This window comes from Equus quagga, chromosome 16, assembly GCF_021613505.1.
Source record: "Equus quagga isolate Etosha38 chromosome 16, UCLA_HA_Equagga_1.0, whole genome shotgun sequence".
In the NCBI taxonomy this organism is placed as follows: Eukaryota; Metazoa; Chordata; class Mammalia; order Perissodactyla; family Equidae; genus Equus; species Equus quagga.
Window position 1 is genome coordinate 50,499,928 of NC_060282.1, and position 144,179 is coordinate 50,644,106.

The following is a 144,179-nucleotide window of genomic DNA, read 5'->3' on the forward strand; positions in this document are numbered from 1 at the left end:
AGTGCACCCAGGATTTTTACTTTCTTCTTCATGTAGGGTAAAAAGGAATTTACTTCTGTAGATTCTAAGGAATTTGGTAGGGGAGAGCTATATTTGGTAGGGATAAACTATTTGATGGGGATAAATTCTATTATAAATGTTCTTCATTCTAATTGAAAATCTTAGATACAGACAAAATTGAGAGTTTCTCAAATTGTAGTCTTAAATCATGTTAACTCAGAATCAACCAGAATGCCTTCAGCAATGGATTTGATTAAGGGCACCCCTAAGCTGCCACAAAAGAATCTCACTGGTGGGGGCAGAGGAGGCTGCATTTTAACCACAGTTTCAGATATTGTAGAACCTTCAGAATACCAAAGCCCTTGTGCAGGTTTTTATCAGAGCTGAACCTACCTGAAAAACTGGCTCTGATAAGTCCTCATGATTCCAGAGTTGATTTTCAGGGGAAAGAGCTGTAAATTCCATTAAAATCTTCCAAGTCGATAATGCTCTTTTCCTATTTGCTTCATTAATTCTGTCTGCGTTCTCATCATTCCTCACCAACTTTATGTGAATCCTGTTATTTTTACCCTTTTCTTGCCATCCCTTTGTCAAAACTGCTGCAGTCTAGTTACTCTTTCCAGAGTCTAGACTTCCCTTAATTTCTCCTACTCACGTCATGTGTAGGGTCAATGACACATTCCTTCAAGTCCTTGTTAGACAAGACCATTTAATTTGATAAATTTATTTCTCCCATGGAGTGAATGAAACTAAATGACATTTTCCATAGGTACTATTAGTCTGGGGACTCTGGGAACCATGCCTGGAGCATCAGTCTGGTAGTCATAGTGCTGGTGTGTTACATGGCTCTGTGATCATCAACAGTTTAGCTCAAGTGCCTTCTATATGCTGGACATAACACATGTGCTAGGTTATAAGAAGGAGAATAGCATAGTTATTTTAAAGGAACTTCATTCTAGTGAATAAAACAGTAATGGGAGAATTCACAGTACACCTAAGGAAGCATTGTAATGTAAAGAACACAAGGGGTGTCATATAAGAGACCAAGCTCCATCACTTTCTTGTTGTGTCACATTTAGCAAGATATGGAATCTCTATAGACTCAGTAATGGGGATAGTAAATCCCTGTGATGAAGGTAATAACACCCTCTTGAGGCTACTGTACAGATCATTGAAAGAATGATGCCACTAAGTGTTATAATAGAAATTTGTACAAAATGCTTGAGGTTTCAGGGGTTAAAATACCCAATTATGTCTTGAGATGTATTGGGAAAAGGCCCAGAACAGGCTTTACCAAGGCAGCTGGTCCAGAGTCCAATACTGCCATAGGAAGTCTTGTGAATGGTCGAGTAGTATAGGACAGAAGCTATTGTTATCAAATTCTAGGAAGCCACAGAAACTAAAACAAGGCAGATTATTAAACAAACCCATGAAAGCTGCAGGTACACTCTGGCACTGATGGATCTCCTCTAAGGAGGTCTGCAACTTGGTCAATGTCTTAAATATATATTGAATTAAATTCTATGGAACTGGATTTCATTAAGTGGAATAGAATACCTCTACCTTGATCGGACATGTGAGAAGTGTTTTGTTTTGTTTGGGTTTTTATCTGTTCGGGACTATTTACTGTCTGTGTTTTCAGGAAGATCTGTGGTGCCAGAGCATATATATAATTCAGAAACAGTGTCCGTGTCACCCATGTTCCCATCAGGCAAAATGCAAAATACATGGTTCCTGGCAAACTGAAGGGAAGTGTATGTGTGTGTGGGATGTGAATCTTGATCACTGTGGTCATTCACACACAGTATACACCTTGGTGAGGAGCAAAAGAAGCAGATCTAGGATTTCCAGGTGAAAGGAATATTTGCAATTGTCCTCATGGGAGCTGAGTAGGTAATCAAGAGATCAGTGGTAAAAAAGAAAAAGAGATTTCAATTAGTTAATGTTTTCTGCAAATATCTGGTAGGAAAAGCATCTTAACACCAGTGCAAGAATTCTAGCCGTTGATGGAAGATAAAAATTGTTAAAAGTAGGGCAGTAAAGTGAAAGTCTTTTTTAGGCTTGGGACAGATTGTACTTGTACTCAGGAAGGAGCTTGTGGAGAGTGATAAATTGAAGATATGAGAGGGGAACAATGAATCTTATGAGTGACAGTGGTCATATTAATAATTAAAATTGGAGTAAGCCTGCATTCCATTATTTAATAATTTCTCTAGGACTATGATACAGTTAGGTGATCTGAGTTTAGGGAGACTCACCTGTGGATTAGAATAGGTAAGGAGAGGAGCAGAAACATGTTTTTATATCCTCATCAAGAGTGGCAGATTTATAAACTTAAAAAAAGTCAAGTAGCACTCAAGATGGCACTATTTTGTTGATGATAGCTCCCCAAGTAAAGTAGAACTCTTTAGGTCACCAGTGCAGTTCAGAAGGCAAAGATTAAAGTCCATTTTGTGTTTGTTACAAAAAACTTATTCATGTATGCAAATGTGGGTTTTAGAAAATTTGATTTTACCCGTGGAATTTTAACAGGTTCCCAGAGATTTCCTAGGTATTTGACCATAAAACTTACCTGGCAGCCTCCTACCTTGTCCTTTTCAGCATTTCCCCGGTCTTTCTTTAAAGGCTCCTGCTGCCTCAGAGAAGGAAAAATGCAGTTTCACTAGTGTCCAGTATATTCAGTAAGTCAATCTTTCCTAAACTAAAAGAATGAATGGCAATAATAAGAGCATTAGGGGCCAGCACCATCACCTGGTGGTTAAGTTCCGCATGCTCTGCTTTGGCAGCCCGAGTTTGGTTCTTGGATGTGGACCTACATTGCTTGTCGATGGCCATGCTGTGGCAATGACCCACATACAAAAGAGAGGAAGATTGGCAAAGATGTTAGCTCAGGGTGAAGCTTCCTCAGCAGAAGAAAAAAGAAAGAAAAGAAAAAAGAGCAGTAAAATACTTTTAATCAGAAATTTCCATAAAACCCAAATAATCATCGAGGTGGACAGCAGACTTCACCTTAAATGTCTAAGCCTGCTCCTTTGTGACCATCGGTACCAGCCGTAATTGGCTCCACAGGCTTTCAGGCTCTGGGTCTCAGCTCAACTAGGACATCTCTGAGTTATATTAAGCCATCGGCATGTATTTATGTGGATGGTAAGGAAATGCACTTCAGTTCTAAACTTGGTTCTGTTAAGACATGTCTTTTGTCAGTCTGGATATAGTTTACACAGTGGTAAGAAGGAGAATATTCTCATTTTTTACCCCATATGTTCTCCATATGTGATACCTGGACGAGCTTCATCAGCATCACCCAGGAACTTGCTAGAAACTCAAATCTGGGCTCCACTTTAGAGCTACTGAATCAGAAACTCTGACAGTATAGTCCAGCAATCTGTCTTTTAATGGACTCTCCGGGTAATTTTGTTGCATGATAAAGTTCGAGAACTACAGTTCTAGGCAAATAGAGTCCAGATCTACGAAAAGGAATGAGTGTATAATAAAGCAAGATATCATTAGATACTTCAGGAAACTTGCAAAAGCTTGTATACTAGATTCCTTTTAGGAAAGCTTACTTTTAAACACGTGAGAATAACTCACTTCCTTTTAGTCATGTTGCGTTACCTTCCACAATACAGAAGCCAGTACAATATTGTTACTTTAGTAATACCAGTTGTCATTACTGAAATGTAAACTTTTACGCATTAATTCTTGGTAATATTTCTTTCTAACAACTGCTGTGGAAGATACAGAAAAATGACAAATGACATGCTTTTGATGAACGTTTTTAAATATAAAAATACATTCAATCTGGGGCTTCTCTGGCACAAAGTATAACACTATTTCACATTTTAAAAGGACATATTAATAAATTTCAGTCATCTATAATAGGCGGCTTTATCATTGATCCTAATCCTAATTTATCCAAAATTTTATTTACTAAGTATTTTTTTCTCTACTAACTTTACCATGCATCAGCAGTGTCTGTCAAACTATTAATTAGCTTAGAGTGATAAATTTGTTCTTCCAAAAATTATTGGAAGGTGAGAGGTCTAGTGCTATGGGATGATGTGATATCCACAGGGTAAGAAATGTGTTTTCTTTTTATAATGATACTCAGAGACATATAATAAATCAAAGAGAAGAGCTATTAAGTGAGAACATTTAAGGGAAGTAGGTGGGAAAAGAAACAGCTGTGGTAAGTCCTGCAAGTCAAAAAAAACAATGCTGGTATTTTTTAAGCCTTTAAACGTCAATTCAAGGTTTCAGATATTGAGGAAAATCCTATATTTTTTAAAAACTTTCACCTTTTGAAGAAATGTGTGGAAATCTCAGCATGCCAAAGACGTTAGAACGACTCTAAAACTATTCTTTCACTTTGCTATTGCTTTAGGAACTAGCTTTCTAATTGATACATTGGGATTTTTTCTCTCATTGTTTCATGTTGATATAAACAGTGTATCCCACCGGCCACAGGTGAAGCAAATAACTCTATGTCTCACCTTGATAAAATGCTAGACTACTGGTTACATAAATGAGCTTGCATCCAGCCAGCAATCATCCCCAGAGCTCTGTATTTAGGTCTCTGGCCCAGATTTTGTCAACCTTTTAGGCTGTTGTATATTTAGAGTAGAATACAAATGAGTTTCAGAGGAAAATTATCTAAAATTGTTCTCTACTGCAAAAAAGTTCAAATGTTTATTTATAAGGATTTTCTGTGATCACTTGTATGCTATGTTTGATCAACATGCATTCTGTTTCTGATATAATATAAAAGTGGTATTATATTGTTACCAAGTCCAGTTTTTAAATTATTTTTCAGTCTAGGTATATCTTGCCAATAATGATTTTGTTGTCTTTGTAGGACTTACAAAAAGTCTTTGGGCATGTGCAGAGGATAATGGTTTTATATTTGCTTTAGGCCTCTTGTTCTGGAAAATCTTCCCTATCTGAATTCTACATTGTCTTGGACTACTTGATACGTATATGTATGTGGATAATAACCTAATGGATTTTTCCTGCACTGATTGTAATACACTTGTCTGGCCAGTTACTTAATCTGGTTAAAGGGAGTTGATTAATGAGATAAAGGTTGAAGCGTCAACTCCCTCTTGACCAATTACCTTCATGAGGAGGAGAACCCAGTGCCCACACTCTTGTGCCGGAAACTACCACATCACAAATGCAAAATGTGGCACATAGTGAAATTTATGAACTTAAGGACAGTTCAACAGGAACACAAAACCACAAATGGAAAAATAGCCCAAATTAAGAAAGCTCAATCAGGAAGTGATTTGTGTCTTCATTCAAAAATTACATTTATGAACTTATGTAAATCTATATATGCATTAACTAGAAAACTATCTTGCCCCCATTGAAAGGAATAAATTCTGCATGAAACATCACAAAGAGAAGGGTTTATAGATTTTTGAATTTATAGATTTTGCATTGTTAAAACCTATATATATTTTTTTGCCATTGAGAAATATGTGTTTGGAGTGTCAACGGTAGAAGAATATTAAAGTAAGTAAGTATGGATCAGGGCTAAATAAACAAGCACTGACTTTATTTGTTTGACAAGCCTTTTTCATTTGCCTCCAGTCTCCATCTCCACTGTTGAAGACCCCACTGTTACTCATCTACAGCATTTATTTCCTCCTAACTGGTCACCTGCTGCTAACTCTCTCCCTTTTGAGTACATCCTATACACCACTCAGAGACTGATCTTTCTATAAATTATTGGTAATCATATAATTTCTGTGTTTAAACAAGTAAAAATGGGAATAAAAGAAGGTACTTTGATGGTGGAAGGGAAAAAATAGGTCATTTTTATAGCAAACTGTAGCTTTGTCTCTCAGGGCTGCATGCTCTCTAGACCTCTCTTTGTACCCAAGGTTTTGTTGTCATCTTTCTCTACCCATGGCTTCATGATTGTCTCTTCGGTTGGCAACCAGGTATTGGCACCAGTCCTATTCAGAGACATTATTTGCTGTTTGGGTGTTCATCTGTATTGGGTTGAGTGGTGTCCCCCCAAAATCCCTGTCTACCCAGAACCTCAGAATGTGACCTTATTTGGAAATAGATTCTTTGCAGATATAATTAGTTAATATGAGGGCCAACAGGTCATGTGAAGACAAAGACACACATAAAGGGAAAAAGGCTATGTGACAACAGAGGCAGATATTGAAGTGATGCAGCTGCAAGCCTGGAAAAGGTAAGAAGGATTCTTCCCCAGCAGAGCCCTGCCATCATCTTGATTTCAGACTTTTATCCTCCATAACTGTGAGAGGGTAACTTTCTGCATTTTAAGCCACCTAGTTTATAAGATTTTGCTGCAGTAGGCCAAGAAAGCTAATATACCATCCAACAAAATTCATTTCATATAGCAGCTGCTCAGATTGTAGAATTACATTGATTTTTGTCCCAATACTGTACTCTTTCAATTCATCCTCTGTCTTAATTGATTAATCATTTTTTATGCTTTTTATTTTGGAATAGATATAAACTAACAGAAAGTTGCAAAGATAGTACACAGACATCCAGTTCACCCTCACTCAGCTTTCTCTAATGGTTATATCTTCACATAATTAGGGGAAAATATTGGAAGTAAGAAATTGACATTGGTATATTGTGTGTATATAGTTCTATGTTATCACGTGTGTACATTCCTATAACCACTACTGCAAGCAATTGAGATACAAAACTATTCCCTTGCTACCAAGATTATATATATATATATATATATATCATGTCACATCCACCCTGTAACCCCTAGGAAACCAGCCTGTTCTCTATCTGTATAATTTTGTCATTTCAAGAATATTAATCATACCATAATGTGACCTTATAGGTTGGTTTTCTACATTCAGCGTAATGACCTTGAGATCCATCAAAGTTGTTCTATGTATGAATAGTGAGTTCCTTTTTAAGGTTGAGTAAGATTCTGTGGTACCAGTTTGTTTAACCATTTGGTTTTTGAGAGGCATTGTGTTTCCAGTTTTGGGCTGTTACAAATAAAGCTATTATGAACAATTGTGTACACATATTTGTGTGGACATACATTTCACTTCCTTGGGATAAATGCCCAGGTGTGCAATTGCTGGGTCATATGGTAGTTGCATGTTTATTTATTATTTTTAAGAAACTGATACTTTCCAGGTTGACTACCATTTAAATTTCTTATCAGCAAATGTTGGAGAGATTCAGTTTCTCCAAGTCCTTGCCAGATTTGATATTTCTATTATTTTTTAAAATTTTAACTATTCTAATAAATGTGTCATGATATCTCATTATGGTCTTAATTTGCATTTCCCTAATGGCTAGAGATGTTGAACATCTTTCATGTGCTTATTTTTCCATCTGCATATTCTCTTCGGTAAAATGCCTGTTCATGTCATTTGCCCAATTTCTAATTGGATTGTTTGTTTTTTTAAAGTTGAGTTTTGAGAAATCTTTGCATGTTGTAGATAGAAGTGTTTTGTCAGATATATGATTTGCAAATATTTTCTTTATGCCTATAGTTTGTATTTTCATCCTTTTAACAAGATCTTTTGCAGAAGAAAACAAAAAATTTTGATGAGGTCTAATTTATCAATTAGTTTTCTTTATGTTTGTGCTTTTGGTTTCATGTCTTAAGACATCTTTACCTAGCCCTATGTCCCAACAATTTCCTATGTTTTATTCTAAAAATTTATAGTTGTAAATTTTACATTTTAATCTATAATTCATTTCAAGTTATTTTTTTGTATCTGGTGTGAGATTTAGAGGTCCATATTTTGCCTATGAATGTCCAATTGCTCCAGCAGTGTTTATTAAATAAACTATACTTTTTCCATTGTATTGCTTTTGCTGTTTTGTCAGATGTCAATACTTGTATTGGTCTGTTTCTATATTCTCCATTTTGCTCCATTGATCTGTATTTCACTCCCTCCATCAAGACCACGGAGTCTTGATTAGTAGACAATAATTCATGAACTTGGGTAGAGTGTTCTTCTCATTTTCTTCTTTTTTAAAATTGTTTTAACTATTTTTGTTTCCTTGTCTTTCCATGTACATTTTAGAATAATTTTATTTATGTTTTCTAAAAAGGTGGTAGGATCTTGGCAAGAGCTGTGTTAAACCTGTGTATAAATTAGAGAACTGACATCTTTACTATGTTGAATCTTCCAATCCAGGGACATTGAATTTATTTATTTAAATCTTTATTTTTTTCAGTAGTCTTTTGTAATTTCAGCATATAGTTCCTGTACAAAAGTTTTTAGATTTACATATAAATATTTTTTTAGAGACTGTAAATAGTATTGTATCTTAAGTTTCTGTTTCCATGTGTTCATCACTAAAATATATTAACACAATTTATTTTTGTATGGTAAGCTTGTATTCTGTGACCTTGCTGAACTCACTCAACAATTTTAGGCCTTTTTCATTACATTGCTTAGAATTTTCTACATAGACCATTATGTAGGAATACAGACCATTTTATATCCAATTTTCAGATCTGTATGCTTTTTATTTCCATTGCTTGCTTTATTGGTAGAATTTCCAGTGATATCTTGAATTGTAGTGAGAGTAGATTTCCTTGTATTGAGCCCAATCTTAAGGGGAAAACAGTATTTTACCATACTAACTCTAATTTTTTTTCCAGTATCTTTTATCAATTTGAGAAAGTTATCCCTCTATTTTTAGTTTACTGAGAGTTTTTATTATGAATAGATATTGAATTTTGATAAGTACTTTTTTTTCATTAATTGATGTGATCATTTGATTGATTTTTCTTCTTTAGCTTGTGAAAGGGTGGAGTGTATGGATTGATTTTCAAATGCTGAACCAGCTTTGCATCCTAGAATGAACCACCCTTGGTCATGGTGTGTAATTCTTTTTATATATTGCTAAATCCTGTTCACTATTTTATTAAGAATTTTTGCCTCTATATTCATGGATGATATTGGTGTGCAGTTTGCGTTTTCTTTGTCTGCTTTGGTGGGAGAATAATACTGGCTTCATAGAATGAGATGGGAAGTACTGCCTTCTCTATTTTCTGAAAGAGAATGTGGAGAATTTATGTTAATCTACTTGGAAAATTTGGTTAGAAATTATCATGAAACCATTGAACTTTCAGATTTCTTTTTTGGATGTTTTAATCATAAATTTAATTTCCTTAGTAGTTACAGTATTATTGAAATTATCTATTTCATCTTCATTGAATTTTGTTCATATACTTTTCCAGGAATTTTCCCATTTTGTCTAGTTTGTCAAATTTATGTGTGTAGAGTTGTTCATGCTAATCCTGTTTTATCCTTTTGACATCTACAGTGTCTGTAATGATGTACTTTGCTTCACTCCTGTTGTAACTTGTATCTTATTTTGCGTTTTTTTTGTCAGCCGTCCTAGAGATGTGCTAAGTTTATTAATTTTTTCCAAAATAACCAATTTTCATCTCATTGATTTTCTGTTTTCAATTTCATTGTGTTATGCTCTTTATTATTTATTTCTTTTTGTTTACTTGGGCTTATTTCACCGTTCTTTTTCTAATTGCTTAAGATGGGAACTTGGATAATTGATTTGAGACTTTTGATTTTTTCTAATGTAAACATTTAGTGATATAAATGCAAACATTTATAAGTAGAATGTTATAGTATTTATAGTATATATTATACTATATATAATATATAGTATATATTATATATAGTATAATAGTATATAGTATATATACTAATGTTTATAGCTATAATGTTAGTTATAAATGCAAACATTTGGCTATACATTTCCATCTCAGCACTTCATTAGTTCTGCCTCGCAACTTTTTTTATTTTCAGTTTTATTCAGTTTGACTTATAAATTATTTAGATATATATGTTTAGTTCCGAAGTGTTGGAGATTTTCCTGTTATCTTTCTGTTGTCAATTTATACTCTGATTCTATTCTGTTCAGGAACATACTCTACATGATTTTAATTCTTTTGAATTTTTGTAATTTTTTTAAAAGTCCAAAATGTAGTTAATATCTTAAATGTTCCACAGGTACTTAAAAAAATGTTGGGTAGAATGTTCTATATATATTGATTAGATGCTTTTGTTTGATGGTGTTGATGAGTCCTTCTTTTGCCTTTTGCCCTATTAATTGGTGAAGAGGTGTGTTGTAGTCTCCAAATATAATTTTGGAAATGCCAGTTCTATTAGTTTTGGATTCACATATTTTACAGCTCTGTTAGTTTTTATATACACACTTAGGATTGCTATATCTACTCAAATATTTTATCATTATTTAATGTCCCTCGTTTTGGCACTTGTTCTGAAGTCTGCTTTATCTGATATTAACACAGCCACTCTTGCTTTTTCAAATTAATGTTTGTATGATATATCTTGTTTCATTTTTTACCTATATGTATTGTTATAGTTGAACTGAGTTTATTAAAGTCAGCATATAGTTGGGCAACTTTATTATTATTTTTAATCCACACTGCCAATCTTTCTCTTCTAATTAGTGTGTTTAGTAGTTTATATTAAATGTATCTATTGATATTTTGAAGTTTAAGTCTGCCATTTAACTTTAGCTTTCTCTTTGTTGGCCTGTTTTTTCATTTTCCTGTTGACTTTTTTCTACCTTCCTTTTGAGGTCTATTTTTGTTTATCTATAGTGTTTTTTCTTTTCCTTCTTCTTCTCCCCAAAGCCCCCCAGTATGCAGCTGTATATTCTGGTTGTAGGTCTTTGTGGCTCTGCCGTGTGGGACGCTGCCTCATCAGGGATTGGTGAGGGGTGCTAGGTCAGTGCCCAGGGTCCAAACCAGCAAAACCTTTGGCCAGCGAAGCGAAACTCCAAACTTAACCACTCGGCCATGGAGTTTTGAGTATATCATTTTGCTTAGCTTTTTCAGTGATTGCGCTAGGAATTACTACACACACATTCATACATACACATACAAATGTACTTAAGTATACATATATATACATCTATGTGCACACAAATGAATTCACATATACACATACATACATCTTATCACAGTCTACTGGTATTGCTATTTTACCAGTTCACACAAAGTTTAGAAACTTTATTTCACTTTATATCTCTTTACAATCCCCCGTTTATAATACAATTGCCTTAATTATTCATTTTACATATATAGAGAACCACATTACAGTGTTATTATTTCAACCCTCAAACTTTATTTAGAAACTGGAGAAGAAAAGTGGATTTTATTTATCCATAATTTTACTCTATCCATATTCTCCTTTCCTTCCTCATTAGCCCTTCTCTTTCTTCTTCATGTTCTTTCTGTTTTGAAAATGTCCTATAGCTATTGTGTTAAGAGTTGGTTGTTATGGTCTGAATATTTGTGTTCCCACAAAATTCATATGTTGAAATCCTAGCACCAATGTGATGGTATTAGGAGGGAGCATCTTTGGGAAATAAGTCATGAGGGTGGAGCCCTAATGGATGAGATTAATGCTCTTATAAAAGAGATCCACAGAGCTCCCTAGTCCTTTTTCCCCTGTGAGGCTATGACAAGAAATCCGCAGCTCAGAAGAGGGCTTTCACCTGACCACACCGGCACTCTGATCTAGAAATTCCAGCTTCCAGAACTGTGACAAATAAATGTTTATTGTTTATTAGCCACTAAGTCTTTAGTATTTTGTTATAGCCACTCCAAAGAACTAAGATAGTAGGTCTGCTGGTGACAAATTCTCCTAGTTTCCTTTATCCTAAAATGTCTTGGTTTTGTCTTCATTCCTAAAGGATATTTTCATTGGATATGAAATTCTAGATTGACAGTCCTTTGCTTTCAGCACCTGAAATATGCTGTACCACTTCTTTCTGACCTCGGTAGATTCTGATGAGAAATGTACTGTCAGTTGATTTGTTTTCCCTGTAAGTAACGCATGGTTTTGCTGCTGCATTCAAGGCTTTTTCTTCATCTGTAGTCTTTTGAAATTTGAGTATGATATATCTTGGTGTTGTTTCTTTTTGTTTATCCTCTTTGGGGTTTACTCAGCCTCTTGAATGGGCTGGTTTGTGTTTTCTTTCCAAATTTTCAACCACTATTTCTTCTTCTTTTTTACTCTCTCTCTTACTGACTGTTTTTAATTGATGTCATAATAGTTTATAACATCGTGAAATTTTAATTGTACATTATTGTTTGTCAGTCACCATATGTATGCACCCTTTTATTCCTTATGCCCACCCCCACACCTCCTTCCCTTCTATTCCCCTCTAGTAATCACTAACCTGTTCTCTTTGTCCATGTATTTGTTTATCTTCCACATATGAGTGAAGTCATGCAGTGTTTGTCTTTTCTGTCTGGCTTATTTCACTTAACATAATACCCTCGAGTTCCATCCATGTTGTTGCAAATGGGACAATTTTGTCTTTTTTATGGCTGAGTAGTATTCCATTGTGTGTGTGTGTGTGTGTGTGTGTGTGTGTGTGTGTAACATCTTCTTTGTCTGTTCATCAATCGATGGGCACTCGGGTTTCTTCCATGTCTTGGCTATTGTGAATAATGCTGCAATGAACATAGGGGTGCATAAGTCTCTTTGAATTGTTGCTTTCAAGTTCTTGGGATAAATACCCAGTAGTGGAATAGCTGGATCATGTGGTATTTTGATTTTTAATTTTTTGAGAAATCTCCATACTGTTTTCCATAGGGGATGCACCGGCTTGCATTCCTACTAGCAGTGTATGAGGGTTCTCCTTTCTCCACATGCTCTCCAACATTTACTGTTTTTTCTCTTGCTAATTATAGCCATTGTAACAGGTATAAGGTGATGTCTCATTGTAGTTTGATTTGCATTTCCCTGATGATTAGCGATGTTGAACATCTTCTCATGTGCCTATTGACCATCTGTATATCTTCTTTGGAAAAATGTCTATTCATATCCTCTGCCCAATTTTTTTTTTATTTTTGAGGAAGATTAGCCCTGAGCTGACATCTGCTGCCAATCCCCCTCTTTTTGCTGAGGAAGATTGGCCCTGAGATAACATCCATGCACATCTTCCTCTACTTTGTACGTGGGACGCCTGCCACAGCACGGCTTACCAAGCAGTGTGTAGGTCTGCACTCGGGATCTGAACCAGTGAACCCTGGGCCACTGAAGTGGAACGTGCAAACTTAACCACTGGGCCACTGGGCCAGCCCCTCCTCTGCCCATTTTTTTATCACATTGTTTGTTTTTTTCTTGTTGAGTTGTATCAGTTCTTTATATATTTTTGATATTAACCCCTTGTCAGATAGATGATTTGCAAATATTTTCTCACAGCTGTTGGGTTGCCTTTTTTTTTGTTCATAGTTTCCTTTGCCTTGCAGAAGATCTTTAGTCTGACGAAGTCCCATTCATTTATTTTTTCTTTTGTTTCCCTTGCCTGAGTAGATAATGGTATTTGAGAAGATCCTTCTAGGACCAAGGTCAAAGAGTGTAGTGCCTATATTTTCTTCTAGAGGTTTTATGCTTTCACATCTTGCCTTCAAGTCTTTAATCCATTTTGAGTTAACTTTCGCGTATGGTGAAAGATAATGATCTACCTTCATTCTTTTGCATGTCAGCTACTATTTCTTTGCATACTTTTTTAGTCCCACCCATTTTGCTCTGCTTTGGCAAACACTCTGATTACAAGAGTGTTATATCTTTTGTTATAGTCTTACAGGTCCCTGAGACTCCATTTATTTTTCTGTTTTTTCAGTCTATTTTCTCTCTGTTCAGGTAGGGCAATTTCTATTGCTTTATCTAAAAGTTCACTGATTCTTTCTTCTGTATTCTTCATTCTGTTATTGAAGTCATCTATTAATATTTTTATTTTATTCTTTGTATTCTTTAGTTTTAAAATTTCCATTTGTTGATTCTTCATATCTTTTATTGCTTTCCTTAGACTATCTGTTTCTTTGCTGGAACTTTCTAATTTTTTTCTCATTTATTTCAAGTATGTTCATAATTGTTTGTTGCAACATTTTTAATAATGGCTGCTTTAAGATTCTTCAGATAATTCTAATATCTGTGTCATTTTGGGTTTGGAATATGTTTGTTGTCTTTCCTCTTCAGTTGGAGATCTTCTAGGATTTTTATTCATGTGATTTTCATATGAAATATTGATATTTTGAGTATTATATTATAAGACTCTGGGTCTTGTTTAAATCTTATGCTTTGGTGGGCCTCCTCTGACAGTGCTCTGAGTGAAGGAGGGTACTATCTTGTTACTGCCAGGTAAGGGTGCAAGAACAGGTTCTTTGCTCTGTTGATGCCTGGGTGGAGAGAATCTTCTTGTTAATACTGCGTGGATGTGGAAATGCAGTTTCTCACAAATGCCTCATCCCTGGTCCTTACATGGCCTCCTTTGACACCATAGAAAGGGGGCCTTCTTTGTGCTGAGTGATGGTAAAAGCCCTAAACCTCCACTAGACCTTTGCTGTCACAACCCCAGTGTGGAGAGAGAGAGATCTCTCATTACTGCCAGTGGGATGGAAGTTAAGGATCCCCATGTGGTCTTCACTGCTTCCACCCGTGGGGAATAAAGTGCAGGAGCCTCACTCCTACTTCTCTGACACCATTCTGGTGGGGGTGTGAAGTGCCTCACTACAGCCTGGAAAGAGTGGGGATCTAGGCCCCCGCTCAGCTTTTGCTGGCATAAGTGAGAATGGGGCCAGTTTTTTTTCTTCCTCTGGTATCTGGCTGAAGTACAGCTGGAATGGTCTATGAGTTTTCAGTCTTTCTAAGCTATTCCTTTTGTGGTCTTTTGGTTAGAGAGAGCAAGTTTTTCTTGGAACTTATTTTGTCTATACCTTTAGGCATTTCCAGGTGACTGACTTCTCCAATACCAGTATTGTAGTCAGTCTCAGGTCCCTAAAAGGTCTACCTTCTTCTTTCCAACTTACAGTGTCTTCTTATGTTTGTTTTTTATGTAATGTCTAGAGTTTTTTGTTGTACTTTGCATCAGAATGGGGAAGAGTACATCTACTCAATTTTCTAGGAAGCAGACATCAAAATTTGATTAATCTTTTAATATGGCATTTTTAATGTTGCTCATCTGCTAGAAATCCCGGGTACCAAGGGCAGGTTAAAGAATATAATCAAAATTTATTTGCCTGGTATTAAGGTCACTAGTAATCTGGTTCTCTCTTAAGTAATGATATTTCAGAACTGTCCATTCCTCTTTAGATAATTGCTCAAAACAAACATTTTACTGGACCTCAGTTTGCTCTTTCATTTACTTAAGCCGTGGGTTTGTTTTAGACAACAAAATAAGATGTTGCAAATGAAACTTCTCTGAAAACTATCTTGCATAGTGCTAGATAAAAGTAATTTATTTCTTTAGTAATCATAGTTGATATATATCCAATATCCCTCATATTATTTGGGATATAGAAGGTGCTCTATAATCTCTTGAATTGATTTGTTAAAAGTCATAGATAGGAAAGGGTGAGAAGTAAGAAGGGAAATGAACTTTCAACAACCTCTCTTTTGATTGTGGTAAAAGATGTAATTAGTTGCATTCTTTGGTGGTGGAAGTCATAGCTCAATGAAGAAGAGAGTGACGAGGAAACTTCTTTTAACTGCTAAAATAGTCAGCCTAAAAATCTGGAACAATTGGGCACAGGTTTCCCTAAGGTTCTGGACTTTGGGAGAAATTAGAGTGTCTCTCCTTCTCAATCCAAATAAATGCTGCAATTGGACCATCAAACTTGTTGCCAGAATGCAGGCAAGTGGGGTAGTAAAAATCACACTGTTCATTTCATTAGAAGAAATCAGAAACAATATGATGTGGATGAAACTTTCCTAGACTTGCTATGTAGTCTATTAGAAAATAAACAAGATTGTCCAAGATCCTAGAAGGGCTGTTTCGTTGTTTAAGAGGTTTAAGTACAAGGCTAATGCTAGCGTTTTTAAAGCAAAGGGAGTTCTTTTGTTTGAAATTGCTATAGCAGTAAGAGGATTGATGACTCAGTGGGATGAGGTAGGGGCATCTCAACTTTCAACTTTCACTTGGTGTGAGCCTCTGCCCACAGCCTGGGATGTTATGATGTCCTGGATAATCTAGTGCTTTAGAAATTATTATAATTTTCTGAAAGCAATATTTGTAAATCTTACTGAGAATTCCCTTGAGGGAGTCTGGTTGACTCCTCTAAGGAGTGCTGGACTTCTGAAATGTTACCTCTTGGAAATACAGCTTCTTTCAGAGAGTTGGTGTTATTTGTTAAATAAATGAGCCAAATTGGCCCTGCTCCATCCTCCCACTAAGCCAGGGAACAATTTTCCACTAACATTTCCCACCTCTGTGGCCTCTCTTTATTCTTTTTCTCAAACTTCTCATGTCTTCTCTTCTCTGAGATGAAGTTACTTAACCTCTTCACTTTCCTGGTCTGTAAACAATCTTTTCCTATTTTCAAGATATATAGCTTTGGACCCATATAGTCATTTTTTCCCTGAGTCCAGTTTTTTTAGAGATGGCACATGAATAAAAATGTGAAACTTAGAAAGATACAAGTCAAATATTTTGGGAGTTGTCAAAATTCCCCTGTTCTTAGTATAAAAATGAGTACTGTATCTCCAGAAAAAGTCCTGGTATGTCCTCTTTTGTTTAGGTCAATTCAATTTTAAGGGTCATTTGTCAGTTTGGATTTCAAAATTCAGGCAAAGGAAATCACTTTTGGCCTCTGCCCAGTATCACAGGACTTCTCAGATAACAGTCCAACATAGATGTCTCAACAGGCTCCAAACAAGCCCATTTAAGGCACAGTGAGATAAAAGAGGGCATCTGTAGCTAGACTAGAAAGTGCTAAACTGACAGCAAGGAGAGCCAGATGGAGTTCCTTTGAAAAAGATCTGGGTTAATCGTTAGGACAGATGTCCAAGCATGGTCTGCACCTGCCATAATCAAACTAAAGGAAAAGTTGGTAAAGGCTGGTTTAGGGCTTATATCAGTGCTCTAGAGAGAAAAAGCCAGGGAGAAGAAAGGTCATAAAGAATCAACATTGCAAAATTAAGAAAATTTGGTCTCTTTGTGCCTAGCTTTCTCCTCACAACAAATCCACTCAGGATGGTATAAGATGATTGAGGGTGGTGTACAATGTGTAGTGATATGAGCAAAAATTAATTAGACTTGTTACAAATGAATGTGCAATAATATGAATTAAATTGTCATATTTTATAGATGTGCTTTCACATACATAATCTCTCCTGAACACTTAAAAATAGCTGCAAGGTATATAAACGCTATTGTATTGCTGGGAAAAATAAAATTTTGATATCACTATGCAGCTTTTGCACAATCTTTTCTGTTCTTTTCATGTGCTATGCCCAGTGTCACTCTCAACTTTAGGCACATTTTCTTTCCCCTGCCTGAAAAATCTCTTTCCCACTCTGATTCTCATTGGGTTCATGCTTACTCATTCATTAAGCTTCATCCTAGATTTAATTTTCCGCAGGATAAGTTATTCTCAGAATGCTTCCCCTTATCATCACACTTATACTCCATCAATATGGCCTGTTTCCTTGCCCATCTCCTCACTAGACTAGGAATTCCCTTTGGTTAAGGAGAATACTTTAATTATTAAGGCATCCCAGACCCTAGAACTGTGCCTAGTCCACCATAGGTAGATGATCATACTTGTGGAATGAATGGATAACATAGTTGATTATTTATTATGAGTATTTAAAATTCTAAAAGCCAAACTCCTTTTCTTCAACCATAGCAAGCATTCTCTGCAAGTTTAGAAGAACTTGGTTTTATTTCCTGAGATGTATTATATCATCTTTTATTTTGCCCTAAATTGTGTTCTAACAATAGGTATTATTCGCTAACTGGCAGACTCGTCTGGGACTAAGTGCTTAGGAAATCTACAAGAAGTTAAGTAAGAATAAAAACATTAAGATTTTGTAACCTGCAATCTTGAGAAGTGAATACCTATGTAAATTTCATTATAAACGTTTATCTGTTCCCCAGATACTTATAGCTTCTTCACTTAACAGTAGGTATGTAACTGTTTCATAACTCTCTAGCTTTTCAGTATTAGGTGTTCCTGATTCCTTTTCTAATTAAGTTCATGTGACAACTGGGTTGCATACCCAGCACTTTTATTTTCTAAGTTTTGGAAATCACCAGCATGTGTATATTTCCACATTTTAATTAGATAGTTTGGTTAAACTACAGATAATTTTAAAGTTATTATTTTAACAAAGGGTATTTCTAAGGTTTTTGACCAGTCCTTGTCAAACTTTATTTCACCTGAATCATCCTGGGATTTTGTTAAATGTTGATTCAGATTCAGTAGGGCTGGGGTGAAGCCTGAGATTCACCATTTTTAACCAGCTCTCTGTGATGATCTGTGTGCCAGCTTGTGGACCTCAAAATAGGAGTTCTCATTTGTTTCATTCAAGCTTCATAACGCTCAAAATGGAATTAGAAGTAAGTTTGGTAATAAAAATACAATAGATGAATAGTTAGAATGTCAATGCTTCATATTGTTTCTGTTAATGTGAATTAAATTTATTCTATTTCTCCTAATACCCATTGTGTATTTTAAAAGAGCCCATGTAGCATGAATTTTAAAGCCAGATCAAGGGTCTGGATCACCCCTTTAGTAGTTGGTTGTCCTTGGGAAAAGTCGTTAATTATCTTATGAAGTTAATAACACTGGGCTACGTACTAAACTTAAGATCCCTTCTCTGGGAGTTCTTTTGAAGAAAATGGGTAAATTCACATTAAATAGCAATAAGCATGGAAAATAGTCATAATAATAATAATCTCTCTGTAGAAACTGATGAAAGCATTATCAAATTTTCATGTTGAAAGGGATTTTAGAGGTGTCTAACTCAAACCTTCATCTGACATTTGAATCACTTCTGATATGACATCTATCCTCACCTGAGAGGCTGAGAACCCATTGCACCTGTGCTTCATTTAATCACTGAAATGCCTGCATTGGGGTTTCACTCTGCTTTCTTGGATTTTCGCCCTCTGGGCCTCATTCTTTCCTGTAGATTCATACAGAAAAGGCCTCATGATTTTTCCATGAGCTGGTCCTTCAGTGTTTGACAGTTATTGCTAACTTGCCCCCTTTCTTTCACCTTTCAGATTGAAAACACAGACTCTTCAATCTAGACCCTCCTTTCCACCTTGACCCCTTTTGCTTATCTATAGTTTCTACATAGCTCTTCAAATTGATCATCCAGAGGTGACCTCCATGTTTGTGGGCTAGACTAACCCCAGGTAGGTATTCTGGACTGGGTTCTTCCAAGTCTCCTGTTCTGATTACTGTGGTTCTCTTTGTGCAACCACAAATCACAACACTGTGGCCATCTCACAGTGTGGGCACAGTGAGAATTACAGCTGACTATATCCCACATTCTCCTGTGTGCAACTGTGTTACTCCTCTCTCCCATCCTCCTGGGTATTAGGTGTCTGGTAGACCCAATACCATTATCCTGGTTAAATGCATTCTTGTTATGTTGGCATCATGCCAATTCACATGGATTTGGATAATTTCTCTGAGAATGAATTTGCTTTTTCTTCACTTTTGTGTCAATGGCCAAAAATATATATCTCAGCCTGACATCCAAGTCCTCATCGAAGTCAGAAATAAAGATCCTAAAGAGAGACTTCTAAAGAAACTTAATGACCAATGATACTCAAGGAATGTACTTAAATTAATTTTTTATAAAGTTGTGATTAATCAAAGAAAGAGTTACCGTAAAGGATTATATTTATAGCTACTTTTTCTGGACTGGTATTTTATTGTTACCAGGAAGATGAAGTATTGATTCATATTTATTTAATAGGAAATGATCTCATTTATGGGTTAACCAGTCTCTGTTGATTTTCCTCATTTCCATCTTGCTTCTTGATTCTTGATTATTTTTCTAATTTTTTTTTTTGCCAAGTTGGTGAAGAAAACTAAATTTAAGACTGTCTGATCAGTAAATTTTGTTAAACATCTGGAAGGAGACAGAATGAAGTAACTGAACATTAATTCTAGTTAATTTTTGTGATTGTCTATATATTGCAGTATTTTCTTTCCTTCTATTTTCCCTCTTAACAATTGGCTGTAGTGATAAAGAAAAAAAATATTGGCTTGAATGTGGCAACTTTATGAGTGTAGCCTATAATTTTTATATAATCTTCTGCTCAAATTTCTGACACCATGGATGGTAGTTTTGTTTCTTACGAGCTGAGACTCAATTGAAAACTGCTCCTAAATGGCAAGACTTCCTTGCCAAGAAAACCCAAAAGTAAGAAGATGAATGGGGAGGGTAAAATCCAAAGTGAGTTTAAGTACAACCCAGGGGAAAGTGGCTGCCATATGTGAGTGGGCTTCACCCACAGGTGATGAAGATAGTGTTAATCACTCATTTGACACCCTGTAATGACAGAAAACGACACCCCCAGACTCTGTGGACACTCTGCTTAGCCAAGAGTGTCTTTCTGTAGATTCAGGTTTTGTTACTCTAGTGTTTGTCACCTGCCTGACAAATAGGCTGACCATGACCCTTCAGGCGGCATACACACTCTTCAGCTGTGATGCAGCATGCGCCAGTGGGACCTGAGGAGGCGATGTGCTTTCAAGAGGCATCCCATTGCTTCTTGTGAGACAAGACACCATGAAGTTTAGTAAAAAGGGAGTGCCATTTTCTTAGAATGGCCACAACAGTTCCCTGCTTTTATCCAATTATCCGCTTGGGTCTGATTATTGTGTCTGATAAATAACTCTTGCAATAAAAATTCAGTTTAACTACCAGGTCATTTCCTTATCTAAAATGGCTGTTAGTACAGGAGAAACCCTTTAATTGTGGGTTATATTCTTATCTCTTTTATCCAGATCTAATCTGAATGAGCATATTATCATTCCTTTCATCTTTCCTCATACATTTCTTTAATTATTTACTTTTTTTGTCTATTGAATATATTCCCTATTATCCATATAAACACTTGTTATTGGATTCCATTGAGTGCTTTAATAAATGTAAATTTTCTAGTTTCTGTGTTTTTGTTTTATGTCAGATTGGTCATATTCATTTCTTATCTTTCCTGGTCATATGGGTGGCATAAACTTAAATCCTAGACCCATAAGTCATGATTCAAAAGACACCAAACTTGACTTTTGTTAACTGAAAGATAAGTGGTGCAGGTGGGGTGGCTTTTGCCCATGGCAACCTTCAAGGCAGAGATATCTCCATGGCTGTGGACCAAGCCACAGTGCCTGGGAGGGCTGGATGTCTGTGTGTACCCAAGGAAGACATCTCTGGGGCAGCGCCCACTGACTCTTGGAATTCACACTGAGTTTTGGAAATAAGTACTAAGATGAGTAATTTTGAGTTAAGGACTTGTGTAGACTATAAAACAGAGAAGCAAAACGACAAGCTAACAGGGGGAGATATGCTTACCACAGCTCTGGACATTCACCAAAAATCCACTTGTGCTCCTTACAGGGTTGGTGGCTACGAACACCCATGCCTCAACCTCACTTGAGACTGACAGTAGACCCACTTTTCAGTTCAGGTAGAAATAGACTAGGTCTTTTGCATCAAACATTAAACCCATCACATTTAACTCCACGTCTCTGGTTTTGTTAGAATTGCATCTGTCAAATATTATTAAAAATAAGTGGGACACGTATCTTTTTTGGTATGAAATATTATAGCATTTTTTCCCATCGTGTTTTTGGACATCCATTGTCTTACTTATTACACAATTATGATTGGTATACTTTAATTACATTATAGATCTTAATTTCTTAGTGGTCACTTGGAAGGCTTTTAACTTATAAAATTTGAAATTTATCAAAGAAGAAGGACTTGTGATTAAGCTAATCCAGGAATTATTAAGTAGTTATAAGGAAGCAATCAGGCAAATTCAGATTGTGAGATATTCTACAGAACAAGCAATGTTATTTCTTTTTCTTTTCTTTTCTTTTCTTTCTTTCTTTCTTTTTTTGTGCTGAGGAAGATTTGCCCTGAGCTAACATCTGCTGCCAGTCTTATCTCTTTTTTTGTATGTGAGCTGCCACCACAGCATGGCCACTGATAAACGAGTGGTGTAGGTCCTTGCTGGGGAACTGAACCTGGGCAGCTGAAGCGGAGCACATGGAATTGAACCACTAGGCCACCAGGGCTGCCCCACAATGCTATAAAATGCTAATAAATGGCATGGGAAAAAAGAGAAGGAAATAGTTACAGATAAAAGAGATTTAAGAGACAAAGCAAATAAATGCAACATGAGGACCTTGTTTAGACCTCATTTAAACAAAACAATGATAAAAAAATCTATGAGAGAGCCGGCATGGTGACAAAGTGGTTAAGTGCACACATTCTGCTTTGGTGGCCTGGGGTTTGCCAGTTTGGATCCTGGGTGGGGACATGGCACTGTTTGGCAAGCCATGCTGTGGTAGGCGTCTCACATATAAAATAGAGGAAGATGGGCACGGATGTTAGCTCAGGGCCAGTCTGCTTCAGTGAAAAAATGAGGAGGTTTGGCAGCAGATGTTAGCTCAGGGCTAATCTTCCTCAAAAGAAAAATTATGAGACTTTTAGGGAAAATTTCAAAATGAATTGGGCAGTAGATGGTATTAAGCAGTTGTTGCTAATTTTATTAGATGTTTTCATGGCATTTTTGTTGTTTAAAATGTCCTTATATCTTAGACATGCAGAAAGGCATATTGACAGTTGGAATAAAGTGGTATCACAGAATTGCTTTAAAGTTCAGCAAAAAATAAAGGGGAAAATGATAAAACAAGAAGCCAAATGTTGATGGCTGTTGGAAGTGGGTGGTGAGTTCAGGAAGGGTTATTACACCATTCTTTTATTGTTTTATTTTATTTATTTATTTATTTATTATTCATTTTTTAAATTTTTTTCAGGAGGATTAGCCCTGAGCTAACATCTGCTGCCAATCCTCCTCTTTTTGCAAGGAAGACTGGCCCTGAGCTAACATCCATGCCCATCTTCCTCTACTCTATATGTGGGATGCCTGCCACAGCACGGCTTGCCAAGCGGTGCCATGCCCCCGCCTCCCTCCCCGGGATCTGAACTGGTGCACTGTGGGCTGCCAAAGCAGAAGGAGCACAGTTAACCATGGCACCACTGGGCCAGCCCCTACACCATTCCAATTTTATATGTTTTTGAAAATTTTCATAATAAAACAAATATACTAAATTAACAAAAAGAATATTACTAAAGTCTTTAAACATTTTGTATTGTAAGATTTATATTAAGTTGTGACCTTCAAAACTCAAGTTTTCTGGTGAAGGTAATTAAATCAGCAAGTCACAGAGAAGCTGGTGAGATAAGAGACAGGAATGAGAACTGTATTCAATGTAAAATGTAGGCGTTCATTTGGGATTAAAAGGGATTGAGCTCAGTAGAAGCTTTAATGTCAAGATGTATTTTTTCCCTTTTAAATCATCATTACTGTTGCATTTTAAAACATTTATACTTCTTTTATAATTTATACCTTCTTGTATTCAGGCCTCCGGGAAGTGATGAAGGGGTAGTGGAGCCGTATTTGTCTTCCACTTGAAGAGCAACAGCTTCCCCTTTTGATTTATGCTTGTCTCTGTGGGTTTGCTTCCTGGATCTTGTACTTGACAATGTTTCTTATCTCGACTATGTGAGATGATTTTTCTTCCTAATAAGTTTGGGCAAGTACAAAGTAAAATTATCAGTCACCATTCTTTCCTGCAGGAGGGGCTTTGCTCCTAACAGAAGTGCCTGTCACCTTCATAGCTCACCTGGTCCTGACTTATCTATATCACACTTTTGAATATCCCTACCCTGTCTCATCGTACTTCACACTTTTGAATATTTCTACCTTGTCTTGTATTTTCAATCTTTTATTTTCTTCTAGTTTTTTTTGTTATTAGCATTTATACATGAGGTAATTTCTCTAATCTTCGATTTTCTTTCTCTTCAATATGTAACAATTAAATATAATTTTAATTTAATGTAATTTAATATAACTCTCTCTGGGATCTGTTTCCATCTCGCCACTCCCAGGGTGACTTCTCTAGCCACCCCATCTTCCCCAGTGATCTTTCCCCTGGGTGACTACTAACATGTCAAAAATCTTACTCCTTCCAGACTGTTCCTCACATGGCATAGTGAAAGAACTTTCAAAAATAAACTACGACCATAATTCTATGGACTTAAAAACCTTCACTGGTATCTATTCTTCATTTGGTAAAGTTCAAATGCCCATATATGGTGTTATGGGATGAATTGTGTTCCCTCAAAATTCATATGTTCAAGTCCTAACTCCTAGTACCTCAGATGTGATCTTATAGGGTCTTTCTAGAGGTTATTAAGTTAAAAAGAGGTCATTAGGATGAGACCTAATCCAATATGACTAGTGTCTTTATAAGAGGAATTAGAATGCAGAGAGACACCATACACGTGCATGTACAGAGAGACAACAGTGTGAAGACACAAGAAAAAGATGGCCATCTGCTTTCTTGAGAGAAACCAACCTTGTCAATGGCTTGATCTTGGACTTCTAGCTTCCAGAACTGTGAGAAAAAATTTCTGTTGTTTAAGTCAACCAGTCTGTGGTCCTTTGTTATGGCAGCCCTAGAAAACCAATATAGATGGTTTTTCATGTTTTGACCATTATCTTTTCAGCTTCTTCTCTTCCTACCATCTTACCTGCTATGCTCTAATTTCAATTCTGACAGTATTTTAAAGCTGTCATGTTCTTCTTAGGCTCTGCACCTCTGCACATGCCCTTCTCTTTTTTATTGAGGTAACGTTGGTATATAACATTATAAAAATTTCATCTGTAGGTCATTATATTTTGACCTCTGTATAAACTACATTTTGTTCGCCATCAAAAGTCTAGTTTCCATTCATCACTGTACAAATGTCCCCCTTTACCCTCTTATCCTCTCCCCACCTCCCTTGCACTCTGATAACCACCAATCTATTCTCTGTATCTAGGTGTGTGTTATTTTTTTTATCTTCCACATATGAGTGAAATCATATAGTATTTCCCCATTTGACATATTTTGCTTAGAACAATACCCTTAACGCCCATCTATGTTGTTGCAAAAGGCAAGATTTCATCTTTTTTATGGCTGAGTAGTACTCTATTGAGTATATATGCCACATCTTTATCCATTCATCTGTTGATGGGCACTTAGGTTGTTTCCAGTTCTTGGTTACTGTAAATAATAAATAAGTGGGACTACATCAAACTAAAAAGCTTCTGCACAGCAAAGGAAACCATCACCAAAATGAAAAAACAATCTTCTGATTGGGAGAAGATATTTGCAAATTATATATCTGATAAGGATATATATCCAAAATATATAAAGAACTCATACAACTCAACAACAGAAAAACAAACAACCCTGTTAAAAAATAGCAGATGATCTGAACAGACATTTTTCCAAAGAATATATACAGATGATCAGCAGGCACATGAAAAGATGTTCAACATCACTAATTCTTAGAGAAATGCAAATCAAAACCACAATGAGTCATTACCTAACATGCCCTTCTAAATCACTCTTCTCCCCATCGTCACTTTGTTTATCCTTCAGGCCTTTGTGTAAGTCACACTTCCTTAGGAAAGTTGTCCTCATTTCTGATAAATTTAGATCTTTCTGATGTTTATTACTACAACATGCTAAATGCCCTCTATCACAATGTCAATCATACATTTTTGTCTGATTAGTTATTGTATATTTTCATTGGGCTAGATTGAAAGCTCAATGATATTAGTTGCTAGCTATTTTAGGATTGGAGAACTAGGATTAATGTTGGATGCCTATATGTAAGAGATCTATATTTACCAAAATTACAAGAGTCTATTTGAAGCTTTGTTGGGAAAAAAAATCCCATAACTTATTAAATAGATGTATTTATTTTTTAAGAAAGCAATACAAATTCTAAAACTTGGTAACTGTTCTTATCTGAAAGAGACCCTTTACAGAGTCATTTCTCAGCTACTTGTGTTAAAATATAATTTCCCTGATATGTGACATTTCATCCCTTAACTGAAGACTCATATAATTTCAAATAATAACTGGGTTTTACAGGATAAAAAATCATACTAAATCTTCATTGCTTTATGGAACTGATAACAATAATTTAATTTCTTAGTCATTTTTGTGGAGGTCATGCTTTATATTCTAAAAGAGCTGAAGATATGAATATAGTGGGATAAAGAAATTGGGGAAGTGCATTACTGCTGCTATGTGTCTGTTTTCACTTCATTTCCCAATTACAACAATTTATGGATAAACTAAAACAAAAGCCTTATAGAAATGAAATTATGATAGTTAACATGTGTTTATTTTGAAAATTCACCCAATGAGTACTATTAATAATTTCTGCATTTTAAACTTAGTAGTCTTTTTTATTGTGATAAAATTTAAGGCTGAATAGCCGCTGTGCAGCCCTAATATGATATAGGGTTTTATCGTCTCTATCTTTAGGGTTGCTATGATTTTTACTCTTAATTAGTACTGGAGCAATTAAGAGTTTGAACTAAATATTTTTAAAGTTAAGTAATAATTTCATTTTCAGATATTATATTACCTTTGAAAATAAACAATTTTTGAAATTCAGATGTTCATGTAAAGTTTTCATTTTAATTGTTACATTGATAATTTTCTATTCAAATACCACCACACTGTAGTCTTTGGCTTGTGACCACATGTGTATAAGTCATTGATTCATGAAGGAATAACTCGCTTTTCATTTTAACAAATATTTTAATTTTTAAAAATCATTATACTCTGAAGATTTGTGGCTCTATGTTCATTCATTATCCGCTCTTTCTTCTCTTCCCTTCTATTATTTTCCCTCTTCCTACTCTAAAAAAATAAAGATAGCACACTTTTTCAAATGTTAACATGCAAAAGAACCATTTAGTGAGAGCTTGTTAAAAATATAAAGTTTGCATTGTTAGCCAAGATTCTATATGAGCAAGTCTGGAGTGAAGCCAGGAATCTGAATTTTTATGAGCACAAAGAATGATCTTAATAGATAGTGCTCACTAAGAGAGATTCCAAAAGTTTCTGAATTTATTTCTTATGTAGCAGGAAGTTAAATTAGAATTTTTGACTAAAGCACAAATGTATAACATATATGGCCTAGCAACATGGCCAAGATAAAAATTTTAAGAAGAAATAACTGAAAATTTTTCCTGGGACCTTACTCACATTGAGCTTGTAAAAGCATATCTGATTAATAAAATCATTTGTGAATGGGATGCCTTTGGACAGAGTTGGTGGAGTGAACTGTAAGTTCCTTTATCCTCAGGCTGGTGCGAATGGTCTCAACAGAACCACTCCTAGAGCTGAGTATGTCTCTCAGCAATTTCAGGGTCATAGTGGACAGGTGTTTGACTCATGCCCAGACAACCCAAAAGATGAGACATTGGATGTTTCCCGCTTCAATGGCAGAGTTAATAATGCCTCGGGAGCAAATTGTACTCCCAGTTTGTCAGGGAGTGCTTCTTGTAGACCAGTAAGACTACAAGGGGAGACACACATGCACACACACCAGAAACAGCCAGAGTTGAAGGGGCAAGCTGACATCCTGAGGAAAATCATTACACATCATGATGGGTCAGGGAGATGTTCTCCGTGAGGACCTTTGAAGAACCACCAGAAAATTAATAAGCTTTAAACGTCTCCCAAGTCTAGAGAAAGACAAATCATCTGATCATAACAGCAGTCACATCTGCCTGCACACTGCTACCCCCATAGACCACTGAAAATATTTTTAACAGTCACATTTTGCCACCCTGGGCAGGCTAAAGAAGAGGAGAAGGACCATATCTCCCTCTGTTCCTCCAGAGGGCATCTCACAGAAGGTCCAATTAAGGGAAAAAAGATATGTTTGAATCAAGTTCATTGCTTTGAATATAACATGTAGTCAGATATATTTAATCACTAAGTTAAGAATGTGTTTCTAAGTTAAAGTGAACACAGAATTTTTTCTTTTTTGAGGAAGATTAGCCCTGAGCTAACTGCTGCCAATCCTCCTCTTTCTGCTAAGGAAGACTGGCCCTGAGCCAACATCCGTGCCCATCTTCCTCTACTTTATATGTGGGACGCCTACCACAGCATGGCGTGCCAAGCGGTGCCATGTCTGCACCCGGGATCCGAACTGGCGAACCCCGAGCCTCCGAAGTGGAACGTGTGCACTTAACCGCTGTGCCACTTGGCCAGCCCCTGAACACAGAATTTTTAACCAAGAATTATCAGGTAGGTCATAGACTTGCCAATATTTTCATCCAGGAACAAGGGAAGAATATCCTCAAATACATTTTAGAGGGAATCATGAGTGCTGTTTGTTAGATATGTTAGTTAAAAATTCTAAGTGTCTTTTAAATTATTCCCTGTTTACCAAAATTCAACTTGGTTTGAAACAGGAAAAAAAAATAGAATTATATTCAATTATAACATTAATGTCCTCTAATGCTGGAATAAGCTCAAAAGCAGGCTTTAGTTTGACAAGTCTCTATTGGGCATATGAATGTCCCCATTGCTTTGAACAGTCCACATCCTGTCATCACTCAGAAGTTCTGATTCAGAGAAGCTATGGCATGCAGCCAGGAACTTGTGCTTCTTAACAGCTCTGCAAATTAAACCAAATGCACTGTAGTCGAGAACCATAGGTTTATAGAAAGGTCTAGGGTGCTGCCTTGGGATTTTTTCTTGCTTCCTCTGTGCAAACTATATCTATAAACTGATGTATGCAATTTTTTTAAGTGAATAACAAATTGCTTCATCCAATTAGCCATTGAAAACTTTTGTTTATGGGTAAGGTAAGAAAAAGTTACTCATTCTTCAAAAACTTCTAGATATAAGAACTTAAGAGCCGATTATGTGGTTACAAAGGATTTCCCAATTGTTCAGTGAATTAAATAAGATATGTACAAAGCGCTTAAAATAGCATCTAAAATATGGGAAACATGTCGGTTTATGTAGAAATATGATATATAGAAAGATAGAGATAGAGAGACAGACTGTGGGAGCAAGTCTACATATTATAACGATCAAATTAGGTAAATACCTCACAAGATGATTGGCATACAGTAGGATAAATATTGGGTAATTTTCAAACTTTTAAAGTCCCCTCAGGCGCCAATCCTAGCGGTATGTGATTCTGTTAGGATAGCAGAGATGCAGAGAGACAGTGTACATAGTTGAAAGAGCCCCTAGGCAGTCAGGATATCTAGGCTCTGATTCTAGTTCTGCTCTAAACAATTGGCAGGACTTTAGACAGATGACCAAAGCCCTAAAAACTTCCTCTTGTGTGAAGAAAAGTTCAACTTGATCAGACGTTAGCAAACTTTTCTGTAAAGCACCAGTGAGTAAAGAATTTAGGCTTTAAGGGCCTGTATGGTATCTGTTGTGACTACTCAGCTCTGCCATGTTAGCAAGGAAGCAGTCACAGACAATACATAAACAAATGAGCCTCTGCCTGTGATTTAAGAAAACTGTGTTTATGGACACTGAAGTTTTATGTAATTTTCACTTTTGACAAAATGTTAATCTTTTTTTGACTTTTTACAATCTTTAAAATGTAAAAATCTCTTTTAGCTCAGAGATTATACAAAAGAGGCGACAGACTGGATTTGGTGCCGAGGCCAGAGTTTTCTGACCCGTGAATTAGAGTATTTCCAAGAGCCATTATACTCTTAAGTTCTTGATTCTGTTATTTTGACTGCTGTCCCTCTTTGATCTGTTTTCTCATTCTTCTACCCACATCCTTATTTCTGCCTCTCCATTTGGTATTCTTTCTGAAAATTACCTTATAGCTTCAGGCTCATAATTTTTGAAGGGCAATCACAATTCTTTCTCTGATGTTTAACTTCTCGTCACTCATCAATGGTAAGTTAATTCACTTCCTTTCTAAATACTTTTCCGAAATCTATAATCATAGCCAACTTCATTCTAAAGTGATTATAAACATTCCAAGACTTGGGCCAAGAGTAATCATTCATTAAACTGAATTCAATTAAATAACCCTAAAAAAACCAATCTTGTCCCCATATAGGCATCAAAGATAATCTGAATATTTCCTTGGGATGTGTATATCCTTATTTGTTTACACAAAAAATGATATTTCACTACCACAAATGCTGGTTGTTCAAGTTTTGCACCTCAGATTTCCCTATGTGTCTAATTACTTTGATTCGTTATAGTTTATCCTGCTGCTTCTTTTACCTCGTGGGAGTTGCTGCTTCTTCACAGTCAAATTGTTAGCTTTTTATAACAATTTTTAGGATTATAATTCCATATTAATTTTGTTCTAGCTAGAATTTACTGTTGCTCTCAAAATTTAAAGTGTCATTTATATTATGTGGATAAATGACTTTCTTCAAATCTCCTAAATGCCAGGTGCTTTACCCACATTCTAGTTTTTAGCAATATTAGATTTTGCTAGAATGTATGATAAAAGGCTAAAAGAAACATAATTTTGAGTTTAGCATAGAACTTTGAATATCATTTATCTATATGCAGAACCACTTTAAAATTATGAGTTTTTTACAGTGTTAAATTAAAAATTGGCTTTATGTACATCGTGAGAGATAAAAGTTAGATCCTAGGAAAGCTTCAAAATTAAGACATGTTCGGTAATCACAAAATTCTATTTTGGTCACATGACCAGAATAGTTAAGGTATGTTTCTTGTGGCAAGTTGAGGGGAGAAATAATTGCCATTTTAGGAAATCTTCTAGTGCAAAGATTTTAACTTAATAACTGTCATTTCTTTAATGCATCTTAATAGGCTAAACCTAAAATTTCCTCCCACTTTCCTCCCTCAAAGAAATAGTGACATCGAAGCTTATGTAGTGTTTGCCACACTTGTCTGTCATATGACCTTAAGGAGTATATTTTGAAATAAACGTTCTCCGGGTCTTGAGGATTCTAGAGGAAGATTGGCCAAAGAATCTGCATTTTCACAGGTGGATGAGATGATTTTCTTTATTAAATTAGGCAAGTCTGATAACCCTGGTTTAGTATTTATGAGTTAAGGATCAGAATCTTAGTTTTTTGCTATAAAATTGGCTAATAATGCCCATTTCAAAATATTGATTAAAAGGTTACATGAGAGAGCATATGCAATGGATTTATTTCAGAGACAAGCAAACAGAAAACAATAAATGGTGCTAATAATTATAATAAAATCGAAATAAATTTGCTTTAACATTGGCATTCATAGGTAAGGACATTACGGGTATATTATTTTATTTATCAGATAGAATAATTTCCCCTAAACAACCATCTAAGATGCTCAAGGCAAATTTTTTAACTTTCCTGTACTTTAGTTTTATCCTACTCAAAACCGAGGGGTTAAAATAGATCCAAAAGTATTTGGATTGGGGCAAATTTGAAGTCTAGACATTGATTAAACTGAAACAAACAACAAAAAAAAGTGAAATGCCCAGGATTCAGAGTTAAACAGTTGCTCACATGAAATGAGAACTCTTACTTCCCATTTTTCAGTTATCTGCTACCGGCCATGCAAAGAATTGCAGAAAATGGGAGCAACCCGCGATGCTTGCGTGCTGCCTTGCCTGCACTTGCTTTACTGTGTCTCACTTCTAAACGTGCTCATTTATTTTAGTATATCCTATTTGTTTCTTTTCTTCTTTTAAAATAGTCATTACATGTAATTTTTAGACTTTTAAGTTTAGCCTGTTTCTTTTTCAGCACTATATTTATCATAAAGTACAAAGAGCGTTGACTCAAGTAAAAAAAGCAAAGATTAAATAAAAATGATGAAACTCTATTTTTTTTGGTTAATTCATTAGTACTATTTTTGTAGCATTTGGCTAAGATTCTTCAACACTAATTATATAAACACTAGCAATATAATAAACCTGTGTGGATTTTTTGTATGTTTGACCTTGATATTTTATTTCTGACTTAAAATTAGTTTAGCGTGTTACAAGTGATGAGAATTGTCAACTAAGTTTTTCTCTAATAGCACTGGTTTACATTTCTATTTAATTATTCTTTGCATTGTAGTTGTTTCGTGTCTAATTCTCAGTTTGTCATTTAAGATTCTTTTTTTTTTAAAGATTTTATTTTTTTCCTTTTTCTCCCCAAAGCCCCCCGGTACATAGTTGTATATTCTTCGTTGTGGGTCCTTCTAGTTGTGGCATGTGGGATGCTGCTTCAGCGTGGTTTGATGAGCAGTGCCATGTCCGCACCCAGGATTCGAACCAACGAAACACTGGGCTGCCTGCAGCGGAGCGCAAGAACTTAACCACTTGGCCACGGGGCCAGCCCTTGTCATTTAAGCTTCTTAAAGGCAAAAACTGTCATGAGTCAACATTGTATTAATACTTGTTAAATGAATGAATGCATGCATGTTTCTGCTGAATATCTGTGTGTGTGTGTGATGTGTGTGTGTAGATTTCTTTTGTGTTTGTAATGTTTTATCTTTCGTTGGCTTCTGCTACACTGATTGGAATTAGCATTATTTACAATGTGCCTCATTGCCTCTATTAGAAAATACAGTTGTCTTGAGGAGTGTGAAAAGGGTTTTCTGATTTATCTTCTTATCCCCTAAGTTTTCCCAAGTCTCAAGAATTCCTATTCTTGTGGTTTTTTTAAACGTGAACTTGCTATGTCATTGTAAATTTGAAGATACAGGAAACTATAATTTGTTCTTCAGAAGTTGCTTCAGGGATGAGAAGTATTTTACAAAGAGTAATCAATGTTCAGTAACCATTTATTGAATATCTATTCATTTCTTTTACTGTATGTTTTGCAATGAAAATTCAAAGATAAGGTAAGTCCCTATTCTCAAGGAGTTTATAGTTTAGAGGAAGAAAATAACCTACACAGAGACATAAGCAACACAAAATGTTTCAGGCCTTACAAAAGAAGTATTTATATTAACACAGTGCGGCACAGGAGATGGAGTGATCAGTTTTATCTGTGCGTTTCACAAAGTTTTCTCAGATGAGGTGCCACAGTTCCTAGTAAATTTGCATATGATTAATCTGGACAAGTAGTTAAATTATATATATATATAGAGAGAGAGAGAGAGAAATATATATATGTAAAGAATATATAAATATACATACAGAAAATATATGTGTTGTAAAATATAAATATATAAAATATTATTTGATGTATAGTATATTATATATTATAACTTATAAGATATATTATAATATATATTTCTATAAATGTATCAATAGAATATGTATAGAAAATGAATGCCAAAGAATAAAATATACATGTAAAAGCACTTCTATAATGGAAAGTATGGACCTTTGCAAAATCCATTCTCTCATAAAAGGAAGGAAAACAGGGAAGCACTGGCAAAATTGTCAAAATAAACTTTTTCAGAAGTCTGGAAATTAATCAGCAGCTTACAACAATTCCAAGAACATTTATTCATGAAAAATGTCTGAATCTCAGCAAGAGCAGTGAACTTTTTGGCATGCTAATTTACCCTATTTTAATCTCCTATCCCACCTTCCACACTAGCCTTAAAAACCAGCAGCATCACAACCATAGTAGATGTGAAAATTAGCAGCATAGCTACCACTGAAGGGAGGACAACAGATTCCTAAAAAAGCCCCATCTACAGAAAATTGTCACTATTTGATTTGTTTGATAGTTCCCTAGAAAAGCCCTTTTCACACGACCTAGTTTTACTTGACCTGACTCAAAACTTGCACACTGGGAACGCCCTGTCCCTAGGGTGTTTGTTGAAAGTAATCAGTGACAGTTGTTTAACATTACAAGTGCCTATGCCAGCAATACCTGTTGGACAAACAAGAGGCTGGTCAAAAAGCTAAAAATGAAGATCTGGGAAATAAGATGTCCATACAGGACATTGAAAAACTCCAGTATATTCCTGGGGGTCTAGAATAGTATGGGAGTCAGCAAGACTGTGTGTATATCTAAGAAAGACCTGAGGAAAGCCTAGTCTGTCATCTCTGGCTGACTGTGAGGCTCTGTACAAGCAGAAAGTGAAGGCTATGCTAGAGTTTTAAACTGCTGTAGGATTGGAAGCATACCAAAACATTTATACACACACACACACACACACAATGAGCAGAGACTTCAGTGGTCACACACAACAAAGAATACAGATATTACATAATTAGTTCAGAAAAGTCTCCAAACAGAGAAATAATAACATAGTAACAACAACAAACAGAAATAACAAACCCTGAAGTGATGCAGGGGTTAATTTATAGAGTTGCAACATTATAATTATTTAAAATGTTTGATTTTCACCAAAAATTATGAGACATAAAAGAAACAGGAAAGTATGCCCAAGATACAAGAAGCAAATCAGTCGAAAGAAACCATTCCTGAGGGAGCCAAGATATTAGAGTTATTGAATGAAGCATTTAAATTAGCAACTACAAATAAATTTTAAAAATTAATGAATGTTATATGGACAAAGAGAACTGATCGGTGGTTACCAGGGAAAAGGGGGGTTGGGGGGAGGGCACTAGGGGTGAAGTGGTGTACCTACAACATGACTAATAATGATGTATAACTGTAATTTCACAAGGTTGTTAACTATCATAATCTTAATAAAAAAATTAAAAAAATTAATGAATGTTATATCCTTAATTTTTTTAAACAAATCAAATTTTTTAAACAAGTCAAAATATGAGAATGATGCCTCACCAATAAAAAATATCAAAAAAAGAGATGTAAATTACTTTTTAAAGATGAAAAGTAGAATAACAAATAAAAAATTTACTAACAAGACTCAAGGAAAGAAAGAATCACAGTTAATTTAAAAGTGAATTAATTGAGACTACCCAATCTGAGGAACAGTTAAGTAAAAAGAATGAACAAAAATGAACAAAGCTGACTTTTGATTTATGTTTCAGCAAGTAAGAAGCCTAGATGTCAGTATTTTCATTCTTACAAAAAGAAAACAAATTTGAGTAAATTAGAAATCAACAACTATTAGATCCATCAGAGAATTGAGATCACACAGCAAAATGTTGCCCCCAAATTTGGAGAGACAGACAGACAGATACAGAGAATCACAGCTTAGCACAGCAGAAGCCCAGGAGCAGAAACTTGTGTTAGAACCAGTACCAGTGTAGGAAAACTTCAACTGTAGTTGATGAATTACTAGAGTATCAGTGCGGACAGTTTTAAGAGTTAAAGACTCCAGAGGGGGCCAGTTTAGCAGCAGCCTCAATACATTTGTTAGTTTTACGTTGAGGATCCCTACCAGATGAGAGAAAAATCTATTCATGCTTCTAGCAGAGGAAGAGAAAAGTAACCCTCTTGAAATAAACCCAGAAAATTTTGTTCTTAGCAAGGCTTGCCTTCAAGGGAAACTATTTTACCAAGGTCTAACAGCCTGGCGTTTTACCAGAGACTAACTCACTTGAGGCAAGGGAAATTTCCAACGCCAGTCTCCTTTAGCCTTCCTTTTCTATCAAAGGTGGGGAAAATAAAACTGAGAAGCACTTGTGCAGGTCACAGCTCAGGGGCACAGGCTCACTAAAAGACTGAGACCTAATCATAGGACTACAGGACACTTCTAGCCCCACACCTCACCACCACACAAGTAGGACTTCTGCATAATCACAGGAACGCAACTGAAAGAACTGCACATCTCAGATCTCATTTTTAAGAAATAATATCTAGGGAAATCCACAGACCATAAGGGAGACAAAAACAAGAACCCCACAAGAAATTAAGCCCTTGGCACTAAAAGCTCTAACAAATAGTCAGCACAGCTTACCTACTAACCAGATATACATAAAATCTCACACTAAAGGCCAATTTACCTCTGTTAGTTTAACCTGGCTTTCAACAAAAAATTGAAAGGTATACTACAAGACGAAAAACAAAGTTTGATGAGACAGGGAAAGCTTTGGAACCAGACTCAGATATAGCAGAGATATTGGAATTATCAGACCAGGAATTTAAAGCAACTGTGAATAATATGCCAAAGGCTCTAAGGGAAAAGGTGAATAATATACAGAACAGATTGGTTATATAAGCAAAGAGATGAAAATTCCAAGAAAGAATCAAAGAGAATTTCTATAAATGAAAAACATCATAGCAGAAATGAAGAATGCTCATCAGTGTACTGGATACAGCAAGCACACAACCAGTGTGCATGATGAAATGTCAATAGAAACTTCCAGAGCTGAAACACAAGAAAAAATAAGGAAAAAGACAGAATAGAATATCCTAGAACTGTGGAACAATTACAAAATGCTTAGCATACATATTAATGGAATATCAGAAGTAGAAGAAAGAGATTAAGGAACAGAAGAAATATTTGAGGTAATAATGATCGATAATTTTCCCAAATTAAAGATAGACATTCAGCTATGGATCCAGGAAGATCAGAGAACACCAAGTAGGATAAGTATCAATGAATCTACATCTACACATATCATATTCCAGCTGCAGAAAATCAAAGATGAAGAAAATCTTGAAAGAAACTGGTTGGGTGATGGGAGGGAGGTGAAACATCTTACCTATAGGGGAACAAGTATAAGAATTACATTGGACCTCTCTTCAGAACCCATGTAAGCAAGAAAAGAGTAGAGTAAAATATTTAAATTGTTCAAAGAAAAAAAATAAAACCAACCTGGAATTCTGTATCTAATGAGATTACCCTTCGAAAGTAAAGGAGAAATAAGACTTTCTCAGGCAAACAAAAGTTGAGGGAATTTGTTGCCAGTAGAATTGTCTTTCAAGAAATGTTAAAATAAGTTCTTCATAAAAAAGGAAAATTATATAGATCAGAATCTCAGATCCAAATAAAGAAAATGAGAGTGGTAGAGAAAGACTAAATGAGGTTAAAATAAGATCTTTTATTTTTCTTATCCTTAATTGATCTAACTGATAATAGTTTGTTGAAAATATTAATAGAAACAATATATTCAGTGATTATAGCTAATGAATAGCAGAAATGAATGACAAGATTATAAGAGACATGAGAAAGGAATTGAAAATATTCTTTTATAAAGTAGTTGTACTGTCCGTGAAATGGTATAGTGATATTTGAAAGATGACTTGGATAAATTGTAAAGGCATAATTGCAAAATCAAGGGCAACCATTAAAACAATTTTTAAAAAGAGAATAATTGATATGCAAAGAGGGAATAAAAAAGGAAATCACATAAAATGATCAATTAAAACCAGAGAAGGCAGAAAAGAGTGGGAAAAAAAGAACAAGGGCAAAAATAAGAAGGTAATAATATGAACAATAACTAATATGTTATATATTAAGCCAAGTATATCAATAATCACTTTAAATGTCAATATTCTAAGTCTATCAATTAAAAGACAGACATTATCAGGGTGGATAAAGAAACAAGATCCAACTATACACTGTCTAGGAGAAATCCAATTTAAATATAAAGACACAGATAGATTACTCATAAAAGGATGAATAAACATATACCATGCTAATACTAGTTGAAGTTGAAATAGCTATATTAACTTCAGACAAAGCAGATTTCAGGTCAAGGAAAATTATCAGTAATAAAGCAGGGCACCATGGACATTAACAGGATAATAAAGGAAGATTATGAATGACTCTATGTCCAACAAATTTGATAACCTAAATGAAATGAACAAATTCCACGAAGGGCACAATATACCAAAATTCACACAAGGAGAAATAAGCCATCTGAATAAGCTTTACAAATATATATATATATATTCCATTTATATATGGAATTGAATCAGTAAAGAATAACCTTTCAAAAAGAAAGCATTGGACCAGATGTATCTAGTTGTAAATTCTTGCAAACATTTAAGGAAGAGATTGAAGTATAAATCAATACTTCCCACAAAGAAAAGCCCAGACCCAAATACCTAATTGGTAAAATCAACCAACCATTATAGAATAAATAATACTAATCCTTCAGAAAATATTCAAAAATAAAAGAGGAGGAAGCATAACAGCTTATTCTATGAGGCCAGTATTACCTTCCTATAAAAACCAAGCAAATATATCACATGAAAAGAAAACTATAGGCTAATATCTCTTATGAATATAGGTACACAGCCCTAAACACAAAACAAGGAAAGAGAATCCAACAGCTTATACACTATGGCCAAATGATATTTATCTCATTATGGTAAACTTGTTTTAACACCTGAAAATACATTAATTTAATTCACCGTATCAATAGAATAAAGAAAAAAAAGCACAGGATCATCTTAATATATGGAGAAAATGCATTTGGTACAATCCGACACCTTTTTATATTAAAAATATGCAACAAACTAGGAATAGATGAGAAATTCCTCAACTGATAAAAGGAGTCTATGAACAATGTCTAATGTCATACTTATTGGTGAAAGATTAAATACTTTCACCTGACTGCCAGAACAAAACAAGGATATATGTTTCTGTCACTCACACTCAGCACTATATTGGAAGTTCTAGGCATGGCAATAAGTTAAGAAAGAGAAATAACACACATCTATTTTGGAAAGAAAAAAGTAAGACTATATTACTAGAGGATATTGTCTTGTATATGTAAAATTCTGTTATATAAACACACCTAAAAAACTATTTGAATCAATAAGCATCTTCAGCAAGGCAAAGCAGGATTTAAGATCAATGTTTAAATATAAATTGTATTTCTGTACACCAGCAATATACAATCAAGAAATAAAATTGAGAACAGTTTCATAACAGAATAAAAGCAAAAGAGAATAAAATGTATACAAACAAATTTAACACAAGAAATGCAAAATTTGTATATCAGTTTCCTAAGGCTGTCAAATCAAAATAACACAAACTAGGTGGGTTGAAATAACCAAAGTTTACTGTCTCACTGTCTGGAGGCTAGAAGTCAAATAAAAGTAGCAACAGAAGCATGAACCCTCTGAAACCTGTAGGCAAATCCTTTCTTTCCTCTCCCTAGCTTCTACTTGTTTGCCAGCAATCTTTGGCATTCCTCGGCTTGTAGCTACATAATTCCCAACCCTGCCTTCATTGTTACCTGGCATTTTTCAGGTGCCTCTGTCTTCACATGGTCATCATCTTAAAAATACCAATCATATTAGATTAAGGGCTCATTCCACTACAGTATGACTTTATCTTAACAGCTTACATCTGCAATTACACTATTTCTAAATAAGGTCACATTCTGAGGTAGTAGGGGTTAGGACTTCAATTTTTGGGGAGAGGCAGAGACATAATTCCACCTGTAATTTGTATTCTGAAACTACAAAATATTGTTCAACAAAATTAAAGGAGATGTAAGTAAAAGGAAAAAGTGTATCATGTTAACAGATTTTAAGGCTTAATATTGTTAAGATAGCTATACTTCTCAAATTGATCTAAAGAATCAATGCAATCCATATCAGAATTTCAGCTGTCTTTTCTTATTTACAGAAATTGACAAGCATATCCTGAAATTCATATGGAATGCAAGAATCTAGAATAGCTGATACAATTCTGAAACAGTAGTACAAAGTTGGAGAATTCATACTTCCTAATTTCAAAACTCACTAAAAAGCTACAGTAATCAAGATTGTGTGGTACTAACATAGAGACAGACAGATCAATGGAGTAGAATTGAGATAAACTCTTACCTTTAAATTCAAGCGATTTTCATCAACACTGCCAAGACAATTCAATAAGCAAGTAATGGTGCTGGGACAACTGGATATCCATGTGTGAAAGATTTAATTTGGCTCCCTACATTATGCCATATAAAATATAACTAAAAATTGGTTATAGACCTAAATGCAAAGGCTAAATTATGAAACTCTTAAAAGAAAACATAAGAATATTTATGCCCTTTGTTTAGGCAATGGTTTCTTAGCTATGACACCAAAATCATAAGCAATACATTTAAAAATATGTAAATTGGATTCCATTAAAATTTAAAACAAGAACGTTTTTTACTTCAGTGGACATTATGAAGAAAGTTAAAAAAAGACCTATAAAATTAGAGAAAATATTTGCCAACTGTATTTCTGATAATTCTGATCCAGAATATATAAAGGACTCTTTCAATTCAACAACAAAAAGAGAATACAAATTTTAAAATGAAAAGAATTGAATGGACATTTCTCCAAAGAATATATACAAATGGCCAATAAGCACATGAAAATACGCTTACAATCATTAATTACTATTGAAATGCAAATCAAAACCACATTGAAATATCACTTAATATTCACTAGGATGGCTACAGTCAAAAAACAGACAACAACAAATGCCTACATGTAGAGAAATTAGAACACTCCTACATTGCTGATGGGCGTGTGAAACGGTGAGGCCACTTTGAAAAACCTTTTGGCAGTTCCTCTGATTGTTTAACCTACAGTTCCCATGTGACCCAGCAATTCCACTGTTATGTATATACCAAGATAACATTTCCTCACAACTAATTTTGCTGAAAGATTCGTAGTATTATGCATAGTAGTCACAAAGTAGAAACAATCCAAATATCCATTTACTGATGAACAAACAAAATGTGGTACATCCATACAATGGAAAATTCTTTGTCAATAAAAAATAATGAATTACTGATACATGTTACAACATGGATAAACTTCGGAAACACTGAGCTAAATGAAAGAAACCAATCACAGAAGACCATGTATTGTATGATTTCACATTTATAAAATGTCCAAAATAGGTAAACCCATAGAAACATAAAGTAGATTAGTGGTTTCCAGGGACAAGGGGCAGGGGTGAATGAAGAGTGGCTGCTAACAGGTGCAGGTTTCTTTTTCTCTGATTAAAATGTTCCAAATTTAGAGAGTAGTGATAGCTTCACAACACCAGTAATACACTAAAAATCACTGAAATAAACACTTCAAAATGGTGAATTATATCTCAATAAAGCTCATATATACTATACATGTTTATATACATATATAAACAAATGTGTACTTATATGTTTGTAACAAATGTTTATATTTGAATATAAAGCATGTATTTTTTAATTCAAATATATATATGTAAACATATAGAAATACTCCAAGAAAGTTGGCTCTAAGCCTCCAAGAGTTCTAAATTGGTATAACATGAACTGGTTCAATGACTCCTTTGTTATCTCTTGCAATTAATTCTACTCATCTCTTTATCTACAACAACACATATACACATACTGTGAACTGATGATGACTATCTGCTTTTTTTTTAAAGATTTTATTTTTCTCCCCAAAGCCTCCCAGTACATAGTTGTGTATTTTTAGTTGTGGGTCTTTCCAGTTGTGGCATGTGGAACGCCACCTCAGCATGGCCTGACGAGTGGTGCCATGTCTGCGCCCAGGATCGGAACCGGTGAAACCCTGGGCTGCCAAAGCGAAGCTTGCAAACTTAACCACTCGGCCATGGGACCGGCCCCTGATGTTGACTATCTTGACATTCTAAATCTGTATTACCTTTTTCAAGCAATCTTCTTTTTTTAGGAAGATTAGCCCTGAACTAACATAGCTGCTAATCCTCTTTTTTGCTTAGGAAGATTGGCCCTGAGCTAACCTCTGTGCCTATCTTCCTCTTTTTCATATGTGGGATGCCTGCCACAGCATGGCTTGACAAGCAGTGCCTAGGTCCATGCCTGGGATCCGAATCAGTTAACCCCGGGCTGCTGAAGTGAAGTGCGTGAACTTAACTGCTATGCCACCGGGCTGGCCCCTCACGCAGTCATTTAAATACCAAAACTCTTGAGCTCCCACTGGGGTAAAAATAAGAGATTTCAGGAGTTCTCGTCACTACTGGGATCTTGTATCACATCTCTTAAGCATTCCAGGAAAGTTTAAAGGTCATATATCTGCCTTTAAGAAATGACATCTTAATTCTTGCTTTGATCCTCTTACTTTACTATAATATTGACAATACAGAGGACCAACTTATTATCACCCTTATGTGGAGATTCCCAAATTTGCCTTTTCTACTTTGGCTTCTCTCCTGAGTTAAAGATACGTACTTAATAGACTCCACCTGGAGATGATAGGACTCATCTCTTCTCTTTCAAATGTAGTTCTTTCCAGGTAGCTCCCTTCTCAGTGAATGATGCCATAACTTATCCAATTGTTCAAACCAGAAACCTCGACATCATTTGTGAAAGCTCTTCTCACCTACATTCTACATCTAATCAATCACCAAGTTCTGTGCACTTTGCCTTGTAAAGAGATTTTGTATTCCTCAAATTTTCTTCTGTCCCTAACATCCTTGCCCAAACCACCGTCTTGTCATATCTAGATTACTGAACAAACTCTTAAGCTGCTTCCAGCTTTGTTCTCCTAAAATCATTTTTCATCCTCTTCCCAGAATGTTAATTCTCATCAGAGCATTGCTCATTATCTTCCATTTTTCAGGGTAATGTCCAAATTTCTTAACATGGTTCTTGAATAACCTTCCTCTTGCCCATCTTTCCAGCCTCAGTTCTGATTTCTTTCACGCCTATGACTGAACCACACTGACTTTTCTTAATTCTTCAAATGGGCTGCAATCCTTCAGTCATTCCAAACTTGCCTGTAATTCAGACTCACTCTCTTTCCCACATTAATGTCAACTGCTTCCATGGCCCCAACTAGCTAATATCTACTGAATAGTCAGGAATCGACAGACCTCCTACTGCTTCTAGGAATCTTTCCCTGATCTCCCCCAACTTAGTGCAGTGTCCTTGCTATAAAACCCCCTTAGTACTTTCTTATAATTATGTGTTCAATTTTCTCTATCTCCTATACAGTGTTGTATCTGAGAGAGCAGGAATGACTCCTATTTTATTATAATTTTCTTTGAAAAAAATCTTATGCTTAATACATATTTTTGAATGAATGAACGCATAAATACTATCTGAAAGGAATTTTCCAGGCTTTCAGTAAACTTTGAAAAACATGTTAACACTCTTGTTTCTGTGCTCCTTCCTGTTTTACAGTGAAGAAGCTCATGTCAGGAGGCTCCACAGGGCTGGAGAGTGTGGAGGGAGGAAAACAGATGGTTTTTCCGGTGTAGGCAATTTTATTAACATCTCTGAATCTCACTTTCCTCATCTGTAAAAGGCATGATAATACCTCAGAAGACTGTTTGAGGATGAAAAGAAATGCTGTGTATAAAGCATGTCAATTTAGTAGACAGTTATTCTCTTTCTCATCTTTTCTCAAAATACCTCTCTCTTCCCATCCATCTTGAGAAAAGGTATCGCTGAGACTTATCATTACTCATAATTCATCCTTTGTTCTCTCACATAAGAAAAGAAGTCATTTGCACTATTTCTAAGCAAGAGTTGGAGAGATAAGCACATTAAAGTATTTTGTAACTTTTTAAAAATTATTTTTCTTTTCTGTAGATTTGAAAGTCCCTGTTTTCTTTAAAAATATATGTTTTAAATAAAATACCATCTTTTTCTTGAAAGCATCAGATGGTGAACTGAACAGACCTCTTTTTTCTTTCCTTTCTGTTTTCAGGGGCTTGGAAGCAGTTCCAAATGGAGGGAAAAATGAATCATTGCCTTCCTGTATGTGCATTTTGGATTGTCAAACTGTGTTTAATAATAGCCTTATATTGTTTGTCTTTGCAGCAGATGAAGCGTGGATTTCTATCAGCCTCGTAATCTCTTTTGTTGTCTGTCACTCCTGCTTTAATCTGAAGATTCTCTATCCTTAGGCTTCAATAGGGCTTAGTTGGAAAAAGATTGTGAAAGACCACGTGTCCTACTAGGCTATACATATATGATGTTGAGCTCAACCATTTAGGACAAAGCTGAGTGGGCAGGGATTTTGGACCTAGGATGAGTCTTAGATCATTTTGTCGAGAAGTGAAGAGCCAGCACCTTACTTGAAGCTACATCAGCTTCCTCCTCCTATCACTGTGGAAATATGCCTCTAATTTTTTTTTTTTTCAAATATCCAGGCCAGCCATATGACAAGGTGAAAAAAAAAACTATAGAGAATAGTGAAGTTAGGAGTTGGGAATCATCTTTCAAAATATATAGCCTAGTGGTGAAGTTTGCTGGCCCTAGAGCCTTACTGTGTGGGTCAAATCTGTTTGGAGACCATATAAGGCAGGACTTTTAACCTCTCTGCAAGCAGTCACATAGTTGGTCAAATAGAGATGACAATAATGGTGTTTTTTTCCTAGGTTGTTGTACCATTTACTGTAGGTAAAGTCCTTTAGACACTGTGTGGCGCAAGATTACAATCAATGTGAGCTATTATTATCAAGGTTCACCTCCCAGCAGTGTCATGTAAGACAAATGAGTGAATGGGCCCATGGAAACAATGAAGGATTACCAAAACAGTAGTCCACTGGACTATGTGTGTTAGGATCAAGGAGGATGGACCTGTTTTATTTCAAAATAAACAAGCAAGCAGGGGCTGGCCCCGTGGCCGAGTGGTTAAGTTTGCGCGCTCCGCTGCAGGCGGTCCAGTGTTTCGTTGATTCGAATCCTGGGCGCGGACATGGCACTGCTCATCAAACCACGCTGAGGCAGCGTCCCACATGCCACAACTAGAAGGACCCACAACAAAGAATATACAACTATGTACCGGGGGGCTTTGGGGAGAAAAAGGAAAAAAATAAAATCTTTATAAAAAATAAACAAGCAAGCAAACAAGTCCTCACTGAGCCTCTAGGCTCAGGTTCACAGAGAGTGGCCATGTCAGATACACTGTTTTCAGGTTTAATCCAATTATTATAATTTGTTATATCTAACATAAGTATACTGTCACAAGAGATAAGATAGAACGTTACGTTTCATTCTGCATTTCTGTAGTGATTCAGCAGAACATAACTTAGAGGAGATATTTAGAACTGTGAATGTTGTTCAGAAATTGATCACTTGGATAGTTTTCCCTTTCTTCTTCCCTCCCTCCCACCTGCCTGCCAGCCTTCCTTCCTTCCCGTTTTCCTTCTTTTAAGGAGGAAGGAATTGTTTGCCTATAATGTGGTGTTCTCCTCGCCGGGGTTAGGTTATTTTGTCACATGCATTCATCTCTTGTCATATTGGTCAGAGGACTATGCTGAGTAGAAACGTTAACTGTCAAAAATAAGTTCAGCTCTGGGCAGGCCCGGTGGTGTAGCAGTTAAGTTCACTGGCTCTGCTTCAGTGGCCTGGGGTTACCTAGTTTGGATCTTGGGTGTGGACATATGTATTGCTTATCAAGCCATGCCGTGGCGGGCATCCTACATATAAAGTAGAGGAAGATGGGCATGGATGTTAGCTCAGGGGCAATCTTCCTCAGCAAAAAGAGAAGGATTGGCAGTGGATGTTAGCTCAGAGCTAATCTTCCTCAAAAAAAAAAGTTCAGCTCATAGACGGAAGCCGAAATGCACGACAATAAAATGGGCTAAGGTGATGATATCTTGTTGGGACATGTGGCTTGGCTGAGCCTGTACATTTTTTTTTCTCTTTTGAAGCCTTAGTTCTTTCTCTTCTTTTTTTAATCTTCTAACTTCATATGAAATTCCACAGTGCAGCAGAAAGTGCTCTAAATTAGTCTCTCTAAAATTAGAGAGAACTAAGGTCAAATGCAAGGTCTGGTATGTCTTTGGGCAGATTATACAACCTCTCCAAGCATCAGTGTCAGCATTTGTACAATGGAGATAATGTCTCATGATAAGGATTGCTTTAAGGATTAAATACATAAGGTGGATGCTAATGTCCGCAGCACCATTTACATAGGATAAACTGTCAACAGGGACTTTGTTCTCCTTTGTCTTTACACTGGGAGGACTTGTGAGCCGAGGCTGTGCCTACTCTGTTTTTGTTGCTCATCAGCACTTGGCTATGTCACTTTCATGGAGTGGAAGTTACAGGAATGTCATGTCTCAGGACGGTGGTTCCTATTTCAGGATCCCAGGACCCATGATTACTTTAACTCAGGGAATAATGCACAAAAACTTCTGACTGAAGATATATCTTTCAGATAGTGATAACAGTCTTTTTTTGCTTTATAACTTATTGACTGTGACTTGCATGTAATTTGATAAGGCATTTTCACATATTGGAAAATACGATTCATATACAAACTCTCTGTGGTCTGTAGTAAGTCAAAACTTAATATAAATTTGTATGGCTGAAAAATCTAAATCTCTGCCTTGGATTCCTAGAACTAGAAGAGAAATTTGAGATTTTTTTATACTGTATTTTAAAATTTGCAAACCATAAACTGTGGACGCTGAGGGGCTGAGGAGTTACAAGGGAAATAGGACCCATACAGGTTACAAACAAGGTCTGTAGAATAGATGAATAATATTTTCATAATAATAAACTATACTTTTTCTAGTGGGTGTAGATATTCATGTAATTAATGAAAGCAGAAACACACAGAAGAGATTTTTTTAGTGTGAAAATCTCCATCAGTGTTTTGTAAATACGGTAATAACGATAGCTGTGGGTGGAGTGATCTGTAAAATGTTTTGCTGTGTAAAATAATTACTAATTATCAAATATCCTGGAAACCATACATCTGATCTAAATCTTTCTTTTTCTTGTAAGGAAATTTAAGTTTAAAATGATAAAGTAAATTTTTTGAGGTGGCACAGCTAAATAAGTAGTAGGCCAGAGTCGACAAACATCTGGCTTCACACAAAGTCCAGTGTCCTTTCTACAACTAACACTAATTTTTTAATTAAACTTTTTATTTTGAGATAATTGTAGATTAACATACAGTTGTAAGAAATATTATGAATGATCCTGTGTACCCTTTACCCAGTTTCCCCCAGTGGAAACATTTCAAGTTACAGTATAACCAGGAAATTGACATTGATACAATCAACAGATCTTTTTTAGAAATGTGCAGTATTGCTTATATTCACGTGCGTGTGTGTCTATCCTTAGTGATATACAGTTTTATCACGGGTGTAGGTTCTCATGTATATAACATGAGTCCAGATACAGACCAGTTTCATCACTGCAAAGATCCTTGCTGTTGTGCTTTTATAACCATCTCCCCGCCCCCACTCCCTCTCGTGTGCCCTCCCTATAGTCCTGGCAAGCAGTAAATTGTTCTCCATTTCCATGACTTTGTTATTTCAAGAATGTCATACAAATGGAATCATATAGTTTGCAGCCTTTTAGAATTGGCTTTTTTCATTCAGTATCATTCCCTTGAGATTCATCCAAGATGTTACATGTATCAATTGTTTCTTTCTTTCAATTTCTGAGTAGTATTCTGTGGTATGGAGTTACTATAGTTTGTTTAACCACTCCTCCATTGGAAGACATTTGGGTTGTTTCTAGTTTTTGGCTTTTATCAATAAAACTGCTATGAGCATGCATCTTTTTTTGTATGAATATAAGTTTTCATTTCACTAGGATAAATTTCGAGATGGCAATTGCTGGATTGTATGGAAGTTGCATGTTTATTTTAGTTCAGCTTAATTTTAGTTTTAATAGCTTTATTGAGATATAATTCACATACTATATAATTCACCCATTTGAAGCATACAATTCTATGGCTTTTAGTATATTCACAGAATTGTGCATTCTTCAATACATTCAAATTTAGAACATCTTCATTACACCAAAAAGAAACACTGCACCCCCCAACCATCACCCTCCAATACGTGCAATTCCTCCAGCATTAGGTAACCTCTAATCTATTTTCTGTTCTCTGTGATATGCCTAGTCTGGATATTTCGTATAAATCAATTACAAATTCTGTGGTCAATTGTGATTTGGTTTTTTCACTTAGCATACTGTTTTCCAGGTTCATCCATTTTGGAGCACGTATTAGATTTTTAAAATTGCTGAATAACATTCCAGTGTGTGGATATACATTTTATTTATACATTTATCAGTTGATGAACATTGGGATTGTTTGCATTTTTTGACTTTTATGGATAACTTTGCTATATGAACAATTGTGTACAAGTTTTTGTGTGAGTATATGTTTTCATTTATCTTGGATATATACCTAGGAGTGGGAATTGCGTCTATGTTTAACCATTTGAGGAACTGCCAGACTTTTCCAAAGCAATTGCACCATTTTACATTCTCACCAGCAGTGCGTGCGGGCTCCAATTTCTCCACTTCCTCATCAACGCTTGTTATTTTCTTTCTTGTTGATTATTGTCATTCTAGTGAGTGTGAAGTGGTACCTCATTGTGGTTTGGCTTTGCATGTCCCTGATGGTTAATGATACTGGGCATATTTTCATGTGCTTATTTGCCATTCGTATACATTCTTTGGAGACATATCTATTCAGATCATTTGCCCATTTTAAAAAGTTAGGTCATTTGTCTATTATTGAGTAGTACTTGTTCTTTATGTATTGTAGATACAAGTACCTTATCAGAAATATGATCTGCAAAATTTTTCTCTCATTCTGTGGATTATATTTTCACTTTCTCGGTAGTGTCCTTTAAAGTGAAAAAGTTTTTACTTTTTGATTTTGTCTTCTGTTGCTTGTGCTTTCTGTGTCACATCTAAGAAACCATTGCTTTATCCAAAGTCACAAGATTGACACCTATATTTTCATCTAGGAGTTTCATGCTTTTAGCTCTTACATTTAAGTATTTGATCCAATTTAAGTTAAATTTTTTAGATGGTATTGGTAAGGGTCTTTCTTTTCTTTTTCTTTTTTTTTTTCTTCCTTATGCAGAGGTTTGCACTTAGAACTTTCAGTATGGTGCTGAGTAAAAGTGGTGAGAAGAGCCATCCTTGCCCTTTCTTCATATTAGGGGGAAGGCATTAGGTCTTTGACCATTATGTATATTGTTAGCTGCAAGTTTTTGTAAATGATCTTTCTCTACTTGAAGTATTCCCCCTCTGGCTCTAGATTGCTGGGAGTTTCTCCCTCTCACTCTGTAAATGTGTGTTGAGATTTGTCAAATGCTTTTTTTATGTGAATTGATATGTTCATATAATTTGCTTTTTTATCCTGTTGATATGGTGTATTGCACTGATTGAATTTTGCATGTTGAATTAATTATTCATGCCTGGAATAAATCCCACTTAATCACAGTGTATAATTCTTTTCATATATTGTTGGAATCGATTGGCTAATATTTGGTCAACGCCTTCTGTATGTAAATTCAAGAGGAATATTTGCAAATAGGTTTTATCTTTGTTCAGTCTTTGTCTGGTTTTGCTATTTGGGTAATACTGGCTTTATAAAATGAGTTGGGAAGTGTTCGCTCTTATTTTATGGAAGAGATTGTGTAAAATTGTTGTTAATTCTTCTCTAAATGTTTAATAGATTCAAAAGTGAAAACATTTGAGCTTATAGATTTTATGGGGGATTTAAATTATTATTTTAATTTATTTAATGATTATAGCACTATTTAGATTAGGTATCCATTTTGCTTTGAGTTTTTACAGTTTGTAGTTTATAAAGAATTTGTCCATTTCTCTTAATTTATCAATTTTCTAGGCATAAAGTTTTTTATAGTATTCCCTTATTACTCTTCTGAGGTTTTCAAGATTTGCAGTGATAAAGCCTGTTTCATTCCTGATATTGATCATTTGTGTCTTTTCTTTTTTTTATTGTTGTCAGTTTTGCTAGTGGTTTATTAATTTTTTTTATTCCTTTTGGAAACCATCTTTTTGCATCATAGACTTTCTTTATTGTTTCCGTTTTCTCAATTTCTTTTATTTCTGCTCTTATCATTGTTATAGAATTTCTTCTGCTTGATTTGGTTCATTTTTCCCCCAGTTTCTAACGTGGAGGCTTAGATTATTTATTTAAGATCTTTTTATTCTCTAATGTAAGGTTTTGGTGGTATAAATTTCCCTTTGATGACTGTTTTAGCTACATCCTATGTACTTCAATATTTTCTACTTTCCTATTAATTCAGTTTTATGTGATTTTTATTTCCTTTGAAGATTTCTTTTATCATCATGTATTACGTTGTAATATGTTGCTTAATTTTCAAATTTTTAGGAATTTTCCTTTTTTCTTTATATTATTGATTTCTAGTTTGATTCTATTATTGTCAGATAATTTCAGTTTTTTAAAATTTATTGAGGTTTGTTCTATGGCTCTTGATATCTTCCCTCTTGGTGAATGTTTCATTCCTTTTTGAAAAAAAATATGTATTCTGCTATTATTTGGTAGAGTATGCTATATATGTTAATTAGATCTGGTTGGTTGATTCTGTTGTTCACATCTATATCTTTGCTGATTTATTAGTTAGCAGTTACACTAGGTGCTGATAGTAGAGTGTTGGAATCTCTAACTCCAATTGTGAATTTGTTTATTTTTTCTTTCAACTTCATAGATTTTTGCTTCATGCATTTTGTGGCTCTGTTGTTTGATGCATACACATTTAAGATTGTTATGTCTTGCTGGTGGATTGATCCTCTTGTCATTGTATAATGTTCCTTTTTGCCTCTAGCAAGTTTCTGAAATTTATTTCATCCAACACTAATGTTGTTGCCACCCTTGCTTTATTTTATTACTGTTTGCATGTTATATCTTTTTTGCACTCTTTTACTTTTAGCCTACCTATGTCTTTGATTTATTTTTACTTTTATTTTTTTTATGAGGAAGATTGGCCCTGAGATGGCATCCTTGCCAATCTTCCTCTATTTTGTATATGGGACACTGTCACAGCATGGCTTGATGAGCAGTATGTAGGTCCCCACCCAGGATCTGAAACCATGAACCCCAGGCCACTGAAGAAGAGCACGTGAACTTAATCGCTATGCCACCAGGCTGGCCCTTATGTCTTTGAATTTGAAGTGTCTCTTGTAGTCAGCAAGATCTTACTCATTTCAAGTGGGATTTGGTTTTACTTTTTCAGCATTAAATTCTGAGAACCTTGAAAGGTGATTTGCTACAAACATTGGTTTAATGCATAAATTTACATATCATGGATTTGAATGAAATTTGCAAACATTTTATAAATTCTATATGTTACTTATGTTGCTTGCACATATATGTATATTCACCCCAAATTATATCTAATTGCATGGTAAATTCAGTCAAATGTAAGGAAATTGAAGGTTAGCTATATAAAAAGACTTACTTGACCATAGACGTATTAGTGATCTTAGATTTAATCCTCTTGTCATGGTAGGTATATTTACAGGATGCTTTAGATATGTGCACTGCTATTCAGCCCCATGGTGGCATCAGAGTGGATTTTTGCTTCCCCAGGGAAAAGACTGGCAGACTGTCTTCCAATAGGCATAAAGGTGAAGCACAGCTAAGTTGGAATATATCATAGTCTGAGTTGGTGCCTTAGATCTGCAATCTGAGATATGCAATTTTATCAGCAAAATGAGACTGCATATGCGTTTTACAGTTTGGTCCAGAACCAAATTTGGGAGATGGATGTGTCAAAGCAGCAAATGAAAACACTGAGAATTTTCAAAGTATCCAGAATATTCATGTGTGCATGGCCATACATTTGTATATTTACAATGAGAACTCACCGTCATGTTTTATATCAGCAGACAAATAAAAATTAGGAAGATTCATGAAGAGAAGAAAATAGGTATGTGAATTAGATGGTTCAAGAGTTAAATAGCATCAGTCCACAAAATAAAAACAATGTTGCCAGTAGGGTCAGGATGCTCTGACCATCTTAACAGTGGCAACTGACACCCAAGATGTTGGCTGATGTCCTCTAGGAGGGCTCTGCCAGTATTAACTCTCATCTCTCCCTTTACCCTCCACATTATGACCAAACCCCTCCTGGTTAACACCTCTTTGTAAGTAGAAATAGTTATATCAGGTTTTATATTATATATATATATACATAAAATAATATATTATTATTTTATTACATTATAGTTTTATGGCTCTTTACATTTGGAATCATGCTTCTTTTTCCTTTGATTTTAAATATTTAATGACTTAGTGTAACACTAGCAAAGGCAATCTCATTTTCATGTCTTAAGGATGAACTTCACTGTAGATTCAAAATGCTGAAAATATATGGCAACATTTTTACAGCTGCTGGTGACCTCCAAATTTACTTATCTCAAATCCTATTCTGAGTCTCATTGAGTGTATTTCATAACACAAGGATTAAGAACACAAAATCAAGTCAGCTACTTGAGTTCAAATTCTTTCTATATCGACTTACTAGTTATATAATTCCAGGCAATTTAGTAACTTTCTATGGTTCTGTTTCTTCATTTGTAAAAGGGGACTAATGATGGTACTTAACCATAGGGTTATTATGAAGTATGATGTGCTAACATGAAAATACATGTAAAGAAATTTAGATGATGCTTGGCACAAATTGAGCATTCAATAAATGTTAGCTATTTGTAATAATTTCTCAGCATTACCAAGTATAACACGACTAAAACAGAGTCCTTGATTTCCATATTCATACTTAAGGAACATCTCTCCTCAGTCCCTAGAAATGGCATCAACCCATTTTCAGAGGCCCCTAACATAGCCATCAAGCTTGAGTTGTCCTTTCCTTCTTCCTTTTTTCCTCCCTGTCAGGAAGTTTTGCCTTCTCTCTCTACAAATAATAACTAAATCCACCTCCTTACCTCCATGGCTCCCACATAGTTCAAGCCACTGTATCCCCTAAGTGCACTTCTGCTTTCTTCTCCTGACTTTCCTACTTGCACTTCATGGCCTCATCGCTTCTACCACACCACAATCCATCACCCACAAGTTAGAAAAAGTCATCTTTTCATATCCAGAAATATGCTCTCAGCTTCAGGAGCTTATCACTCCAAACTTCTATTGTGGGCTAGGTGGCCATGCGTGATCTGGGCCTGCGCACACCTCTGGCTTTATCTTCTAGTGCTTTCCCAGTGGTCACTCTAGTCTTCTTTAGTACACGTCTCTCTGGCCCTTGAACACCTCCAGCTCATTCCCACTTCAGGGTCATTCCTTGTTCTACTTCTTCTGCCTGCAAGACTCTGATCAGATCTTTGCATGCCAGCTCCTTCAAATCATTTGATTTCAGTTCCCTTATCACCTTTTCAGGGGCTAACTCTGACCACCATATGTAAAATACCCTAGACATGTTTGTCCACATCACCATGTTCTGTTGTCTTCATAGCCTTCATAAATTTCGTACAATAAGTTATTTATTTCCCTCTCGTTAGAGTGTTAGAGTATGAACCTCTTTGTATTCTTAAGTGTGTAGGACAGTGCTTAGCACACAGTTATTCTTCAATAAATGTTTAAGAAGAAATACAAAGTGATAAAGTAATTAAATATATTGGCGAAAATTCGTTAAGAATTAGGTCTTAGGTTACTAGCCTTCAAATATTCTTTAAAATATCATGATTTAATAAAATAATTAGTCCTGCATATTGGCAGTTGATTTTCAAATAAAAGAACTGGCCCGTGTTGCATATCTAATAAAATGTGATAAATTAAAATATTTTGAGATACCATTTTTTCTATAATTAAAAAAAGTCTCCTTTCACTAATACCAGGAAGAAGTTGATATTAAACATCATGCTTTTAATCTTATTTTTGTTTTAAACTGTTTAGGAACTAAAAAAATCATAATTTTATATTAAAAAGAATTTAGAGGAGAACGGATGAACAAATAAAAAGATGAATAAATAAACTGAAAAAATAAAATGACGATTTAATTTGAAGTCCAGTTTACTGAAACTGAGTTGCTAGGCATTTCTCTGGTTATGACATCAAAAATAATAGCTTCTAATTATAAGCAACCTTTAAGAAAAATGTGAGTCAATAATGTTTTTCTTGTATTGCATCTTATAGGATATTAAAATCCTTTTTAAAAATTTGGTCTTGAGAAATACAGACATTCAGAATCATTACAGAATGGTAGACTATTCCATTTTCCTATATGTACCTTGGTAGCTTATACATGAGCTAAAATGCAAAAGCATGCTGTTTAACCAGCCTGGAAAGTACTTTCAGATAAGGGAGCACATTTGGACAGTTAAATATATATATATACCATAAATTTACTGCCTTCTTAACATGTTCAAGGCACAGATGTCTTCCAGGAAGATTTGACTAGAGGATTAGGTCTATAGAACACAGTTTCTCATTTTACTTGAGTTCTCAGCTTAAAATAATCCCCACATCATACTGGCTATTTTCTTGGATTTTTTTTTTTAATCCAGGGAAAATTTTTTGAGAAATCAGGGTAATAATAAAACTTATAATAGCAATATAATGACAACTTGAAAATAATTGATTAAATTTCCTTCCTTTTCTCCTCTCTTTGTTCTTTGGTTTGTTTATGCTCTAGCAATAAAAATATTTTCAAACACAAATGAGTGCAGAACTTAAGGTAAAAACATGTGAGTTCATAGTTCTATTCCTTATGTTATAAATCTGTAGTGAAGAATAAATAGAAGCTGCTTTAGCTTCAGTGCATGAAGGATAAAGTGGAAGTATTCTCATTGCAGGCCTGTGTGTATCTTGATTGATAGTCCCCATTATATGTTGACTTTATACTGTCAAACTACCTAGTCACTAGTGGTTTCTAGAACCTTCTGAACAATTTATTGGAAAATCCTTAAGTGGAGAAAAAAAACATGGTAAAGAAAAGGTACTCTGATGTAGAAAATATCACTGAAAAAAACAGTACAATGAATTTAATTATAGCAATAAATGCATACAATAATTATCATTAACCATTACTTATTCTTTCATCAATTCTTTTTCATTCTTTTTTAATAAAGACAAGAAGCCGTTCTGCTATCAACCACATCCATCTTATTTTTGATTTTTTTTAAATGTGCTTTATTCCAAAAGACATCAAAGTGCTACATTATTTTGTGCTTAGTGTTGCTGCTTTCTTCCTTTCATTAGTTTGTTTGTTATGTTTTGGTGGGAACAGTTTTAATGAAGTTTTACGATGTTGAAAACATTCTTATTTCACACATATGTGGTTTTTCACCAGTTTATTTCAAAATCCAAACTAATGTTATTACTTTAAAAATTGAACCATTAATTTACACACCATTTAACTTCCAACTGCATTTTGAACCTAATTTAACTTTAAGTTTACCTTTAAGCATTAAGAAAATAAAATTAGTCTAAATACAATTGCAGGCCATATGGTTGTTTTCAGGTCTTTCCATTTCTAATGTAGAATTTTATTTCAAATTGGCTTGTTTACCTGTCTCAGTGTGAAATTAATCGGTTCCTTGAACTGCTCTTCCAGTTCTTAAAATTTTTTAAACCTTTTTGGTCTTTGCTTTAACAATTTGTAATTTGTTTTCTTTAGACTTTTCAAAATATATTTCTTTAATTTTAACTTGTGTATTATATTCATTAGATTAAATATCTGCAGTTGCCTAATTTTCTCTATTTGTCAAAGTTTGAGAATTCACACCATGATTTCAATGTCTTTGGGCTGATGACTTCAGAATGGACATTTGGAGTTGCTGTTCCCCTAATTCTTTGCTGGCTCACAGTCTTATCCCAGGAGACCTTGAATGCTGCTGTGTATGTGGCCCCTGTTCTCTGTCTTCAGTACTTGGGCACACAGGCCTGAGAGGGCTTGCCACAGGGCAGGGTCTCAATCAGTGGTTGCTGCATGAATGATTGCAGGGATTTTTTAGACAAAATTAGATGTTCCCCAAAGATCTTGCTAAGAATTTCTAATCATCTTACTACATATCATGTCCTAGCACACCCACACATTTTAGACACAACAAAAATCAGAAAAAGTACCTAGAAAAACTCATAAAATAAATCTGAGGGATCCATATGAAGAAAAGTACAAGACTTTGCCGAAGGGTGTAAAAGATATGAAGGGGTGGAGAACCATCAATCAAGTTCCTTGATAAATTGTGTACAAAAGCAATATTTCTGTTCTTCTCAAGGAACAGGGGTGATGTTGATGCGGGGTCGGTGAGCTGAGGAGTCGAAAGAAAGATTTCTTGGACTCTCAAGTTCTGGCAGTAGTGCTCTTTTATTTAGAGAATAGTGTGGAATAGCATGGGGACAGGACCCACGGGCAGTCAGAGCTGCTGCGTGGGGACAGGACCCACGGGCAGGAGGAGCTGCTGCTGCAAACATGGGTGGAGAGTAAGGCTAAATTTAAGGCATAGGTATGTGAGTTATCTCTTTACAAGACAAAGGAAAGAATATGTAAAAAGAGTTAAAAATGGTATCAGTGCTGCTAGGGTCTGGTTATTGGGTGGTCCTATAAGAATCAAACCGGATTAAGTAAATGGCAGAAGCCACTGCTTAAATATTATCTTCAGCTAAAGGCAAAGGAGGATGTTGGAGGGGGGTCAGTTACATGAGGTTGCCAGCCAGTAAACAACTTAAGTTCTTGCCTTTGGCATTGATTAAGAGTTTCTGGAGATAAAGTCATCCCCCTTCTTCCTGGCACAGAGAGGGAGGCATCTTTACAGATGGAGATTTCCCTTACAAATGTAAATGTTTCCCAACAAAGGGCAAGCAAACTCCACTTTTATTAAAAGTAACCAGCCCCTTTCTCATCTGCAGTTTTAAAAGTAACCAGCCTAAAATAATCCTCATCAATGTGATTCAAATTACAATCTCAGTGGGATTAACGGGTGTGACTGGAAAAGGGTTCTGGAAATTTTGCTTTTACATTCATCTGAAATTATCTTGAGGCAAATTATCCACATGTGATATCACCTCTAATTGTAACTTTTCTTGTCACCTGACTTGTACTTTCTTCTCCATGTCAGTGTGTGAAACCAGAGCACAGCGGTCACTTTCCTGAGTGAAAAATCACTTCCAACCATTTCCAAGGTGTTTGGGTATGAACAGGGCCTGAGGATACTGACTGTGGTCATTTTTCAACCACTCCAAACTCTCAGTGAGCATGGTTTGAACTCTGTAGGGAAGGACAAATAATTTCCCCTCTACCCTTCTTGGTTCTTGACTAAGAACTTATAACAAAAGGTTACAAAAGGTTTTGTTCTCCTGTAATGAAAGACAGATTAACAGGAGAAAAAAACCACAATTTTAATTATTTGTTAGGAGCCCCACAAAGATTTGAGACTCAAAAGGCAGCCAGGCAATTGAGGCTTATATACCACCCTGAGGTAAGGAAAGGAATAGGGGTCTGGGACTTCAAAACAGGGAAGAAAATTTATGGGAGGGTTAGAAGAGAAGATGTTTGGTACACAAAGCCTGCCTAGACATGCAGATAAAGCTCTCAGGTGAAGAAGTTATCTCTGATAATGCTCTCTCCCATGTATAAGCCCCCTTTCTAAAGTAAATTTCCATTACAAAAGGCTCACTTCTAATCTGTTTTCAGAGCTTCTCTGGTGCCTGCTTTTTCCCAAAATAATCAGCTCAAAATAATCTTTACACAAAAAGGTATATTTTAGGGTGGCACATTATGCTACCCTTTACTCTCTGATCTAAAGCTGCAGCCAAACCTCTGCCAGATGGCACAATTCCTAGTTCCCCTCCTCCAGTTATTTTTTCCAGCAGCACTGAGCACTTTCTAACATATTATATGCTACCATTTGATCCTGGTTATTATCTATTTTCTCTACTAGAATGGACTCTTACAGATAGTAAGAAACTTTTTCTGTTGGTTCATTACTGCATCAGTAGTGCCTAAGACCATCCCTAACACAGAATAGCTGCTCAATAAATATTTCTTAATAATATTTCTCTTGTTCCTGCTTTGTCATTCATTTCTCCTTATGTTGTTTCTAAATTTATTCACAATTACAGTTACTAAAGTACTATTTATAAAAAGTGCAGAGAAGTAGTAATTTGTTCCTTGCATTGCAGTGGTAATCCATTCATTGCAGTTCTTTAAAAAACAGAAAAACAAGCAAAAATCTTATCTTACCTATGATTTAAAATGTATCAGTTTTCTCCAGACCATTGATAATTGTAACTACCTTTTATAAATTTTATCCAGTATTTTCCTTTGAGGACTAGATTTAGAGTGACAGATTTTATTTAAAAAGAGAAATACATGGGAACTAACTAAGTATACAACAACAAAAAGGATGAAATAAAGTTTGGTCTAGCTATGAAATTGAAAATAAACTCAGTGAGTCGACTTATGCCAGCTCTAAAGAAACCATTCTCTGCATTTCTTCCCAAAGCTACATTCAGTGACATTATAATGGTAGTTTGAAATTAACCAGAGTGGGAATATTTACAGAACAAAAATCTTCAAGTGCTGAAAATCAGGGTTTTTCCTTTCCAGAATGTTCCACGTTAAACATTTATCTCAATATTTACCAGCACACCAGTAAAAGTAATTTAGGGACACAGGAAGAAAGAGACATGTAAATAAGCCTGTATCTATTAGAAAGATTGAGTCAACAATTAATACCCTTCCAAAGCAGAAAACACTAGGCCTAGATGGGTTCACTTGTGAATTCTACCAAACATTTAAGGAAGAAATTATGCTAATTTTCTACAATCTTTTTCAGAGGATAGAAACAGAGGAAATACTTCCTAACTTATCCTATGAGGCCAGAATTACCCTAATAGTAAACCTAGGCAAAGAAAACTACAGATAATATCTCTCATGACCATAGATGCCAAACCTTAACAAAATGTCAGCAAATTGAATCCAACAATGCATAAAAAGAATTATACACCAAGACCTAGTGAGATTTATTCCAGGTATGCAAAGCTGGTTCAACATTTTAAAATCAATTAATGTAATCCATCACAAAAAATAGGCTACGAAAGAAAAATCATATGACCATATCAATAGATGCAGAAAATCATTTGACAAAATCCAACAACGATTCATGATAAAATCTCTCCAAAAGCTAAGAATAGGGGGAAACTTTCTCAATTTGATTAAAAAAATCTACAAGAAAATTTACAGCTGACATGTTACTTATAGTGAGAAACTCAAAGATTTCCCACTAAGATCAAGGTACAAGACAAGTATTTCCCCACTCACTACTTCTTTTTAACATCATACTGGAAGTTCTAGCTAATGCAATAAGGCAATAAATGAAAATATATGTATACAAATTGTAAAGAAATAAATAAAACTGTCTTCATTCATAGATAACATGATCATCTGTGTAGAAAATCTAAAAGAATTGACCAAAGAAAACACCTGGAACTGATAAGTGGTTATAGTAAGGTTTCAGGATATAAGGTTAACATATAAAAGTAAATTTATTTCCTATATCAGGAGTGAATATTTGGAATTTGAATTAAAAACACAATACCAATTACATTAGCACCCCCAAAATGAAAAACGTAGGTATAAATCTAAGGAGATATGTATAAGATCTGTATAAGAAAAACTACCAAACTCTGATGAATGAAAACAAAGAACTAAATAAGTGGAGAGACATTCCATGCTCATGAATAGGAAGACTCAATATTGTCAAGATGTCAGTTCTTCCCAACTTGATCAATGGATTCAATGTAATCCCAATCAAAACACCAGAAAGTTATTTTGTGGACATGGACAAACTGATTCTCAAGCTTATATGGAGAGGCAAAAGACCCAGAATAACCAACATGATACTGAAGGAGAAAAATAAAGCTGGAGGACTGACCTTGTGTGACTTTAAGACTTAGTATAAAGTTACAGTAATTAAGACAGTGTCAAATTGGTGAAAGAACAGTCAAAGAGATCAGTGTAACAGAATAGAGAGCTGAGAAATAGACCACCATAAATAAAGTCAACTGATCTTTGAGAAAGGGGCAAAGGCAATATAATGAAGCAAAGATAGTCTTTTCAACAAATGGTGCTGGAATGACTGGACATCAACATGCAATAAAATGAATCTAGACATAGAATCTTTACATATTTCACAAAAATTAACTCAAAGTGGATCACAGACCTTAATGTAAAACCCCAAATTATAAAACTCCTACAAGATAACAGAGGAGAAAAATCTAGATGACCTTGGGTATACCAGTGACTTATTAGATACAACACCAAATGTACAATCCATGAACGAAATAATTGGTAAGCAAGACTTCATTAAAAATAAAAACTGCTCTGTGAAAGACAATGTCAAGAGAAAGGGAAAACAAGCCACAGAATGGGAGAAAATATTTGCAAAGGACACATCTGATAAAGGACTGTTACCCAAAATATTCAAAGAACTCTTAACTCAATGATAAGAAAACAAACAATGCGATTAAAAAATGGACCAAAGATCTTTACAGACATTTTATCAAAGAAGATATACAGATGGCAAATAAGCGTATGAAAAAGTGCTCCTCCACCTCATATGTCTTCAGGGAAATGAAAATTAAAATGACAATATGATACTACTACACAGCTATTAGATTGGTCAAACTCCAGAACACTGAAAACACCAAATGCTAATGAGTATGTGGAGCAACAGAATTCTCATTCATTGCTGATAGGAATGCAAAATTGTACAGCCACTTTGGAAATCAGTTTGGTGATTTCTCTGAAAACTGAACATACTCTTACCATATGATCTAGAATTCATGCTCAAAACAGTTGAACACTTATGCCCACATGAAAACCTGCACATGGATGTTTATAGCAGTCTTTTAGTTCTGAGACTCAGTTACCAATATGAAGGGGTGGTTCTCACACCGAAAAGCAATCCTCAGGACATCAGCGAGGTGTCATATAATTCAACTCAATTCTGACACTATCTACCTGGAGATAGCGCAGATTTCGCAGGTTGAGGGCTCATCCCCACAACCTCCCCTCCCCCCAACTTCAAACACCAGTTACAAGTTCAGGTTGTCACCTTCGCTTCTAACTCTTTGGCTACAGACTGGGGGTTCCCCTGACCCTCTCCTTGGACTTCAGACCCCAGTCGCAAGTCTATGTTGCTACCTATACTTCTGACAGTCTGGCTGTAAATTAGAGATTTCCAAGCCCTCCTCCTTGGGTTCAATTAATTTGCTAGAGTGGCTCAGAGAACTCAGAGAAACATTCTGCTTACTAGATCATCATTTTATTATAAAAGGATATAACTCAGGAACATCCAGATGAAAGAGATACATAGTGCAAGGTATGGGGAAGGGGCACAGAGCTTCCATGCCCTCTAGTTGTGCCCCTCTCCCAGCACCTCCACACATTCACCAACCTGGAAGCTCTCCAAATCCAACCCTTTTGGGTTCTTATGGAGGCTTCATTGCATAGTCATGATTGATTAAATCATTGGCCATTGGCAATTGATTCAACCTCAGGTCCCTCTCCTCTCCCTAGATGTTGGGATGGGGGTGGGGCTGGAAGCTCCAACCCTCTAATCACATGGTTGGCTCCACTGGCAACCAGCCCCCATCCTTAGGTGCTGTCCAAAAGTCATCTCATTAATATAACAAAAGACACATTTGTCATTCTCAACACCGAGGGAATTCTAAGGGCTTTGGAAGTTGTTAAGCCAAGAACTATGGATGAAGACCAAATGTACAGGCATACATCATTTCATTGCACTTTACAAATATTATTTTTTTATAAGACTCTCCACCAACAAAAAGATTTCAACTTGCTGAAGACTTAGGTGATGGTTAACATTTTTTAGCAACAGGTATTATTTTGATTAAGGTATGTACATTGTTTGTTTAGCTATAGTGCTATTGCACACTTAATAAACTACAGTGTAATGTAAATATAACTTTTACATGAATGGGGAAACCAAAAAACTTGTGTGGCTCGCTTTATTGTAATACTTGCTTTATTGTGGTGATCTGGAACCAAACCTGCAATATCTGCAAAGTATGACTGTATATGAGAAATATATTGTGTTTATCTTAATTGTTAAATATATATTTTTCTTATAAATCACACTGTTGCAAGCAGTTCTATTCATAACTGCCAAAACTTGGAAGCAATCAAGATACCCTTCAGTCAATGAATGGCTAACAAACTGTGGTACATCTAGACAATGGAATATTATTCAGCCAGCACCAAAAAAAAAAAAAAAAAATGAGGCTGAAGCCAGGAAAAGACATGGAAAAACATCAAATGCATTTTACTAAGTGAAAGAAGTCAATCTGAAAAGGCTACGTATTGTATGATTCCAACAATACAACATTATGGAAAAGGCAAAACTATGAAGACGGTTAAAAGACCAGTGCTTGACAGTGGTTGGTGGGGGGATTGGACTAGGTGGAATACAGAGGATTTGTAGGACAATGAATATACTATGTATGATACCATAATGATAGATACATGTCCTTATACCTTTGTGCAACTCCATCGAATGTACAACACCAAGAGTGCACTATAACGTGGACTATGAGCTTTGAGTGATTATGATGTCAATGTAGGTTCCTCAATTAACAATGATTATAAAATTATTTTCCATAGAATATTTTCTGACATGGGAAAATACAACTTGAAGATGGCATACAAAATTATTCATTACTAAAAATTGTATATTGAAACTATACTGAAAATAAATACTCTAATAAGATACTAGTGGCTATCTCTGGGTAGTGGGATTGGGAGTGTATTTTCTTTTTTGCTTTCTCTCCAGTGAGAATATAGAGTCTCAGAATCAGAGAATCTTTTACTTTCAGAGTCCCCACTGCATTCTACCTCCACCTGACTTCTTTCCAGGGTACTCACAATGAATTCCTGGGGTGCTTTCCTATGCTTTATTTCTCCCTGCTGCTTGCTTCTTTCTCTGCTTGGCGTACAATCTGTGTCAAAGAAAAACCAGAGCTGAATAATAGTTAAAGTGGTAAAAGCAGATTTTAATCATAAATATTGCAACAGGAGAAAAGAAATCTGAGTATTGAATTGGGTTCAATTCTGATTATAATATGAACAAGTGGGGATTTACAGTCAAGGGGCAGAGCAAGGGGTTGGTGGATGGAAAATTACCAAGAGGAAACATCAGGAGTAAGGGAGATTCTGGCTAAACCGACTCGACAGAATTCTTGCTGATCACCATGAAGGCAGATCAGGGTTATCACACATAACCAGAGGGAGGATGGGGGATGAGGAATTTGATCAGCTATCCACAGTGGGGATTCTCTCTAAACTGAATTAGCGGGATTCCTGTTAAAACTGAACTCCACAGGACAGACACAGAAGACCAGGTTTGGATCTAGTTGAGCAGAGAACACATAGGAGCCTGAATAAAGTTTGGTCAAGGAGAGTATCTTTGTCAGTCCTTTCTCTTGCACAAAAAAAGAAGAAATATTCTTCTTTCATTTGGACAATATAAATAAATTTTATTTAGTTGCCTTTTGTTCATTAAGGGCCAACAGAACCATGCATTGAGAATTGGTAGTAGAGGATATTTGTGAATAGACAGGCATTAAATGAAGCAAATTTCTATGGAAATAAAAGAAAAATGAAGATTAATGGTTGGAAATCCAATTTCTGAGCACAGAGAATAGCCAGTAGAAAAGATTTATAGATCTTGGGTTTGAAGTATCTTTAGACAGTGGAGTGAGGATAGCAATGACAAGTTGACAGATTTCTGGTTTGCCGTTTCACTATCTCTGGTGATGGCATATATATCAGTGTTAAGGTCATGGTTGTTACTTGGAGTAGAGCAAGGAAGCGTCCTGCATCAGTCTACAGGTATTCTCTGGATAGTCGCAACGAAAATCTGGGCATCAGGGTTTTATTTTCTCAGTGGCACCAAGTAAGGAAGGTGAAAGAAAAATTGGAAAAGTTAGTTTGGAAAGTTGTAGCCCTATATCGGAGGAAACTAGAAGAATTGAGAACCCAAAAGAATTTACTATAGTTTTCCATTCAAACATAAAAGTTCTCCCTATATGCACCCCCTTTTTGATTCTTTTTACAGAATAAATCTGGTTTCATTAGGTTTGGCCTGATTGTTTACGTAAGTGCAGCAAGAATAGTAATTGACTGTGCAGGCCTTTTTGGTCTGTTTTCCTGGAATCTTACAAAAGAAATGTCATATTAGACGTTTAAAAGTCTCCTGAGGGGCCAGCCTGGTGGCACAGCAGTTAAGTTCGCACATTCTGCTTCAGTGGCTGGGGTTTGCTGGTTTGGATCCCGGATGTGGACCTACACACCGCTTGTCAAGCCATGCTGTGGCAGGCATCCCACATATAGATAGAGGAAGATGGGCACGGATGTTAGTTCAGGGCCAGGCTTCCTCAGCAAAAAAAGAGGAGGATTGGTGGCAAATGTTAGCTCATGGCTAATCTTTCTCAAAAAAAAAAAAAAAAAAATCAACAAAACTCTCCTGAGTCTAGGATGCCAAGTCAAGAACTCATCACCAGTTTTCACCTTCGGTACATATTGATTCAAGTGAGTTCCTCTTCCCTCTAGGTCTCTCAAATATCCCAGGTTTCTTGGGTCTGCCAGGAAGTAACCTTCCTCACTCACTGGCAAGGCTAACAATCCTGTAAACCAGATACAAATCCAGTTTTTCCAAGAGGACTTTGTAGGCATTAACTCCATAAAGTCAACCTTAGTTCCTTAAAACTGGTTTATGCACATTATTCTCAAACATAACATTTCAGTCAAAGCCTGGGTTATATAATCCATGTTTTCAATTAGATCCTATTATGGAGCAAACCAATTCTTATTTAACTTATACGAATAATTATACTGCCATGAAAATAAGAATACTCAGTAAGAGTTTCCAAATTCTGGAGGATTAGACAGAGAGAAAATGTAAATGTTTACTTTTTCTTTCCAAAGGTGTAATCTATAAAATTACTGCAAGTTATTGATAGCGTGAAAGAAAAGAGGAAGGAGGTTTCTTACATCCAGAGAATAGAGCATTAAAGAACCATCAACATTCCAAACAAAAAACATAATCATCCTTTATCAGTTCATTCAGTCCTAGGTAATTAATTCTTGTTCTGCTTGATCTTGGGTTAGCAGTTTCATGAACCTATCAGCTTCTCCAGTAGAATTCTGGAAATTCCAACTCAGTCCAGTAGTAAAGACTCAAAGTTATTTAAGCAATGCCATCATAAAGTGTTCTGGCCTGTAGCTGATGGTAAGAGCTTTCAGGAAAGCATCAGAGTAAAATTATCCTCTGTGAATGACAAAAGGCTTAAAATGACCATGGTTAAAGATTTTATGAGAGTGCATTTGACGAGAAAATGTGGCATATAGCATTTTAAATAATAATTGGATTTATGATGGATAACATTATACCAAGACATACCAAGAATAGCAAGATTATTGACAAAATGCTATGAACTGCATACAATTTCTAGAATAATTACGTTAATAACATTTACCCATATAAATATAACCTAGGAAATGTTAAAACATCTCTTCTTACTTGTCAACGTCTCTCAAGCAATTCAACATATCAAATAAACCAAATTACTTCTTTTTTTTTTTTTTTTGAGGAAGATCAGCCCTGAGCTAACTATTGCCAATCCTCCTCTTTTCACTGAGGAAGACTGGGCCTGAGCTAATATCCGTGCCCATGTTCCACTACTTTATATGTGGGACACCTACCACAGCCTGGCTTTTGCCAAGCAGTGCCATGTCCACACTTGGGATCCGAACTGGCAAACCCCGGGCCGCCGAGAAGTAGAACATGCGAACTTCACCACTGCACCGCTGAGCTGGCCCCCTAAATTACTTTTGACTTATCTCTTGTTATAAATTGAAAGAATAAATCTTTTGAGATTATCCAGGGGCCTTCTGGATGATCTGGAGCTTCGTTTGAGAACAAGAAGATTTCATTTAGGATTGGATTTTGGGAAAGTGAAACTGTCAAAAAGTAAAATCTTACCTGTTTTAAAAGTGAGAAGTCTCACATCTCTTAAATAGTCAAGGACAAGTAGAAAATTAACATAAAGCACAGGAAAATATTCTGATAAGACATAAAATCTCGGATTTCTAGGAAGGCTGCTTGAAAGGTAAAAATCTTCTATAATCTATTATGAAGAGCAGACCAATAATCCAAGAAAATTTCATCATTTTAACAGAGAAAAAACCAAACCCTAGATTTGCACCAGTGTACTTTTAATATTAAACATCATTAAAAAAAATCAAACATAAATCTTAGCCAGTTTGACAACACATAAAATTCCTTTTCTGAGAAACTTCTACAACTTTTTATGTCTGTTTTTTCTCTTCATTTTCCTTTATCTTATTCTGAAACATCCAGTCATTTAAGACAAATTTATTCTCTTTTCTACTTAATAAAAAGATATCTTTCAAATGCATCTTACATTCTTTGTACACTTCAATGCAAAATTGTTCCCCTTATTATTTTTAGTAGTTTTACTTTCATATATTGATTATAATCTTTTTTTTTGTTTTGGTGAGGAAGATTGGCCCTAAACTAGCATCTGTGCCAATCTTCTTCTATTTTTTTGTATGTGGGACACCACTACAGCATGAGTTGATGAGTGGCATGTAGGTCCACACCCAAGATCTGAACCCATAAAACCTGGGCCACCAAAGTGGAGTGTGTGAACTTAACCACGACGCCACCAGGCCAGCCCTCTGATTATAATTTTTAACCTTTAGAACCCTCTTTTTAACACAAAAAAACTAGGAAGTAGATAATTGTGAATTGTGTGTAACATGTCAGCATTCTGGAACATACTAGCAAATTTTATACCATGTCACATTTTTTATAGGTATATTCTTCCTCATAATATAATTGTTCAATGTGGCAAAAAGACCATATTTATTAACAGATTCAAATATCTTTAACTTCTCTTGATCATATAAAAGTAATATGAAAGTATATAAACTTAAACATGTTCAGTAATTAGTGTTTTAGTAGTTTATCTTACTTAGAAATGACTTAGATTCTTAACAAGTATTACTTAATGTAATTTAGCATAGTTCTAAGGTTGCAAGTTACCAAAAAGATTTTGGAAACTGTTTTTTTTTGAGGCAAACATATTAAACAAACTTAGTTCTCATCTCAAGCTATTTCCTTCTTAACTATTTTAAAGCATGCACATGTTAGGAAAGTATCACAAAAGCAAAGAAAAAAAACTTGAAAAGTTAAACATACGAGTTTTTGTTTTACTGCAGTGCCTGCCTGATATGAATGAAGTAATGGATATCAAGCAATTCATTTTTAAATTCTTTTTTTAAGTATTACTTTTTTTAAAAAAATTGGCACCTGAGCTAACTGTTACCAATCTTCTTGCTTTTTTTTCTTCTTCCCAAAGCACCCCCCCCCCCCAGTACATAGTTGTATATTCTAGTTGTACCTCCTTCTGGTTGTGCTGTGTGGGGCAGCACGTCAGTATGGCCTGATGAGCAGTGCTAGGTTCACTCTCAGGATCCAAACTGGCAAAACTCTTGGCCACCGAAGCAGAGCACACAAACTTAACCAATCAGCCACGGGGCCAGCCCCACAATTCATTTTTGACTGTATCTTTACTTACACACTTTTTCTTATGTTGAATTTATAATTTTTTAATCTTAAACATCTAGTAAAGATCTATCAATGTATTTTATTAGTAAACCCACATAGAATAAAAATGTATGCTCATATTGTACTTAACTCAGAAGATGCAGATGTTTTTATTAAACCAACAATATTAAACTAATATTATTTACCAAATATTTATCCAAGTTACGTGAACTTGAAAAGCATTTGGGTTGGTTTCTATATTCCTGTGAGTTTTAGGAATATTTAATTTATATAAGTGTTCATGTATCTCTAAGCCAGTTTGAATAAAACTTCTTTAAAGGATTTTATAATTTATTTTGTACTACCATCTGTAGGTAAGAATATATCACATATACATAACGTACATACTTGACGTCCATAAACATACAGACAGACACAAACAGAGATCTTACAGCTTTTACTCTAAAATATGAGCTGTGAGCCAGCAAACAGTAATATACTTTCATCTTTTCTCCCCTTTATATTTTTTATACAAATCATGTTTTTGGCAAATGGGGCAAGCTGAGATTACCTCTTCAATATAAGACTGAAAGTTTTTACCAATATTTGTGGAGGAGACTTTGCAGACTTCCTTTGCTAGGCTATGGAATCTTATGGAGGTTGTGGACTACCTTTTAGGTGAGAGACTTAGCGGACATCAAGCAGCTGTCAGGTTGTCTCCAAGCCTTATGTGAGTGAATAAAATATCCAGTCTATTTCCAATTAGCCATTTTTTGCACTTTCAGCCTCAGTGACTGCTTTGGAGGGTCCTTGAGTTCCTTGTGAGATCCTGATGAGGAAGCAGGAGCCTAAAATTCAAGTGGTTGTAGAGAGCCGAGGGGCTGGCTTTGTAGACAGAGGGATGGAGGACCGGGATTTGAAGGGGGCCAAATCAAAGGATTCAAGAGTACTGAAGAGAAGACGGAAGGTAAGAAAAGGAGGAAGGAAGAGCAGAGGTGTTGGGAAGGGAGAGATCTTAGAGTAGACAGTTTTGGGAGATCTTGTCTCCCACAGAGGTCACTTGTATTTCACATTATCTTTAGGAAAATTATGCCAACAAGAACAGAAGAAGACAGAGCTGGCAGAGCATAGAGTCAGCAGAAATTCAAGAAGAAGGGTTCAGTCAACTGAGATGCTCCTATTACTAATTAATGGTACCTTTATGCTTATGAACAGAGAACTGACGACCCTAATGTAACTTCTGTTCCTTACACAGGCTAGCCTCTTACAAACATAAAAGCTTAGAATTTTAATCCAGCCTCTGTTTATCTGGGACTGTAATGAAGCTTGTAGAGTATTCTAAGAATCTGAAGAATCAAAATCTATCCTACTGTGTTTCAACGAACTGCCATCCAGAGCACTGGCTCAGGAGTCAGACTTACCAATGAATCCCCTGTCAACTGGCTGGAGAGAAGACAAAGGCTCCAAAGGTGCACACTTGGGATCGTGGGGGAGATGTCCTAGTGTCCAGTGATGAATCTGATCCTATCCACCTCAACTGGCAAAGAAAAACCAGAGCTGGACAATAGTTAAAGTGATAAAAACAGAGTTTACTCAGGAACTATTTCAATAGGTGAATAGAGACCTCAGTTTGGAACTGGGGCCCAATTCTGAATACAACATGAAGAAATGAGAAGTCACAAGTCAAGGACCAAGGTGGAGCCCAGTGTATGGAAAATTACTAAGAAGAAACACAAGTGGAAAAGGGGATTTCTGGCTAAATCAACTTGATGGGATTCTTACTAAAGGTAGGCTAGAGGAATCAGATCCACCTGCGGGATGGTGGGGTAAGAGGAATTTTACCAGCTATCCAGAGTGATCAGGTTTTGAGGGTGAGGGTTCACTCCAAACTGACTAAGCAGGATTCTTGCAAAAACTGAACTCAACAGGAATGGAGACAGAAGCCCAAGGTTGGGCCTAGTTGAGCAGAAGGCTCAGAGTATACTAAGGATCTGATGAAAGTTTGGCTGAGGAGAAAACTTGTCATCCCTCATACTCCCTTTCTCCACCTCCCTCAGGATTCTCCTTTCAAAGCTTAACTAAGCTGGTCTTCTCCTGCAAGTCTGTATGGAGACTGCTCTTCCTCATCCCTCCCGTCCCTGCCCTGGATACTTCTTGGAGCACATCAGGCTGGGAAGCAGGGTGGTTTTTAGCTTATCAGCCTCTTCTCTTGTGATCATTTGTGGGGCTGTCTCCCCAGTGAAATACCTATAACAGAAAATATTCAATAAACGTTTGGTAAAACCATAAAGAATGAATGGATATGATGATAGTAAAAGTATAGTCATTGCAACATTTAATAAGATATTTTAAGCAATTCACTCTATATAAGATCTGAAAAACAGGGACTGGCCCTGTGGTGTAGTGGTTGGGTTTGGTGTGCTGTGCTTTGGCAGCCTGGGGTTGTGGGTTTGGATTCCTGGTGAGGACCTACACAACTCATCAGTCATGCTGTGGCAGTGACCCACATATGAAAAAATAGAGGAAGATTGGCATGGATGTTAGCTCAAGGCTGATCTTCCTCATGCAAACAAAGAGGAAGAGTGGCAACAGATGTTAGCTCAGAGTGAATCTTCCTCAGCAAAAAAAAAAAAAAATACCTAAAAAATCTAAACACAAAACAAAACACATATATACTGAGGAATAACAAAAACATAGCTTTATAGGGGTTACCCAAATACAGGGAAAAATTTAAACACAATTTGTGGAAATCCTTCTGCTTTTTCTGTCAATTTGGAAATCAAGATGAGGCAAAAAAGTTCTCTTACTATTGCTTCCATCATTTGAAAATGAAAAATAATTTTTCTTTCATTTTCCCAACTGTCTTTAAATTTTGGAAACCATATTGAAAATCTATCATAAACCAAAAATTAAAAGCATTTTTCTACCTTCTTGTAAACAGATGCAACTATAAATTCAATCTGTATTTTTTTCCTGCTAAGAATAAAAGTATTAAATTAGGCAACGTTCACAGTCATGCACCTGTAAACTACTGGTTGGGTCAAACAAGTCTCATAAGCCAAATTCCATGAAAGCAGCCAGCACAGGGCCTCCACATTAGAGATTTAGGATAGAAACCAAAAAATGGAAATGACTTCAACTCTGTTCTGCAAGATGCATTTGGGTATCCTGTTCAGGTTACCTCTTGCTGCATAACAAACTACCCCTCAACTACCCCTCATGCCTTAAAACAGCCACCGTTTATTACAGCTAATGACTATGCGGTTCAAGAATTCAGGCAGAGCTTGGATGGGTAATTTTTCTGTCCCATATGTTATCAATTATGATCACAATTTGTTCAGCTGATAGCTGCGCTAGTCTAGAAAGTGAAAAATGACTTTACTCACATGCATGGTGCCATAGTAATGATGGCTAGAAGCTAGGCCCCTCTCTCTTATCCTCTTCATGGAGACTGTAGACGTTCCATACAATTCTTTAGAGGGCAGTTGTTACTCTTACACGGAACCTTAGGACTCCAAGGCAGAGTGTTTCAAGAGACAAGAAGTGCAGACTATCAGTGTTTTAAGTCCTGGACCCAGAAATGAGCACAATTCACTTACCCTGTATTCTATTGGCCAAAGTGGTCACAAATTGTCCAAATTCAGGTAGTGGGAGCATGGATTCCAACTACTGCAGGAAGAATGTGGAAGAATCTGTGGCAATCTTTAATCTGCCATATGTGCACAAACTCATTTTAAGAAATAACAAGCTTTGGATTTAGTCAGGAGAACATGCTGATTCTAATAAAACTAAGAGGAATTATTCAGCAATATAGGTAAAGTCTCACCTGATAATTTTTCTGCAACATCCAGTAGAGATAAATGTCAGTGATAAAATATAGAAATGATAAGAGCTAATCCATTTGTTTTATTCCAATAAAGAATGATATTATTTCCTTGCCAATATTTGTATCATTCCCAGAAACTTAAACTATGAAAAAAATATAGATGGGGCCCTTAGTGTTATTTGTATAAATTCGTTCTTCAACGCATTTTTGAAAGTCAGTGTATTTTGAAAGTCAAATATCATAAAATTAAACAGCAGATTACAATTTAGCATCATGTTTAAGAGATTGAGATGTGGATTTAGACAGACATGGATCTGTTTCCTCTGGTCATATAATTGCCCCTATGCCCTTCCAATATGACAGAGAGAGGAAATAGTGGTCACTACCATAGAGAGTATTGATTATTAAATGATGATGTATATGAATTATTTAGCATAGTGCTGAGACATGTAGGCACTCAACAAATAGTATTTTTATAAGTCATAGTAGGAAGTATCCTTTTACAAGTCACAGAAGGAAGAGACTAAAGAAAGGTGTAAATTCTAAATTATGGTTCATGCAGCTAATAATTTCTTCAAGCTAAGTCTTTTTGACAGGGGAAATAGTAATCCAGGCATCTTCCATTTTCCTGAGTTAACTGCCTGTATTAGTTCATAGGGTTGCTGTAACAAAGTACAATAAATGGTGGCTTGAAACAATAGGAATTTATTCTCTCATAGTTCTAGAGGCTATAAGTCCAAAAGCAAGGTGTCAGCAGAGCCATGATCCTTCTGAGACACTGGGTGGAATCCTTCCTTGTCTTCCTAGCTTTTGTTGTCACCTGGCAATCCTTGGCATTCTCTTGTTTGCAGCTCCATCACTCTATTCACTGTCTCTGTCATTACATGGTGTTCTCCTGTGTGTCTCTGTCTTTACATGGCATTTTTCTCATCTTATAAATGTATCAGTCATATTGAATGAAGACACATACTAAAGACCTCATATTAACTTATTACCACTGTAAGACCCTATTTCCAAATAAGGTCATGTTTACACAAACTGGGGGTTAGGACTTAAACAGATCTTTTTGATGAATACAATTCAACCCATAACACTGCCCTAACCAGATCACATCCAAGGAGGCTAAGATAGAGAATCCCACAATCCTAAATTCTATTTCTGGATTGATTAGGTGCCTGTAGTGGAATTTTAAGGAACAGATCTGTCTCATCCACACTGCTGAAGGAGAAGCTCAATATTCTATTTTTGAGTACTACAGAAATCCCCAGTTGGAAGTCTGTCTACCCTCAACAAACACTAATCCCATGAAGTGTGAGGAATTTTCCAGCAGATCAAGAGGTTGACACCATGAGCATGGACCAGCAAACACCACAGGCCAGTTTGGCTGGGGTCACGCCTTTTTTATCAGTGACATCATTTATTCTTTAAGTAACATTAAAAACAAAAAACTGAATTCCTGTGAAAGTTGGCATATGTGTATTAACAACACATTAATATGTTACTAATGTTAAGTGTTGGACAGTGTGGGTTCTTTGAAAATGTATGACTGCCAATACAGCAGAAAAGTAAGATATAAAGTTATTTCTTTCCTAGAAGAACTGCTGTGAATGGACTATAAAAGGGCGTCACAAACTATAATAATTACGATTAAACCAAAATAAATAACACCAAAGGTAAGTATAAACCAAGAAAAAGACGTTGACATGCATTTAGTCCTACATATTCTATTATACTGTTACACAACCCATAAAGATGTTTTGGTTAATGATGGACCGCATATACGACGGTGGTCCCATAAGATTAGTACCATGTAGCCTAGGTGTGTAGTAGGTTATCCTCTGGATTTGTGTAGGTACACTCTATGATGTTCACACAAAGATAAAATAGCCTAATGATGCATTTCTCAGAATGCATCCTCGTCATTAAGCCACCCATGACTGTATATCATTAAAATCTTAAGATCATTTGGAGTCAGTCCCTACTCTGAACACCAGCACTTTTGGTGTGTGTCTGATAATTTTTGCCTAATTCAATGTCATAAAGATTTTTCTCCCGTGAGTGTGTGTGTCTGTGTATATGCATACCTGTGGTTTTTAAAGAAAGTTTTATAGGTTTAGCTTTGCCTTTAGGTCTTTGATTCATTTTGAGTTAGTGTTTTTTATGGTATGAAGTAAGGGCCTGTACATATATATGTATATTTATATTTACAGATATATGTATATATATACACATACATGTATATGTATGTGAATATTCATATGTTGAATGAACTTTCTTCATTAAATTGTCATTGCACATTTGCCAAAAAATGTTTGAAAATAAATGTCAGGATCTATTGCTGAACTCTTAACTCTATTTTATTGATTTATATGAAAACTTTAGACAGTACCACACTGTCCTGATTTCTGTAGCATTATAGTAAGTTTGAAAATTGAAAATTGGGTATGGTACATCTGCCACCTTTGTTCTTCCTTTACAAACTTATTTTGGTTATTCCACTTCCTTTGCATTTCCATATAAATCTTATGTTCAGTTTGCCAATTTCTACAATAAATGCCTGTTGGACCTTTGCTAGAGATTTCATTAAATCTGTAGAAAGGTTTGCAGAAAATTGCCCTCTTAACAACGAATCTTCCATTCCATGACCATGCAATATCTCTATATTTATTTTGATGTTCTGTAATGTTTCTTGGCAATGTTTTATATATTTTAGTGTATAAGTTTTTATTTTTTGTTAATATTACTTCAAGATTATTTATAATTTTAATTGCTATTTTAAATGGGATTTTTAAAAATTTCATTTTCTAATGCCCAATGTTATTACTAGAAACTCAATTTGTATTTATGTTGATCCTTTATCCTATGATCTTGTTAAACTTGTTTATTAATTCCAGTAGTTTTATTGTGGTTTCCATAGCATTTTTTACATAAAGGATCATGTTACTTGCAAATAAAGATAATTTTATTCCTTCCTTTGCAATCTGGATGCTTTTATATATTTATTTATTTTGGACCTTATTGCCTTGGTTAGAACTTCAAGTAAAATTTTGAGTATAAGTGATGAAAATTGATATTCTTGCTTTGTTCCCAATTTAAGGAGAAAGCATTCATTTTTTTCACTATTAAGTATGATGCTAGTCATAGGTTTTTCAAAGATATCCCTAATCAGTTGAAAAATTTCTGTTCTATTCTTAGTTTGTTGCCAGTTTTTGTCATAAATTGGTGTTGGATTTTGAAAAATCTTTTGTGTTTATTGAAGTGATTATGTGTTTTTTGTCATTTATTCTATCACTGTGATTTAAATTAATACATTAATTGATTTTTGGATGTTAAACCAATCTTGCATTCCTGAAATGAATTCCACTTGATCATAATATGTAATCTTCTCTATCAGTTAAATTTGTTTTGTCAATGTTTTGTTAAGGATTTTTATGCCCATGTTCAAGAGGAACGTTGTTCTATAGTATTCCTTTCTTGTGATATCTTTTTCTGATTTGGTTTCACAGCATCTTGGATTCTAGAGTGAGTTTAAAGTGTTCTCCACTATTTTCTGAAAGATTTTGTGAAATATTTGTATCGTTAATTCTTTAAATATTTGGTAGAATTCAGAGGGAAGCCACCTGGGCTAGCTTTTTCTTTGTGGGAAGATTTTAATCACTAATTCTATTTTTTTACTTCTCATAAGTCTACTTAGATTTTTGTTTTTTAGTTAGTCATTTTGCATAATTTGTGTCTTTTAAAATATTTTTCTACGTCATCTAAGTTGTCTAATTTGTTGGCATACACTTGTTTGAGTTATCTGTAACAAGACTTTACTTTTCATATAAAGCCAGCAGTGATGTTCTCTCTTTCTTTCCTACTTTTGTACACAGTCTAAATTTGTCTTTTTTTTTTTTTCTAATGAATCAACCTTTGGTTTCACTGATTTTCTCTATCATTTTCCTGTTTTCTTTTTTTTTTTTTGAATTTCCACTCTATAATTTATAGTTTCCTTCCTTCTGCTTGATAGGATTTTAGTTGAATTTTTTTCCTAGTTTCTTAAAATGAAAGCTTAAGTTAATAACTTGTTACCTTTCTTCTTTTTGGATGCATCACTAAAAATATAAATTTTCCTCTAAATACTGTTTTAGCTGCATTCCATAAGCTTGATATGCAGTATTTTCATTCAAGAAAAAATATTTTAAAAATTTAATTTGTAATTTCTTTTTGACTTATGAGTTATTACAACTGTATTGTTTAATTTCTAAATATTTTTGGCTTCACAATTTTATTCCTGTGGTTGATCTCTAATTTCTTTTCTTGCTATAGAATATACTTTTCATGATACTAATCTTTTTTACCTTTATTGAGTGTTTTTTCAGTGGTCTTGCATAAGATCTATCCTGAGAATGTTCCCTATGTACTTTTAAAAAATGTGTATTCTTCAATTATTACATGGATTGTTTTAACATGTCCACATGCCCAAGTTCATTGAAAATGTTTTCAAGTTTTCTACATACTTCCTGATTTTCTATCCTCATTTTATTAATTGTTTAGAGAGGGTAGTTGAAGTCATCAACTGTGATTGATTGTTAAATTTTCTAATTCTCCTTTCAATTTTGTCATTTTTTTGCTTCATATATTTTGGGATTCTGTTGTTAAGTGTATATATTATATAATTTTTATGTTTTTGGGTATAATAAATTTATTATTATAGAATGTCCCTTTTCTCTATTGTAATATTTCTTGTTTTAAAATCTGTTGTCTGGGGGCCAGCCCTGTGGCCGAGCGGTAAAGTTCTCGCGCTCCGCGTCAGTGGCCCAGGGTCTCCCGGGTTTGGATCCTGGGCGCGGACATGGCACCGCTCATTAGGTCATGCTGAGGTGGCGTCCCGCATAGCACAACTAGACGGACTCACAACTGAAAATACAACTATGTACCGGGGGGCTTTGGGAAAAAAAGGAAAAATAAAATCTTTAAAAAAAAAAAATCTGTTGTCTGATATTAATAAAACCAGTCCAGCTTTCTGATGGTTACTGTTCACCTGATATATCACTTACCACCCTTTTGTTTTCAATCTATGTTCTTGAATTGAATATGTGCTTCTTGTTGACAACATATAGTTGAGTCTTGATTTTTAACCAAAACTGACATTGTAATCAAAACTGCCTCTTGAATAGAATGTTTAGCCCATTCATATTAAATGTTACTATTACATATTATTTGTTTGCCATTTGCTACTTATTTTTTAATCATGTCATGTCTTTTTATCTTCTCTGTTCCCCTTTACTGCCTCCTTTTGTGCTAAGCATTTTTAGTATGCTATTATAATTTCTCTGTTTATATTTTTACTACATTATTTTTGAATTATTTTTTTAGTGTTCATCTATGGTAGGGGTTAGTTGACATTTTTTCTCTAAAGTACCAAATAATAAATATTTTAGACTTTGTGGGCCATACATTCTTTGTTGTCGTTGATCAATTCTGTCATTGTAATATGAAAGCAGTTGCAGTCAATATGTTAACAAAGAAGCATTGGTTGTTTTCCAATAAAAATTTAGGTAGAAAACAGATGGTGAGCCAGATCTGATTTATGGGTCATTATCCTCTTGAGTTCTACGAATTACCCTGTGTCTGTTAGCTTGTTACAATCTACTTCAGAACTGTAATAGATTCATCATGGAAAAATACAGAAATTGTGCTATAATATATCTTCTTGTCCTCCTCTCCTTTTGTGCTAATATTGTCATATATATTATATCTATATGTTATAAACTCTAAAATACAGTGTGATGATTATTGCTTTATACCATCTTGTGTTTTTTAAATGTTAATACGAGAAATGAGAATATGTATTTATAGAGTCTTTTATAAATATGCACACAATTATTGTTCCAGCACTCTTAATTTCTTTCTGTCAATTTAACAACCATGTGGTTGTTTCCTTTCAGCTTAAAGGATTTATTTTAGTGTTTCTTATGTCAGGTCTGGTAGTAACAGATTTCCTTAGTCTTCTTTCTTTCTGAGAATGTCTATAATTTGCCTTCATTTTTGAAGATCTTTTGCTATATAAAATTCTTTGTTGACTATACTTTTCTGTCATTAATTTGAATATAATAAAAATTAATTTTTTGTCTATTATTTCTGACAAGCCAACCATTAATCATAGTGTATAGGATTGGTCATTTATCTCTTCCTGCTACCAAGTTTTTGTCTTTTTCTTTTCCTTTCAATAGTTTGACTGATGTGTCTATATGTCTTTATTACTTTTGGGATTTATTTTGGCCTCTTAAATCTAGAGTAAAGTTTTCCATAATATTTGGAAAGTTTGAATTATTAGTTCTTCATGTATTTTTTCTTCCCTTTTCTTTTTCTCTTTTCCTCCTGTGGCTCAACTCTATGTACATTGCTGTGCTTGACATTTTCCCACAAGTTTCTGAAGCTCTGTTCTTTTTTATTTAATCCTCTTTCTCCTTGTTCTTCAGACTGGATAATTTATGTTGCCTTATCTTCAAGTTCACTGATTCTTTCTCTGTCCATCTCTAATTATCTGCTAAGCTCCTTTAGAAAATTTACTTTAACGATTGTACTTTTTAACCCCTGAATTTCCAATTTATTCTTTTTTTAAAAAATAATTTCTATGCTTGTTGAGATTCTAGATTTGCTGAGCTGTTGTGATTCTACCTTAATTCTTTAGATATTAATGCCTTTAGCTCTTTGAAAATGTTTAAAAGAGCTGCCTTGAAGTCTTAGCTGAAACCCACATCTGCTGGTAATCAGAAGAAATATATATTGTCTTCCCTTTTTTTGGCTAAGTGTTGGTCAAACTTTCTTGTTTCTTTTCATGTTTTAATTATTTTTGCATAATAATGAGCATTTTGGTAACTTACTTTAACTCTGAATTCTGACGTTTTCCACTGAGCGTTGTTGTCATTTTGTTTGTTTGTTTGTTTGTTTGTTTTGTAACGTCCCTGGAGAAATTTATGAAGACTTCCTTCCCTGAAATGTATGCCTGGTTATTTCTCTGCTCTGCTTTTCGTCATTTTATTTTTAAGTCTGGGTTCCTACCAGTAATTGCTGTGTTTGAATAGTTTAGGGTTTGTCTTAAGATGAGTAAAAGGATATACTCAAATATCTTTAGCCGGTAAAGTTTCTAGTCCCTGCTGGTGGATTTATAGGTGTCCTGGAGAGAGTTTTTAAATGTCAGGTCATTTTAAAATTTCCCTGGCTGTTACTTCCAATGGGCTCTTTCATGCTACCTCTGCACATGTCCACAGGCTTCTTTTGCCAAGGGCATATGGGTGTCTTAGCATCCCCTGGTCTCTGCTGTGCATGTACACTGACTCCTCTCACTTAGGAATATGTGGACAGCCTGTCAAGTCGTCTAGACCCCTATGACTATCTCAACTTCTATAGCCCTCTGGTAAACCCCATGACACTCCTATAGCCAGTTGTTTGCCAAAGATAGGCTCATGATCTCAGGCTAATGGAGCCACCGTCCTCTCTTCAGTTATCACCAAAATTGCCAACTTAACTGATAATGCTCCAGATCAAGTGAGATCTTTATTAAGTGGTTGTAAAACTGTTGATTTTTACAGCCTCTCCCACCTTGGTTAAACTACTACAGAACTAAGGGACTTTCGGGACAGTCTTGGGCAAAACCACCAGAAACTGTTGAGCATGATTTTTCACTGTTCTTAGTCGAAGTTCAGCTGCCTCCATGAATAAATATTTTTCAGTTTGCTATATGACGTTGCCCAAACTCCGGAGCTCTAAGATAGCTGATTTTGGTCATTTGTCCAGTTTCATAGTTGATTTTTGAGAGGAAGATGTATCTATTCATGCCAGAAGTCAGAATAACATTTTCACATAAATGCTTATATAAAAAGCTAAAGGCACTTAGACGTTTTTTTCTTTTCAAATCCATTGTTCAATAGTAGAAGTCAATTTTGTACCCACAAATTATCCTGTGATGGCTACATTTAATCAAACACAGCAAATGTAATCAAAGACTGTCAATGAGAGAAATGGCTTGTAACAAGAAGAATAAGGCAACCGGAGCCTGTGATGACTTTATTACCAATGTACAAATTCAGATCTTAAATTTGTGAATTTTATGTAAAGCAACATATTCTTTCACTACCAGAATTTTATTCATCAGAAATAGTATATGATGCATATGAACTATAAGATGATTTAAGAAACAACTTCAAGCATTCATTTGATTAGTGTCTTAATATTTTGTTGTTGTCCTAACACAGATATATATCTGTGTCATAATATATTCCTGTTTCTTGGGAAAAAAATTAACTGCCAAAATGATGGAACTATGTTTGCTGATGCTTTTCATTTGCTCAATGCATCATGCTTTCTGACCACTCAGTCAGTAATTTTGTTATTCAAAATTGTGCATCTTTGGTTCTGCAAATAATATCACAAGGTTTTCTTAATCTACAATTACTAGAAAAACCAATATAGCACACTAATTTAATGTTTTCTTGGCCATCCTTAATATGCTGATGTAACTTTTATCTAGAACTTCTTTAAACTTGAAGTGCCTCATTCTTATAGCTTAAAACATGCAAACTATTATATATGCATACTTATTTTAATGTGTATATACTTCAAGACCTACCTCTTAAAGACAGTCCCTACTCCTAATACTAAATGGTTTATTTTGAGAAAATACTGTGTTACAATTGTGTAGTGGTTCAAAATCTTTAAATATACTGTAATTTTTTTGCCAAAATCTAGATGAATAAAATCTACATCACTTTGGTAAGTCATTTGTAGATCCTTGCTTTAATTATTTTATGACCCAATGAAAGTAAACCGTTGCACTATAATGCCTGAAATTACTATTTATGAGCATGTTTATGATTATAATCATTGTATGTTAGTAATTATAATTAATTACCAGCATGTTTGTAATTTTTATATGTATCAGTACAGTACAGTCTCAAGTTAAATGATTCAATAGCAGGAAGCTATACTGCAACATTTTCTTCAGGTAATCCCAACTGTCCATGTCATAAAGTAGTTATGGAGAAAGTTAGATAAAACCTCTTTTATTAATTTTTAAAAATAACTTTTCTTCCATTATTTAAATTATACATGAATATTTTAGAATATTAAGAACATACAAAAAATGTATATAAGTCTAGGAAAATAATGAATAATCCTACATTCTACAGTATTTTTCTGTTTTTATAGAAGATCCACTGGTCACTGAAAAACTCTGTTGTTTCTTAGTAGCTATATCTGTACTCTCCTTTTTGAATTTAATGATTCATAACACTAACTTCCTTCTTCCTTTTTTTCTTCTTTTCTTCCTTCTACATTATATATGGAGTACAAGAAAGTTCTCAGCACCCCTGTTGGCGCTGGTGAGACAGTGCTGAATAAGTCAAATAAAATCTTATTCTCATTTAGAGTACATTTTTCTGGGAACGTCGAGAGCTAAAATATTCAAAGACCAGAGACAAGGCTCTAGGCACAGTATAATCAGGACCTCAGTAATGTAATTGAATTCTCAGGTTCTTTCCATTCTTCTTCTCTACTATTTATTACTCCTCTCACTCCTGTTTAATTCACTTTTAGGTTGGTTCATTGTCACATTATGTAGACAATCTCTGCTGCTGTCTTTACTAAATATCCTCTGATCATATTTAGCAAATCTGACACTTGAGCCTAGAATATAAATTATTTGTTTTCATCTGATTAAGTCATTAAGTCTTGCGCCAAACTCTGGAACAGTAAAAATCTTCAAAGAATTCCATATGTTCGTTGACTTATAAAATTGCTCTTATTCATGGCTGTCCTTTAGAATTTTTGATATAAATTATGAAAATTATACAAAAATGTATATACAAAATTTATAATAAAATTAATAATAATTTATTATTATAATTTTTATAATAATAAAAGTTACAGAACACACTGATGTCCATGTCCTATGCTGGACCAATTACATCAGAATCTTTGATGCTGGGGACTTGAAAATTGTGCTTTTTAAAGACTGCACATTTTTAGTCATGTCTGAGGACTGCTGGCTTAGAGTAATGAGAATTTACCTTTTTATCTTATAATGGGTGAAACCTCCAATTACATTGGGATTCTCTGAGAAAGGAATGATTGATATGGAGTGGCAACCAACCATGTCCAAATTTTTCACACTTTTCTGCAGGGTTAAGACAAAGGTGGCATGCTGTGTTGTGGGAGGAGAATACAAACAAACCTAGCTAGGGGACCGTAGAAAGCTGCACGCTATGTTTGAGCTGTGTCTCCAAGACTAGTAGAAACTTGTCAGACAAGTTTTTGACATAATCAAATTTGCAGTGGCAATTTTTCATTCTGATGGCAGTGTGATGTGTACAGAGGAAGAAACGGGAGGCAGGGAGACCATTTGGAAGCTATGAGTGTAAGCTTGTTTAGGAGAGAGTATGTATTGAATTAATTCAGTAGCAAAGGATCTGAAGACAAGGCCACAGATCAAAGGGATAAGGAGGAAAAGGATCAACAAGATGTAGTAATCAATTAGTGTTATTGTGAATGGTGAGGAAGAGCAGTGTTTTAGGATGACAGCCAGTTTTCTACTTGAATGGCCAGATGAAGCAAATTGACCACTGAGCCTGATATATTATTTCCCATGTCCATGTCATTTAGAGAGAGATGAAATACTGGGATAAAGACAGACTTGGAAGTTAATGTCAGTCATAGGTTGTGTTTGAAGTGCCCGAGTCATTCCAGGAAGCTGTGGGTAGCAATCCTGTGAGTCAACTGAGGGTGTTCATGAATAGAGACAAAGCTTTCTGTGTTGTTTGCAAGAGGTCATTGAAAATATGGGCTTGGTGATCACCATTAGAATTAAAAAAAACAACAACTCTTTATTAAAATGAAACTATTACATATTGTATAAAGTAGTGAAGAACTAGGATACAGATTCTAAAAGCAGTAATGGTAACCTTTTAGGTAACTGTAGTAATGGAATAAAGGTCCTCTAAGATTGGAAGTGGGCAGTGTTTTAGAACACTCTTTTTGAAGATAATATATTCTGTGTTTCTTGACAGTTCTAAGGAAGGGTCATTATTCTTTTATTTGTTCCACACAGTAAGGCACTTCAAAGTCTTGTCTGGATTAAAGGTACCTGTGGCTTGTGGTATTGCACCATTATGTTCCAGATAGTTTTTGTGAAATAAGTGAGAGATTGTCATGTCTACTTTTTTTCAACTAGCCTCTGTTATTGGACTTTTGTCAGAAAGACCTGTTTTAGAAAGCCTTAGGAATGCCTGACTCATTTTTAGGTTCTTCTTTTGTTGTTACAATATTTCTCACAGTTGTTGTGATCTCCTGGGGATTCTGGCTTCCTCTGAAAGAGTTCAATTTGTCTTTGATCGTAACAAGATTGTTGCTCAAGTATCATGGAGATTTGATATCTCAAATAGAGAGTTTGCACAGTTCCAGAGTGCCTGAAATTCTTAGTAATGTAATTTATGATTTTATTATGTCATGTAAAAATGTCTTCTTTCAATAATTTCAGAAATCTTTACATGGTATCAAAATAACATTTAAAAAATCCCATCTTCTCTTTCTTACTTTTTCCTCCATTTCCTTTTGCTTCTAAAATATGTTAAGTGTTTTCATGTGAAAAAATATCTTATATAATCAAACCATATAATAGTCTATGAATGTATTCTACTTAGCTCAGTGACTATTTTTAATCAAAGTATAAGCTTGATAATCTTCTCTATGGCAAAATATGTGTGGATAGCAATTTTGTTAAACTCAGATTCAAATTACCCAACAAACCATCATGGAGAAAGTCCTAGAACACTTAAAAAAATATTTTAGAAGGTATTTCAGGAGAAAGAAATTCCGTAGTATCATATGGATCATATGATATCATAGTATGACAATGAAACTTCTTCAGCTAATAAATAGATTAAACACAGCAAACCACTGCCAAACAAACTAGATAAACATCAACTAATAATTTGCCATTTCTCTGCTTCTTCTGCATGATTGGTGAATGGTAGCTGATAGCAAGTTTGGAATTAGCCAACTCATCATAGATATATTTTTAAAGCATCACAACCACTCAGGAGACCAGTTTCTTCCAAACTGTGAAATAAAAGAGTTGGAACAGAGTGTCACATTTTCTCTAAATTTAGCACAATATCTTTGTAAAACCTAGAATGCCTTTATTCTGTTTTCTGCCTGATGAAATTCTTGCTCATACTTTAAAATTCAACACAAATGCCACTTCCTTTGGGGAGTATTCTCAGTTTGCCAGAATGTGGCTATTACTTGCTCTGCTGTGCTGCTTGTCAGACAACATCAATGTACCGCTATCATGGCACCTTTAAGTGCTTTACCTATAATGGGAAGACAGTGTTTCTCATTAAATATTTTAAGGTCTTGGTCAAGTTTTTAATTTCATTCATTTTGTGCATTCCTCAGGTTGTTTTAGTTGCAAGTGATAAAAATCCAGTCCTAAGTTCATTTAAGCAAAAAAGAAATTGATTGACTTGTAACTGAAGACATGAAGGTAGAGCTGATTCTAGGCTGATCTTAAATAAGGGTCTCAAAAGGCATCAGTAGGATCCAGTTCCTCTCTCTCCATCTCTCATCTTCTCTTCCTCTGGGCTGGTTCCCATATGGTACTGGCTCTCTTCTGAAGCATTACGATGGCTTCAGTCTTACATCTTCACAAATCAAAGAGCCACAGATTTGGAGAAGCTGTTTTCAAAAGTCCTTCAGAAGTCCTGAGATTCACTGTGAAATTACCAACTTGGTTCAAAGGCTACCTCTTGAAGTTATTAGCATGGATAGGGGAAGCTAATGATTCAGCTGAGTCTTGCACCTCATCTTTGGAACCCATAGAGCCTCCCCTCCAGATTATACTAAATGAGAGTGACAAAGGGGTGTGTGTTCCAAGAAAAACCAAGAGCTGTTGGCAAAGAAGGGGAGATGGGCAGTGAGGCAGAAAACAACAACTACTAAGAGCTATTATCTCTCTGTACACTTTGCACTGGTTAGAACATCAAGAGTACAATGACACAAAGAATGAACAGGTAAATTAAGTGCGTTGAAAGCAGGAAAAACAAATGAAAGAAGGATAGCAAGGTTGCTCTACTAGAGTCAAGGCCAAACACAAGATCCTTTCTAAAATTATTCTTTGAGGGCTTTATTTAGAAAGGACTAGTGTATTAAACATGTTCAAATCTAATAGAGATGAAAAGTGCTCATGTGAATGTTCAAGGACCAAATAATATTTTTTTTCAAAATGAATTTTTAGTTCTTCATAAGTGTAAATTAAAACAGTGGCATGGATAATCAAAAAAGTTTGTAATAAGAAATATTTATCTTTCTTAATTTACAGTTAGAGAAAAAGTAGATTATATATTTATCTTGTTAAGTGTATTTTACTTAAAGTGATATTTTTGACTTCCGTGAGTGTACTCTGGCTGAAGAATGGTTGAGGGGAAATCAAAGTATAGGCAATCCATTAGAAGGATAACAAACGATAACTTTTTTTAATTTTGAAATTTATCTGCTGTTTAATGGCCTCTGGAAGCTTAGTATAATTTTAATCAAAATGTAAAATTTAATTTGAGTAAAATGTACAGTATGGCAGGAACTCAGCCAAGAGACCAACAGCAATGACAAAACATAAAATATGTCACATGAGAACTCCAAGTCTAGATATAAAACTCTTATATCCTTTTTTCCCCTGTAAGGAAAATATCACAAAGCAATTATTCCTTGTTGTGTTAATTAACACAATTCTAATTAATAAATTGCCTGCATACATTTGTCATTTTACACCCTTCAGCTTTCTAATGGTAGACACCCGTCCACCTGGTTAAGTATTCTGTCCTCTACAGAAAGACAAAGAAAGCCCTTCATGAGTAATAAGGAATCAATGTCAAATGAAGAGAAATACAAACACCTATACAAGATGCTTATTGCAATCGATGAACAAGTTGTTAGCAATCTAAATAATTAAAAATTGGCAGTTTTATGGAAACCATTGTGACAACAATGAAAATGCCTCTCAGATGACTGACTTTAGGGAGCATAACTGATATATGGCTCCATCTGCTCTGCTCTGAATTCTACCTTTCTGTTTGCTCCTATGGGCTACTCTCAGCTGTTGTGGACTGTGGTAGGGATCATAGCAGGTAGATCCATTTCTGGAAGCTATAGGATTCCTCTGATGGCTGACCTACGTTTGAGGACTTCCCAGTTGCCTTGCAGAACTTTCCTCAGCCTGAGTAACAAGTTAGGAAACTTCTACCTAGCCTCTCCTCTCTTCTTCTCTTAGAGTCAGCCTAGCATCACTGTCTGTTGGACCAGACTTCCTGGGCCCGTGTAAACTTCTCAGACATTTCTCCTAATAAAAATCTTGCATGTTTAATCCCATCTTGGCATTTGCTTCTCAGAGGACCTGGACTAACACAATCATGATACATTGACAAATAGTTTTATCATTTTACAACCTGTAGGGAGCATGATGTTACTGTGCTAGATTCTAGAAATGAAAGATAAAAATGACAGTTAACATTCCTAATGAAATCTTATTTTATTTGGAGAAAGAGTAATTTCACTATAGTAAATGTGTGATAATTTATATTATATGGATTTATCACAAAAGGAAAAGAATGTGACTAGTGGAAATCACCAATGGATACAGTTGAAGAATTCTGGATATCAAAGAATATGAACACTCATCTGTATAGAGATAATCATGCAAAGCATAGATCCTAGTTGCGGAGCAAACATCCCTGATTATTAGATTATTAGAGCCTTATAAGGGTGGGCAGTTGTTAATGATTCCACCTAAGAGGTTTGAGATCCCCTACCATTCTTTATAATACTTCCCAATATACTTGTGTGCTTGTATATATCTATGTATTTATGCAAACAATCTGAAGACCTTGTAATAATACTCAGCAGGTCTGAAATAAGGCCTGAGGCCATATATATTTTTAATAACAGTTTTTGTGAGATATAATTTACATACCATCAATTTGCTCTTTGAAATGTACAGTCAGGTGGCTTTTAGCATATTCACAGAGTTGTGTAATGATCTGTGCTATCTAATTTAGAACAAATTCATCATTCAAATGGAATTTTAAATAGCAAAGTGCTAAAAGCCTGGCCAGCTCACTACTGTCTGATACCAAACTACATTATCCCACTCTTGAATAGTTTCTGTAAGGCCAAGTGAAGTCAAAACTAAAATTCCACATAGATCTGGCTTCATGGTAGGGCTAAGCTGAGGTTCTGCCTAGGTCCTGCCTAAGGTTCTTTCATACAGTCTTCACTAAGATTTAGGTAAACCCAGAAGAGAAGGTTTCATGAGAAGTTCAGGGAAGCTTGCTTAGAAGAGGTGAAATAGGTTGAGTTTTGAAGATGGAGAAGGTATCAGTGGGGTTTGATTACTAACTCCTGGAGAAAGTACCATGCATGAAGATATTATGATGTGAAAAAATGTGGTCTCTTTAAGGACTTACAAGACATTCAGCACATGTAGTGAAAAGTTTAGAGATGGTAGACTAAGATGAAAGTACACTGTGGTCAAATCTTAAAAAGCCCATGTTCCACATAAGACTTTGGGTTTTAATCTGAAGATGACGAAGAGTCATCAAACAATGCTAAACCACAAAGAAATCTGATTATAGCTTTGTAGAAAGGTCATTTTGGCAAAAGCTTCGAAGATGAACTTGAAAAATTTGAAGATCATTGTAAACAGATGAATCAGAAGGATTTTCCAGAAACCAAGGCAATAATTGTTAAGGTCCCCGAAAATTCATTGACAATTAGATTAAAAAGTGAAAAACAAGATAGAAAGATGGATAGAACTTTGTGCGGATTCAGTGAAAGATGTGGAAGAAATAAGAGCCTCACATGAAACCCAGGATTCTACTTTGTGTGACCTGAGAGGATAATGAGAACATGACCTGAGAGACAGAAAGGAAAAGGAAAGGCTTTTGCTTATGTGTTTTGATTTTCATTTATTTATATATTTTATAGAGGTTTGGGCTTTAGGGCTATATATGGTTGAATAAAATGATTTTTGAGTTTTGTCTAGATATTTACTGAAATCATGAGTGTCTTTAAGATCTCTGGGGTGGGTGGTGGTGAAAGGAAAAAGATGAAAGCACTGAGATAATGTTAACATTTCAAAAGGGAACAGAGATAGAAAGGGGTATAAAGGAAACAAAAAGGGAAAGATTAGTGAGCAAAGAGAAAGACCATTGGATTGGGCTGTCCAATCAGTCCAGGGAAGAAAGAATTGACAAGAGGAGGGTGCCACTTGGTGTTCAAGGTGCACTGAAATTCAGCAGTGCGAGGACTGAAATCTTTTTGCTGGACGTGGTATTTAGAAAGTCTTTTTGGACAGCATTAGGGTCGGTTTTGGTGGCATATTGGAGAAGAGGTGAAATTCTGCTTTTGCGCTTATGGAAGTATAGTGTTCTACCAGGATAAGACGTTTTTTTCTGCCCTTACCCATTGATACCTTTAAATAAAGGTAAAGCATAAAAAATCTGAATTAACATTAAGATCACATATTTTGTTTTTCAGAATCCCTCCTTAGTGTGTCAGTTTTTCTTTATGGACCCTGCTTTCTCATTCTCCAAAATGGACATGTGCCTTTCTCATATATTTGTGATGAGTCAAAAGAACTAACATATGTAAGTTATTTTGAAATGTGGAAAGTCATATGGCACTGTAAATTATTATCCTAATTACCATTACCTAAATATAAGAAATAATTCCTGGAATAACAAGACTTTTTTAAAGACAAAAGATCCCCAGCCAAGTAAGTACTAAAATGTGGAAACTACACTGTAATTTATTTTACCATTTTTAATCTTTACACTGAAGTACAAGTTAGTTATGTTGTGCAATGGACTGAAGTTTTATGTTCTCTCAAAATTCATATGTTGAAACTCTAATCTCAATGTAATGGTATTGACAGGTGAGATCTTTGGGAGGTAATTAGGTCATGAGGGTAGAGCCCTTATGAATAGGATTAGTGCCCTTGTAAGAAGAGGCCAGAGAACCAGCTAGTTCTCTTACCACTACGTGAGGATACAATGAGAAGTCACCAGAAGAGAGCTCACACCAACACTGGACCATGCTGGCACCATGATCTCAGACTTCCAGACTCCAGAACTGTGAGAAATAAATTTCTTTTGTTTATAAACCTCCCAGTATATGGTACTTTGTTGGCATCCTAAAGTAAGACGTGTTGCCTTTCCAAGTTCGTATAGCTAGAAATTGCCAAAGTCCAAGAGTAGGATTCAAATTTCTATCCATGCCAATATCCAGTGGAGGATTTCAGCAAAGTTTTTAAATTAGAATAGTTCAAGTTTCTTCCCTTGAATTTTTTCACTAAGGTTTAACTCTGGAAATCTTTGAGCTTCTGCAAAACATACAGAAATTTGAAAGACAGAAGAGATGAGTTTAAGTATGAAGGAGGACATGCAAGATTTATTAGTGTAGAGTGTAAGATCCAAATGAGTCTGCCCTTGAAGTAAAGAAAGTCTTTTCCTGAGTTTACCAAACAATAGTTATAATTGTGCTGAAAATAGAATTGTAGAGTGTAATGGAACAGTTTTTATTTATTTGTTCATAATATGACCCACTGTCAGTGGAAATCATAAACTGTGCATAAAAAGGTGGCAAGATATGATAACATAAAATATTTATGAGCTAGTACAGAATACATATTGAAAAATAGGGACCTTTTTTTCTCTGCAAAGAATAGCCATCTGTAAGTTTGCTTTTGTTTTTAGAACAGCACATGGAGAAAAAGATTTGGTGGGATGGTCCACACAAGTTAGGAATGGGTCATATTGACTTTTGTTTCAGAGCCTGTAGTTGTTTTTCAAGTAATCATTCAGGATATATTTGAATGAACACATTTCCTCAAGTATTTATGTAGGAGGATCAAAGAAATAGTAGAGGTGTTGCTAAAATCAGTAGCATAGAAATCATTTCAGGAAAACATGAAACACTGAACTCTTACTATAACTTGTTTGAATTGCTATAAAATTCCACCAAACATTACCTGTGGATATAGGAGCCAGCCTGGTGGCATGTGATTAAGTTTACGTGCTCTGCTTTGGCAGCGCAGGGTTCATGGGTTCATATCTGGGGCATGGACCTATATACATCATTCATCCAGCCATGTTGTGGCAATGTCCCACATACAAAATAGGGAAAGATTGGCACAGATGTTAGATCAGTGACAATTTTCCTCAAGCACAAAGAGGAAGATTGGCAACGGATGTAAGCTCAGGGCTAATCTTCCTCACACACACAAAAATAGTTACCTTTAGATAGAGTTCTGAATTTGGTATACTCCATGTTGAAGAATTAATTTCTTCTAGAACCCAATAGTTATCAATGAATGTGGCATTACCAGAAGTTTCAATATCAAATAATCTCTTTTTCATAATTTGTCTTTAGAGTAGTACAAACCATACAAACAATCACAAAGTTTTTTCTTTCTAAGAGTTCTTAGCTCTAAAGATAAATTATGACTTGATGACTAGATATTCTTTCTTTTCTCAGCCAATTTTGAAGCTCAGAACAGTTATAAGTACAGTACATATGTACTGTATATATAATTTAAAGAATATACAGAAAAAATTGTTTTAATTCTGATTCAGAGTGGAAAATCTTAAGAGAATTTCCACCCATCAAGAATTTGGCACTTTCCAGAGTCAAAAGAAACTTTTATGTAAGGTAAATATTTGTTTTAAGTGTGCTGCTGTATGTTTTTCAAGCTTATGCCACAGTTTTTGTTTCAACGATTATCCTTCGCATAATTAAACTTGTATATACATTTTTATGTGAATATTTTGAAAGGTGTAAATATTAAGTTTTGGTGTGTGAAGAGCTATCGGAACTCTTCTTACTTCTCTCCAATTCTATAATTGTCATTACTTTTCTAATGGGAATTTCTTGGGGGAATTTCAGATTAATTAAACCACAGCATTAACTCCAGGCAAAGCTGGGGTGGAGACAGATTTATCTTTACTGTCTCCTGATACTTTTAAAAATATTTGTATGGTTTCGATATCTTTCCAATGAGCTCAAAGTGTTCCTACTGATTTGATCTTGCTGGTCAAGAAAAGGTCATCCGCCAAACTAATTTACTCTAGAGAATTTAATGAACAAAATATTCTTCCCAAGCATTGTATTTCAAGACAGAGTAAGATAATGTTTCTTAATATAGTGGAGAAAGCGTGTGTTTGGGTTTTACACAAGCCCATTTCATAATGAGATCTTTATCGTTGCGATCCTGAACAAGTTATTGCTTTAAGCCTCAGTTCTTATTTATAAATCACCATACGATTTGGGGGAGTATTAACAGGAATATAGTCATTCATCTATTCCTCAGGAACTGTGCTAGGTTTTGCAGATTCTATAGAACAAAAGGCCATTTTCACATAGAGTTCGTAATCTAACAAAGAAGATAGGTATTCACTACAGATTTACATAAAGTAGTGCTCAAATTACACTAATGTTCTTTTATAGAAAGTGTATATTAAGTCATGTACACATTTAACAAGAGGCCACAACCTTAACCAGAGGTTGCAGAAGGTGTTTATAATGAGTTTAAAAAAATATGTAAAAACTCTAAGTCAAGTGGGTGATTCAACTAAGATGTATGTCTCAAATGGTAGAATTCTAGACTCTGTGTTACCTGCATGGGAGAGATATTTACGAACGGGTAGATATTCACTCTTACTCCATTGCTAATAATGTTCTCCACCATACAAGTAGATTTCTGATGCTGGTCTCTGAGAACTTAGGTAGTTTTCTTATTTTCTGAACAGAACTCAGTCATTTTTTACATTTTGAACAGTGTCTGAAAGACACACACACATACACACACAGTAGTACAGGAACCAGAGTCATTGATTAATTGAGAACACCGGTTAAAAAGGGGATTTTTTTAAATGACATATTCTCCCAAATATATTAATTAACACCAAATTATAATTGTGTACTTACTTTTCAATCTTTTGAAGTAAGGCCAAGGTATTTTCTTTAATATGGGCTTGCTGATTAGGGTCTTATCCTCTTTTTTAATTCCTTGCGTAAATGGTACCTGGTTTGCATTTTATATACCACATTTCCATTTTCAGGGTTTTTAAAGCATAACAATACTTAGATTCTTGAAAAGCAATAATCTGAGTACAGTTTTTTTAATATATTTTCATGAGTTTCTCAAACTTCTACAGTTATCTTACTTTAGTTTGGATAACATTTTGCTTGACAACTCACCTCTGTTATGTCTATCCAAACATTCATAGATTTCATAGGCCCAATTCTATATTTTGGCATAAGTATTTCAACAATTTATGTATTTTTTCAATATTATGTTAGGTAATCACAATAACAAGCTACACCGCAATAAACAGGTTTGGAGACAAATACAGCTGACTGACTCATGGTACCAAAATAAAAGTGTTTCGAATGGCAGGAGCAGAGTTGTGCAGGCATCCTGTAGCCTACTGACAATATGCTTGGAGGGCACCAAGGTGGCAGTCAATACAAGCAAAATACTTTTCCATTCTAAATTAGGATAATTTCAGAACTTAAACTTTTACTACCTATGAAGACAATTTTACCAAGGCCCATTAAAATAATTTTCCTTAAATTCCCTTTAATATTCTCGTATTCTAAATGTCTTTACCTTTTATGAAAATCTCTCAAGACACTCATAAATTGCCAAAAAAACCAGAGTAATGACCAAATTAAGGGCAGGAGATCTGGACCCCTCCCTCCATATTATATTAGGATTCTATACAGAATATCAACAACATAGACAGATGGATAGATGACAGATAGATAGATAGGTAGGTGTATTTGCACATATAGATGTTATTTAAAGGTCAGTTTTTAATGAAGTTTACTTTTAAATACTTCATTTTTATTAGTTTGTTATTTTTGATAACTCTACAATTAACATATTCACTTATGTAAGATTTAGGAGTAAGTTACTGCAAAGCTTATTTTAAAGCTAAAGTAACTTAAATTAGGAATCATGATTTTAACAAGAAAAATTCACTAAGGAATTGTAAAAATCAAATGAGGATATATTTAAAATGTTTAGTTTTAGTACCTCATAAATAATTTCCCTTGATAAACACTAATTACCTTGCCTCTGCCTTGGATGTTCCCAAAGCTACAGTTTAAATGATGAGTCAGTGTGCATTTCACTGATCACGTCCCAACTGCATGAGACAGTATACTAAATATTTGCACCAGATGAGATTCTAGACTATGACGAGTTAGCCTCCCACGGGTCACACAACTCTGCCTTGCAGAGTTTTCTGTCTTCAAATGCTAGAGTCAATATGGTGTACTCACTAAACAGAACTCTGTTCAAAGGCATTGAAGCAAAATAGAGCATTTTTTTAATTTAAAAAAATATTACGGCACTGTTATTTATTTGATTTGATATGCTGAATAAAATCAAGCTGTCTTCAGGAGAATGAAGAAATGTTACAAAATACAGGACAGGTTATTTTCTGGTATTTCAGAGGACAGATCAAAGGCTGATGTAGTCAAGAGCAACATACATTTGCTGTCCTTGGCAATAATTCCCTGTGGAATTGGAATTGATTTGATGTTGTCTAAAAACGATAGTAGCAAAGAAAAATGGAAAAAAGAATTTTCAGCGTTATGATACTCTAAATAATCAAGATTTATATTGTAAAAAAAGTTCTATGAATGAGAAAAAAAATGAGTTGATATACACTTAAATAAAACAACATAATACAACTTAACAGTTTATTTTTGTGACTTTAGTGAAGCCAAAATTACTTTATAAATTTTTGTTCCACTTGTTGAATCTTTGTTGAAAACCTACTATGTGCCAGGCCCTTTGATTTTTGTTATATCCAATACACTGCTCAGGGAAATACATCACTAAAACAGCTCGTGTCTACTTTTGGACTGTAGTAGGAGTCTAAAGGAGACTTTGGACATATCAGAGGCCTGAGGATTTTTCCAGGTGTGAGGTGACATCATCTGCAGCAATCTTAGCATCACTTCTGTTTATGCATATGGTCAGAGGAGGGGAGTATAATTGACTTAAGGAAATCCCATTAAGAAAGGGAAAGAGATCCCCTCTGATTATTGGGTGCAGCTTTGTGAGAGATCAGCTGGTTGTTTTTGACTCAGAGACGCTCCTTGCTCTTGAGCATGCAGTATCCTACATCCTTCTCCTGAAAAGTCAGAGGATGTCAATCCATGGCATGCTGTGGGAACTCAGGGAAAAAAAAAAATCTACCCCTCTAACTTCAACTGCCTTTTATTCCAGAATCCCCAAAAGTCTAACCTGCATGTCCACTGACATAAATAGGCAAAGATTTAATTGTGCAAACAGGCCATTAATATCAAATATAATGAGAATTGTTAAGCAGATGTCATTAATATTCACATAAAAGTTTCTGAAATCATAAATTCTGACGTCCTATAGAAAATCACATTGCCATAAACTACAGGAGTCAGAATCAAGAGCCTCGTTGGAGATTATAAAAGATGGAGAAATGATACTAGGACTATTGGTAAACCTGCACTTACTAATTTTCCTTTTAGGGCAGGAGTGCTCAAATTATGTTTTGCAGTTTTTAAAGAATGTTCATATGTGTATCAGTTAGGATTATACTCAAACTTAACGAATAAAAAACCTACCACAATTGCTTAAAGAAATAGTTGAGTTGTCCCATTCAACAGGAAGTCCAGCAGCAGTTATCAATGACTATCGTCAGTCTTCTTGCTTTGCCATCTTGTGGCAGCACATGCCTTTGGTGTACCACACTTCTGATTTCATCCACAGCTATGGTAGAGAGTCTGTCAGCTCAGACAAGCTATTTACCTTTCAACGTTTTTGCTTGTCCAATACTGAGCACATCTTAATCCTCCTGCAGGCACATAGACCTGGAAGAGCAGTGGAGGGGCGGGAGGATTAAGCTCATAAAACCAACTTCAACTAATGGGAGATGGGCTTCTTCTTCTTTAAACCCTGAGTCTACAAACTTTTTCAGTTAACAGACAGTTAGCAAATATTTTAGCCTTTGCTGGCTTACAGTCTTTGTTGTGATTACTCAATAATACCACTGCAGTGCAAAAACAGCCATACACAATACACAAATGAATGAATGTAGCTTTGTTCCAATAAAACTTAATGCTTTATCTACAAAAACAGGCCATTGGCTAAATGTGGCCAATGGGTAGGGTTGCCATATTTATATATAAAAATGCAGGACACTTACTTACATTGGAATTTCAGATAAATAGCAATTAATTTTTTTTAGCATAAGTATGTCCTAATTGGTTATTTGTTATTTATATGAAGATCAAAGTTAACTGAGTATCTTGTATTTTATTTTGCAACCTTACCCACAGATTGTAGTTTGACAGTGTCTGCTTCACAGAGATTTTTTAGGAAGGAATTCAGCATCATCTCAGGACTCCTGGAAGAATTAAGTCTGTTAGTTATAGTACCAATGCTAATAAATACACCTTAGTATTGATTTTTTTTCTTTTCCTTTCTTACTCTCCAAGCTCCCTCACATTTGCTTTTTAGCTTCACCTCCTCAGTAAACTACTGTAGCCCCCTGCTATACACTGAAGTCTGTCCTCCCCTAAAGTGTGGAAGCCTTCACCCCTAATGTGATGGTATTTGTAGGTAGGACCTTTAACGGGGTATTTAAGGTTAAATGAGGCTACAAGGGTGAGGCCCTAATCCCTAAGGTTATTTTCCATATGAGAAGAGACATTAGAGATCTCACTCTACCTCAATTCTTGTACACAGGAAGAAAACCCATGTGAAGACTTGGTGAGAAGTCACCAGAAACTAAACCTGATGGTACCTTGATTTGACCTTCTAGCCTCCAGAAATGTGAGAAAATAAACAAAATTTCTGTTGTTCAAGTCAGACAGTCTATGGTATTTTGTTCTGGCCATCCTAGCACAGTAATGTGGCCAGCCCTGGCGGTCTAGTGGTTAAGATTCAGCACTCTCACTACCATAGCCTGTGTTTGTTTCCTGGTTGGTTAACCACACCATCCATCTGTGGGGGGAAATACTGTGGTGGCTGTATGTTGCTGTGACACTGAAAGCTACGCCATCAGTAATTCAATTACCAGCAGGAACACCCATGGTGGACAGGTTTCAATGGAGCTTCCAGAAGACAGACTAGGAAGAAGGACTGGGAGACCCCTTTCAAAAAAATTGGCCATGAAAACCCTATGATTAACAGTGAAACGTTGTCTGATATAGTGTAGGAAGGTGAGAGGGTAGAGCAGAAAGACTGGGCAGGGTTCTGCTCTGCTGTTTACAGGTTCAGAATTGACTTGGCAGTGCTAACAACAAAGCAGATTAATACACTTTCCATCCCTCCCCCGGGTTAAAACTTTAACAAAAAAAGAAAAAGATGACCATCAGTGAACTGCATTAGTATTTGCCGGGACCCAGTGGAAGATATCTACCATAGTTCCAAGGAAAAAAATCCCAGAATATGGAAATCATAAGTAATAAATGGGACATGGAGGAGAACTCCATTATCAAATAACAGGAGTTGAAATGGAAAATAAAAAAAAAATGAAGGAGAGGCCAGCCCAGTGGCACAGTGGTTAAGTGCACACGTTCCATTTCAGGGGCTCGGGGTTCCCAGTTTGGATCCTAGATGGGGACATGGCACTGCTTGGAACGCCATGCTGTGGTAGGCATCCCACATATAAAGTAGAGGAAGATGGGCACAGATGTTGGCTCAGGGCCCATCTTCCTCAGCAAAAGAGGAGGATTGGCAGCAGTTAGCTCAGGGCTAATCTTCCTCAAAAAAAACCAAATAAATGAAAAAATTTTAAAAAAAAAAGAAGGAAAGAAGAAATCAGAAAAAAAAAGTGAGGCTATGAAAAAAAGAAAGTTTCCAAGGTTTAGAATGAAAGAATTCACATGAGAAAATATTAAAAAAGCAATCCTTTAGGCCAAAACCTTATAGTCATAACACAGGTAACTCTATGGAAATAAATTTAAGAAATAATATAGATCATTTTAAGAAAATTATGATTTATCAAATTCCATTGCAATGAGGTAGAAAATTTGAATAATGCAATAATACTGGAAAAAGGGTCAAATACAAAAGACAAGTGTTAACCTTCAGAGAACAGATGATCAGTTCAACATTCAAAGAATTAGAGATTACAGAAAAGATAGTGGCATATATTTCATATGAAAATGTTATTAAGATATGACTGTAAATAAATTTGACTTAAGAGTATAGATATAATCATTTTAAATATAATTCTAGTAAATTGAATCTAAGCTTATACCAAAAGAATAATATAGCAAACCAGAGAGGCATGCATAGATGGCTCAATTCTAAACATATTAAAATAGAGAAAAAAGAGTAAACTTAATGTAATCTCCAAACCATAGAGTTAATACAATATCATAAAATGAAGCATTAGACACAAAAATCTTAATTAAAACACTAGTTATAAAATCAAAATATATAGCAAAATGATGATACATCTTAACAAAATATTTGATTTAAAGTATGCATGCATGGTTCAATTTTATGTATATTGTTTTTTATTATTTATTTTATTATAACAGAAAAAAATCCTAACTCTCCACCAAAATGACATTTGATAACATTAAATGACCATTTCTTTTAAAGACAAATAAATTAGGAAAAGGTTGAAAGTACTTAGACATTGTAATGCTGTTTTCCTAAAGCAAATAACAAATACATTAAATGTTAAAACACTAATGAAGCTATTATTAAAGTTAGTATAACTCAGGTCAGAGTGCTATCTCCACTATGGGTAAGTATTGGATTATTTTAGAGATGCTGACTAGTGATGGTCACCCAAGAATACAAACAACACTATGTTGGATAAGAGATACAATAACTTATTTTCATCTACATTATTGCATACCTAGAAAATCAAAGATTCAACTAAAAGCAACTGGGGTTATTTTAGAAAATTCGATGCTAGCTATCTAAATAAGAAATATAAAAAACCAATAGATTTTCCTTATATTACAATAAACAGTGAAAGAATGAATTCATTCCCAATAGTGAAAAATATGCTGAAAATACTTAAAAGTAAATTTAACTGAAAATGTATAAGGCTTATGATGAAAGATCATGTTTGAGATCATGAATTTAAAGTGAAACAAGGGAGTTTACTTTTCTGATATTCTTCTGCAAAATTCCTCTGATTATGTGTAAGATTGGAGGAAATGTTGATTGGATTGTGCCACAAATGCAATTTTATAACATGAGCGAGAGCGTTAAGATCCTGGAAGGTCTTTGCAGGGAAGTTATTATCATTATGACTCAGACCATATTCTGTGTGATTTCAATTCTTTAAATTTCTTAAGGTTAGATTTTTTACCTAGAATATATATTATTTTGGTAAATGTTCCATTGCCACTTGAGAAGAATGCTTAATCTGATGTTATTGGGTGTCTCTTCTACAATGCTCGTGTTAGTTGATGGTGTTGTTCAGTTCTTCTATATCCTTGCTTTTTTTTGTCTAGTAGTTCTGTCAAACTGCTGAGGTGCTGAAGTCCCAACATAATCGTGGATGGCTCAGTTTCTCCTTCAGCTCTATCAGTTTTTGCTACTTGAATCTTCAAACTCTGTTCATTGAGATAAACACATTTGGGAATGCTACATCATCTTGGTGGATTGATTCTTTTATCATTATATAATCCTCATCTTTTTTACTAGTAAATTTTCTTTACTCTGAAGTCTAATTTATTTTACAGCCATTTCTGATTTTTTAAAATTAACATTTGCAAGATATTTCTTTTCAATCTTTTCACATTCAACCTACCTATATTGCTATGTTTGAAGAGATTTTCTCATAGAATGTTGCCTTTTTTAATCCATTCTGCCAATCTCTTAGAATTGATATATTTAGAACATTTGTATTTACAATAATATTGACATTTTATGACAACTTTTTCAATTTATTATTCATTTTCCCTTTGTTCTCTCTGCTTCTTGTTCCTCTATTTTCTTGCCTTACTCTAGGTTACTTAGAAGAAAAGGAAAGTAAAGAAAACTTGAAAGTTTTCTTAGAGTTCCATTTTGAATTATTTATAATATTTTTGAGTTTATTGCTTTGTATATTTTTCTTAGTGGTTGTAATAAGTGTTACAATATATATATATATATATATAATTTATCACAGCTTACTGGTGTCAACGTTTTATCACTCAGAATTAGGTCCTCTTAACGTCCACATCTTCCTGTATCACATTAAGTGCCGTCCATTGTAACCTTTGCTTTGACCTTACAATATGATTATAAACACTCAAGAAATGATAGCCTATTATATTTACTTTTATTTTTACCCATTATTTTATTAGTCTTTCTGAAGTTCCCAATCTTCTTTTATGTTATTTTCATTTTGTTTGGAGAGCTTCCTTTGGTCACTCCTTAACAGTAGTTCTGCCAGCAATGAATTCTCTTAATTTTCCTCTGTTTGAGAATGTCTTTATTTCTTGCAGAAAATTTGGGTTCAACAACTTTTTCTTTCAGCACTTTAAAAGTGTTGCGTCATTTCCATCTGTCCTCCATGATTTCAGATGAGAAATTTTCTGTCATTTGAATTGTGTTCCTTTATAGGTAATGCATCATTTCTTTTTAACAGTTTTTAAGATTTTTCTTTATCTTTAGTTTTCAGAAATTTATTTATGATCTGCTATGGTGTGAACTTATTTTGATTTTTCTTTTTTGAAATTCTCTCAACTTCTGGAATCATAGATGTCTATTGCCAAATTTGAAAAGTTTTCAGGCATTATTCCCTTGAATGCTTTTTCAATTCCACACTCTTTCTCCTCTCCTGGGATTCTAACAGTACGTATATCTTTCGTTGTTTCCCACAGACCTCTGAAGTTCTGTTCAGTCTATTTTCTCTCAGTTGTTTAGAAAGTATCTTTTGTCATATGCTGTTACTCATGAGTCCGTTCAACAAGTTTTTAGTTTTAGTGATTTTATTTTTCATTTCAATACTTTCTTATTAGCTCTTTTTTACAGCTTCGATCTTTATTTTCTATTTTTTTTAGTTGTTTCAAGACAATTTGTAATTGACTGTTTAAGCATTTCATGAAAGTTATTTTCAATTCCTTGTCAGATAATTCTGACTTCTCATTCATCTTGACGTTGACATCAGTTGATTGAAATTTTGGCTTTCTTGTATCTTACTTTGATCTTACTTTCTTTGTATATTTCTCTGGGTATTTTTGGTTTTGGTGTTAAGAGACTCTCAATAGTATTTAAACTTGTAATTTAGTGGGCAGTCACACGGTTTATGTTTAGCATTTAGGTTCTTTTTCACTTTTGTCAGCTGTACTTCCAATGTCTGTTTAGTTTTCTGAGCCTCCAACACCAATGCTATTTTGGTCTGCTTCATTTAGCAAATTTTTTTCTGTCTTTGTCTCAATCCCTGCAGGTGCCCTCTACAGAGGTGCATGGTACTTTTGAAGCCACCTGTGTTTGCTGGGCAACCTTCTGAAGTTAGGGAGGGGACAGAAGTGACTTGACTAGGTCTTTTTCTTTATTGATAGTTTACAAGATTGTGAAATTTCAGTTGTAAATTATTATTTGTCAGTCACAATATAAGGGTGCCCCTTCACATTTTGTGCCCACACCCCAATCCCTTCCCCCTGGTAACCACTAAACAGTTCTCTTTGTGTGTTTATCTTCCACATATGAGTGAAATCACATGGTGCTTGTCTTTCTCTGTGTGGCTTATCTCACTTAACATAATGCCCTCAAGGCCCATCCATGATGTTGCAAATGGGACAATGCTGTCTTTTTTTTAAGGCTGAGTAATAATCCATTGTATAAAATATACCATGTCTTCTTTATCCAATCATCAGTTGATGGGCGCTTGGGTTGCTTCCACATCTTGGCTATTGTGAATAATGCTGCAATGAATATAAGGGTGCATAAGTTTTTTTGAATTGTTTGATTTCAAGTTCTTTGGATAAATACCCAGTAGTGGGATGGCTGGGTCATATGGTATTTCTATTTTTAATTTTTTGAGAAATCTCCATAGTATTTTCCATAGTGGCTAACCAGCTTGCATTCCCACCAGCAGTGTATTATGGTTCCCTTTTCTCCACAACCTCTCCAACATTTTGTTATGTTTTGTCTTGGTGATTATAGCCATTCTAACAGGTATAAGGTGATAGCTTAGTGTAGTTTTGATTTGCATTTCCATGATGATTAGTGATGTTGAACATCTCCTCATGTACCTATTGGCCATCTATATATCTTCTTTGGAGAAATATCTGTTCATATCCTCTGCCAATTTTTTGATTGGGTTGTTTGGTTGTTTGTTTTTTTGAGTTATGTGAGTTCTTTGTATATTGTGGAGATAAACACCTTGTCAGATATATGATTTGCAAATATTTTCTCCCAATTGGTGGGTTGTCTTTTCCTTTGGACCCTGATTTCCCTTGCCTTGCAGAAGCTCTTTAGTCTGATGAAGTCCCAATTGTTTATTTTTTCTTTTGTTTTCCTTGTTCAAGTAGACATGGTATTCGAAACGACCCTTTTAAGACTGATATCAAAGAGTGTACAGCCTATATTTTCTTCTAGAAATGTTATCGTTTCAGGTCTTACCTTTAAGTCTTTGATCCATTTTGAGTTTATTTTTGTGTATGGCATAAGATAATGGTCCACTTTCATTCTTTTGCATGTGGCTGCCCAGTTTTCCCCACACCATTTATTGAAGAGACTTTCCTTTCTCCATTGTATGTTCTTAGCATCTGTGTCAAAGATTAGCTGTCTGCAGATGTGTGGTGTTATTTCTGGGCTTTCAATTCTGTTCCATTGATCTGTGTGCCTGTTTTTGTACCAGTACCATGCTGTTTTGATCACTATGGCTTTCTAGTCATACAAAGTCAGGGATTGTGATGCTTCCAGCTTTGTTCTTTATTCTCAGGATTGCTTTAACTATTTGGGGTCTTTTGTTGCCCCATATGAGTAGAATTCTTTTTTCTATTTCTGTGAAAAATGTCATTGCAATTCTGATTGGGATTGCATTGACTCTGTAGATTGCTTTTGGTAGTATGGACATTTTAACTATATTTATTCTTCCAATCCATGTGCATGGAATATCTTTCCATTTCTTTAAGGCAACATCAATTTCTTTCAGTCATTTCTTATAGTTTTCATTGTATAGGTCTTTCACCTCCTTCATTAAATTTATTCCAAGATATTTTATTCTTTTTGCTGAAATTGTAAATGGGATTGTATTCTTCACTTCTCTTTCTGTTAGTTTGTTATTCAATTGTAGAAATGCAACTGACTTTTGTAAGTTGATTTTGTTCCCTGGAACTTTGCTGTAATTGTTGATTATTTCTAATAGTTTTCCTACGGATTCTTTAGGGTTTTCTATATATAAAAGCATGGCATCTGCAAGCAGCAAGAGTTCACTTCTTCTCTGCCCATTTGGATTCCTTTTATTTCTTTTTCTTGACTAATTGCTCTGACCCAAACTTCCAGTAGTATATTGAATAAGACCGATGAGAGTGGGCATCCTTGTCTTGTTCTTGTTTTCAGAGGGATGGTTTTCAGTTTCCCCCCATTGAGTAGGATGTTGGCGGTGGGTTTGTCATGTGTGGCCTTTATTGTGTTGTGGTTTTTCCTTCTATGCCCATTTTATTGAGAATTTTTATCATAAATGGATGTTAGATCCTGCCAAATGCTTTCTCTGCATCTATTGAGATGATCATGTGGTTTTTGTTACTTGTTTTGTCCATGTGGTACATCACATTAATTTATTTGCAGATGTTGAACCATCCCTGTGTCCATGGTATAAATTCCACTTGAGCATGGTGTATGATCTTTTTAATGTATTGATGTATTTGGTTTGCCAATATTTTGTAGAGGCTTTTGGCATCTATATTCATCAGTGATATTGGCCTGTAATTTTCCTTCTTTGTGTTGTCCTTGTCTGGCTTTGATATCAGGTGATGTTGGCCTTGTAGAATGTGTTAGGTAGTGTTCTGTCTTCCTCAATTTTTTGTAATAATTTCAGAAAGATAGGTAATAAGTCTTCTTTGAATTTTTGGTAGGATTCTCTGGACTTTTATTTTTTGGGCGATTTTTGATTACTTTTTCAATGTCTTTACTTGTGACTGGTCTGTTCAGATTTTCTATTTGTTCTTTTTTTTAAAGATTGGCACCTGAGGTAACAATTGTCGCCAATCTTCTTTTTTTTCTCATACTTTTTCTCCCCAAATCCCCCTAGTACATAGTTGTATATTTTAATTGTGGGTCCTTCTAGTTGTGGCATGTGGGACACTGCTTCAGCATGGCCTGATGAGCGGCACCATGTCTGCACCCAGGATCTGCACCAGCGAAACCCTGGGCCACCAAAGCGGAGTATGCAAACTTAACTACTTGGCCATGCGGCTGGCCCCTCTATTTCTTCTTGACTCATCTTTGGGAGGTTGTAAGAGTCTAAGAATTTATCCATTTCATCTAGATTGTCCAGGTTGTTGGCATATAGCTTTTCGCAGTATTCTCTTATAATCCTTTGTCTTTCTGTGGTATCCATTGTTATTTATCCTCTTTCATTTCTAATTTTATTTACTTGAGCCTTCTCTCTTTTCTTCTTAGTGAGTCTGTCTAAGGGTTTATCAATTTTGTTTATCTTCTCAAAGAACCAACTCTGTTTTCATGGATCCTTTCTACTGTCTTTTTTGTTTCAATTTCATCTATTTCTGCTCAAATTTTTATTATTTCCTTCCTTCTACTGACTTTGTCCTTTGTTTGCTGTTCTTTTTCTAATTCTGTTAGGTGTAGTTTCAGATTGCTCATTTGCGATTTTTTGTGTTTGTTAAGGTGAGCCTGTATTATTGCAATAAATTTCCCTCTTAGAACTGCTGTTGCTGCATCCAAAATGAGTTGGTATGATGCGTTTTCACTTTCATTTGTCTCCAGATATTTTTAGTTTTTCCTTTAATTTCTTCAGTGATCCACTGATTGTTCATTAGCCTGTTGTTTAGTCTCTACATCTTAGTCCCTTTCCAGGCTTTTTCCTTTAGTTGATTTCTAGTTTCATAGTGTTATTGTCAGAAAAAAAGCTTGATAATATTTCAGTCTTCTTAAGTTTATTGAGGCTTGCCTTCTTTCCCAACATATGGTCTATGTTTGAGAATGTTCCATGTGCACTTGAGAAGAATGTGTAATCTGTTGCTTTTGGATGGAGTGTTTTATATGTATTTATTAAGTTCATCTGGTCTAGTTTTTTGTTCCATTCCAAAATTTCTTTGTTGACTTTCTGTCTGGATGATCTGTCCATTGGTGTCAGTGGAGTGTTGATGTCCCCTACTATTATTGTGTTCTTGTTAATATCTCATTTTAGATTTGTAAATAGTTGCTTTATGTATTTTGGTGCTTCTCTGTTGGGTGCATAAATATTTATGTGTCATGTCTTCTTGCTGGAATGCCCCTTTTATCATTACATACTGCTGCTCTTTGTCCTTCTTTATCTTTTTTATCTTGAAGTCCACTTTGTCTGATATAAGTATGGCAATACCTGCTTTCTTTTGTTTGACATTAGCTTGGAGTATCTTCTTCCATCCCTTCACTCTGAGCCTGTGTTTGCCTTTGGAGTTGAGATGTCTTTCCTGGAGGCAGCATATTTTTGGGTCTTGTTTTTTAATCCTTCCTGCCACTCTGTGTCTTTTGATTAGAGAGTTCAATCCATTTACACTTAGAGTGGCTATTGATATATGAGGGTTTAGTTCTGTCATTTTCTCACTTGTTTTCTGGTTCTTTGGCATTTCCTTTGTTTCTCATCCCGTATATTTCGGACTATGAATACAGTTATGTAGTTTTCTATGCTTGTTTTCTTAGTTTTCTCCTTATTTATCCTTTGTGGCTCTGTTCCAATTATTTGTTTAGTGGTTGCCATAGGTCTATGTAAAAAACCTCATAGATGAAATAGTTCATTTTCTGATAATCTCTTTTGCTTAGACTAAGCCACTTCCATCCCTTTCCTCTTCCCTTTCTAAGTTGTTATTGTCACATCTTATTCCATCTTGTGTTGTAAGTTTGTGGTTAAAATAACAGGATTATATTTATTTTTGGTGTTTTCTTTCCCTTTATCTTTAATGTTATAATTAAGTGTTTGATAACCTGTTCTGATAGAGAGCTGCAATTTTCTGATTTTTGTCTATCTATCTCCTTGTTTAGGGTTTTGTAACCTCTTTATTTTTTTAGGTATGAGGGCCATTTTGAGGATTTCTTGTAGCAACAGTATTGTGGTGATTAACTCCCTTAGCTTTTGTTTATCTGGGAAAATTTTTATTTCTTCATAATATGTGAAGGATATTTTTGCGAGATAGAGTATTCTTGGCTGAAAGTGTTAGTCTTTCAGAATTTTGAATATATCATTCTACTCTCTCCTAGCCTTTAAGATTTCTGCTGAGAAATCTGCTGAAATCCTGACAGGGATTTTTTTTTTTTAAAGATTTTATTTTTTCCTTTTTCTCCCCAAAGCCCCTCTGGTACATAGTTGTATATTCTTTGTTGTGGGTCCTTCTAGTTGTGGTATGTGGGACGCTGCCTCAGCGTGGTTTGATGAGCAGTGGCATGTCCGCACCCAGGATTCAAACCAAAGAAACACTGGGCTGCCTGCAGCAGAGCACGTGAACTTAACCACTCAGCCACGGGGCCAGCCCCAGGATTTCTTTTTAAGTTATTTTATTCTGCCTTGCTGCCCTTTATATTTTTTCTTCATAATTGACTTTTTCCAGCTTTATTACTATACGCCTTGGAGAAGGTCTTTTTATACTAATATAGTTTGGGAATCTATTGGTTTCTATCAATTGTATTTCCAGTTTCTTCCCCTTGTTTGGGAAGTCCTCAGATATTATTTCTTTGAACAAATTTTCTGCTCCATTATCCTTCTCTTCTCCCTCTTGAATAGCTATAATTCTTTTGTTGCTTTTCCTAATTGTGTGAGATATTTCCCAGAGAATTTATTCATTTCATTTTAGTCTAGTTTTCTCTCCTCCTCCATCTGAAGCATTTCTATATTTTTGTCCTCAAGACTGCTGATTCATTCCTCCATAATATTAGCTCTATTGTTCAGGGAGTTCAGATTTTTCTTTATGTCATCCATTGTGTTTTTCATCTCCAATGTTTCTGATTGGTGCTTCTTTATAGTTTCAATCACTTTTGTGAAGAATTCCCTCTGTTCATTAAATTTGCTCCTGATTTCATTGGATTGTCTATGTGTATTTTCTTTTAACTCATTTGAGTTTTTTATGATAGCTCTGTCATTTAGATTATAAATTTCTGTGCCTTCAGGATTGATCTCTGGGTACTTGTCATTGTCCTTCTGGTCTGGGGATTTAATATATTTTTTCATACTGCTTTATGTTGTGTATTTGTGCCTCCACATAGAGATACTATTTCCATCACAGGGTGTAGGAGCTCTGTAATCTAAGCCCACCAGGACCCCCATCAGCTGTGCCTGTCCAACCGTGGGCCACTCCATGGGATCACAGTGGCCCTGTGGGGTCTCCCATCAAATGGGAAAGCAATCACAGAGGGGCTCTGGGCTGCTGAAACCTGCTCCCACAGTCCTGCCCAGATGCACTCCTCCCTTCAGGACTGCAGTGGTACTACGGGCATTTGCAACAGCTGGGAGCTCGTTCTCCTGGACTCACAGCTCCGCTGCCATCTGATCCTAGGTTGTACCAGCTTTTATGCTTTGTGTGTGTGACCTCCCCACTGGGTCCTTCCCAGAGTCACTCCTTAAGACTGTTGTGGGACTGTGGACTCTCCCACTGATCGAGAGACTGATCACTTGGGGGCTCAGTGCTGCTGCTGCCTGGTCCCACAGTCCAACTGAGTTGCATTCCCTGCTTTGGAGCCACAGTGGTATGGTGGGCATTTGCAGCAGCTGGGAGCTCACTTTTCTGGGCTGCAGATACACCTCTGTCTGCTCCTAGGTTGCATAGCTGTTGTGCTTGGTAGACATAGTCTCTCCACAGGGTCCAAGCCAGAGCCACTCCCTTGGAGTGTGGTGGGACTGTGGGTATTCCCACTAGACCAGAGAGTGATCACACAGGGGCTCAAAGTTGCTGCTGCCTGCTCCCACAGTCTTGCCAAGTTGCACTCCCAACTTCAGGACTGCAACAGTATTATGGGCATTCAAAGCTAGTAGCTCTGCCACCATTTGCTCCTATGTTGTACCAGCCTTTGTGCTTGGTGGGCAGGGCCTCCCCACTGGGTCTGAGCCTGAGCCACTCCTTGTGGACTTTGTGGCCCTGTGGACTTTCCCACTGGATGGGGAAGTGATCACGTGGGGGCTCCAAGCTGCCATCACATGTTTCCGCAGTCATGCTGGGGTGCATGGCCATCCTTGAGGCTGCAGTGATGTTATGAATGCTTCAGCTGGAAGAGCTGTCAGATGTGGGTACTGGGCTGCCTGGGGGAGAGTGCTCACCTAGCTCCACCACCTCCCCAGAGGTAACCCATCCACCTTCAGATGTATAGCATCATGGGTCTCTCAGGCATCCTGCTGTGCCGCCTGAGTATCCTCTGCTGATCGATGAATGACCATTTAGTTGTAGTTCGAAGAGGGAGAGACAAAAGGAACAGCTCACTTCACCATGTTGCTGACGTCACCCCTTGGCTAGGTCTTTTTTATGCACTGAGTGGATTGCTGCTATTGCTGCCAACAGTAGATGAGACCATCCACTAGTGCCCCAGTTGTGGCTAGGATAGTCAAATTTTCACTGCTGGCATTGATGCTGATGAACAGATCGTTGCCAGTGCCCTATTTCTGGCATGGAGGTGTGGGCAGCCAGGTCTTCCATGATGCCCGTAGATTAGACCAACCCCTGGGCCAGTTTTAAATTGGGGCAGGGCAGCAGGGGCTTCACTGCTGCTCTTCTCCCAGGGATGGGACCACTTCCAGAGCCCCAGTGAATGATGGGATTCCTGCCAGGTGTTTGTTGAACTTCCCTTTCCCGGTCCTTTGTCTAGAGACAGAGGTTTGTCTTCTTCTTTTGGCAATTCCTGCAGATCTCTTGGACACCCAGTCCACCATATGTGAGAAATAAAGAAAATGCTGCAAATTCACTATATTGTTTTTCCTAGAACCCTGAATTTTCTGGACACTTCATCTTCTTTTTTTCCCCCTAGAGTTCTGAGCCCTTTTATCGTATCCTATTGAATAATTTTCAGGATATTTAGTTTTATTTAAAGAGAAAAAGCAAGGAAAAGTGAGTCTGCATTGTTCTGTTCTGGATAAGAATGAGTGTGACTTTCAAAATGATTTTCTTCTAAAATATCATATTTACTTAGTACTTTTCAACATTTGAAACTTGTTCACATATGTAAAATCATTTAGTGATTGAATTACCAAGAGATTTAAGATATTAATATATCTGCTAATGCTGAAAGAACCCAGGCATTCATGAATGGTCTTGCCTAATGCCCCACCTTGCTTTATGACTGTGCCATCTTCCTTGACACAGTTGACTAGTAAGAATTATTTATGAAACTAAACAACAAGGCTGCAATGGCTTTGTGTATAACCCATGCTTGAATAAATTATCTTTGGATATTCTTCATGCTGTACTTATGCAATGGTCAAAATGGGAAACATTTTAAAAGCCCAAATTAACACGAGAAGGTGTGAACTCTAGTCCTCCCCAGTAGCAAGAAAGTGTGCCTCTAGGCATGCCATCCATCCTTCTGGGCTCCAATTTCCTGTACTATTTGGAAACAGTTGGTCTAGATATAATTGCTTATAGCCAAGCATACTCACTGCACAGAATTTTGGTTCAAAAGGAATCAGGTATCAATCATCCTGGCCTAGGTCTGTGGTCATGTAAAATATGCCACAGTGCAGCATTAAAAGCATTTTTTAAGTATTTACCACGCTCATGGCACTGTATTAAGTGTGTTCACATGTCTTTTTATTTCACCTCATATAAGTTCCATGTTTTTTCCTTTTTTTTTTTTTGTCAAGGAAGGTTTTCCCTGAGCTAACATCCATTGACAATCCTCCTCTTTTTTTTGCTTGAGGAAGATTAGCTCTGAGCTAACATCTGTGCCAATCTTCCTCTATTTTTTTGTATGTGGGACCCCTCCACAGCATGGCTGGTGAGTGGAGTAGGTCCATGGCCAGGATCCAAACCCACAAACCTGGGCCAAAGTGGAGTGTGCAGAAGAGACAAGTTCCACTTTTATCCCTATTTCACATTAAAAAAAAATACCACGTAGACAGACATTAGTGAATTCTAATTGCTAACAAATAATCAAATTTAAGATGTTGGATTCCAGACCTCGTGATCTGAACAATTATAACTAACACACTCTAGCATTTTACACTTTACAAATGACTTTTTACTACTTAATATAACACTTTCCATGACTCTATGAAGTAGCATTTCCTCAGACATCTCTGGCTCTAACATGTTTCCTCATTTGCAGATCAAAAAGATTAGATTGACTTATACTTCAAATATCAGTTTTAGCATAAAATTGTTGTTTTCCTGACCTCTCCCTGGCTCTGGCTTTTCCCCAACTCGATGTTCAGATCTTTTATTTCTGTGACTCTTAACTTGTCCTTTTGTTTACTTTAATTGCAATTTTTGAGCATTATTGACTTTGAGTTGGTAAGGACTTTATATACATAGGATAAAATTCTGAACTACTTCTACATCCTGAATGATAGCCCACCTCATTCTTAGTTTAAAAATTTGTAAGAAATTTGAATATATACGCTCTTAGTATTTACTTAGCATTCCCATTGGATGCATGCTTCTGTGAAGTTTTTTTTTTTTTTTTTTTTAAGATTTTATTTTTTTCCTTTTTCTCTCCAAAGCCCCCCGGTACATAGTTGTATATTCTTTGTTGTGGGTCCTCCTAGTTGTGGCATGTGAGATACTGCCTCAGCGTGGTTTGATGAGCAGTGCCATGTCCACGCCCAGTATTCGAACCCACGAAACACTGGGCCGCCTGCAGCGGAGCTCGCGAACTTAACCACTCAGCCACAGGGCCAGCCCCCTTATGTGAAGTTTTGTGTTTTAAAACCTTATCTATCTTTTCCTCTTGTTGCTTATGTTAGTTTGTTAATATGCCAAAACTGTTTTATTTTTACTCATTTTGTATGAGCGTTTAGCTATGGGGCTTATGGTGATTGTTGCTCTTATTTCTATGCTGATGCAGAAGTCATATTTCAATAACTTCCTGAGTTTTTTTCTATTCATTCTGAAAATTTACATAGAAATCTACTTGGTTATGCCATTGCCAGAAGAATTTCCAGAACTATAAGTGACATAGTTATGAAATATTTTAGCTCTTTAAATTAAGTGGAAAAATTTGTATCTTACATGCAGAAGACCAGAAATTCTGAACACTTAGAATTTTTTTATGCTGACTCATTTTCTCAGTTGAGAAGGAGGCACAGCACAGCATGAAAAATATTATGTTTAATAATTTTATCATCAAGGTTAGTATTGTAAAGCACATTTTAATAATACTAGAACCAACATATTCTATTCTTTCTGCTTGACAAAGCTCTAATCAGCCAGCTGAACGAGAACCAGTGTTTGTCATTGTTTCACATGTGTAAAAATATTCAAATACGTTTTTAGACATTATTTCCAGAGTATGTGCACATAATTTGGACTTATTACAGTATGAGAATAATTCAACCTAAGAATAGATAAAATTTATTATTGTAACTTTAGATTCCAACATTATATTCCAGCATATCATAAAATACACAGGTTGAGCTTATTTATACTGTATGATCAAAATGTATGTCATCCTTCAGATTTTCAGAACATTCTGGAAAAATAAAACAGGAAGGATTACCCCTTACCTAAGACTGATTCATAACATCAGTATGTGATATATTTTCCCTTCTTTTGCTTATAGAGAACTAAAAGGTAAGGTGCTTGATTCTCACTCTGGAAAGCACCAAGATCTCAGAGTAAACTGGTAAATAGCTATGGAGGAAAGTAAGGCACAAGACCGGCCCTTATGACTGTCAGCAAAATCCTCTTTGCTGGATTTCTGTCAAAAACCTAGAATTGATTTTTTTTAAATAATTTTTCCAAACACTTTAATTTCAGCATCACAGATATAGCTCTCACTGAATTTTTGAAAGTGAATAGCTAAAGTTGCTCTCTGTAGATCACTAAGTTTAGTGATTCTCACTGCTGCCACTGGACTATAACAGTAAGCATCTACCAATAACATAAAAGTCTCAGGAACCAGGAGAAAGGTAACATTTCCCTTAGTCATTTTTTTTTCTTTTTAATATTAGGTCTGAAATCAGGTAATGTTTTAGTTTCGCCTGGCAATCTAATGAGTACTGGTTAGATTTGTAATTAGCAAAACGGGCATGCTGAGTACACTGTGACTTGGTAAGAGCTAGGTGAATGATGGTACTAGACAAGGAAAACAGACCCTGACTACCATACAAGGTTTAATATACCTTGTTTTTACTTTGTGTTTACTATAAAGCCCCTATTGCTTTCCTATTTTTCCAATTTATGGATTAAAAACAATCCATTTGATAGTAAAAGGAAAGGCTGCACATCTGTAACTTGAAAATATAATTGGCTGATTTGCTGGTCAACTTGGAAATTCCTAGTTTTTCAAGCAATTCAGGTGTTTTAGCCACTTGGAGTCCATTATCAGTGGGCTCTGATCCAAAGATTTAGAAATCACTCTTCAATGGCTAGAGGAGGGAATACAACTCCAAGAAGCAACAGTTTATTTTATTTCTTAAGCTTTTTTATTACATTTATTGTAATTCCAATATTTTATTTCAAATTAATATTTAGGAAATAATAATAACTTGAATTAAGATTTATTAACTGTCAACTACTATTCTCAGTGCTCTACATGCTTTGCATATTTAGACCCATGTAATCCTTACAATATCCCCATAAGGGAGGTACAATTGTTATCTCTACTTTGTGTATAAGAAAATAGAAGCAAGTGTATTTTACTTATTTACTTAAGACCACATAGCTAGCAAATTATAGAAGTGGATTGTGTAAGCAGGCTGACTAAGAGCCCACTTCACCCTCTTCCATATGGCCTCCAGAGAACCCTGGGAAGTTTAAAAGAAAAATTGTGAACTTATTACTTGGAAAAAAACAGTTTTTTTCTTTTATTTTTCCTTCATTGTTTATAAAATTGAACTTCATCCTTAAATTCCATTTATGCCAGTTTTTCACTTGACAAGAATATATGAGTTTTATGTTATCATTCTAAAGAGATAAATATAATATTGTGTTCATTCTGAAAACAAAAAATAAGCTCTTAATATAAAAGAGTTGGAAACAGAATAACGAAATCTAGAACCTCTGTGTGTTAGTCTTGAATAGATATGAACTATGTTCTGGTTTAGTGAAAGAATTTTACCTCTAACTAGCTCAGGAATACATGGGCACTATATTTGCTCATGAAAACTAATGAAGAGTTTAACCCCCAAACTGCTAGGAATAGAGCACGCAGCTGGGCCTCAGAAACATCTGCAACCAAAAAATAAATACTGGTAGAAATCATTTTCCATTTATTATTCCTGACTTTATCTCTTGAGTTAGCCTTTTTTCCTCTCTTGCTAGCTTTCTCTACATGGCGGAAAAATACAGCCGGTGAAAGTGCCCAATTATATATTTTATCAGTGCTACTACTGAGAGAAGACTGATTCTCTTCTTCGGTTGCAATTTGAAAGATTTCGGGAAAGCACTGAGGTTGATGTTGTTGGGGATTGGCCTCCTTGGTCTAATCAAGAGTCTCAGAGGCACTGCTGCATTCATAGCAGCTGCAGGAACGAGCCAATTCCCAAGATCAATGGAGGTGAGTGGTGGTAGGAAGGATCTGAACAGATGGGATCCACGAAGTTACCTTGCAATCCAAAGGAAAACAGTATGGTGTAGTGGCAAGAACACAAGACTTAAGAGTTAAAGAAATAATGATTCAAATCCTGGTTCAACTAGTCACTGCTTATGTGATTGAAGTTACATCTTTTAATCTCTTTTCACATTGATTCATTCATCTAAAAAATGTGATAAATAAATGAGGTAATATGTAAACAAATAATAGCTAACATTGGGCTAACTACCTATCATTTTTTATCTAGGCCCTTGTATTAATTCAGGCCATATAAAAAGTTTATGCTGTAAATCCATTTAATATCCTTATTTCAGATGAGAAACTGAGGCAGAGGGAAGTTAAACAAGCTGCTTTATGCTCATATTTAGTAAATTTAGGAGCCAGAATATGTAGATGTTCAAAAAATATTAATCCTTACAATATGAGCTCAAAGTTCATTAATCTTAAAAACATACTTGCTCTTCCAGGAGTGAAATGCTCAGATATGATATGCATTATATACTTTTGTGAATCTGATTCAGAATTTCCAGGATTATAAAAATATTGCTCATTCTTCATTAATGATTGCTCATAATTAGTCTTGTGCCTGATAATTTAGAATCATACCTTGAGAGGCATAGTAGCTAGGAGTATGGTCTCTGGAGCCAGTCTGCCTGGGTTAAGATTGCACCTCTGCCCTTTACCAAATGTGTAACCTTGGCCATGTTACTCAGCATCTTTTTGCCTTGGTTTTCTTTCTGGTCAAAAGGTAATAGTTACAGAACCTACCGTTCAGGGTTATTATAAGGAAAAAAAAGTGAATCAATCAATACTCGTAAGGATTCTGAATAATGCCTGACCCTTAATAAACATTCAAGAAATAGTTAGCTGCTACCATTACTACTAACTACTGCTATCACTACTATCAGCACCACCACCACCACTACTGCTACCATCACTGACTACCACCAACACCACCACAAGTATGACTCCAATTATGAAGAGTTTTCTTCTTCTGAATCCACTGTTTCTATTAATCACACTTTTAATTTTCAGATTCCATTGTAATTTTGTCCCCCATATGTCGTTTAGTCAGGAAGTATGTATCAAGTTCTTAACCTGTACCAAACTGGTAAAGAAAATGGAGAGTGAGGTACGTTTCAGAAACTAAAATAGGTTAGCAAAGCCAGCATGAACAGAAAGGGAGTGGAAAGAGGAAGTCTGGGCACTGAACAGAAAGTAGATCCAAGAGCCTTGGAAACTGTGCTAAGCTGTGTAGACTTTATCCTCAAGGCAATTAGTAGAGCTTGAAGTTTTTTGAGTAGAGGATGACATTTATACGTATACGTTAGCAAGATCATTCTGGCTACAATACCAAGAACTATAGGAAGGGATGAGATTGGAAGCTCAGGACCAGGGAGGAGATTGTTGGCACACTCCAGGTTGGGGGCACAGTGGCCTGGGCAGGAAGAGGGCCATGGACATGGGGAGAAGAAGATGCATTTGGAAGCACTATTGATTAGTTAAGGGAGAATAGGAGTAGTAAAGAGATTCCAAAGATATATATGGTAAAATATAGTATCAATACTTCTCCTCCTAGGAAATTGAGTTGTATGAACTCCCGCAGGAGCAGTACACCAAATGAACAGAGAAGAGAATCTAATATCTTTGCTTATGAAATGGGGATGGTAGTACATTTATGTAACACATATTTGTTGAGTGTCTATTATGTGCTAAACACAAGTACTCCATGGGGTCAAGCAGTTCATAACTTCCATCAGTGTTAAAGATTACAGAAGTGTGTGGAAACATGAGGCAAAATAAAGTCATCAACAATGAATGTGAAAATTAGATCACTAGAGTATAAAATCTTAGATTCATTTGCTATGGTAATGACATACTTCTAAGAAATCATGAAACTCATCCAAAACCCAATTTGCCAATTTTTTCTAGGCATTGCAGAGATTTACGTAAAGAAAACTATCAATAATTGTATTGCTCAATGCTCCAAAACACAATTGCATTGATGTATAAAAGCATGGATACTTAAGTTGTCAGAAAGTTAATTTGAGAAAATGAATGTGTTTGCTGGGTTTAGTATTCTTAAAAAGGAGAGACTAGGATGCTGAACAGGTCTTATGTGAATTCCTAATGATGAATAGATAAACCAATTGTTCAATAGAAAGACTATGATACAGTTAAGCTCAGCTAAAATATTTTATAGTTTTATTTGCTACTGCTAAAAAATGTAAAGAGATCAGACATTTAAGAATTCTTTAGGGGCTGGCTCCGTGGCTGAGTGGTTAAGTTCGCACGCTCTGCTGTGGTGGCCCAGGGTTCGGATCCTGGGCACAGACATGGCACCGCTCGTCAGGCCACGTTGAGGTGGCGTCCCACATCCCACAACTAGAAGGACCTGCAACTAAGATATAAAACTATGTACAGGGGGCGTTTGGGTAGATAAAGCAGAAAAAAAAGAATTCTTTATATTAAAAAAGCAAAAGTGCAATCTTTTCTCAAGTATATTATAAATGATGAAATGTCAGATTGCTGGGATTCTTATCATAATCCTGAATTAATTCTCATAATTTTTACATAGAAACATCATTTCAGAATAAAATTTACCTTTTAGGTGTATCCAAAATACTGTTTTGTTTCTTACTGGGAAACAGTCATATCGTGGAAAGCAAAGGAAGAGGTGATTTCAGGCAAACAAGGTTAATACTTAAATATGAATATGATAATCATGATGATGATAGTCATGGTCATCATATGACAATGGCAACAATGACTCAACGTTATCACAGCACACTTACAGATATAGGAAACAAGGGCACAGAAAGATAATGGAGAGCAGTGTCTAGAGGACAGGGGATGTATATCGGGGTTTTGTAATCTTTCCTGTTCAGAACCACCAGGACGTTTGTTAAACACCAAGTCCTAGGCCCCCTCCAAGACCCAATGAATCAGAATCCTCTAGGAAGGGGTCTTGGAAACTGTATGGTTGATAACACATACCCACACCCAAACACCTAGCACTTTTAGTCAGAGTATTTGGGAAACCCAGCTTTTTATGGAGTAGTAACTTATAAGGACTCTTGTATAACAAATAGCTATGTAACCCTCAAGTACAAAGTTTAAAATGCTCAAAGGTTGGGGCCAGCCCAGTGGCATAGCAGTTAGGTTCACCTGCTCTGGTTCTGCAGCCCTGGGTTTGCAGTTCGGATCCCTGACGTGGAGCTACACACTGCTCATCAAGCCATACTGTGGTGGCGACTCACACATAAAATAGAGGAAGATTGGAAACAGATATTAGTTCAGTGCCAATCTTCCTCATCAAAAAATAAACAAACAAATAAAATAAAATGCTCAAAGGTCCCCACATATTTGCTTTCTTAGATGATTTGTCCGAGGCCTCACAGGTAGCATGCAGCAGAGCTTGGAATCAAAACTATTCCAAAAGTCATTTTATTTTCAACACAATTGGATATGAATAAATATAACTCAGGATTTTTAGTTTCTTTTTCTTAGCATAAGAAAAAATCCCTTCAATTCTGGGCTGATAGTATTTTCCCCAAATTCGTATGTTGAAGTTCCAACCCCCAGTATCACAGAATGTGACTGTATTTGGAGATAGATTCTCTAAAGAGGTAACTAAATTAAAATGAGCCCATCATGGTTCATTAGGGTGGGCCCTAATCCAATATGACAGGTGTCCTCATAAGAAGAGGGGATTAGGACACAGATACACACAGAGGGAAGACCTTGTGAAAACATAGAAGATGGCCATCAACAAACCAAGAAGAGAGATCTCAGGAGAAATCATCCCTGTGGGCACCTTTTTTTTAAGGTATACTTTTTGGTGCGGAAGCTTGGCCCTGAGCTAGTAGCTGTTACCAATCTTCTTTTTTTTTTTCTCCCTAAAGCCTCAGCGCATGGTTTTATATTCTAATTGTAAATCCTTATAGTTCTTCTATGTGGGATGTTGCCACAGCATGGCTTGATGAGTGGTGTGTAGATCTGTGCCCAGGATCAGAACCTGCAAACCCCAGGCCGCTGAAGCGGAGCACATGGACTTAACCACACGGCCACAGGGCTGGCTCCCCTATGGGCCCCTTGATTTCAGAATTGTAACCTTTAGAACTGTGAGCAAAGAAATTTCTATTGTTTAAGCTACCCAGTCTGTGGTACTTTGTTACGACAGGCCTAATATCTTCTTAGTATGTGAATAGCATTTTTGCTAAAGGATGGATGTAACAAATAATTGTTTATAAATTTCTTACAAACTGTGTAAGACAGTATTTGTCTGATGCTTCAAAAATATAAAAAATATTTTAGAAAATTAAAACTACATATTAGTAAAACTGACATCTAAACACAAGATGCTGAAAGCAAAATGGCCCTCACTACATGAATGGAACAGACATTAAAGCATTATTTTTAATCATCTACTTATAAATTATTGATAGAGCTTCAAATTATTCATAAATAAGGGAGGAAATTATCTCATTTACTTTCCAAATTACTTCCAAGGGACTTTCCTTCCTTCCATTTATGCTAGGCCGCGATGGGGAAAATTGCTGCCAAATTCCTAAAGAAATTGGCCCTGCATGTTTAAGCTTATTGCTAAAACTGGAGTGTTAGGATGAAGAAAGTATGAGAATAGGATTTATTCTTAAAGGTGGGATTAAATATTTCCTAGAACTTTCTAACTATTTGCTTTGTGAAAGAGTTTGTAATTGGATTACAAATTCTTTTTGCTGATATGTAATTGCTTCCATTGAACATAACATCCTATTTTCATAGTGTGTTGTCTCATAAATGATACTATAAAATTATTACTTATCTACTGATATAGCCATACCTGAAAGTGCTCAGATTGCTGTTGTCATTATGCAAGAGTCCAACTGCTTATTTTTGAAAGCCATATTTTGTTTTTGGCTTAGCATTCTTAAAAGAGATAAACAGCAAATTATAGAGGTCTCATTTGCATGATAGGTGGACTAGTGAGCGAGCATATGTACCTTTAATGTCAGGAACTCAGTAATCAATTTCTTCCTTTAACTATGAAATTAAATCCTTACTAAGAATCTAAACCCTTATTTGAAACAATTATACATGAAATCCTAAATACAGACATCATCAGCTCTTGTTTTTCCATCCTTTAAACAGTCTCAAAATGAGTTAATTATTATTATTAAAAAAAGGTTAACTAAACTGAAGGAGAACGTAATTTGGTCCAGTATCACTGTTTTATTTTTTGTTTCCTTAAATAGGCATCCAGTTTTTTCTTTATTTATGAGTGTGAGTCACATAATAATCACTCAAATATTTAGTGTCTAGTAAGTTTAATTATGTAGTATTAGAATATGTATTTTTCTGTGAAAAACGCATAAAGTTTCTTTTGATTTACTAAGATAACTATTGTGCTAAGTACTCTACTTTTTCTTTCTTTTTTTTTTTGTGGAGGGCAATTAGCCCTGATCGAATATCTGTGCCAATCTTCCTCCACTTATATGTGGGTTGCTGCCACAGCATGGCTGATGAATGGTGTAGGTCCATACCCGTGATCTGAACCCATGAATCCAGGCATCTGAAGCAGAGAACACTGAACTTAACCACCATATCACAGGGCTGACCTCAAGTACTCTACTGTTAAACTCACTCTGTGTACTAAGTACTGTGCAAGATGCTGTGAATAGAAAGATAACATGTAAACTTGCTGTGGCAGGGCTCACGTTTGGTCTAAACTAATAGAAAGGTACCATTGTATGGTACACTGTGTCCTCAGTACCCGTCATATGGTAAGCTATGTGCCTATGGTAAGGTGTGCTAAGTGCCCACCATATGGCATGCTAGGTAACCATTGTATAGTGTGCTAAGTGCCCATCATATGATATGCTGTTCTCATCATATACAGTGCAAAGTATCCATTGTAGTGTGCTAAGTCCCCATTGTACAGCATGGAAAGTACTCATTGCATGGTGTGCTAAGTGCCTTTGTATGCTGTGGTCAGTGACCATTGTATGGTGTGTGGAATTTCAATAATAAAGTGTCCTAAGTACAACATACAGTGTGCCAAGTGACCATCATAATACATGCTAAATGCTGGTTGTATGGTATGATAAGTACCTATTCTTCGGCTTGCTAAGTTCCTTTATATGGAGTACTATGTATGGGGGTAGTCCATGGAGGGTAAGAGGCATATGAATGTTGGGGGAATTAGGAATGTTTATAGAGAGAGTAACATTCTAGCTGTTCCTTGAACAATGAGTTAAAGGCACAGGCTTTAATGTCAGTCAAACCTAAGCCGAGTCTCAGCTCTACATATCAATAACTGTGATATTGTTCAAATTATTTAATATCTCTGAATCACCATTTCCTGATCTGTGAAATGGAGCTAATACTATCACATTCATAAAGTTGAGTGAATGAAAAGAGATACCATATTTACAACAGTTAAAAGCGTGGCTGAAGTGTAAGCCAGTGTCTTATTTGGAATCCATGCCCTTTATCTACTAGCTGGTAACCTTGGACAGATTATGTAAATTCTCATTGCAGATGAATTTTCTATATATAAATGGAAGATGCCAGCTTATACTCTCAGGATTTATATTAAATCAGCACATTCAAGTAAATATGCTTTGCAACATTCGTCACACGTAATAATAAATGTTAATACATATTTACTATTCTTGACTTATAGTAAGTGTCCGTGGCTCAATAATTAGAGCTATCATCCTACAGCTGTATTTTTTAGATATTCATGTAGAAATGTTTGAAAATATGGAGAGTAGACAGGCAGAGGAACAAAATATACTAAATCAAGGAAACACACGGAATATTTTGACTCTATTTTTAATCTTCGTTTTGAACCTGTTAGAGAGGGCATAGGTAGGAATGGAAGATAAATCTAGATGATGATCATCATCTTATTAATATTCAGATTATTGATTTTATCAAGCCATTTTTTTAATTAGGTAAAATTAGGCTGGCATGGAAATTACATTTTGAAATCACACTTTAAAAGATATTTTTAATTGCCTCCCAACAATTACTCCTCACTCTGCTCAACTTCATTCCTTCCTTACTAACAGAAATTCTATTTTGTTCATGTGCAATAATTTTAGTCCAGGGAATGAAAAATGATCAGTTCAAATCAAACAGACTCAGAGAATTCCTCATACTAGTGACTGATCTGGAAAAGGGCATGTGACTCAATTCTGACGGATAAGACATATGTTAAAGAACAGAGGATCATAAGAAGAACTGTCTCTGGCTGTCTTGGTGACACTGCTGCCATTCTTTGAACTCTGTTGTATGAAGGCCTGAGGGCTGGTACTGCAGCAGCTGTCTTGAGTCAGTCCCCCTAAGGACAAAGGGCTACTTGCTGAAGAAGGTGCAGTGGAAGGGCAGTAATGGAGGGCTGGCATGTTCAGAGAAGTCATTTATCTACGGTACGCAGTCATGAAAATGGTGATTTTAACTTTTGAAAGGGCTATGTGACTAAATTTCTAAGACTCTCATATGAAAGTCGTTGGACTCAGAATGGGCAGATTGGCCTCGTTAAACTATATGCTTTTGTGACGTGATCTACAGTAACAGCAAATACAGGAGAAGACATTGATTTGAATGAAACAAAAATGAGTTCTTTTTAGAATTTCTCATTAGAATGGATATAAACTTGCTTAAAATAAGTTAATAGTAAATAACTGGACAATAGTGAGAAATTAGATTAGTACGTCTTTTCAAAAAGTTTAGTATTATGGAAAAGAAAAGAATGGACATTAACTTGAGAAGGTATAGGCTTAAGATACTTTATTCATATATTATACTGACCTTGATGTTGCTAATTTTCAAGTTGCTATTGTGGAAGAAGGTTTGGGACTCGACATTATCAGTGAAAAAATTTTTTAAAAAGATGAAAATAGTATCCAAGTAACAGAAAGACAGGTGAAAACAAAAGAAAGTCTGTGAGCTACGAGGACCAGAAAAGGCCTAAGTCCATATTGAGGGCTAAAAGCAGTTTCTACAAAGTGATGAAGTGCAAACTTTGTCTTCAGGAGTATAAAATACCAAACTAGCATGCTTTTAAAATTATAACCCTATCAAAGAAGTCAAGAGGGTTTAGGATCTACGCAGTCAGGGATAGAAACATGGATAGTTAAGTCACCTGATAAATAAGGACAATGGAATGGTGAAGATAGAGAAATCTGACATATAATATCCAAGAGAGTATACCACGTCCTGATTCAGTAGATGATAGATCTTAAAAAAGAGTGAATTCCTGAGAGATGATGGTGTAGTGTTTCTCTGGATCCAGAGGTGGAAATTGAGGCTGATGTTCCCTCTTTAGACTATGACATGTGTGGTCTATATGAGAGAGGCACTTGGGAAAGCAGTTTATTGTTGCTTTAAATAGTAATAAGATGGTACCAATATTGTGTTAAAATACATTCTTAGTGTACTAGGGGGAACATGAAGTCATAATGAACTTATAGGCTTAATTAGTAATATTAAAAGTAAAATACATTGGATTTAATTTTGAATGACGGGTAAGGGGTTCAATTTATAACACATGGTCTCTGTAGGTCTTTTTCATCAGAATGGTTCTTCTGGTCACCAGGCAAGGAGCTGAAGTGTGAGGAATAAAAGTCTTTGAGGCTTTCTCAGAGCTGGAATCTTCTTATAGCTGACGTGTTCAGGGCTTGGCAATTGTCTTACAATATTTGCAGAGAAGGCTCCTGGTCCAGCACTGAGTTTGACAGGATTGAAATGCTGAAGATATACAGTGAGGTTTCTATCACTTTTAATGCTATTTTGATTAGTCTTTAATAATACTTCAAACCAAAATGTCCAAACCTAATATCTTTATATTCTCAATGATACCTCAACCTATAAACTGTGACCAAAAAAGAAAGAATTAAGACATATTCTCTCCAGTAAAGAAATTTTTTCTCCATTTATTTTTATAGATTCCCTTTAAGTATGTTTTGTAAGTCCAGTTGTTTTAATTATCTGACTGTGACTGCCTCTGTATGATCACGCACCATTGCATCTCAACACAGCTTCCAGTATCGCTTCTGTATTCAATAGGTGGTTGCAAATTTATGACCATGATTATCATGCTAAACTGGTTATTAGCTTGCGGAGACAGACTAAAGAAATGTCTTTTACTGCAAACAAATGCAAAGGATCAAATTTTAAATCACTTAAACTGGATAGCACTGCATATTAAGTTTTTAATGTGGAACTCTAATTACCCTCTGATGAAGAATCATAACTCACAAAAGCAACTAATATACTGAGGAAGAAAAGATTTACATAGAGAGACTATTTGTTTACCTCAATATCAGTACCCTTGAGCTAATTTTATTTCCCTCCATTGCTGACAGTGAAGGGGAATGGAGGTAAAGTCGTACACCAAGCACAAAGTAAAGGAAAGATGTTTCTGATTAAGGGACAAGTGAAGAAATGCCTGTCTGTGTTTGAATGTATCACTCAAAGCAAGAGCTTCTGTCTTTAGAGATGAGCTTGTAGAAAGAGGTTGTAGAAATGTAAAAGGAAAATTACTTTAAACGATAAAAAGCGCTTTTGAAAGATGCCTATAGCAAAGGTGCTAAGATTCACAGGTCCAGAAGGCAGTAATAATAAATACTTACATTCTTTCAAAAAGGCCTGCACAAATGTCCATTTACATAAATGAAATGCATATTGCTCCTGATACTTCATCCTAGGTTCAAATTGCAGTACTATGACTTAATAATGCTTAATAATGCTTAATAGTGCTATGATGTTGACAAGGTAAACTTTTTGTTTTTTCTTCCATAAAGTGGAGAAAATAAATGAACCTGTCTTATGGAGTGTTGAAGAATAAATGAAATCATGTACTTAAGTTCTTATTACAGTGCCCAGTCTATAGCCAGTGCTCAATAAATGTTAGTTATAATTAAAATTACTAAAGCTTTTGCACAGAATTTTCTCCATTCTATCTATATGTCCATTCCATTCTTTGAAGAATTCACAACTTTGTCTCCATAGCTCTCTATAAAGATATAATTATATATTTATAACCTGCAATTACATACTGCATTCATGTCTTAGTTTAGTAATTAGTTGGAAAAATAATGAAATTACTAAGAAATCCAACTTGACTAAGACTTGACATGACTAAAATTGAGTCAAAATACCATTGAATGAAGAAGTGAACATGGCAGACAACTTTATTCTCTGCAATTGCATGTATCTTAAACTTATGACATGAAACTTACTTATTCACGAAACAAGTATTTATTGAGTACCTACTATTAACCAAGCACTGTACTAGGTACTAGGGACACAGGAATGAATAAACTAAATTAAAAATCTCTTCCCTAGTACTGCTTATATTTTATATGATGAATTTAACATATAGGATGCCTGATCACAGAGCACTGAGCATTGTGCTGGAGGTAAAAGAATGGTTGACAGAGTTCCTATTTTAAGGGTTTTTAGCAGACCTGAAGAAAGTCTTGGCTTTTGCCGTCCAAGTAGAAGACAGAGGCAAGCGTATTAATCTTCTGAGGCTGCTATAACAAAATACCATATACTATGTGGCTTAAACAATGGAAATTTATTTTTCACAGTCCTGGAAGTTTTGAAGTCAAAGATCAAGGTGCTGGCAAAGCAGGTTTCATTCTAGGTCTCTTTTCTTGGCTTATAGGCAGGCTTCATCTTGCTCTGTGCTCATATGACTTATTCTTTGTATATTCACAGAGAGAGAGCTTGCTTTCTGATATCTCATCTTATAAGGGCACTATTCTTATCATAAGGGCTCCACCTTCCTGACCTTATCTAAACTTAATTACCTCCTCAAAACTTCATCTCCAAATACAATCATATTTGGGATTAGGGCTTCAACAGATACGTTTGAAGGAGTCTGTGGCAGCAAGGGCTTTAAAAATTTGAACTGAAACTTCAGTTTAAAACCAAGACACTCAGAGTCCCAGAAATATAGACCAGAAAAAGCATCAGTCTGTCTGCAAAAAAATTTTGAAAACTTGAGGCTATGACTGTCTCTGAGTGGGGTACAAGATATTGCTAGTGAGAATTTTACTCACAGATTTTCCCCTAGGACTCTGGAGTATAAATTTGTGCCATCCCAGATGGAAAATTTTTCAGGCTTGAAAGTTCCCCCAACTGTTATGGAGGAGCCATCACATATTACAGGTTTCTCATTAAGAACAATTAAAAATGATTTCACATCTTCACATAAGCAATAATTTAAAATTACAGCAGAAAAGAAACTTTTGTTATTAAAGATCAGGAGAAAACCTAAGCACAAAGCAATGCTACATGTCAAGAATTTCACCCCACACCCCCTGGAAACTACGATTCTACTTTCTGCTTTAATGAGTTTGACATTTTTATATTCCACATATAAATGAGATCATACAGTATTTGTCTTTTTCTGTCTGACGTATTTCACTTAGCTTAATGACCTCTAGGTTTATTGAAGTTGTGGCAAATGGCAGAATTGCCTTCTTTTTAATGACCAAATAATATTCCATTATATGTATTTATAATATTTTCTTTATCCATCAACAAACAATCAAATTGGTTCCATATTTGACTGTTGTGACTAATGCTGCAATGAACATAGGAGTGTAGATATCTCTTTGAGATCTTAGTTTCATTTCCTTTGAATAAATACTCACAAGTAAGATTGTTGAGTCATATGGTAGTTCTACTTTTTTTCCCCATCTAAAAGGAGCTCGTTTTATTCTTAGTTTATAGCAATTCTTTTCTTTTTTTCCAATTATTTTAATGAGGTCATATTGGTTTATAACATTGTCTAATTTCAGGTGTACATTACTGTATTTCAGTTTCTGTGTAGACTGATCATGCTCACCTCCAATAGTCTGACTTTTATCCGTCACCATACATATATGCCCCTTTATCCCTTTTGCCACTCCCACACTCCCTTCTCTGATAACCACTAATCTGTTCTCCTCACCTGTGAGTTTGTTTATTTTCACCATATGAGTGAAATCATACCATGTTTGTCTTTCTCTGTTTGGCTGATTTCACTTAAAATAGTAACTTCAAGTTCCATCCATGTTATTGAAAATGGGACAATTTTGTCCTTTTTTATGGCTGAGTAATATTGCATTCATCGATTGATGGGCACTTGGGTTGCTTCCATATCTTGGATATTGTGAATAGTGCTGCAATGAACATAGAGGTGCATAAATCTCTCTGAATTGTTTTTTTTTTTTTATTGAGTTAATGATAGGTTACAATCTTGTGAAATTTCAGTTGGACATTAATGTTTGTCATTTGTGTTGTAGGTGCACCACTTCACCCTTTGTGCCCACCTCCCACCCCACCTTTCCCCTGGTATCCACTAAACTGTTCTTAGTCCATATTTTTAAATTCCTCATATGAGTGGAGTCATACACAGATTATCCTTCTCTAGCTGGCTTATTTCACTTAACATAATTCCCTCAAGGTCCATCCATGTTATTGCAAATGGAATGATTTTGTTCTGTTTTGCAGCTGAGTAGTATTCCATCGTACATATGTACCACATCTTCTTTATCTATTCATCTGTTGATGGGCACTTAGGTTGCTTCCATGTCTTGGCTATTGTAAATAATGCTGCAATGAACATTGGGGTGCATAGGACTTTTGGGATTGCTGACTTCAAGCTCTTTGGATAAATACCCAGTAGTGGGATGGCTGGATTGTATGGTAGCTCTATTTTTAATTTTTTGAGGAATCTCCATACTGTTTTCCATAGTGGCTGCACCAGTTTGCCTTCCCACCAGCAGTGTATGAGGGTTCCTTTTTCTCCACAACCTCTCCAACATTTGTTACTCTTAGTTTTAGATATTTTTGTCATTCTAATGGGTGTAAGGTGATATCTTAGTGTAGTTTTGATTTGCATTTCCCTGATGATCAGCGATGATGAGCATCTTTTCACGTGCCTATTGGCCATCCATATATCTTCTTTGGATCTGAATTGTTAATTTCATGGTCTTTGGATAAATACCTAGTAGTGGGATAGCTGGATCATATGGTATTTCTATTTTTAGCTTTTTGAGCAATCTTCGTACTGTTTTCCATAGTGGCTGCACCAGTTTGCATTCACATCAGCAGTATATGAGGGTGCCATTTTCTCCACATCCTCTCCAACACCTGTTATTTTTTGTCTTGTTAATAATAGCCATTCTGACAGACATAAAGTGATATCTAATTGTAATCTTGATTTGCATTTCCCTGATAAATAGTGATGTTGAATATCTTTTCATGTGCCTCTGGGCCATCTGTACATCTTCTTTGGAGAAATATCTGTTCATATCCTCTGCCATTTTTTGATCAGGTTGTTTTTGTTATTGTTGTTGAGTTATGTGATTTCTTTATATATTTTGGAGATTAACCTCTTGTTGGATATATGAATTGCAAATATTTTCTCCGTGTTGGTGGGTTGTCTTTTTCTTTTGTTCCTGATTTTCTTTGCCTTGTGGAAGCTTTTTAGTCTGACGTAGTCCCATTCATTAATTTTTTCTTTTGTTTCTCTTCCTTGAGTAGACATGGTATTCGAAAAGATGCTGCTATCTTTTGAGAATTGAGGAAAGATGAAAATCGTGAGAAAGATAAACAAAAAGAAATATATATGTATGACAAACGTTTTCTTTTACAAAATCATTAAAGTTTACCACCAAGAAACACTCAATAAACGATTTTCTAAAAGATGTACTCGAGGGAGAAGAAAAATGATCCTGCAAGAAAAGTCTGAGAATCAGAGACTAATATTGAACAAAAATTATTAAATATTTGGATAAATGTAAATGTACACTGACTACATAAAACAATGATAGTTATTGGGGGTTAAGAAAAAAGGGAGGGACCGGTCCGGTGACACAGTGGTTAGGTTCGCATGTTCCACCGGTCGGAGGCCTGGGGTTCACCAGTTCAGATCCTGGGTGTGGACATGGCACCACTTGGCAAAAGCCATGCTGTGGTAGGTGTCCCATATATAAGGTGGAGGAAGATGGGCATGGATGTTAGCTCAGGGCCAGTCTTTCTCACCTCCTCAGCAAAAAGAGGAGCTTTGGCAGTAGTTAGCTCAGGGCTAATTTTTCTCAAAAAAAAAAGAGAGATCTAAGGTACTGAGCAACAATATCCCCCGAGATCAGGAGATGATGACTTCAATCAACATTTAAGCTCTTTGTACTGTTTGGGAAGATTGCAGGTATTCATTCACTTTACCTTAAAATTTTGATATGCTTTCTTAATTTAGTGTAACCCCAGAAAAGTGTAAAGATAGGTGAAATAAAAACAACATTTTGGAAACAAATTGAAATAAAAACAGTGTTTTTAATAAAAAAAGAGAACAGGAAAAATACATAGAAAATGTGGAACAAAATAAGATAATCTAAAGCTTTGAATAGATACATTTAGTGAAGGATTAAAAACATCACAGCATGCACTTTCTAAACAAATGTCAAACATTTATAATATAGTTCTTAAGTAGTCACATGTGTAGTATAAATAGAAAGAAATGTATGGGAATTATAAATCAACAAGTTTATGATAGTATTTGCCTCCAGGATGAAGGCTAGCAATATGATCAGGGAAGCATTTACAAAGAACTTCAACTTTACTGTTAAGGTGTACATTTTGACCTGGAAAATAGATACTTGGCTGTTCCATGTATTTTTTAAATCATCATCATCATCAAAATCCATTTACCTCATTCCAACATCCTAAAAAGTTGTAACCATTCCAGCATCAACTCTACATCCAAAAATCCCATCCAAGTATGATCAATTCAAAAAGCCCCAAATTTCAACATCTAAAGAATTTAAATCAGTTATGAGTGAGGCTCAGCGTATAATTCATCCTGGGGCAAAACCTTTCCATCTGGGGACATGTGACTCTAAAAAATAAGCTATCTGCTTACAAGAGAAAATGGTGGGACGTATGTAGGATAGATATTCCCATTCCAAATGGAGAAATTGGAAGGGAAAAGGTGGCATAGGTCCCAGGTGAGTCCAAAACTCAGCAGCAAATTCCATTAGATTTCAAGACCTGACAATAATTCTCTGTGGCTTGTTGCTATGTCCTCTGGGCCTTCTGGAGTAGCAGTTCTTTCCTCTTAGCCTGAGAAGGTTCTATTGGCCCAGGCCTCTATATCTGTGGCTCTGCTTTTGGGTTCATTCTTCCTTCATTTTGTCTCATTTCTGTCTCTTTCATACATGCTGTGTATATACTTAAGGAGAAAAAGTAGTTGAAAGTTTAAATCAAAGATAACAGAGGGAATATTTGAATGACTTACAGGATGTGGTTCCTGGAAAAATTGAGATTCAGAGGTTAGATGGAGAGATTAATTTTGAACAGGAGACTAGAATGATCCTAATTTACCATAAAAAAGGATTAAGCTTTCATGATATTCTTTCAGTGGTTGTAAGAGTAATCTCAGTCCTATTTCATGTTCTTTACAATGAAAAAAGGATCAAAGAAATAGAACCTATAGCATACATCTGAAGTTGAATTTGCTATTTTCTGTCATCTCAGTGAAAAACAGCTCCAGAAGTTCAATTATGTTTATCCGGTAGTCAGCCTGGAAATGAACTTTTCTGTGAGACTCAGGTTTGCTCTTTGCCTGCCTGCTTGCTGCAGTATGAGAAAAGCTAAGTTCTTTCAAAGCACTATTTGTGTCAACAATAAAAAGTATCAGAAGTGACTTGATCTTACTCACAGTTGTTTACTCCCCTTCCCAACACTCTGTCCTCGGAGCTTTCTTTATCCTATATGTGTTAATATTTGAATCTGACTCTATATAAAAATTCTGACAGTTCTTAAACAACATTTCATCATTTGGTAATAAATAAATAGATAAATCAAAAATTAAAATATCACATACAAGAATGAAACTGAAGAACTATAGTCCTCTTTTAAGTTTGTTTTTATTTTTGTAGTCATTTTTCATTATCTGAGTTGATATATTAGTTCTAGTTGTGTTTTTACCAACAAAGAAATTTGTTCATAGCTGCCATTACTGTGTAGCAGATATTAAAATGATCAGTGGGAAGCAAGGCCTATTTTATTCTTTTTCATATGTCTGTGGATATATGATGTTTTCTCATTAAACTTTACATAGCCTTTCATAATTTTCTTTGACTTTCTTTGCAATGCTCCTGCTTAGTGAAAAGAAAAATATAAAAGAAAACATAGAACACTTGGAAAACAGATTTTTTACATTCTAGTAAAATTACTATCTCAAAATCACTAATTATCTCTAATTGTGAAATGCAATGACTAATTTCCTGATGTTTCAATTGTAGGAATAGTTTTTCTCTTTAAATCATTTGATTAAAAAATAATCTCAACCATACATTCCACCACCCTGGTCAATTTTTATTTCTTTTCTAACTTTGTCACTATTCAACACCTCTTTCTTTACCTACTCTGCCAAGGCCAGTACTCTTTGAAGTTATTTTAACTTCATTTTGTTTTAAATCTACATATTCTGTGAGGATTAATCCATAAACTTCACACAAGTTCAACTAATCTCCCTCCCCCGTCTCTCATTTTCCTTTTCTTTTCTCCTTCATTTTCCTTCCTCACCACCCTTCTCATTGAACTCCACATCCCAATTTCCATTTACTTACTGGAGCATCGATTTGATATTTGTTGAATGTTATTTTAGGTCTGAGCTGTGAGGGGCACAGAGATGAATAGGGCTTATCCCTGTGCTCAAGGAGCTCATGTTAAACAGACCTACAAACCAATAAGCCTCAGAGTGACTACATACATACATACATATATACATACATACATACATACATACATATTAGCAGTACATGCAAGTATGGGGTAGGGGGCACAGAGGAAGCTGTGGTCAGTGCTACCTAAATGAGGAAGAGGTTGGGGCACGTTTAGAACTGACATGTTTGAAGTGTCTATCGAACGAGGGTAGGTTTTCAGCAAGGAGAAAAGGGCACAAAGCATTTTCAGCTCCACAGTAGTCTTTGGAAAGGGATACATGGAGAGAAACATACAATACAACATATTTGGGGAAAATATAACTGCTTCAGAATGATTCAGTTTCAGCAAAATCGTCACCATGGAGGACCCTCTAGGACACTCTACAGAATAGAAGCATTACCTCCTACACAGTATTAATGTCCTGTCTTTAGAAATCCTCCCAGGCAGTGTGGAGGATGAAGAGGATTAGGATGAGACTGAAAGTGAGAAGATGAGTTAGAAGGATTCTACATTAATAAATGAAAGATTAAAAAGGGAGAATAGTTTAAGACAATATTTTTAATCTGCCCTCTCATCTTTATTCTAGTGCAAAAGACAAGATCTTAGTACCCCATCTCATTGTGCCAATGCATTACAACTGCTCCTGCTGCCTATAGTCAACTCTCCCTCATTCACTCAGCAAATGTTTATATTGTGATTACTGTGTTCTAGGCACTAGCATAGGTGTGGAAACATGGCTGTACACAAAACAAAGATTCTGTACTAATGAGTTTATCGTCTAGTGGAGGAGGACAGTCATTAATTAAATAAACATGTAAATAGAGAGTATGTTAGAAGGCAATTTATATCATTAAGCATAAAGGAAGTAGGGTGAGAGAGACGGAGTGACAATGTGCTGTTTTATGTAGGTTGGTCAGGGAAGGCCTCAATGAGAAGTCATAGCTGACAGTGACCTGGAGGAAGAGATAGTGAGTAAATTATGAGAGTCTGTGGGAATGAGATTCCAGAAGAACCCAAAGGGCAGGGGCTCTGTTTCCTGTCTTGAGGCCTTGTCAATACACGGATTGCATTTCACACACTTCAGTTGGATGGGGTCACCTTGGATGTACAGAGAAAAGAATTCTGAAGACTGAGGCTCAGTGCCTTCCAAACTGTATAGATTCATCTGAATGATGAATCACAACCAACAGGAGAACAAAACATTATCACCAGTGAGGAAAGAGAAAGCCAAGAAATGGGGGTGCTCTGAAAGTCAGATGAAGAGCACGTTTCCAAAATAAAGAAGGAACAACCAACTATGATATATTGGTTTTCTTTTGCTGCATATATGTGATCACAAACTTAGTGGCTTAATACAAAATACATTTATTATCTCACGGTTCCCATGGGCCAGGAACCTGAGCACAGGTTAGCTGTATTCTCTGTTTCAGGGACTTACAAGGCTAGAATCAAAGTGTTGCCAGGCTACATTCCCATCTAGAGGCTCAACTAGGGAAGAATCTGCTTCCAAGTTCACTCAGGTTGTTAGCTGAATTTGTTTTCTTTCAGTTATATGACTGAGAGTCTCAGCTTTTTACTGAATGTCAACTGGAGCTCACGCAGAGTTCCTTGCCGCATAACCTTTTTCAGCATGCCTCTCACTTCATCAAACCGGCAAGGAGAGTGTCTAGCTTCAGTGTGCTGAGATGGAGTCTTATTTATGGGAGTGGCATCCCATTATCTTTGGCCTATTCTATTGGTTAGAAGCAAGTCACAAATACTGACTCTTCTCAAGGGGTGGGATTTGCGCAAAGGTGTTCATATCAGAAGGTAGAGATTATCTTCCCAGCCCCATGGGGGTCTCATCTCTGTGTCTGTCTGGCACATATGTCAAATGTTGCCAGTGGGTCAGATAAGATGAAGACTGAGAATGGATCGTTGAACTTACCAATGAGAGAGGGATTGTTGACATTAATAAAAGCTGTTTCATTGGTTAAAATCATTGTTCAAGAGAGAATGGATGAGAAGAATTGTATAAAACACAAATCAGATCACTTAGAATCTCTGGTTTTTTTTTTATTGAGGTAACATTGGTTTATAAGATTGTATAAATTTCAAGTATACATCATTAAATTTCCATTTCTGGGTAGACTGCATCATGTTCATCACCTAAAGACTAATTACCATTCATCATCATACATATGTGCCCTATCAGCACTTTTGCCATCCCCCTACATCCCTTCCCCTCTGGTAACCACCTGTCTAATCTCTATGTCTATGTGTTTGTTTGTTGTAGTTGTTTTCATCCTCTACTTAGGAGTTAATCATACAGTATTTGACTTTAAAACCTATCCATTTCCTAGAGAAGAAAGCTCCGATTCTTTGAATTTACCTTCAAACGAGGCTTTTTCATACCCTCCACTTTCTAATAGATTCCAAACTCTCCATTTCAGCCTCATCTCTCTTCCCCTTCAAAATCTACTATGTATGTCCTATATACCAGGCAGAAGTCACTCCTCCCCACTCTCCAAATACATCTAGTTACCTTATGTCTACCTGACTTTGCTCAGAGTGTGTCTTTTCCTCTAATATTCTTTCCTCTTTTCTACTAGGAAAAATACCACTAATTTCTTAATGATCAGTTCAAATAGCATTTCCTTTGTGAAGCCAGGAAAAATTACTGCTTTATTTTCACTCCTATTATTTACAATATTTAGATTTTTGAATTCATTCACGCACATTTAAGTGTTTACAACAATGATTTCTATTTAGAATCAAAAGAGGCTTAGCCTTTTCGTGTATGGAGTAGTGATCTCTATATCTTAGTAAAGCGTTTATGTAGCATTTATTTATTTTAATTGGTGTTAGTGAATTTCTTTAATATATCTGCAAGTTGTGAGGTCCATGTGACATGAACTGTTTCTAACATGTATCTGTACACTTAAATCTAATCACAGGTATTGACAGTTAATAGATCCTTAATCATTGAATGGATTAATGATAAGTGTTCATTGATTGGATTATGGTGCATTTACACTTCTTTTCATGCAGAGAAGGCTTAATAAAGTGAAAGTTGAAACATATTTATTTCAGGAAATTTCACTGTTTTGATACAATTAAAATTATAATAATAGATTTCTACATATGCACACCATGACCACACACATTTATTTACATAAAGTATATAGCTCTAATCTTCTTTTTTTTATTTTGAGGAAGATTAGCCCTGAGCTAACATCCACCACCAATCCTCCTCTTTGTGCTGAGGAAGACTGGCCCTGAGCTAACATCTGTGCCCATCTTCCTCTACTTAATATGTGGACGCCTGCCACAGCATGGTTTAACAACCAGTGCGTAGGTGCACACCCGGGATCCAAACCAGCAAACCCCAGGCCACCAAAGCCAAATGTGCGAACTTAACCGCTGCACCACCAGGCCAGCCCCTGTAATCTTTTTTTTGAACTGATCCAATCTTAAAGCTGTTAAGATATCATGTGTTAAAGACATTAAATAAGATTATAAAGGTGCACTGTATGTGAAAGTGCTTTATTTTCCTTAGCATTGTTTTAGAAAACCTGGCATATCTGTTTACACTTAAGCTAATTAACAAAAGGAGATCTTAGCCAGTTTCTTTATTATTATTATTTTTTCTAATTCTACTTGAGATGTGGTAGACCTTTGCCATTTTGGCTTTCCAACAATCAAACACCCTTGTTTGCTGGAGGAATCTTCACTAGATGGAAGCCAGGGTATCACCTCCAGTTATGGAAACCAAGAAGTACAGACATGTCCTCTCCCAGCTTCTCAAAAGTCACAGTATCCAACAGGGTCTAGACTCTGCACAGAAGACAGTCCTTTGCAGGATTCTGCATCAGGAATGAGAGACAAAGATGCAGGAAAGTTGGTGTTTTTTAAGAACACTGAAGCATAAATGAGAATTCAGTTGCACAGCATCTAATAGCTAGGAGTTTTACTGCAGCCCAGGCCACAGTAAGTGACCAACAGTGACCTCAATAGTGTTGACTCCTTACAGCAGTGTTCTTGTGCCAAGATGCCAGCTAAGCCTCACCTCCCAGGATACAGTTTGCTGAGTCCAATTCTACAGCCTTTCCTTTAATTACAGAGTCAAATCAATATCCTTCCAAATGCATTTCTGCTTAAGTTTATGTCTGCTAGCTAAAGCTTAGAAGCCTATCTGGTAGAGGAATAATTCACAAATTCCAATAATTTGTGACTTTATACAAACTTTAAAAATAGTCTTAGTGTGACTACCTTATTAAAGATTCCGGGAATAAGAAGATCAGGGCATCACAAACACACTCATGCACCCACAAACACACTTCAGATATATATTTTTCCACTGATAAAGAAAACGTTGAAAATTTCCATTTAGATAACTGGCAACTGAAATAAATCAGAATGATGCCAATGAAAATATAATAACCCTAGTGGGAAAAGTTCCTTAAAGGATTCATGCACCAACTTTCTTCAGTGTGCATGCAGCAGATACTTGCTGGTGGGTGCTATACACAACCATTTGTGTTTTTGTTCTTGTGCTAATAAAATAACCATTCAGTTTAGGCAGACAAAACCTAAATTGCTTGGATAAAAAGTTGGGTTTCATAAATGTGAGTAGTGATATTGTAGATTTTTATGAACAATTAAAATCATAAACTATGTTTGGCTGATAAAGAATACATCATATTGACTTTTTTATTAAAAATTAGATTGATATGGTAAAATTACTAAATTAAAGTCTGAAAATTTAGAAATGTTAGGAAAACAGTGGAAAATAAAATAAAATTCACTTGTAATCCTGCTATGAAAAAATACTGGTATCATTTTGGCGTATCCATTTCTAGAATTTTTCCACATAATTGTGCATATTTACACCTATCTGTGAGGATTTACACTCATATTTTAGGTGACAAAATTGAGATATAATGGACATCTTATTTTGAAACCTACTTTCAATATTGTATTTGTCTGCTCATGTTGCCATAGCAAAATACCACAGACTGAGTGGCTTAAACAAGAGACGTTTATTTTCTTACTCTTCTGGAGGCTGAGAAGATCAAGGATAAGGTTGATGGAGTTGACGTAGTTCCTGGCTTGCAGACAGCCACCTTCTCGCTAGATCCTCACTTGTCCTTTCCTTAATGGTGTGAGAGACAGTGAGCTCTCTGGTGTCTCTTCTCATAAGGAAACTAACCCTATCAGAGCAGGACCCCAGTCTTGTGACCTCATTTAATCTTAATTACCGTATCTCCAAATGTCACCTTGCGGCTAGAGATTCAACATATGAATTTGGGGGGGGGCACAATTTAGTCCACAGAAGACAAATAGCATAGGAAGATCATGTTATCAAAAAACTTCTCTAAGAGTTTTAAATGGCAGCAAAATATTATACTGAATGCACATACAACAATTTATTTAATCAATAATTTATGTTTGGACATGTTATTTGTTTTTATTTTCTAATTTAACATTGCTATGGATACTCACATAGTATCTATTGATATGGTTTATTTCCTTAAGTCCTAAGTGTGGACTGAGTTAATCAAAAGATGGAAACAAGGTTTAATACATATTGCTGAATGGCCCTCCCAGGAAGGTTTGGGATATATGGGAAAATGTCACTGACCTAGAAACAGAATGCCTGTGCCATGTCTGCCAGCATGTGACTTAGATAAATATCCCAAATCGATGCTAAAATGACTCCCAATTATTTTTTGAGTCCTTTAGTGAAGATCTAAAAACAGAAACAGAGTCATTAGATATGTCATGATATAGTCTACTCTTGGAGAGCTTAGCAAGGGAAGGAAGAAAGAGTTCTCTCCGTTTGTAGGACTTGGAATTATCTTAGTGTACTCCGCAATGGTGCTATTTGAAGAAACAGCTAATCATCTTTCATGTACCCACTGTGCACATTCCCCAGATACCTGGCGAGATTGCAAAGCACCAGAGCCAAGAGTGAGTCTCTGTAGTTTAAAGAATGAGACAGTTTGCAGGGAGATGCACAGTGATTCTTAGTGATGAGTAAATTCAAATAGCTCAGGAATTTCATTGAGTTTGGATCAGTCTTTCCAAGTTCAGCTGATGTTTAAAGATTTTCACGTGTAATAGAAAACCTTGGTTTTGATTTATATTGTGGAGATAACAATGAAAAAATTGTTACAGGTGCCAGAGTAAAATGTCAAATGATTCATTATGTTGTTAGGACAATATATTATTCTATAAGGTCCCAGTACAGATGATCAGAAATCATCAATAAATCAATAAGCATCAATGAGGCAAATCTTTGTTTTATGCAAAGTTAGAAGTCAAGAAGTATAAGAATTCCCACATTTAAAGAGGGATCACCTAACTAACTCAGTGGTCGTTGTGGTAGTTAGGAAGAAGAGTATTTGGAGAGGATAAGACTCTCACATTCAGGATTGCATTGTTCCAGTTGTATCCAAGTGTACAGTTTGCTCTGAGTCTGATGAGATGCTATAGGTGATGTTCCCTTCCTCAGTCAATTCTCCATTCTTCTTCATCTTGAGCATGCGTGTGCGTGTGCGTGTGCACCCCCGAATCCTAAGCAAAACAGAAGAGAATTTTGTTTCATTTGTATTAAAATTCCAGTAAAATCTTTCGGATATATTTGAATGAAGGTCGTCTGTAAACACATTCTCTTAACTTACGCTTGTGTAAAACACATTGTTTCTTTTTGTTCTTGTTAAAAATTAATTTTTCTTGAAATTCAGATTTGACAGCAATTTTCTTTAAATATATTATTTCATTCACTTTTTATGGCTTTCCTAATTTCCATTGGGAAGAAGGCTATGATATTGGCAATCTGGTAATCTGTTTCTTTGTCAATTTATTAGTAATCAGTTCCTGTGACTGATTTAATATTTCTTTTTGTTTTTACTATTGTAAAGTTTCCCTGTGATGTTTTAAGTATTGATATCTTTTTTAATTATTTCAATTGTTTTAATTTTGCTGAATCTGAGGGTTGATGATTTCAACAATTTTGGAAAATTATTAACCATTACCTATTTGAATAGCATCTCTCCTTAGTCATATTTTTTAATATATGATGATCCTCTTGAAATTATGACTTTATCTCCCTCATTGGTTCTAGAAAATGCCCTGCTATTCTTTTGGATATTGCTTCTGGCCAGTCTCTATATTCTCACCCTCCAGAACTCAGACTAGATGTAAGTTAGCGCTTAACCTCTGATAAATTTCACAGCTGGTTTTTTTTTTTCAATTTTACATTTTGAGTATTTACTTGAGATCTGCCTAATTCATTGATTCTACTGTTTAACTTTTCATTATTATTTGATTTATTATGTAATATACTTTTATAAGAACTTTATTCTCTTTTGACTCTATCTCATAAATCTTGATAAGTTTTTATTCTTACAGTTTCTTTTCCAATTCGCCTTTCAATTATTTAGACATACTATACCTAGTCATTTTGTATTTCCTAGTCGCTGATTATGATTTTGGTGGTATTTACAGTTATGATTCTGTAGAACTTCCAATGTTGCTAGTATCTCCAGATTGCTTTTTTTATGCTAATACTTCTTCACAAATGATTTCCTTTACCATTTGTTTATGATTTTGATTGTGTTCTCATTTTCCTTTTATCTTTGTCTCTAGAATACTTGGAATGTGGTTTGGTGATCATTAAAGTTGCTTACTAATGTTCTGTGTTTCTTACTGCCCCATTCACTAAGAGTTAGATATGTTTGTAAGATTTATTTTTGTCAGTGAAGTATCTGCATAGCAGGTTATTGTAAAATTATAGCTAAAAATTCTCAGCACACACTTCTTTTACTTGTTAATTTTCTGGATCCACAACAATGGCTGAAACACTTATACTCAGTATCTTCTGTACAGAGGATGGGTTTTACAGACTTGATGTCACCAGTTATGGGTATTGTTCTGCAGACATTCAGGCATTATTCTCAGGTCTTTTGTTCAAATCATCTCTTAGTGTGGACTTGAGGTGTTTCTGTTATGTCCTGCATACATTGAGCATAGAAATCCTGGTCCTACTACACCTGAGCTTGGCACATACCTTTAAATCTAATGCCAGTTCAAGATCTCATGTGTCTAACTTGCGCATTTTCCTTATTTCTGTTTTTTGGGACGTCTACTTACTTTTAAGCCAACTCAACTTGTATGTTTTATGCAGCATTTTAATTATGATGTACCAGGAAAAGATTTTCTAACTAATTTTTTCTACCTGTTGCAAGAAAACTCTCAATTTATTTCATGCTTTGTCATTATGTGCTCCATTTTCATTAAATATGTTCTATGAAGGAAATCACAATTTATTGAACAAATTGATGTAGTTAATCTAAAATATAAACAAACTTGGCTGCTATCCCCTCAAACATATGCCTTTCATTAAGCGGTAATTTTATTTTTAAATTTATTCTTTTACTAAATTTTTTTCCTTTTAATTCGTGTCTAGTATAATGCTTGCTCTTAATATATATTTTGATGTATTTATATTCACTGGTGCCAAAATATATGAATATAGATTCATGTCTTTATATTGACTTTTGCATATCAAATATTATGTTCCTTTACAGAAGTAAAGGATATACTTTCATAAGTATAATGACATTTTTTTGATGGCTATGCTCAAGTTGTCTGCTTCTGTGTCCTTATGTTCACAACATTATTGGAACTATACTTTTTTTCCCTCTTTAAAATATCTGTAACTGAAAAATTAGTACTAAGAGTAGCACACTAAATCAAAGTCAGATTTGTGACTCCAAATAGCTAATGATTTGTATCTTTTTCCAGCTTTATTGAGATATAATTGACATATAACATTGTATATGTTTAAAGTGTACAATGTGAATTTGAAATACATATATGTTGCAAAATGATAATCACAATAATATTATCACTTCACATAATCTATCACTTCACATAGTTACTTTTTTGTGTGCATAGTGAGATCTTTTAGGATTTACTCTATTAGCAACCTTCAAGTACACAATATAGTACTGTTAACTATCATCATCACGCTGTGCATTAGATCCCCAGAGCTTATTCATCTTATAACTGGATATTTATATTCTTTGACCACCTTCACCCATTCCTTCCCTCCCCCTCAGCGCCTGGCAGCCACCAATCTACTCTCTGTTTCCATGGTTCATTTTGTTTGTTAGATTCCATATATAAGTGAGATCATACAGTATTTGTCTCTCACTATTTGACTTATTTCACTTAGTATAATGCCCTCAAGTTTCATCCACGTTATCATAAATAGCAGAATTTCCTTCTTATATATGGCTAATATTCCATTATATGCATATACAACATTTTTTTCATCCATATATTTGTCAGTGAACACTTATGTTGTTTCTATGTCTTGGCTATTGTAAATAATCCTGCAATGAACATGGGGTGAAGATCTTTCTTTGAGATAGTGATTTTATTTCCTATACACAGAAGTGGAATTGCTGGGTCATATAGTAGTTCTCTTCTTAAATTTATGAGGAAACTCCATACCATTTTTTATAGTGACTATACTAATTTACATTCATATCAGTAGTGTATGTGGTAGAGCACGTTTTCATGTGCCTGTTAGCCATTTGTATACCTTCTTTGCAGAAATGTCTATTCATGTCCTTTGCCCCTTTTTAGATAAGAATATTTGATTTTCTTTGCTATTGAGTTTTATGAGTTCCTTATATATTTTGGATATTAATCGTTATAGCATAGATGGTTTGAAAATATTTTCATTCTATAAGTTACCTTTTCATTTTTTTTATTGTGCAGAAGCTTTTTAATTTTAAGTAGTCCCACTTGTTTATTTTTGCTTTTGTTACCTGTGCCTTTGGTATAAAAAAATCCAAAAGTTATTGCCAAGTCCAATGTCAAGGATCTTCTTTCTTCTTTTTTCTTTTAGGGGTTTTACATTTTTAGGTCTTATGTTTAAGTCCTTAATCAGTTTTGAGTTGATTATTGTGTATGATATAGAATAAGGGTCTAATTTCATTCTTTTACATATGGATATCCAATTTTCCAACACAGTTTACTTAGCAAGACTATAATTTCCACATTGTGTATTAGTGGCACTTTTGTCAAAAATTCATTGACAGTATGTGTAGAAGTTATTCCAGGTTCTTTATTCTGTTCCCTTGATGCATGTGACTATTTTTATGATGGTAGCACAATGTTTTGATTATTATAGCTTTGTAATGTAGATTGAAGTCAGGATATGTGATGTCTCCAGCTTAACTCTTCCTTTTCAAGATTGCATTAGTTATTTGGAATTTGTTTGATTGCATATAAATTTTAGGATTGTTTTTCTATTTCTGTGAAAAATACCATTGGAATATTGATAGGGATTACATTGAATCTGAAGAAGGCTTTGATTAGAATGGGCACTTAAACAATATTAGTTCTTCCAGTCCTTGAATGTGGGATATCTTTCCATTTATTTATATCTTCTTCAATTTCGTTCATGAGTGTTTTAGTTATCAGTGTACAGATCTTTCACTCCTTGGTTAAATTTATTCCTAAATATTTTATTATTTTAGATGCTACTGTAAATGGGATTGTTTTCTTAATGTCTTCTTCAGATAGCTTTTTGTTAGTGTATAGAAATGCAACTGAATTTTTCATGTTGATTTTGTATTCTGTGACTTTACTGAATTCATTCATTAGTTAACTGGTTTTTAGTGGAATCTTTAGGATTTTCTACATAGGAGGTATTTTCTGCAAACAGAGACAACTTTATTTCTATTCTGATTCGGGTGCCTTTTATCTGTTTTTGTTGCATAATTGCTCTGGGTAGGACTTCCAGTACTGTGTTAAATAGAAGTGGCAAGAGAAGACACCCTTGTCTTGTTCCTGATCTTAGAAGAAAGCTTTCAGCTCTTCACCATTGAGCATGATGTTAAATGTGAGCTTGTCATGTTTGCCTTTTATTAGGTAGAGGTACATTTCTCCTATACTTATTTTTTGAAAGTTTTATTATGAAAGCATGTTAACTTTTGTGAAATGCTTTTTCTGCATTTATTGAGATGATTATTTAATTTTTATCTCTCATTTAGTAAGTGTGGTGTATCACATTTATTGACGTGTATTTGTTAAATCATCTTTGCCTCCCAGGTATAAATCCAACTTGATCGTGTTGTATACTCCTTTCAATGTGCTATTGAATTCGGTTTGCTAGTATTTCGTTGAGAATTTTTGCATCTATGTTCATCAGTAATATGGCCTATAATTTTCTTTTCTTATTGTGTCCTTGTCTGGTTTTGGTATTGTGGCAGTGCTGGCCTTGAAAAATGAGTTTAGAAGTGTTTCTTCCTCTTTAAGTTTTTGGAAGAATTTGAGAAAGATTGGTATTAATTTATCTTTAAATGTTTGATAGAGTTCACCAGTGAAGCCATCTAGTCCTAGATTTCTCTTTGTTGGGAGTATTTGATTACTGCTTCAATGTCCTTAGTCATTTTTGGTCTGTTCAGACATTCAATTTTTTCATGAGGCAGTCTTGGTAGGTTGTAAGCTTTTGAGAATTTATCTATTTCTTCTACTTTATCCAATTTGTTGGCATATAATTGTTCACAGTAATTTCTTATGATCTTTATATTTCTGGTATCAGAAATAATCAGTTGTAATGTCCCCTTTTATATTTCTGATTTTATTTATTTGAGTCTTCTCTCTTTTTATCTTAGTTATTCTAGCTTAAGGCTTTGTCAACTTTGTTGAGCTTTGCAAAAAAACTTTTGTTGTTTCATTAATCTTTTCTGTTGTCTTTCTAGTTTCTATTTCATCTGTTTATGCTCTGGTCTTTGTTACATCTTTACTTCTATTTACTTTAGGTTTTATTCTTTTCTCAGTTCCTTGTAGCATAAGTTAGGTTGTTTATTTGAATTCTTTCTTCTTTCTTAATGTAGCCACCATCATAAGTTTGCTTTTTAGAATTGCTTTTACTGCATGTCATATCTTTTATGTTTTGTTTTTATTTTTGTTTATCTCACTTTGTTTTTCTATTTTCCTTTGGCCCCTTTGTTGTTTAGGAACATTTTGTTCAACCTCCAGATATTTATTGAATTCTAGTGTTAAAAAATAAATCGAGGCATATACAAAATTTTATGTTTATTTGAACAAAAATTGATTTGATTCAGACAGAATCCAATCTAGCAAGTAGAAAGGAGCTCCAAGGAGCTTTACAGACTGAAAGACTTTTATAATCAGAAAGGAGTGGGAACAAGGAAGTTATAACTAGGCAAAAAAATGGGTTGGTTATTGCAAAGTTGCTTTCCTTTGGAGGATGGCAGTGGTCTATCAGGCAAATTATCTAACTAGTGCTGATCAAGCAATTTGTGATAGATTGGTTTAAGATTTCATCTCTGGGAGAGCCAAAACTGTAATTAAGTCAAGTCTCAGTTTGGTGACATGGGCTTAGCATAAGTGACTCCATTTTGAGCCTGTTGTCTTGTTTTTAGTACTATTTTCATACCATTGTGGTTGAACTAGATACTTGATATAATTTCAGTCTTCCTAAATTTGTTAAGACATTTTGTGGCCTAACATATGATCTATCCTTGAGAATGTTCTGTGCGTGCTTGACAAGAAGGCATATTCTGCTGCTCTTGGGGGGAATAGTCTGTTAGATCCGTTTGTTCTAAAATGTAGTTCAAGTCCAATGTTTCCTTATTAATTTTCTATCTGGATGATTTATTCATTGTTGAAAGTGTGGTATTGAAGTTTCATACTATTATTGTATTGCTGACTATTTCTCCCTTCAGATCTGTTAATATTTGCTATATATATTTAAGTGTTCCAATGTTGGTTTCATATATATTTACAGTCATTATATCCTCTTGATGAATTGACCCTTTTATCATTATATAAAGACCTTCTTCGTTTTTTGTTCCAGCTCTTTACTTAAGTCTATTTTGTCTGATACAAGTATAACTACCCCTCCTTTCTTTTGATTTCCATTTTGTATGAAATAACTTTTTCCATCCCTTCACTTTGAGCCTATGTGTGTCCTTAAATCTGAAGCGAGTCTCTTATAGGAAGCATATAGTTGAGCAGATAGTCTTATTATTTTATCCATTCAGCCACTCTATGTCTTTTGCTTGGGGAATTTAGTCCACTTACATTTGAATTAATTATTTATAAGTAAGGACTTCTACTGCTATTTTCTTATTTGTTTTCTGGGTGTTTTGTAGATCTTATCTTTCTTTTTTTCCTTTCTGTCTTGCTGTCTTCCTTTTCCATTTGATGATTTCTGTAATGGCATGTTTTGATTTCTTTCTTTTTTTTTTTTTATCTTTTGTGTGTCTACTACAAGTTTCTGCTTTGTGGTTACCATGAGGCTTACATACACATCTTATAGTTATAACAGTCTATTTTAAGCTGATAACCACTTAACTTTGTTCACATATGAAAGCTCAATATTTTTATTCTCCCCTAACACACACATTTTATGAAAGAAGACTCAAAAAAATTTGATGTTATAATTTACATCTTTTTATATTATGTATCCATGAACAACTTAATGTAGGTATAACTTAATATGTTATGGTATGTTTTCTGAGTCACCATAATTGCTTTTGTTTGTATGTTTATTTCATTTATATTCATGGCTCTATGATATTTCATAGTATAGACACAATAATTTTATTTAACCATTTCCAAAGTTATTTAGCCATGAAATAAATATTTATTAACACCTACAACATGATAGGCATTTTGCAATGGTCTGAAGGCACCAGAATGAAGTGTAGTGGTTTTCCGACAGAAGCTCAGACAGTAGTGAAGACAAAAGATGTAATATAGTATATAACGTGGTGGCATAAACTTACAACAAAGTTGTGAACAAAGAAAACTGTGAGAATAGAGTAGGAGATTGAAGAATGATTCACAATGGGTATTGATAGAACATATAAAAACTATTTTTCTTTTCTTAATACAAACCTCTTGTTCACTTGAATATTTGAAGTGAATGAGTTAAACAGTTAACTATGTAAGAATTTTTTTTATGTTTTAAGAAAAGCTGACTAGAAAGAATACATACCAAGAACATTGCACTCAGGTTTATTAGGGAAAAGACATGCCTTAGTTAATGAAGTTGATGGTAAATTGAGTAAAATTTTCTAAAGAATTGTATTTTTATTTCATAAAATTGTGATAAACTCGTGAACACAGGTTTAATCATGTTACAAATTTTCACTACAGTTTTGCAAAAATAAGACATATTAAAAATAAAGTCCATAGTACATCCCTTTATCCAAAACAATGACATTAAATTACCATGTTCCTACTATCCGCTTTAACATTTCATCTGGTAGCAAACTTGTTTATGTGCTTCTGAATTCCACTTCTCTTATAATAGTGTCACTTTCTATCTGAGGCAAAATTGTCTGGCTTAGTTTTCAGGTTTTGCCTTGCTAGTTTTTATATTATTAAATTATTTATTGAAGATTAAAGTTGTTATTGTTCCTTTTCCTCCCTTGACATTTACATACTGAAAGAAAGGGGAGCAATATTATATTTTAGCATAGGAAGGGATGATTCTTGAAAATTGTTCCCAAATGGGGTGACAACTAGTCAGTGGTGTAGCAGAAATTGATTTTGTGTGTCAAAAACTTACTCACATTAGGTACAGAACTTTAAAAGAGTCTAAATGGAAATTGTTTTCCATCAAATTTTGTCAGATATTCTCTTATGTTTAATATGCATTTATATAGCATTGGGTCAGATGTAAGTTTTGGTAAAAGTTGCTTAGCCCCCAATGTATAAAAGCAATTTAGGGAGAACCAATATAATACTCAATAGGTACGCAACTCTGGCTGTGATCTGGTTTAATTTGGGGGGTACGTTTTAGTGTAGCTGAAAGAATGAATGTGTCAAATATTCCTGAATAAAACCTCCATGCAAGATTCTTTTCACTTTATTGATAATAAGAAATAACTTTAAAATTGACTCCACAGACAGAGACTTGGAATGCAGCTATTCAATGCTGCCAATAATCTGCGACACCATATTCCTTAACCGGTATTAAAAGTTGGAATTCCCTTTAACTTCATGACAAGTAACTGAGACACTTAATAAGGACATGTCACCAGAAAGCCTGCCTTACTCCTCTGTGTGAACTTGAGTCAGTGTACCCTGGACAGCAGAAACAAATCATACGACATTTCATCAGAAGCATTGACAAAGCGATATAGTCACACATATTTATTTCAGGTATCCTTGCTAGAAATGTTAGCCTAGAAAATTCTGTCAGATTGAACCAAATGCCAGCTTCAACGATAATTATGAGCAATGCTACCTCAAGGTATGTTATGTATGCCATTTTCAAAATTGAAATAGTCACAAAAGTCACTGATAAAATTGCCTCATTTATTTAACAAATTAGGTTGCATTGTATGTTGGAGTTGCAGAGGAGAGGCAGAGGGAAAAATCAATTAGCTGGGAAATATTACAATGAAGATGCTAATTCCAGATAGTGGTGACTTCTACTAGAAAAATAAAATAGAGTAACAAGATAGAGGTGAGTACAAGGCCAGACACTATCTAGATTAGGTTATCAAAGAGTAGTGCTTCTCTGAGCAAGAAATACTCGAGCTGAGGGAAGAATATTTTAGGAATAAGGAGCAGTAAGTGTAAGGACTTGAAACAGGAACAAACTTATCACGTTTAGGGAAAAGATATCCACTCAGCAAACTAA